The following is a 144,179-nucleotide window of genomic DNA, read 5'->3' as shown; positions in this document are numbered from 1 at the left end:
TTCGAAAAACATGTCTAGTTTGTAAATTTCTTTCTATCCTGTTTTATTTTTATCCAATAATAAATCAACATCATTTCATTTATATAAGTCAGTACAGGGGAGTATATCAATATCGATTGCAATACAAAAATATTCTCAAAAATAATAAATAATACAGATGCAACTACATTTGCGGAAATCGTATACATCTATCATGTAGTTCAACATTCACAGAGCTATATCATCACAATGGAATCTTTTTCTCATGATATTTAACGACTCCAATATAAGTGCAAACCTTACTTGTGGCAGAACAAAAATGAGCACAAGTGTTTTAGTACCTGAATCCTAGAGGTCAATTCTAGACGATTTGAAAGATGGGCATCCATATGCAATTCTAACAGATGCATCTAATAAGGGAAATATTAAAACATTTCCATCGATCCTTCGTTATTTCAACAAGAATAAGAACATTTCAATAAAACTGTTAAAAAATTTTCCCCGGATAGTGAAAAATCCAACAATTGTAAATATAGCTGATTCAAAGCGAAGTAATGTTCTCCAGAATGATTAGGACAAAATGGGAGTTGATAAAACCGAGGGATGAAAGAGATCGGTTATCAATAATTTGCATGTGAGCTTTCAGGGCTGATAATGCCTCTGTAAATTTTGGCTAAAATCAAAGTTACCGAATTGAGGCAGCACAATAATGAATTAATACCAATTGGCTGTATATGCCATATACTACATAATTCTTGCAAGAAGGCAATGAATTTACTATCTGTGGATGTCGAAATAATTGTGATGAAATGTTTAAACGAATTTAGTTCATCAATTAAAAGAGTTAATGAATTAAAAGAGTTGGTCAAGTGGTCTGACTTGGAATGGCGTGAGTTATTGCGATCTATTGTAAAGACGCCCCTTACTCTCAACCCTTCCCTTTAGCTTAATCTACACTTAAATTGAGTCAAAAATATCCCAAAAGTCCTTTCAAATACCTTATTCACAATGATAAAATAACAACTAATATAAAAGTAAACAAATAACCATCCCATTACATAAGTGTAAAGACGCCCCTGCACCAACTGTAAAAACGCCCCTTACTCTCAACCCTTCCCTTTAGCTTAATCTACACTTAAATTGAGTCACAAATATCCAAATGTCCTTTCAAATTCTTTATTCACAATGATAAAATAACAACTAATAAAAAAATATATAAACAAATAACCAATAACTATCCCATTACATTGCAAAATCTTCAAAATCAGTCCAAGTCATCCAATATATGCTCTTTGTTCTTCCCCATGGGCATCCCGTGATTCCCCATTCTCACTTCTTTCCTCAAGGAAAATTAATTGTTCATGTCATAAAAATGACTGACATTTAGTATATTATATTAAATTTATTTCTTCTTTTTTCTAACTGCTACAACACCTATCAGGTGGTTATCATTAATACCTGCCAATGTAGAAATAAAATTTTACGAACCCTTAAAAAAATATTTCTTAAATAAAAATTTGAAAGCTGTCCTAAAATTTTGAAAAATTTTTTTGAAGATGAAATGGCAGAAGCTTATTTGGGATAAGTTTCACATGTAGGAAATCTACTTCATGCAGTTAATATTCAGTTGCAATCAGAATATTCTTTATTTAAAAAGATTCACAAAATCATGCTACAGCCCTGTTCATCTCTACAGTTTAAAATTATTAATAAATTTTACGGCGCTATTGCTAAAAATATTATATTAAAATGTTCAAATCATTGGCGTACGCAGCTGGGGAGCAGGGGGACAAATCCCCCTCCCCCCCCCCCCCAAAGCCAAAAAATGCAGATGCCGGATATATTTTTCAAAAATATTATTGTTTATATTAATTTATATTTGTTAATATTTACTCGTATCACATATTAAATATATATTTTATTATCACATTCATAAGTTATTTTATCAATTAATTTCGATTTCAAGTTTTCCGGCGTAATATTTACTTATTATTTTCAAATTTTTAGTGGCGTAATATTTATCTACCACTTTCAAATTTCTAGTCAAATAATAATTATTTCTGAAACTTCTGGTCCAACAGGGAAAAAGAAATTGCAACCTTGTACAACGAGATAGAGCCTCTTCCATCAAGCACTAACAGCTATTAAAGAGTTAGAAGAGCCAATTATTTGCTATTACTGAAATATCACAATGGCCTGAAAGAAATATTTCCTCAGAAGCAAGAAAATTATTGGATTCAATGCTTATTCCAAATTTTATTTCTCATTAGAATGTATTATTTAATTATACAACTATTTTAAGTATTACTTTTCAAAAACATGACATTGATTTGATTAAGATCATGAGAATAGCGGAGAGCATTTTATCAGAACTCAAGGAAATTAGGGCTAATATTGATGAAGAATTTCATATTTTATATTTTATTGTTGAGTCAAAAACAGAGCTATACGTGTTTAATATTTGTCTCCTTCGACTTGTAGCAAGGTAAGCTCATCGTTAAAACATTAATATAGGATTAGTAGAAGAGTATATCTTAGATGCAGATACATTTATAACCCAAATAAATGAATTTTTAATATATCATGCAGCACTTATATCTGCAAATATTACTTCCACAAAAGCCTTCCCAACCTTTTTCAGATGGTGATAGAAAAAAAAATATTTGTTAGATTTTTATTATGAAGATGTTAAAGTATCTTATGATGCCTTACTAGCTGAAGAACTATGTTTATAAGATTAACTATAGTTGATATAGTCCCAAAAAATGCTATGGATGCTCTGCATTATTTCAAACACATTTTAGATTAAATTCCCAATGTATCAAAAGGGTTTATAAATACTTCCCATTAGTAAACTAATGAGAGAATACTCTCTTTTTTAAGAAGAATAACAGAGGCCTGCAGAAGTACCATTTGCAGGGCACGGCCCGGATATTTTTTAAAGATTTTTTACGGCCCGGCCTGGGTTTTTTTAAAACAATTTTCAGGCCTGGCCCGGCTTTTTTAAAAAAATTTTTAGGCCGCTTAGCTTTTTTTTTAAAAATTTACAGGCTTGGCCCGGCTTTTTTTTAAATAAAACTTTCAGGCCCGGCCCGGATTTTTTAAAAATAAATTATATTTTGATTTTTATAGCTAATAAACGATTTCAAATATAGGCTGTTTTCATTCATTGAAAAAAATTTCAAAATGTTAGACAGCTTTTATAATCTTTATATAAGAAATATTTTTTATAGGTTTATAAAATTTTAAAATTCTATCGATGGCGGGTATTAGGAACATATCGCAACCAAAATGTTGACTCGATTCTGTAAATACATTCTGTTTTTACAAAATTCACTAAGGCATTATCAGATCAGAAAGCTGAAATGCAATTTATTGATAATCTCGAATCTGCTATATTTACCATTATGGTTAGCTAGGTCTTTAGATTTTTCTTAAGGAAAAAAAATTTAATAGTTTTATTGAAACGACCTTAATTTTGATGAAATAGCGGAGGATCAAGGGAAATATTTTCATATTTCCCATATTAGATGCATCTGTTAGAATTGCATATGTATGCCCATCTTTCAAATCGTCAAGAATTGACCTCCTGGATTTAGATCCTAAACATTGATGATAGCCTTGCTCATTTTTATTCTACAAGTATAGTTTTCATTTATATTAGAGTCGTTAAATATTATGGGGAAAAGATTCTACCAACATTGTGATGATATGTATCTCTGTGAATGTTGTACTACAAGATAAGTGATTACAATTGCCGCAACTGTAGTTTCATCTGTATTATTTCTTATTTTTGGAGTACCTTATTATGTATTTAAACGGGATACGTGATAATTATGCGCCTATCCCTATAATGTTATACACACACGGTAGATTTCCAATTGCGGTCGTTTTGCGGGACATTCGCATAAAATATATTTTTAATTGTAAAATTAAAATCGTTTTCTTAAATAAAATTTTATCTTGTTTACATTCTTTTTAAAAAAGATCGTTGGTTTTTTTTATAAATTATTATATTTTAATAAATCAAGATGTTAATTTATTTTGAAAAATAGTTACCGACTTTGTATTTATAAAAACTAATTATATAATAGGCGGATAAATAAGTCAATTCAAAATCCAGGCCGGTGCAACGTTCTAAATAAATTCCGTTTTAAATAAATTCCAATTTAGTGATATTGACATTTATGACTGACGCGCATATATTAAATATAATATTTTTAGTGATACTGACATTTATGATTGACGTGTAAAGATCAAATATTATATTTTCTATTGTTATAGATATTTAAGTTAATCCTTGTTTTAAATAGATTTTAATTTAATGATATTGACATTTATGACTGACATGTTAAGATCAAATATAATATTTTAGTGATATTGACATTTATGACTGACGTGTAAAGATTAAATATAATATTTTTAATAATACTGACATTTATGACTCATATGTAAAGATTAAATATAATATTTTTATTAATACAGACATTTATGAATGACGTGTATATAAAATGCAATATAAATAAGACATGTGTTATAAAGATATGCAATATAAACAAGACGTACGATATAAACAAGACATGCGATATAAAGATTAATTAAAATTTATTATGCGGTCAAAATGTTCGCGATAATTTCTTAAATATATATTCAAATTAAATTTTTTAATGTAACTTAATTTTTTAATTGGTGTGTAATATGCCCATTTATAAATGGTATGGATAATTATATTTGTTTGAAGCATAGTTGCCAATGCAACTATCTCCACCTCTGTTCCATAAGTTGCATTTTGAGCCATGCGTGTTCTCTCCAAATATTTGTCAACGGGTTCTCCCAAAAACCCCTCCATCTGCTCAATAATATCCTTGCTTCTCATAAAGAGAATGCATTGCTGTCTCAGAAAATCGTAGTGGCATTCGTCATCACAAACTTCTTTGCTTATACACCTACAATAATGATTAACAATAATTTATTTTAAATATGTATACCTGAAGAGACAATTTCCATCACCAATAATCCGCTCGGTAGAAAAATTATCTCCCATTACTCCATTATCATTTTTTGGATATCTTTTCTTGATCGGAAAATGAAAACGTTCAGAATGATAAATTTTCCATATTCTGTTGGTGGGAAGAAATAGATTTGCATCATTTTTCTTAGAAATTACAGTCTCTACTGTCAATTCATTATCTAAAAAATATGCATAATTAAATAATAACACATATTAATACCTTTCTCAATTAACAGTCCTACTTTGTCAATTACAGCTGAAATATTAGGATTAGAAGGCATAACTAATAATTTAAAAAACAAATTATATCGATTTATAAAAATATTACTATTTTCTCGATGGCTACCAAGCTCTACCATCTTCGTTTCATCATTTAATATCTTTATCCTCTTAAAATCTGCATCATCTAAAAAATACATATAATAATAAATATTTTATATTTTTGGTCTTCACAATTCTTATTCTCTTCCCCAATAATGGTGTTGAGTAATTTTGAGACTAAATATTTAAAAAAATTAATGTGAGTTTTATAAATAATACCGTTCAAGTGATTTTCTTGAGCATTTAACTCCTCATTATAACTCACTACCTCACAGTTTTTATCATCTAAAAAATATGTATATTACTAAGTAATTAAGACAATTATATACCTTTTCTTGCAAAGTAATGTTTTATATTACATATATTTGCTTTGCTCTTTAAAATGCTACCGCTAGCATTCATGAGCTCAACATTGCCTAAATATTAAAAATAATTTAATAATAATGATAAATTTCACTTTTAAGAATCCTAACTATTGTATAAGGACCCATCCAAGGTCTGGTCATTTTACCACCTTTCCTATCAGCCCGACGGCTGTTCCAAATAAGCACTTGATCATTTACTAAATAATGGTTATTTCTACCAGCATTACGACTTCTATAATCCCTCTGCTGTTTAAGCTGAGCAAGATCTATATTGCCAGCAGCTATCTCATGAATATCATTCATCCTGGAAACTGTATCTTGAAAACAAGATTCCAAATCTGCTTCAGGTACATTGTCAGGATCAATATCCTCTTCCTCGTCAATCTTAAATAGAGACATAATATATAGTATATGATTATAAAATGAGATTTATCATACCTCATAAGCTTGTTTTGCTTTTCTACCATACATCAGCTGATATGGCGTAAACTTCGAAGATTCGTGTAGAGAAGTGTTATAGGCAAATATTATGCCAGGCAAGGCATCTGTCCAAATTAATTGATCATCCTTAATACACTTTAGTAGTGCATTTTGGATTGTCCTATTCACTCTTTCAACCATGCCATTTGCTTGAGGGTGATAAGCACTTGTCACCCTCTGCATGGTCCCTATGAGTTTGTGAAAATTATTACTTATTTCATTTACGAATTCACGTCCTTGATCATTAATTTGAATCTATATATAATATTAATATTTTATTACCAAATTTATTATACTTTTGCCCTACCATGTGTGCATAGTAACGAGTAAAGGAATCGCGATATTGATTTTGCTGTTTTATCTTTTAAAGGCATGGCTACAATATATTTGCTGAAATAATCAACTGCTACAGCAATGTATTTATAGCCATCCTCACTTTCAGGCAAAGCAGTTAAATCAACACCTATTTGTGTCCATACCTTTTGTAAAATAAAAGATTGTTGTTATATTATATACTCCATTAGGAGGTTAGGTGTCATGTAATAAAGTAAAGCTGCTTACCATTATTTATGATTGCAGCTGAAATAAAACATAATAATAAAGAATAAGGTAAAATCTAAATTAGCTAAAAAATGAAATTATGATATATATATCAATTTTTACCTGAGATTGAAGGGGACTATATTAATTTTATTTATTATATTTTCAGATTATAAGTTTTAATTAGTAGATTATATGCAAATTATATTTTTATTTTGGAATGTTATATTAACCTTAAAGAAACTAAAAATGAATATATGATATATTTCTTGTAAAAAAATTCAATAAAATTTAAATGGTTCAATATATGAAACCAACATAACTAATAAAAACAAGTGCCACATACATATAAGCTATAATAGACAGATCATTAATAAGGCTACAATGAAAAATATAAAATACATAAACAAAAATTAGAACCAATTATAATGACCAAATTATAAAAATTTTCAAATTAAAAATTTGTTATGTAATCAACTTTAATACCTTTGTTGGAATAGGAATTGAATGCAACTCATTGTTAGTTTTGTCAAATCTTGTGTTGCTACGCTGGCAAATATCACAACATTTTATAAAATTAACCACATCCAATTTCATATTTGGCCACCAGAAGCTAAAAATATAATACACGATATAATAAATAGATTTATTATGCAGAAATATTTTACCTACTAGTCAAGTTGCTGTGAGTCTTGGTGATACCAAAATAATCAGCTAAAGATTTTGCCTCATTAGTATCACATCCACTCCACTATACCTTCTTAAAGAAGTTAAACTCTTCTGTTACAATCTAAAATTGTTTCACTATTATAAAAATGGTGAAACAATTTATTATTGTGTATTATATTTAAAAATATATTATTGATCATATAATATTATAATTTTTATATATTTTACCTATCAGCCAATTTGCTGTAAGTCTTGGTGATGCCAAAATGGGCAGCAAGAGATATTGCTGACACATTAGTATCACATCCACTGTGAACCATTTGAAGAAGTTGAATTCTTCAGTCAAGGTCCAAAACAACTTCACCATTATGAGAATGGTGATGCATTTTACCCTTACAAATTTTATATCTCGAGGCCTGAACTCGCAGATTGCGTCTTAAGCCTTTATTGGAAGACATAGATGATGGATATTTTTGGTAAAGGATATAATCCTGTATCTCATCGAATTCTATTAAAATGAATAGAAATATACTAAACAAAATTTATTTACTTGATTTATCGTCTTTCGTCATTTGATTGGAGAAACAAAGGATAATTTTGGTATCAAATACAACTGAATGAATAAAAAAATAATATATATAATAAATGGCCCAAAAACATATCCAAAAATTTAATTTATAGTATTCAATGAAAATAAAGAATATTTCAGTGTATTTAGGCAATCATTTTGTTTGCAAACTGAAATTTATCTTATAGGGTATACTTAAAATAAATAAATATTCTATTAAAATTGCTAAAATTTATTATTAGAAAAATTTACAATCATTTACTTTGCAAAGTTGAGTATTGGTAGAATAATAGGTTTTTATGCCATTTAATATACTTTATCTAAAATTAATTAAATTAAGATATTAGAAGGATATATTATTTATTACTTTGCAAAATTTGTAGCCCAGCAATATTTACAATTGATCTTGATATAGTAGGTATACTCAAAATAATTAAATATTCTATTAAAATTGCTAAAATTTATTAGAAAAATTTACAATCCTTTACTTTGCAAAGTTGAGTATTGGTAGAATAATAGGTTTTTATGCCATTTAATATACTTTATCTAAAATTAATTAAATTAAGATATTAGAAGGATATATTATTTATTACTTTGCAAAATTTGTAGCCCAGCAATATTTACAATTGATCTTGATATAGTAGGTATACTCAAAATAATTAAATATTCTATTAAAATTGCTAAAATTTATTATTAGAAAAATTTACAATCATTTACTTTGCAAAGTTGAGTATTGGTAGAATAATAGGTTTTTATGCCATTTAATATACTTTATCTAAAATTAATTAAATTAAGATATTAGAAGGATATATTATTTATTACTTTGCAAAATTTGTAGCCCAGCAATATTTACAATTGATCTTGATATAGTAGGTATACTCAAAATAATTAAATATTCTATTAAAATTGCTAAAATTTATTATTAGAAAAATTTACAATCATTTACTTTGCAAAGTTGAGTATTGGTAGAATAATAGGTTTTTATGCCATTTAATATACTTTATCTAAAATTGATTAAATTAAGATATTAGAAAGATATCTACTTTGCAAAATTTGTAAGACAGAAATATTTACAATTGATCTTGATAGATTCTTCATAAATCTGATTTATACGTACTCCCACTTCAATCAAATATGTCAATATCACTAAAATAAATAAGGTTAAATCTTAACATGTCAGTCATAAATGCCAATATCACTAAATTAGAATCTATTTAAATCGGGAGTTCATCTAAAACGTTACACCGGCCCGCAAAAAATTTTTTTAGCAATTTTTATATTTCTACAGCAATTTTCATATTTCTCCCGCATAATACCAAATTTCTCCCGCAATTTGAAAATTTTGACCTGACAACCCTGATCATGAGCATCATTCCATGCAAGGAACAAGAAGATACGTCTGGCCTGGGATTCAACCACGATGCTCTGTCAGTCCTCAAAATAGCCGTAAATTGTAAATTCGAGAAAACCCTAACTTAACAAATTAATTAGGCAACCGAGGATGTATCTCATCTATCCAAGCTATCCGACTCCACCTACAAAACTAAGTTCTATGGATGAGATACTCGAAATAGTAGAGAACAGGGTAATACTGTAAATATTGCTAATGGCAGATATTGTGGAAGGTAATGACGTAATCCCTGATTATTTTCCTCTATTTACCAGGGGCGTCGCTAGCCTTTACAATCTCAAGGGGCTCAACTAAAAAATTTATCGAGGCATCGCCTCCCATGCCCCCCAATTTGTGGGCCTTCGGCCCGATTTTGCCCGGCCTTCAGACGGGTTTTATATTAATATATTATACTTTTTTAAATTTCTTAACTCTGAACAATTATTGTGAATTTTAATTTTCTCATTTATTATATTAAGCATACAAATTAAACTGGCATATAAACAATTATAATATTACAAGACATTTCTAAAAATAAAATTTTTTAATACAAAATCTATTTATTACAGTAGAAAATATTTTCGATTGCTGATATAAAAAAAATTTGCGTCTAAAGAATTACATGATAAAAAAGATTAATTACTTCGTACATATGCTTCAATTGATAATAGTTTTGCCACACAATGCAAAAATATAATTCTTAGCAACTATTGACAAAATGTTATCAAACTAATATAACTCTCTGTACCATTTTACACATTAATAGAATAGACTAATAAGGAAAAATTTATAGGCCTAAACAAAATCAACAATTCTTGAAGAAGAGAGTATAAGCGACCAATCCAAATCATAAAACTATTAAGTGGTTAGAGCTTCCTTTTAGATGACATGATAATAGCTAGATAAGTAATCGAGAAAATATTGTTAGATATAAATTTCTAAAAGATCATCATCCATTTTAAATGATATATAATATATAAAGACTACACAGTTGACAATTATTGTTTATCTAAAATATGCAATCATATGTTCTCAGCCGTTGTAGTAATAATTTTAAATTACATAGCTAAACAAATAATAGATGCTGGTTAATTTGCAGTAATAGCCATGACACTCACGATGTAAACTAGTATCAGAATTTATTATGTTGGATAAATTGATAAAATAAAAACACTTAAAATCTTTGGAGAAATAATTGTGCAAATATATTGAAGCCTTGAGTTATTTACACGGCATGGATGCCATATTAGAATGAAATATTTTGGAACTATAAAATAAGGACCAGAATGATATGATGAAACAATATAGATTTTATATATTATCGCACCTTGGTATATTATATCTTAAAATAATAGTAGTTTGTAAAAATAAAATATACTTGTATTAAAAATTTAACTCAAAACTGTTTTTTGAAAAAGAAAAAAATATCTTTCCTAACGTAAGAAAAGAAAAAATATCATATTTATTACATCTATTGCAGGATAAATAATAAAATGTTTAATTTTTAAAATTATTTGTAAATAGATAGATGGCGTTAAATATTTGAAAGCAAATTGTTACTATATTTATTATCAAAAGCATTTATTAGTAAAATTCATTATAATATTAGCTGTATTATATTATAACTGTCAAATACGTCTATAAAAGTGACATTTTATCTAATATTTTATAAACAACTGTATAAGAGGATTATAAACTATATGTCTATTTACATCAGTGGCGTAGCTACGGGGGTGGTTTTCGGGTTTGGACCCCTCCCAAAGGAAAAATTTATTTTTAGATTATACGTTCAAAAGACTTATAAGTGGTGACTTTATATCAAATAAATATCAATAATATTTATATTTTTCTGGTTTTGATGTTTGTGGAAGGATATAATATTACTATTGAAATTATTCTGGATAGTATTATTATAAAATCATTGAGAATAATCTACTAAATTATAAAACAAATTATTGATGCATTTAAAAATATATTTATTATATATTATCGAAGATATGGTTATGATTTGTAAGATATACCCGGCCGAAGGCCGGGCAAAAGGGCGTTAAAGAGGGTCTGGGGGGCGAAGCCCCCAGGCTTTTATATGTATGGACCCCCTCTAAGGAAAATTCCTAGCTACGCCACTGACTTACATACTTACTTACTTTTTATTATACTTACAGTGGCGTAGAGAAGTGAAGGTTTTGGGGTTAAACCCCCCCCCCCCCATAACCTCATAAATTTTTTTTTTAATTTTTAGTAAATTTTTTTGTTAAATTTTTTTCTTATTGCAAATAATTTTATTTAAAAATTTCAATTTATAAATAAAATTATATACGATATGAAAATGAAATATATATAAAAAAACAAATAATAATTTTTAATTTTATATGATAACATGGTTTAAAAATATATATTAAAAATTATATGTAAAATATTAAATAACAATAAAAATATATTGTAAATTTTTTCTCACATAGTTAATTTAGATATTTATAAATTTAATAATAAAATTTATAATGTTAAAATAATTAGATATTTTAAATAAAAGAAAAATCATTTAATTTGGTAAATATAACGAGAAAGTATGAGCGCTAATATGTTTTGGATTAAAAATTTCAATAGCTTAAATATTGATGCATCTACGATTGAGGATTTTTATAAAATAAATATTTTTACTCCCTTTATTGAATTAAATGAAAGATTTATTAGTCACAATTTTATTTAAACAGCTTTTATATTCTTTTGCCGGTTGAGTCTAAATACCAGTGTTTACATAAACGGGGGGGGGGCATTTTGCATCCTAATATCTATAAAGGGGTAGGGAGTATGAGGTAGGGGGTAGGCATTTTGGGGGGTAGGCTATAATAATCTAAAAAAATTTTCATACATTTTTAAATTATCTATGGATAACATTTTGGTATTTTTAGGGGGTAGATATATATTTTTGAGGGGGGTTTGCATCCAGTGAATATACTGTCATGTAGACGCTGCTAAATACACTTGAAACGCGAGAGGATATTAAGAAAATCTCAGAGTTTTATTCTGATGAATTATCAGGATCGTATGATAAATTACTTTTTGATGTCGAATTTTGGTATAAAAATGTTAACAGAATAGAGTACTCTTAGAGACCAAAATATGCTTTGCAGGCCCTTTCCATATATAATTGCACTTTAGATTCCCTGCCTAATATCAAAACATTGCCTTTTATCTTAGCTACCTTACCTATTAGCACCTGCACTAATGTAAGGTCTTTTTCAACTTGAAAAGGTTAAAAACCTATTTGAGATATAGCACCGGTGAAAGCCGTTTAAATGGATTCGCAATATTAAATATTTATAAGGAGATTATTCTAGATAAAAATTTGATTCTAGATGAATTAGTTAAATCTCAAAGAAAAGTAAACCTCTCTTTATAAATTCTATTTATAAAATTGCTATATTATTATAATATGATCTTAATCATAAAATTTTTATATTCAAAACGTAATTATAATGAATTCTTAGTCATAATATTTATATATTATACTATTTTTAATAAAATATTGCATTTGCACAAAGAATTAGTGATCTGCATCGGGTCTAATTTTTCACGCCCGGCTCTGCCCGAAATTATTTAAAAAAAGATTTGTCGGACTGTCCCGAATTTATTTAAATATAGAAATTCATCTTAATTACTAAAATAAAAGATATATGTTATATGGCCTCATGTTTTTATAAATAAAATCAAATATTTATATTTTACATAAAAAATTTAACATAAAATTGATATATTTAGATATATTAAAAAAATTTCTAAGGCCCGACCCAACCCGGCCCAAATTTTTTAAAAAAATATTAGGCCCGACCTCGCTTTTCTTACTTTTGCGGATCTCTAATAAGAATTATTTATGTTTTATTAATATACACATTTGTATTAATTATATTATAAATGTTAATTAGATTTTTTTAAATACCGCACAATAATTACTTATATTTTATTGTAATTCTATTTTTTTTAAATATAGTTATTAAGAATAAATTTTTAATATAATCTATATAAATATCATACATTTTGAAATTTATTTTATTGTATAAATAATAAATAAAATCTATAATGAAATTCTTTGCAAAATTTTGTTAAATGCAAAAATTTAAATAAAATAATTATTTTTAACATAGAATAAGATATATTGAGTGATCATAAAAAATGGGAGGTTGGGGGTGGAAGCGATTTTATTCTTCTTTCTACACCGAATGGATTGAATTAATTTACAATTGACTAAACATTGATAAAATTTTCATCACATGCTTTCAGTCGCGTATTAATAATAAATTTGGCCAAAATTTTCTTACTAGTATTTTTTTCAGTTATGCTGGTTAGTAGTATAGTGGTTAGACACCAATAAAGTACAAAATTGGCAAATTTTTAAAATGCGGTTTGGGGGCGGAGGCCCCAAAAAAATTTTAACCCCCCCCCCCCCCCCACCATGGATCAATCTTGGTTACGCCACTGTATACTTATTTGGACCTTGAGAATAGGTATGATAATAAAATTTAAAAATAAATATACAGTTGGTTAGTCATTTTGAACTCTGCTAATTACAATATTAAATTTTTTAGTTTTCAATTAATAAAGGATTATAATTTAATTAGTGGTTATAAAATTATTTAAATAATAATAGTCAATTAAGCTTCAATTGTTAATGCTAAATTATATTTAGTGAGTGATATTGATATTCTATTTTTAACACAAAATTTAATTGCTAGCCGACATAGTGAAAATATAATTTACATGTATTAATTTAATCTAATATTTAAAATAGTATTCATTAATATTTAGATTGTCTTATTAATTTTTGAATAATAAAATTAAATCTATAATTTACTTAATAGAATTATATAAGAAATCTTTCAGGGGCAATCAAAAAAATTTATTTTTAGTTCAAAGAGTTTTTTTTGCTTCAGAGGGCTAATCAAACACTGCTATTTACACGTTAAACAATAAAAATTAGGAGAGCGCACTCGATGCTATTTCCTAGGCTCAGTTTGAAATCTATTCTCTAAAAAATGTACTTCTATAATAAAGTCCTACTACTAACATCTTAAACACAAGTTTTCCCTTCATTATGATGAAAGTGTAAGATATCAATCTTCCTTCAAATTTATCCAAAAAATCGAAAAATATTAGGCGATTTGTTGCGATGTAAATTTTGCCCATTATCATATGGAAGGATAAAATCAAATCGATTTTAATTTTTTTTTTATAATTTATAATTATTTATGGAAAAATCAAGCTCCTTAAATTCTTCATATTCTATTATTGTTGATAAATATCCATTACATCTAGCTATATGGGAAATCAAACCTAAAATTCTTTTGAAACACATTAAGAAAAATGGGGTTAGTTCTATATAAGATCTATTAAATCTAGGTTTTCGATAACTTCAATAAGTTCATAATATAATATTTATAATTCTTATTTTATAAATATACACATGGTTTAATTTTGTTTTGAAATAGATAAATTAGTCCATACTTTTTAAATTGTAAATATAAATTAGCATAATTAAAGTATATGATGAATCTTTTTAAAAAATACTTTAAATATTTGTAAAATTAGTGCAATATAGAAAAATTAGATCCTAGAGGCAGATCACCTCTTCAACTTGCTGTGTTATTAAATAATCTTGAATGTGTCAAAATCCTTTTGGAAAATGGTGCTGATGTTGTTGACTCTTTAAACAAAGATGGCTGGTCAAGTAAAATTATTTACATATATTATTTTAATATAGAATTTATATATTTTTTTAAAAATATGATACATATCATAAATATATTGATATCAGGCTTGTATCTAGGAAGTATCAGCTGAGGGGAGACAATATATTTTTTTGAGGGATATTGTTCTTTCATAAGTCATAAGAAACAAATTTATAGGCTAGATTTGGAGGCTGGAATTTATTATTATTTATTTGGAAGGGGGGGGGGGAAGGGTGCCTTTCTGGCTATGGGGCTAAATAGCATATTATAAATATGGAATTTTATATGATAATCTTTCAATTTATTGTGTTGTTAAAAAACGTTTTTAACATTAATTTTAAATTTATTTCCTATTTAAAAGGATTTTAAAATTTTCTGTCTGTCCACTAATATCTTATTATTTATGAAGTTACATATAATTAGCATATCCAAAACTAATTTAATTGAAAGAAATAGAGATTTTCTTATTTTAATTTTTTTTTCTTCTTCTAACATAAAATATAATGTAAGCTGGTGAATGCTTGTTATAGAGTGCAGTTTATTTTCTTTCATTGGGATCAAAATAGTTTCTTAAAAATTAGTGCTGCCAGATATTATTCGCTTGAAAACGTGAGTTTTTCTTTTAATGGGGGGCTTTGCCCCCATACCCCCCAATTTGCGGGCCTTTGGCCCACTTTTGCCAGGCCTTCGGCCGGGAATGTTGTAACATACTAATCTTTGTTAATATGTTATATTTAAAAAATTTTAAGACAATGAAAATTCAAATTCTTTATTGATTTACTAATCTTATTATAATGTATAATTTTCCATGTTATAAATATCGCATAATATTAATTATTATATTTTATAGATGATTTTAAAAGAGGTAATAAAGATTTCCCATCAGCACTGTGGAGATAGGCTGAGAACTCTTTGCATGAATAATTAAAATTTTGTTTCACCATAAGTTCTGCTTCCAATGTTGATAAATGTAAATGATTGTGTTCTTTTCATTAAACTGAATATTCTCTTGGATGAAGCATTTGAATGCGGAATAGAAAATATAAAATCACATATTTTCTCTATCAAGGGTGTTTTTATTAGAGAGGAAATCCATCCATTTTTCTTGGGCATTCATATGATTGTTTTTTGATAATTTTTCTTCATAATATGAATAAAATTGCGAATATTCCTCAAAGAGACTATCTATATCTGGTATTTTATAATTAATAATAATTTTTTGTAATTGCTCAAATGCTGGACATTTATCCAATGTCATAGGGCTAAGATATTTCCCTATATTATCTATTATTTCATAACGTTTTTCAACATAATCTATAATATTTTTTATAAATATTTTTGATTCATTATTGAAATTTATTGCCTTTTCTACATCATTATCATGTTGTAAAATATTTTTAGAAATGCTCCCATAAAAATTTTGTTGAATTTTTGAATTTAATGAATTCTTTAATTTTAGGATAAGATCATGTATATATATTGCTAATACATCTTCAGATTGCAATTGTAAATTTATGTTATTAACTATAGTGCCAACGTTAAGGACAACACCTAAATAGGCCTCTGCAAAATCATCTTCAAAAAATATTTTCAAAATTGGTGGGGTTACTGATAATGATAAAAAATATTCTTTAAGGCCACTTCCAAACATTACGTTTTTTCAAAACGTTTTCCGAGGCACGTTTTTCGCAATATTTTTTACTTCCAAACAGCAACGATTTATATTTTACAGCTGATTTTTTAAAAATTAATCTTATAACTAGATATTTTATTATGAGACATTATAAAAAAAACGGAAAATTGAATGCACATTTGGCATAGCTACTGCTATATTTGCCCTACTTTCTAAAGCTATAGAGTGTTCAGTTGAAATTGCTGATAAAATTATATCTACAATTACTCTTTCACATAATATTATTATTGATTATGATGAAATAGATTATACACCTAATATTTTACCTATTACTGAAAATTTAGGGATCATTAGATCTTTAAATGCTTCAAGTTCTAATTCAAGAGAAATTAGAGAATTATTTAAAGACTATTTTAATTCTTAAATATATGTTTAATTTAACATTTTATCATTATATATAAATTACTTTTGTATGTGTGTATAAATTAATAAATTGCTTTTGTATTTGTATATAAATCACTTATGTATGTGTATATAAATCATTTATTTTAATTTAAACTTATAAAATAATACATAACTATTTAAACATCAACATTTTCTACTATAATATTATTTATATAATTATAAATAAGAGTTTGCACATTAATTTTCATGGTGTCCTTAACTTCATTTGGCACCTTCTTTACATTATCAATTAAAGACAGGCACCATAATCTATCTGGGTCATTATCAATTTCTAACATTTTGTCAAAATATCTTTCCATTGGGTCTTTTGTTACTCTAGCCCTTTTTACAGGTCTTACATTCTCTATATTATCTGTGATATTATTTAGTGTCTTTCTTGGTGTGGTGGAAGTAGTAAGAAATGATAGTGAATCATACCATTTCCATGGAGTGCTAGCTTTTGCAGCATCACCTGAATGCACTTCTTCTCTCTTTCTCTTTTCATTTTAAATAAGAATCCCTCAAATTCTTCCATTTTAATTTACAGACATTTGGGGATGAATCAAGCCTGGTAAATAATAAAGGATAAAAAATAATTTTATTTAAATAAAGATATAAATTATTAAAATTCATATTCCATGCTTACTAATAAATAGTATCTAATTAAAAAGTCTGTTAATTAAAAATTATTATTATAAAATAGTCAATATTTTCAATATAAAGTCTTGTTCTACTTTTTAGCACATAAAGTCCATAGTTCATCTACTAATAATCTATTAGAATAATTATCATTAGATTGGTTCCATAAATCGCATGATCTTCTACAAAATTTATCAATTCAGATACAAAATTTCCTCTAAAATCATTTCATTTATTGAATAAAAAAATTACTTATTCATTTCAATTGTATCAGACGCCATTTAATCGTTAAAAAAAATCAAGCTAGTTTGTTATTAAAATAATCGCAAAATCGTATGCATGAAAAAATCGTTTGGTTTGGAAGCACACATCTATTAAGCTTAATTTGTTATTTATCGCTTTGAAAAAACGTCGTGTTTGGAAGTGGCCTAAGGGTTTGAAAATACTTAAGCATTTGCTCAATCGCTGGGATTAATGTAAGCCAGTGTGTTGGAACATGGCGAAGTAATTCTGACCATTCTACCAATTCTTTTAAAATTGTAACTCTTTTTGTCGAGTTGCTAAATCATTATAGCATTTTATTACTATACTCTCAATATCATATTTGAGAAAAATTACAGCCTTTTTGAACGAATTGTGAAGAATATGGCATATACAGCCTATTGGTATAATATTATTATTATGACTTTGTCTAAATACTTTGATTTTTCCCAAAGTTTACAGATGTGTTATCTGCACAATAGGCCGTTACATTAGAAATATCAAGTCCAGCTATTTTTAAATTTTCTAGTAAACATCTAGATATGTCTTTAGAGGTTTCACTGTCAGACAAAAAAATTTAAGTAATTTAACATTTATTTTATTATTTTTGTTGGGAAATGTTTTTATATTACCTTTATTCGATGCATCCGTTAGTATTGAAAATGGATGATTGTTTTTTAGATCTTTTATAATATTTGCCTTTGTTTCAGGTGCCAAAATATTTTTTATTATTTGCGAGCCTTTTGCTTTGCCACATGAAAATATTGATGCAATTTTAGAGTCAGGGAAAAGTGTGGAAAATAGCTTGCTTGAACAATCAGCCGACATATAGCTATATGAATGTTGTTTCAGCAATAACGCACAAGGTCTCATTCTTAAAATATTTGGTTATGTATGATGATATAGTAGTATTGGTTCGAGATTGTTCATTTGCCAGCTTATGTTTGTTAGATATCATATGTTTGATTATATCATACTCTCCACTATGGCTTATTGAAAAGCATGATGCACATATACTACATTTTACAGACGACCCTGAAAGCTGCTTTATCCATTCATATTTTTGTTCCCAACTTTTATTATAACCTACCTTATATATTTTCCTCTTTTTGGTTTGTTTTTATTTCAATTTTTCATCTTGAAAATTATAACTTGAGGTTGAGGATGAGCTTCCTGAAATATTTTGAATTTGAAAATCCATTCTGTAAATAATGAGGTTTTTAAGAAAATACAGAATACATCAAATCATAAATTAGCATTTTTTAAATATTTTAATCTGACCTACTGAATATAAATTACCTTTATTATAAATTTTATTTAATTATTTTATAAAAATGTTCCTGTCCTGAACTCTAGAAATGAATGTTTTTAGATGTATCTTAATTTGATTGTATATTTAGCAATATCTAAGTTAAATTAAACTAATTATAATTGTGAGAGTTTCCTTAAATATTTTGAATTTGCAAATCCATTCTGTAAAAAGTTCAAGAAATAGATATTATATTAAATTTTTAGATAATGAGGTTTAGATACAGAATAAATCAAATTATAAGTTAGCTTTTAAAAATAATAATCTGACCTACTGAATATAAATTACCTTTATTATAAATTAATTTTACTTCAAATTAAGAATTATATAAAAACATTAATTGCTAGAGTTGATTAATTCAGGATCATTTTTATGAAATAATTAAGTAAAATTAATTTATAATTTGTTATTTTCTTTTAAACCCTCATTTTTCTATTTCTTGAACTTGTTACAGAATGGATTAGCAAATCCAAAATACAGGAAGCTCTCACAAAATATAATTAGTTTAATTTAACTTAGATGCTAAATTAACAATCAAATTATGAAATATCTAAAAACATTTTGTTTATTTTGATTAAATAGATTCAGGATCATTTTCATAAAATAATTTAGCAATATCTAAATTAAATTAAACTAATAATTTGTGAGTGTATGTATAATTAATTTATTTCATTTAAAATTTTACTAGTTTTAATATATGATTTATAAAATCCATAATAGTTATTATTTAAATTCATATTATACTTGATAAACTATCCAAAAATTGAATTTGTAGGTAGGTAATTAAATGAATATGAATTTGATATGTTAATTTTAATATTATAAACTATGTTAAAAAAATTTAAAAATGAATATAAATTTAAAAATATATGATTGGTTAGTTGAACCATTAATAAATACTACAATTTTTTTAAATATTTTAAAATAAAATTAATTAATATTTGTTTTTAAAAATATTTAAAAAAATTTAAAAATATTTTGAAAAAATTTAAAAACATGAGAAAAGATGTGAGTCTAGGCATGATTATTTTAATTTACTCAAAAAACGTGAGAAAAGCGTGAGAGAAAACGTGAGTAAGTAAAAAATTAGGTAAGAAATCGTGAGAATCACGGCTAAATCGTGAGATCTGGCAACCCTGGCTCAGATACTTATATTATTTTTATTAAAATAACAATGACATTCAATTTTTTATGCACATATATATCCCCTTTAAAAAGATTTCTTACCAATATCTGGAAAAAAGTAAATGACTATTTTAAAAAAAAATTCCCTCAAACCACTCTATAAAATTAATATTTTTTAATTATCTTGACTAAAATATATACTTAAAAAACACATTTTAATCAAATATACCAGTACAATATATATTTTTTTTTATTTTCTCTATTGTTTTTCTTTTTATATTAAAAATAATAATTAAATAACCTTTCAAATTGAAGTCACAAATAATTTGTTATGTATTTTGATGAAAAACATTGATGCATCTAAAATTTAATATTATAAAGTTTGGCTGATACCTTATAAATTTTTGAAAACGTACTTGTTAAATTTGAGCAAAAATGTTATCATTTTTTTAGGCTTAGACCAGGTTTTTTTAAAAATCTTACTATTTTCGGCACTCCAGAGAGATCTCTGAAAATTATATTTATTTATTTGCAGAAACATTACATTTTTTTTAAAGTGCAACAATCCATATGATCTCTATTTTATAAGAAATGCGATCTATAAAAACGTGGTTTGTGTTCTTATATGCATTGTCTATATTTTAAATGAGCAAGATAAATAGTGTCATAGAAAGAGGAACGGATTTAATATAACAGCAAAAATAGTTAACGTTCCTATTTATTCATAATATGCTCATACTGCATTCCCGTTTATTATCATGTTGATATGCAATATTTATCCTGATACGTTTTCCGATTTTGACAGTTTAAAATGCTATTATTTAAAATATAGGTTAATGTGGGGAGAAAAATGGTTTAAATTAGGGGTGTACCGATACCACGTTTTGGAAGCCGTCCCTATCCTATAATCCCGATATTAAATTGATATCGGCCGATTACCGATCCGATATCTTATCTAATTTTGTATTCTGTAAAGAAACCAATGGTTTTAATTTTTAATATATAATTTAACTATACCATAACATGATTTAAATATATTATAATGATTAGTATATTTTATATTCAATTCACTTGTAATTCTAAAAGTATAATAAATTTTTTTTAGAGAAAAATCACTTATTTATATAATAAGTAATATATTAATCTATTTACATAATAAGTAATAAACAAATATATTATAAAATTTGAAATAAATATTTAAAATTAATATATCGAAGATTTCTTTTTAGAAATACCAAAATTTCCAATTTATCAGAGGTCAATCTGCGATGATGGGGACTATATCACTAGCTTCACTAAAAACAGATTCTGAAGAGATTATTGCACACTTTTATAAACAGAATGCAAAAAATAATAACAATATGGCAAAATGTTTATTAACTAATTATTACTATTAAAAAAATTAAACATAAAAATGGTCGATTTTATTTATAAAAATAAATGGTTTTTAGATATAACTTTTTTAAAAAATTTTATAATATTTTATTTTTGTTAAAAACGCCATTTTGTATTGGATCGGATTGGAAAATTTTATAATATTTGCCGATAACCGATATTTTAAAATAGGTGAAATATCGGCCCGATTCGATCAGATATAAAATATCGATAACATTATTTTGATATGCAGGAGATGGCTGGACATGGGTCAAAGGTCTATTTTTGAGTCTGTTAGATATGTGTAGCAAATTTCTGATTTTTAATACATTATCACATAAATTTATATGATATTATTACCATGCCATGCTACGTATTATCTATTTTATATTTGAAATTGAACACTCTATTTTGAATAATTTTGCCTTAATTATTCAGAAAAATAACAATAAGTTTGATTTAAATGAGAAATACCCTATCCATTTGAATGTATACTTATCCTATTTTATTGGTCATCCATAAACTCCTTAATTCAATTATAATAATAACCATGAAATATTGATTTTTCTATAATATCGATTCGTGAAATGTTTTCTAAAACTTGTCCAATTCCTACATTTTCTAAATCCACAAAAACCTTTATTTAAAAATCAAATGTCGAAAAAAATACGAGGAAAGAGTTCATTTTTTTTAGTATTAAAATTACGGAATTTATTTAAAGTTTATTTTTCAACATTAACTATTTCAACATCTATGATCGGTTCAGTCCAATGAGATTAATACTAATCTAGATGTATGTAATTTATTTAAAATGCATTAAAAATTGTACATACATTGAAGTCCTTTATTGAAAGGCATTTAAACGAAATGACGTCTACTACAGCCAAGGAAGTTGAACAGCTGACTTTAAGGTATATGTATAAATGGATCATCAGTCTAAATTGATATTAAAGTCATTGGTTTAGGCATAATTATTATTTTCATTTTTCCATTTGTTAATTATTTCTGCTTGTCACTTAGTCGGATATCCAAGCACTTACAACATCCTCACACTTAATTTTTTTTCTATTAACTTATTTTTAATCATACTTATTTACCATAATAATGCCTTTAAATTTCTCATTTAGTATAACGTCTTGTTTCTTAACATCTGATCTGCCACTATATTCGCACTATTTGCCACTTAATTTTATTTCCTTGGTCTATTAACATTTAGAAACCTCCAGTACTGTGGGTATTAGGTCCTGTCTGGAAAATGATTATTTTAGCTTTTCCCTGATTTAAGCAACAGCAAAATCCATCATTTAATCTACTAAATTTATATAAAATGACATTTAAAAAAATTTATTAAGTTATCCACGAAGCTACTAGTGTTGGCAATTCCGAGATGCTCCAACTATTACTACAACACAGATACTATCAAAGGTATATCAAGGAAATGAAGTCTATTCCCCAAATCCTCAAAGCTATACACGAGGTTTTAAAATTCAGTTAGACGATTTGATTATATTATTTCCTTTTATTATCTTCCTTTTTTCTTTTCCTATTTTTATAGAAATCAATTATTCCTTTCTTATATTTACTGATTATTATTTTATATTTTTTTGATAGGCTCCCGATTTTTACTTCGAAATAAAATGGGAATTCTCCAGTCTAAGTAATGAATATTCTGTTTTTGTAATCGACTATTTTCATATTTTATTAAAATCAACGAAAAATTCAATCATTAATATGACTTATTCGAGAAATTTTTTTTCTAAAATTATAGCTTATAATTTTTTTCTTCTTTCTCTCTCCTAAGTACCCCTAATATCAAAACTATGTCCTAGCGATACGTGCAATGTGTGGAAATCTGGTAACCTTATATTTTTTAAAGCTTATACATTATATATTATATTTTTTTAAAGCTTATACATTATATATTATATTTTTTTAAAGCTTATACATTATATATTATATTTTATAATATATATTCTATTTTTCACAAATAATGCACAGGTCCAAATGTAAGAATCGATTCAACCCTAATAGACTTTTACGAACAAGGAATAAATAGGGGCAGACGTTCTTACCTATTTCATGGCACTGGTAAAAAAAAATTAATTGCACAAATTACAAAAATTAATTAATGTATTTTTGATTATAAAGGTGCTGAAGCAAAATTTATAGAGCTTGATCATGACAAGAAAACTATATCCACCGAAATATTCGAGATGGGCCTTCCCCTGGAGACTATAGAGTTGGAGCTCATGAAACCTCACCCTAATCACGTTAAGCAACGCTTGCAAAACCCTATAATGACAACCTATCTGGATGTCGATAATATCCGTTTTGAAAGGTTATATTACTACACTTCCGGGAAAGTATTTTAAAAAAATCAGGAAGATATAAAAAAATATTATAGATTTCAATAAAATAACATTATTAAATATATATAAAAAATTTATACTATAAATTAGTTATTTATTTTATAATTTATCAGACTACATATGTTTCATACCATAATTGTATATGTGCGTTCTATCGAAATATAAAATCTATACATAATATATGTTTCAACTGTAACAACAAAATTACATATTATATATGTATTGGAAAAAAATTTATATTCAGAAATAAAGCTGGTTTATGGGGATGGAGAAATGAAAAGATCGAGAGCATCAATGGTTATGAATGCAAAGTTTTATTACAAGAGATATTTTTTTAAAATGATATTACTACATTTATCGCTTTTGCTTTTTGTTTTTTGATATTCCACGTGGAGTTGTGGAGTTCTGCAATGGGCTAGTACCAGTCCGTTCATTGTTATTATGATTTTTTTTATTACATTGGGTTTGTAATTAGTCTCTTTTTTAAAAAGAAAATTTTTTAACTTAAAATCAAGTAAATAATTATTTATTTAATCTATTCATCGATTTCTAAATTTATTTTCTTTAAAGGTTTACAACGCCCTTAACGTTGAGCTAATCACTAAAACCAGGCTAGAACATTTGGCCGATTCGAATGGGGTAAAAAAACTGAGCAATTATTTTACTTCCAAAAAACGAACATCAAACGACCCTCTCCTTTCATCGTCAACTAACACGAACTCTAATTCGTCTAATCACGCTACGTCGTACAATCAAAATCGTTTAAATAATTTAGTCGGTAATCATGATTTAGAGACCGGCCATTGCTTTATGTCTTCGATACCGCTTGTTAATTCGTTTTTTGGGTTCAAAACTGTATCTGATACCACGAAAGACGAAGCAACCACCGCCATAACTGATAGCTCCCCCAAAATTTATCTAAATGATTCCAGGCAAAGTTTATATCATTTTTTTAGAAACAATAGCCGGCTTATTTTTAACCATTCAAGCAAATTATTATTATTACCAAACGCCTGTTTAAAAATCGAGCTCTCATAATTTACGAAAACCATAATTTTGATTTATATTATATTATCATTATATATGTAATGAAAGAAAAACTATGCTACCAGTTCCCCGATTTATTATTAATTTGAAACATTTAAAAATTAGTTAATCTTTATACATTTAAGCAGAACACTGGTAATAGGTAATAACTAGCAAAATATTTGATTTCATAGGTGACAATACGTCATATGTATCGCCCACTTTCTCTATTAAATCAAGCCATAAAACGCACGACAAAACCGATGACATAAATAGTGTATAATATTAATTTTTTTTAATATTATGTTTTTACATAGTTTACTTACCCTCTAAATATAATTTTTAGTAAAAGATTAATAAATGATAATATATAAAATTATATATTCCAATCATAAATTTAACTATTATTATTTATCTTTATTCAGTGCAATACAACGAAAGATTCAGTCAAACTTAACAATCGTAAAGCCAAATTTTCATCTCTCGTGAGAAAATCGATGTCATCTACAAACGGTAGCCCTGCCAACGAGAAAAAAGTCATCAAATTGCCTTCACCCGGAAGCGACGTGTCTTGCCGAGTACAAGATGCCACGAATGATGAAATAAATCTTTATCCAATATTCGATGAAGAAATCAATAATACTGGCAAAGTAACTCAAAGATCTGTTCAAGCAAAAAGTTGCGAGCCTTTAAACTATACATATATACCCGAATTATCCACCGATTTAGAGAATGGCTACGATGATATTTTTTTAATAAAAGATAAAAGCCTAGAGGAGTTGAATAATATAAAAATCAATGGTGAAATAACCGATAATTTAGTGAGTGCGATAGTTGCCGCAGGATTAGAGCCACCTCCCTGTATAAAAGCGCCAAAAAAGGAATCGAGCAAAGAAAGCATCGAAGAGGATATATTTTTGGATTGTCAGGAGGATGTCTTTGAGATAAGCCCTTCTAATTTATCCAAGAGCAAGGTCAACTCGATTCCGCAAAGCGATACATCATGCGCTAATGCATTCTGCAATCGGGCCGGTTTAACCATGGATCAATACTTTTTCCCTTCATTTAGTTATCACGATTCGACTCCCGAATCCAACAAGGAAACGGAAGTCAAATTTGGTAGAAAAACTAGCTTATCCAATTTGAATTTTAAAAGTGCAATTACCTTCAATAATTCAAACTTACCCGAGAGGAGCGATTCGAGTGGAAATACGGCTGGGGATATTGGAAGAATTAGGAAAGAGATAGTTAGTAAATCACAAACGTTTAAGGCCACCTTGTGGCTTTCTGAAGAATGTCCGTTATCTTTGCAAGATCAGGTTAACCCTGTATATATATATATCATAGTCTACACTGTAATTTAATGTAATACAGGATTGCATTAGTTTATCAATGGAATCTTAATAAATCTTTTTTTGAAAAAAATATTTAAAGTTAATTTGTGCAGTTGAGCATAATTATATGACCATTATTTGATTATTTATACTTAAATCAAATTTCAATTCGAGGCAGAAACAACAAAAAATTTATAGAATTTTAAAACTTAAAATGATCTCAATAATTATTTATTTTAACGAAACTTAAATATTTGATCAAAATGATTTGAACATTTTTTTTAATTGCTATTAATAAAATAAAAAGTTTATTGGTTAATATCATGAATATATTTTTTATTAGGGAATATATTACATAATATGTTAAATTAGAAAAAAAGATAATTTAACAAAAAACATTTCGAATGTTTAAATTATTTAATTCAACAAATTTTATTAAAACCCTCAAAATTTAAAAAAAAAATCTTAGTTGGTTATGTTACCTTAATTGAGATTGATTAAGAATTCAAATTTATATTTATTTCATGCTTTTAAAATATATTTTATATAATTTGAGATTTTTTGTGATACGCTAGGATAATATGGAATACTAGTAAATACTACGATATTTCATACCAATTATTTTTTTTAGTATAATCAATATATAAAATATTTTGTATAACTCAACAAGATGAATTTTAATAATTTATTTTTTAAAAAAAATATTCAGATCCTTCCTATAATAGATCTCATGCCTAAGAGCAACGCTCACTTTTCCAAATTGAAAGAATTTATAACCCTTCAATTACCTCCTGGCTTCCCAGTTAAAATCGGTGCGCGTTTTATTTTGTTATTTTTGTAAATCCATTAATAAAATGGGATTTATTTTAGAGATTTACCGCTTTCAATTTTTTTTTACTGGTACTCGACATCTTTTTTTTTAAAAAAAATTATTTGCATAGGATCAATACTGGATTTTATAAAATAAAAAAAAATATTTGTGAATTAGCTAATACCTAGAATGATATTAATTTAATTTAATTCAAAAAAAATAAATTTAATTTAATCTAATAATTATTCATCAACAAAATAAAAATTTTAATTTAATTTAATTTTTTTATATATTTATTATAAACATAATATTTATAATATAGCTCATTCATTTTTTTCTTCTTCTCCAGTTAGCTTCACATAAAAATATTATTACTCATTTTAAGATTAAACTTTATTTTAAATCAAATTTAAAATCATTTTAACTTAACTAAACTGTTAAGGTTTTAAATTTCAATAAATTATTATATAACCAAATTAGTGTTGAAAGGTGTTTACACGAATTCAGGATATTAGTACCACCGCGAAAATATAAATGTTAATTTTTTAGATAATGTTAATGAATACTTAGCATGTAACAATTGAATAAATAATAATGCGGAACGTGGAACGAAATGAAACCAAACTTAATTTTTTAAGCAGAGAAGAACAAGAACGCAAAATTTTATTTGTTCCGGATCCCTAGAATAAATATTACTAATCGACTATATTCAATATATTAGATGATTATTTTTTGATATAATAAATAATTTAAAATTAATGCACAGAAAATATTAATAAAATTCCAAAATTATTAGTTTTTAATAAAATTTATTTTTTAAAAAAATATCCACTTTCATTTTTTTGTGTGTTGTAAAGGTAACCACCAATGTTTATTAATTTCTCAAATATGTTTTTTAAATGATGTTAAAATGAGTGAATATATATTTTTTTAAGTAACCAGTTAAGAACTGACTGCAAAACCGACCTGTTACAATTAATAAATTTTTAATCAGTTTATGAAACCCCCTCCAAGTTGTCCTAAAGTTCCTTTTGTTATAAGGGTTTTCTCTAAGATTTTATTTTAATCGAACATTTTTCTTGGGAGTTATTTATTTACCACTTTATTAATTTAAGACAAACATTTGATACCCTAGGGAAAATTCTTTATAATTTAATTTATAATGCAGCTACACTTTTTTTTCAAATTTAAATATGGTTGCAATTCGCTAAGTCTGAGCAATGAACACCTTTTCATTTGGAATCATATTTTTTGCCTAAATTGGACACGTGCTTCATTTTAATAAGGTTTAATATAATAACGAAAAAAAAGAATGGCAAATAAATAATATTCATGAAAGTAAGCTAAAATATTACTCAAAAGCCGTTTTACTGAGATAATTAAAAATATATTAAAAAGCAATTATTATATAAAAATAATTATGATATTGATCAATTATTAGTTTGACACATATACATTTTTCATATTTATTTTATTTAAATTTAGAAATTCCTTTGTTTCACATTTTAAACGCGCGCATAACGTTTTGCAATATATGTGCTAAAGACGAAGACGTTTACGGGGTCTGCAAAATAGTAGACGATTCTGATGTCAAAGGAGGACGGGTGTCTTGTATAATTGATTCTTGCGTTTTTCAAGTCCCTCTCGATTACAAAGATAAAAGTTTTTTCAACCTTTTCGTTTTTCTATATTTCTTTTTATAATCCATTCCTTCTTATTTGCAACACGTTAACCTAACTTAAAAAAAATATTTAGACGGTTATTACCCATCCTCCCTGAACTCTGCCTCCTTAAACGGGTTTACCCATACAGACAAAAATTTTAACAATATTACCAACACAGATACTTATTTCCTTCCCAAACATAACACTTCTATATTAAATCGGGGCGGAACTTCTAACGATATCGACGCTGAAAACGCTTTGTTACAATACGCGATTCAGCAGAGTCTCATCGACGAAGGGACCGAAAACGATAAGGTTACAGTCTGGGAGGCACTTAAGAAAGAGAGCCCAAAAAATGTAGATCATCAAAATGGGCCATGTGACGATGCCTCAGAACAAAAAATGTCAAGAGAAAGTGATAGGTTATTTTTTTTCATTCAAATGAATGATTGGACCTTTCAATATTAAAAAATATTGGATATATTTTAGTGATTTAAAATGCTATTTTTTTAGTGACCAAATAAATACTCAACTCAAAAATCCAAATCTCAACATCAATTTAAATGGCTCTTCTAGTTCTAGCTCTATAGATGAAGTATAATTTAAAAAAATTGTTTAATCTATAAAAAAATTTTTTTACTTATCCTTAGGACGAACAAATGAAAATAGCCATTCAAATATCCAAGAAAGAGTTGAAAGATAAAGAAAAAAGGGACTCTTACTTTAACGAAGAATTTGAAAAAATTTTACAGCTTTCTTTACTTGAAAAATGATGTCATAATATATTTTATACGCTATATTTATTTTTTTAGAAATATTTATTATAATATACAAAGCAAATTATTAATTTATATGTAAGATATAATATAATACTATTATAGACTATTACTTATACAATATTTTTTTTTATAATAATGCTTTTTTAAAAAAAAAATTTATTAAATTTATTAGTGCATTAAATAAAATTCTAGAATGATAACATTTATAGCCTATTCAAAATGTAATAATAATGCAGCAAGCGATAACATAATAGTGACTTAATCAAATTTTAAATAATAAAAGTATACATCCATTTTTTTGAAATATAGAAAGAAAGAAAGTAAAACTTCAATCCATATCTATGTTTTGGTTGGATCAAGATAAACAATTCTCAGAGTTGCTAAAGTTTCTATATATAAAATGTGGTATCTGTATTTTTAGAGATATGAGGTATTTGTATCTGATGCTTTTTAAGATACATTGTAGTCATTTTATTTCATACGAGCATATAATTTAAATATTATTAAAAATTATTAAGACTAATAAAATAATATAATATTAAAACTCCCCCCTCCCCATTGAAATTTTATCGCAAGATTGTGAAGGATTTTTATTGTAAATGAATATATAAATGCTTGCCATTAATTATTTTAAAAAACCATTGATGCACAAAATTTTTTAAGAACGATTGTTACATCTAGACCTAACTATATTTTGCATCATTAAGGCTAACATCAAAACTACAATTTTTGTGAATGAAAAAATCTGTCATATTAAGCTAATATAGTTTTATTGAATTGTAGAAGAGAAAATTTAATTTTAAGATAAAAAATTAATATTTATTCTTATTATAAAGTCAATAAGAATTTTTTATGTTTTATTGACTAGAAAATATTATACAAACAATTTTCATTGCATAGTAAATTTATGTAAAATATTAAATTATATATAATATCAAGAAATCTCATTTCTTATACTGAGATTGGAATGGGTTAGCATATAAAGCCGGTGAAGCTGGGACAGAATAATAAAAGGGTTTAATTTTAACGCCATATTGTTTAAGTATTTCTGGAACTATCTGAACACCTGGCACCGGATGTGTGCTGACGACTGGATTTAGTGTTTTAACTTGATAATTATAGGGTAAGTAGCCGAAATCATGAACTAAAGTGCTTTTAATATAGGGTTCCAAAGTTTTTAAAGTGAGAGTTTGAGGGACTACATCCATTCCTATGACCTTCTTTTCAATAGGAGTCAATTCGTATCCCCGGATCTCTTTAAGGGTAGCTTGTAATCTATAGTAACTTACCAAGTTTTCCACAATTTCCGGTTGCAAAACTTTCATTACATATTTTTGTATCTCGGGTTGAAGTGTCTTAAGCTTGTAAAGGAAAGGGGTTGGTATCAATTTTTCAATCGTCTTTAAAGTAGGTTCTATACTCAACCCTTTATATTGATATTGATAAGTCTCGGGACTACACCCTGGAACCAATTCTGTCGTTGGAATTTTAACTAACTCTTGGTGGATCTGCTCCTGGGGAACTATACGCACACTTTTGACAGTATTAACAAATGGCACAGCTTGAATTTGTCGATATTGTTGATTATATATCTGTGATAACTGTGGAATAATAAATTGGTTGATGTAGGCAGGATCTATATTTGGAATTGGACCTAATAACCCATTGGGGCCTGGATGTACATTTGGTTGATCTGGATGTACAAAAGTTGGTTTATTGAGTGCTGGAAATACATTAGGATCGGATCCACCTTGATCATCGTGTGTAAGATCACGTTTAGCATATTTTGCGTATCTATAATAAGGTGTTGCAGATCTTGCAGATCTGTGATATAGTCTTACATATCTATAATAAGGTGTTGCAGATCTTGCAGATCTGTGATATAGTCTTACATATCTGTAATGAGGTGTTGCAGATCTTGCATTTCTATAATAAGGTCTTGGTCTAATAGATCTTTCGTGCCGTTCGCTATTTCTTTTGGTTGGTAATCTTTGAAAACGATTGCTCGATTGTACGTTTGATAATGCTAAGTTGGCTAGCTGTTTATTTATAGCATCGATAAATATTTGGAACCTATTTAGCCGGTCAGTAAGTGCAGGATCGTTTTGAGCGGTTCTACCTGTAATAATTGAATTGGCTTGTTTGTTATTATTTGAAAAGATTGATGGGCTATTTGTATCTAGACTTGGTTGAATGGAACCTAAAAGCGGAGGTATCAAGATTTTCGAGGCAATTAAGGCTTTCAATTTATTTGAAGAGTCGCTCTGGTCTTGTGATTGCGATTGCCTTATTTGAAACTGGGTTTGCTGAAAAGAAATACTTAAAAAGTTAACTAACACCAGAGTAAATAGAGTTTTCATATTTATTTTTTTAAATAATTTAAAATAAAGATTATACAGTTTAACTAATTTTTTAATAATGATTTTTAACAAATAATAATGATGATATCTTCAAAAAAGTTTCCTATATATATGTTAAAATTTTCATAATTCAAATTTTTATAATTTTATAATAAAATTTCATTTTTTTCAAATTATAATTTTTTTTTGAAAAATTTTAATGTAAAACTTGAAAAAAAATTATGAAGGACATTAAATATAAAAAATAAAAATAAAATTTAACCCTTTTCAATTTTTCGAAACTTTATTCTAATCGTAAAATATTTTTCACAAAAGTTTCGTTCGAGAAAAATTAAGTCCAAAATTTTATAAAATTTTGAATGAAACTTGTCGAGATTTATGATGATCATGATAATTTTAAAATGTAAAAAATTATTTTTTATTTACAATTTTTAAACAAATTTTTATTTCGTCGTTCTCGTTAGTTATCATTTTATAAATTTTTTTAACTCTTTATTTTCATATTATGACAATCTTAAAATTTATATTTATAAGTTATTAGAAAAAAAAGAAGTTAATTTGATTGTGCTTCATCTTACTTAATAATCATTTTTTTTGAAAAATCTTTTGCGATTTAAATTATTTGATGACAACAAAAATATATAAAAACTTAATTTTATTAACAAATTTTTATAAGTATAAAATAAATGGTAAATATCTAATTAATTGCAAGTTGCAACTATTAGGGTATTTGTGAGGGAGGGGAAAACGCCGATTATTGAGTCAAAATTTTCTATGAACGCGATAGAAATTTTTTATATCCTAGCAAAACATATCAATTGACCTTGAACTCTATAATTACATTAAATTGATCAATCTTGGATATTTTTGTATTTTATTTATTCTATCTACTTTTTTGGGGAAAATTAAATCAATATAAATTTTAAAATATTTTTGTCTAGTTTTTTCTGAATTCTCTAAAATTGACACAATGCTAGATAACCCCACCCTTTGTTTTTATAATGCTAGAGGGGGGGGGCAATAACTTTGTTAGAATATCATGTGGAAAATGGAGATTGAATATCCAGAAAAATTTTTTGCCAAAAAGTGTATTCATATTTTATTTTTTATAAAAATATAATTAAATTAATTATTCTTTTATCCTTATTGCTTGTTTATTAATTTATATAGTTTTTCAGGTTCATTAATTTTATTTGCATATTGTGTCAAATACTTTTCATTCGATGGGGTGAGTTTTTACTTTTATATTAGATGGGAGATTTCGTCGATATATCCAACGGAACTTCTTCCCATTTTATTAGAGCATCGAGGGTTTGCATTAGAGGTCTGCAATGGTGGTGTTTAGACAAAATTCCCACCCACTCGTTGTTTTGAAATTTTTTTAACCTCCACTTATAAATTTTTTAAAAATATTTATCCGCCCGCCAACAGCCCAATGTTGAATATATTATAGAAAACTCGTCCACGCCCGTCTGGCGGGCTAAAACCTCGCCCATTGCAGACCTCTAGTCTATATCCTTTCCTCATATTATCTTATTTTTACTTATAATGAAATGTAATATTTTTCTGGATCTGATTATATTTGATTATTAATTAAATCTGATCTCTTTATATATATTCAAATTTATCATTATTTAGATTGATTTATTGAAAAAATTTACTATATAAACCTAAAAGATTTTTTTATATTATATTATATAATTTCTTTTGTTTAAATATAAGTAAATAAGGATAACCAAATTTAATTTCACTTGTAAATATATTTCCTTTGCAAGATTATTGGATCGTGAGTTTTCGAACATGACTCTTTATTATCACTCAAATGTGAAATATGTCAGTATTGACCACCATAATCAAAATATTAGGTCCGAGACCGCTCGGGGACCATCGACAAAATTTTTCCATAAAAAACTCAAATTATTTATTTGATCTATAGTTTATATTAGGCATTAAGATCAATTATTCAGCAATAAATTTGATAACTTCATGATGTTTATCTAGTTTATTTTTTATTACAAAATGGACCTGAAAATGAAATATTTTCCACTATCCAATTTACTTAATTTTATAAATTGTGATATTCAATCAAGCAATAAATGATGAATAGGAAGGAAATATAATATTAATATTTTTTTAGGCTATGAGCCGGGCATACATTTTATTGGTGATATTACATCTGGCCCGGCCATGCAAAACTCTATATATCAGCTTCATAAAGTTAGTTTTAAAAAATTAATATTGCTAATGTTAACAATAATTATATATGATAGAAAATATTGAATATTATTTAATCCGGCTTTCTTTAAAAATAAATTCATATAAAACATAATTTTAAATCCAATTATGAGCATTTATTTATCAATACTTTGCATCTGGAGAAAAGGAGATGTAAATTCATAAGAAAATCGAACTTCGGCTTTCTTATGATTTTAATTACTAACCATTAATACTAATATTTTTGATATCATTTTGAAATTATATCCCTTTTTTTGTAAACTAATTTAACAATGACGGTCCTAAAATTTTAAGATAATTTAGAAGATTATTTTTTATAGAGATCTTGCTTCGGTATCTCAATAGATCGAGAGATTGCCCGCGACCCAGCCCGAACCAAAATTTTTTTTAAAATGGGTCTACAAGGGCCTAAACTGATTGAAGACGTAAAACGCATTAATCAAGCCTTTATATTGTTATAAATTTTAAAATTACATCTTCCAAACATTTGACTTTAAGCTTATGAAGTGACATCACAGCGTTTATTGCGTATAACTTAGTTTTGTGACGCCAACATAGATTGAGAAAATAAATCAGGTACTAAATATTGGGGCAACCCTTATGCTTTGATATTTTTAGTTCAGGCTTAATGCCAATTTTATTTATAACATTTTTCTTTAGAGATTAAAGCAATTAAATTTACTAATTAAGCAATAAATATTAGAATAAGTTTCAGGATTAGTACTAGTCAATTTTTAAGCCTGAAGTTGACTAAAATTTTGTTTTATATGGATAATTTCTTTTACTAGTTACTAAAGGGATTGAATCACTATAGTTGACACTAAATATGAAAAGTTTTATAGACTAGTTTTTCTTATCGTAAGGCTTACTTCATGGAGCTGATGATATATAGATGAAACCTGGGATAAGTGACCATGTCTTTGCTCGTGGCAGCTTAGATTTAAAGACTGTTTTAGTCAAGTAAATTTTATTTGAATGTGTAGCCAATACATTATTTTATAAAATAAAATTAGTTAAAATCAAAAATATCACATATAGTTTATGTTATTGACTGGTCATACTACTTTATTTAAACAATTTTTCAATAATGTGAAATATAAAGGTATATAATATATTCAGACATATCCCCAAGTCCACCCTAAACTCTTATTTTTATCTGAACCCGAACTCAAAACGATATTTGTTTTGGTTCAAGTCTCCTGGATTAAATTAATAAAGTTTCGAATTTATAAGTATTAAAACCTATAATTACAAATATTTTAAATATTATATAAAAAGGAATAATAGTAAAAAATATAAAGTTAGTAAGTATAATTTTCATTAAGATTATGGCCACTTATTACCTTTCTATTTATCATTAAAAGGTCCTTTATATACTGATAAATAATAGTGCTGTAAAGTAACGTCAAAAAAGTAACGTCGTACCTTTTTTTAAGAAAAGGAACGTCATTCGTTATCTTCTTCCAGAGGTAACGAGTAACGGAACGCGTTACTTTAAATTTTCTTAAAAAATATTATAAAAAGAAAAACATATTTTATTGTACTATAAAATTACTTTTATTTATTTTTTAATATAAATAATTAAGCTGAGTATTTAATTCATATCCACCACTATTCCTTTATTTTTATTTTAAATTCTCATTGTTAAATTTTCAGTCTAATACATATCTTTCAAACTTTTATTTAAACCAATCTTATCCCATATCTCTCTAACCTCTTATCCTACTCTTTATCCTTGCCTCAGTTATTACATTTTTTTAACTTTATATTTCTGCGAATTAAAAAAAATTCCGAAAGTAAGCATACAAAAATAAAACATATTTATGATTTATCAACATGATGAAATATTTTTTAGTATAATAAAAAAAAAAATCTTGATTATTTAATCAAAAAACACAGTATGAAAATTGAGGAAGCTAAGAAATTTCCCTTGCGTTACATCACTAGATGAATACTTGTGAGAAGTGACGTGAAAAATATTATGGAAGTGAGGTTGACCCTTGACTCTAAAATAATGTAATCTCGAATTTAACAAATTTTAAATCAATAATTTTTAATATAGATTTTTCCCGCAATTTAAGAGACGAACTTAATATAGCATACGAAGCTGAGATTGATACCAATTGGAGAAAATGACTGTTACCAACAAACAACTCACTTTTATGTAATAATAATAAAGAGAAGAAATAAAAAAATAATTTTGCATAATAAATAAGATTGGTCTTTAAAAAAATCCAAAATCGATGGTAACGAACGGAAGGTATCAGCATTTACAAAAATATTCAAGTATGAGTTCATAATTGGCAAAAAAAAATCTGGAATCGTGAATTTCTAAGACACTGAACAATACCGCCGATATTATTATATGTAAAAAATTGTTTTATTCATAATTTTAGAATGATAAAGAGGCGAGATCGTTTAATATTGCACAGAATAATAAAAAATGGATATATATAGTAATGTATATATAATAAAAAATAAATAATCACCAAATCTAATTATTGTTAATATAATTTGTTTTTAATTAAAAAATTTACGATACATTATTATAATATTTTGTAAATAAATTATTTATCTTTATATATGGCAAAAAGAATTATAATGTAGTTATTTTATATATTAAGCGATTACGATATTTTTTGTGCAATAAAAATTGTTAATTTGTAAGAATCAACGATACGAACCCGTATTCAGGGATTAAAAACATAAATATTATGGTTTTTGAAACATTATAATATGTTCATATGGGATTTTTATATTTCTTATGAAAAAATGATTAGTGTATTATAAATAAATACAGGTTTAATAAATAAGTGATTTGATTGGTTCAAAAAAAAGTAAACAAAATAAACTATTATCAACTTTCTAAAAGAAATAGTTTCTAATAAATTGACAATTATTAAGATATTTTAAAAAACGGGTTTAAACTAATTCAGAAAATTTATAAAGGTTCGGGTTCGCTCCTTTTAAAATTTGCTATAAAGGTTCGGGAAATTATAAAGGTTTGGCCATCACTCCTGATCTTTGGTAAAAATATTATTAGCTAACTGACATATTCATAATTAAATGTAAAATCTAATATATTGTATATAAGTGATGTTATTTAACGATGATATTTAACTCCTATTATAAAATGCGAGTGAGAATTATTTCATTTTAAACATATATTAAAATAGATTTGTATTTTTAATACGAATCACACCGGCAAATTATATTCGGTGGATCGTCGATCCCGTTGATTAGTATTATCATCGTTCAACAAATCTGTGTCGGATATTCGCTTTCGATTCCCAAGGGCCCCGCCCAACTCGCTGATAACGCTAATTGACGATTTATGGCCACCATTTTTAGGATTTTTGACATGAAGACTCCTGGTTTCGGAAGGAAACACTCTATTATCCTTGCTTCCACCCCCTCCAGCCATGGGCAGGAAAACACTCGAACTCTGAGATAGTGATGGGATAGAACTTTTTTTCCTCTGTTTGTTGTGACTTTGCTCCTTTTCGTCTCTCATGTCCAAAATTCGATATATTGAGAGTCTCATAACGTTTGGTATTTCCCTGGGCTTAAGGCATGAAAGATCCATGATATTTACAGTCTTTTCGTCTTTGTTGGTGTCATCGCTGGTTTTTATCGCATTGTTGGTACTGAAAGAAGTGGTTGATAATACATTTGAAGTATTGGCATAATTTTTTGACGTACCTTCGATGTTTTGTTGTTGTTCATCAAAGTTGTAAGATCGAGAGGAATTGGAATGGGTGGATGAGGAATTAGATGAATGTTCGTCACCTTTCATCCAATCCTTGATTGGGAATACGAAGTTTGAATCATGTTGGGAAGTTTTGGGTAGGTTACCCTAAAATAAAAATAATCATCATTAAGTGATATTTTATATATTATACCTTTAAAAATTTAATTTAAAATATTAAAAATCGATTAAAGGCAATAATGTATAACATAAAATCAAATCCGCCCAATAAATTTTATTAAACATACTACTATTAAAATCATTATGTTGATAAACATAACATTAGAATTTCAATTGTAGCCATTTATAAAAAGTATTAGCACTAATGCTACTATACAATAATATTCTTCTTTTGTAAGTACCTGCTTAACACAAGAAGGATTGAAATCGTCAATTAATAATTTTCGAAACTTATTTTGTGGAAAACATTTAGTTTGAAATCTAATAGTAGCATAGAAGTGGGAGGGGGGGGGGGGTCAACCTCCCCCCCCGTCATAGCTCCCGTTAAAAACAATTAATTATAAATTTAATAATATAATTTATATTGTTAAATATCTATTACAGAGTTTTCTATTCAAAAAAGTAAAAGTGTCAATCATAAAAGGAAAAGGTTCGATCAAAAAAGGTAAAATGCCAATCAAAAAAAAAGGAAAATGATATTTTGCCTTACAAGAAATTTTGTTGGTACTCTTTGATTACAACAAATAGTGGAATGCAGAGTATCGTTTTTCAACCATCTTAAATTTATTTAAAAATACTTATATTTCCGTTCTAAGATGACACAAGCAGGATTGATTAAATTAAACGCATCATTACTAGCTTATTCGAATAAAAATGATTAAAAAATCTATAAAAATGAATTATTGTTATTTGACTTAAAAAAAATTAATTAATTTTTAGTTTACTGTTTTTATAGATTTTTGATTAAAAAAAAATAGATATATTAAGTAAAGGAAAAAATATAGTGTTGAGAAGATGGAGATGAGAAAGTAGAGATGAAAGTTAGGTGTTAGTAAAAAAACACAATTTTAAAAAGTGAGTGTATTTTACTAAGAAGAGGATTAGAATAGGTTTATCAAATCGGCACAAATGTAATTTTTAATGGACTAAGATGATTTTGTCGACAAGGAAAGAAGAAAAGTTAATTAATACGTATACTATAAATTCGTGAATGGTATCGATATCTATGTTTTAAAAAAAGACTGGAAGAAATATCTAGACTAATATTAAAATATTTTCCTAAGGAATAATAAATAATTGAGTTAAGACTTTAAAGGAAATATATATTTTTCATAAAAACCGCCAATTCTCAATTTTCACACAGGTTTGCCGACCATTTTAAAAAATATTTCACCATAAACATTTCCCCTTTTTCAAATATTGTGCATATCTCTCATCTTCCAAACTTTTAAAGCATTTTATATAAATGTTGTACGAAAAAAAAGAGAAAAATCTAACCTTTGAGGTCTTCTGTTCAATTAAACGGGCAAGGTTACGCCTGAATAGCTGGACAGTTTTAACGTATTCTCGGGGCTCGACTTTAAATGCCAGTCTTTCTAGTTCAGCATTTTCGAGTTCCGTCATGTAAGGAAGTTCCGAGGCTTGAACCGGGTCATCGATGGCTGATTCCGAAATGTTGTTTATTATGGATAGGTTTGATAGGTGGTCTAGTGGCCCGCCTATCTCTGGACTAATTATAAAAAGGTTGGTATAAATTACACAAAGTATGTCAAATTGTAACCAAAAAATCAGAGACCTGCAGAGGTATCTATTTACAGGACAGACCATATCGGGGTTCAAAGTTTAAGATAATAGTTAGTTGTGCAGGTCTCTAGTATTTATTATTATATGTATAAACTTTAGAGAGGTACGCGCAGATGAAAAGGCGGAAGAACGTCTCCTAGACGAGATAGAGGCTCTACCCCCCTCCAATTTCTGGTTAGATGTCGCGAGCCAAGAATAATCCACCCTATGTGGCGTCGGGACGTTTTCTGATGTTAAAGAATCTCTAGACGCATTGAGGTAATCACTGTCGGTGGAATGTCTATGCGTATAAGTGGGATTATTTTCAGAGTCATTATTTTGTAGAGAATTGGATTTGATATGTTTCTGGGCATAACAAAGTTCCATGTAATGCCGCACTTCGGATAAAAGAGCGTCGCTAACTACACCCTCAGGATTTTCTAATAATTTCTTTTTTTTCATTAAATTTATTTATTTGAATGTTCAAAATTCAACAAAAATAAGTTTAAAAAAAATACTTTTTCAAGTTATACATCATTTCCTTTATTTATGGTGATCAAAGGTAAACATTTTTTCACAAAATAAATCAGTCAATTCAAATATCCAAGATGACCATCTCCATATCTTGTCTCTTTAGTCCAAAAAACCCTCACTTTCAAAATCTAATTCAAATATCTATCAAAATGTTATATATATCCACTAGTTCTTTCGGCCTCTTAGGCAATTCTATCATGGACTTAAGCTTTATCAGTCGTATTTAATTTATTTTTTAAATATTTTTTTTTCGGCCCCTCTTAATTCGGGTCCTCATCTCTTTTTATTTGTAGTTTTACCATCTAAGTATATCGCTTTTTAGGCACACATAGGGTTGTTACCTGGCATATTTATGGAAATTCCAGGGAATATTTCCTGGGAATTAATAAGGGAAAATGAATATTCCCAGTTTTTTAAATATTTTTAGAAATAATTAAAAAGAAAAATTGAATCCTTTTTCTTATAAATAATCATGAAAGATTTTAATAATCCAGGCTGGTCCAGGCCTAAAATATATGTGTAGGGCTGGATCGATTTTTAAAAAAATTGCATGGTGGACCATTTAAACACCATAATTACCATCGCAGTCTATAAGATTTTTCAGCAGATTTCGTTAATCTCTTCGACTTCACAATTTCATCTTATATATCTGGGTAAGCCTATTCAAAAACAAATACGAATCAAATAATGAATTTTTCGTATTCGATTTTTTTGAATGAATTGAATAATTTACTTATGCGTAATTATATCGATCGAATAAGAAAAGCATATTTTATTATACACGCGTATACGAATAGTAAATTATTCGATTCGTTCAAAAGAAACGAATAAGAATAATTTATTATTAGATTGGTATTCATTTTTGCAAGTCTAATCTGGGATCGTAATAAATCCTCAACACACCATCCTTCATTTTCACTTAAGTATTACATTCTCCTTTGATGTGTTTCGTCAAATTTTTATTCCTACAATTTTACAACTTTTCCTTAAATTTGAGGATCTTAATTAGGATTCTGAAAAAACTGAAGAACGAGAGTAACAACATTTATTTTTACATTCATAAACAAATTAGAATTCTTTCATCATGAAGAAAAAAGGAAATAAAGAAATTTTGCTTCATATTTTAAAAAAATAAGAGGTTTTTTTATGTTCGAGTGCTTACAAATTGGCACTCACTACAGTTTCCCACTTTAACTGCCAGTGCAATAAACAGGAAAAAAGGATACCGACGCCATACAATATCTATTCTAGGGCGTTAAAATCGGCTAATATCCCGTGCATTCTACAGCCCCTCGGTTTATCTGAAGAAAAAATACCAACAATTTGAAACTTATCATTTGGGGGAAAGGGATGCACCATTAGTCTGAAATTTGACACATTTACTTTACCAAATTCAATTACCCCCACGAAGAAAATCTACTTTCAGATGTAAAAAAAAGTATAACAAAATAAATATTTTAAACCAAAATTATCTCTAGCCAAAATATAACCTGAAAATGTCAATAGAAAAAAAAATCCATTTTAAGCCCTGTCCGGAGTTTTTAAAATTATTTTTCCAGCCCAGTATTTTTAATATTAAGGTCCGGATTTTGGATCCTTTTAAGACCCGGTTAGGCATAAATTCTTTAAAATTTTGTTCTTTTGAATAATTTAACTGTGTATCGTAAATTGTTTATAAGGGAATTGGAAATTATTTACGATAAGTTCCGGAGTCGAGTGCAGATCTTTATTAAATATTTATTTTTTATTAATAAAAAAATGGATGGTTTGGAAGTTTTATCGAGGTAAAATTAAAAAGGTAAAATTGGGGGGAAAATCGATATTCTTAAAAATATAGATTTTTTTAAAGGAGGAGATTTTGTCAAAGGTAAAAAAAAAAATTAAAAAAATAGGGGAATATAAAAGTAATAATAAATATTTTAAATTAAAAAAATAGGGGAATATAAAAGTAATAATAAATATTTTATATATAAAATATTTTAAATGTTTACAATTGAAGCCAATTAATTTGCTAAAGAATGAAAACCGAATTTTAGGAATTTAACAATCTATTTTTAAACGGAATGACAAATTAAATATAACATAAACAAGAAAAACAAAAATGGAAGATGTAATCACAGCCCTTGTGAAGAAATTATTTTGGGATCGATCTTTTTCCTCTTTTATTTTACCATTTTTTCTTTATTGCATTAAACCCTTTCTTTTTTTGAATCTTTTTTTTTAAGATTTCGAGTTTGTTTTAACTTTTTTTTTGTTTGTTTGACTTTTCCCCTTTTTGAGTCGGGTCTAAATTCTAATAAATTCGCGTTAAAATTTTATTTTCAAAGGTGACACAAAATTTAGGAGTTGAGTTTTCGCAAAATTAATGTGTACCACTTAAATTTATTAATTAATCCATCAAATTTTAAAAATTGGAAAATATTGAAAAACAATTTTATTTGCAAAAAAAATAATTAAATATCATTTTTATTTAAAAATTAATTATAATAATCATGATCGCAATAATGAGGGTATGTTAAATTAATTTTTATAATAGATTAATAAAGATATATTAAAAAAAATTATGCTACAATTTTATTTGTTTTTCAAATAGCGAACCCAGCCCGGAGTTGAATCTTTATTTGCAAAATATAAATTATACACCAATTTAAAAAAAAAAATTAAGTCCGAGCCCTGTGCGATTTTCTAAGTATTACTCGGGCCTCATTTAAGTGCGCGAAATGCAACGATAATCGCTTAAGCGATGGTAATTTAGAAAATGGATATCGTCACCTGAGAATTAGAATATTCGATCTCCACTTTTTATAATTTTACAGGAGAGCAATTTTAAAAAAATTAAGTTTCTATTGTTTTCAATAGGATGGTTAACCTAGTATCGGATTTCTTAATGTAAATAGAATGGCATAAGTTATAAAAAATGTTTAAAAGTCATTTTTGACAAAAAGTGGATATAGAATAATTTAATTCTCATGCAACGATATGTTTAATTAAACAAAAGCTATGCTATAGTTTACCGATAAATCACACTTAGCTTTAGAGAGCTCACGGTATTACGAGCTTATTAAAAAGTAAGCCTTACGCTGCTTTTATAGTAAGCGCGATTTGCTCGAGCGATGCGAAATTAATGGCAAGCGAAATCAAAGCTGATTCATCCTGGCTGTAATTCCTAAAATATACGTAAACGGCTCTAGCGATTTCATCATTTCGCTCAGTATTTATAAATTATAGTTATTAATGACTTATGGAAATTACATAATGAAAAATTTCGCGTCTTGAGCGAATCGCGCATATATAGTAAACGCGTTATCTTGAAGTGTAGGTTTAAAAATTAATTAAAACGTTTCGGTTTTGTATAATTCGCAACGAATTCGCGCTAACTATGAATTAGTGGTAAGACTTCTTTCCTATTTTCACTTCACCATATACATTATTTTTGCCTCTCCTCCTCTCTTCCATTGTATTTGGATTTATAATTAATATTGATTTTTTCCCCCCGAAAAATTTCAGAAATAATAAACAGGCTTTTTTGCAATTATATTTTTATATTCTAAATAGTAACATTAATTTCACTTTACCTTTTCAATTTAAAAGTAATTTAATAAAACTTATTAGTTGAGCATAGACCTGGTAAAATCGAAATATTATCAAATACGAATCATTTATTATTCGAATTCATCGAATAATTATAATTCACTATTGTGAAAATTATATATTGGAAAGTTAAATATGATATTGATTGGTAAGGAAGAATGTTTCCATTTAAGCAACCTTTTTTTGAAATGATTGTTAAAAAAATATAAAGTAATAGAATAAACGATATATATATTCAATCAATATTTTATTTGGAATTTAAATAATTTGTTATTGAATTAAATCTTAAATTTAAAAAAATAAATATTATGTTTAAAAGCTTGATTAAGTAACCAAATAAAACTATTAGCAAGGAGCTTAATATAATTCGAGTTTATAATCTGTTAAAATCTTTAATTAGCTCATTAATGCACCAAATACGTTTTCATAAAATATATAAAGGAAGAATACAATAATTTGATATTATATTCTGTGAATTTTTTTTTACACCTGTAATTAAAAATAATTAGTACTACTTATTTATATATTATAATATATATAAGCAAAATTTTATTTATTTTATATATATACAAATTAGTAAAATGCTAATTTCATTGACAAAGAAAAAATATGAGTAAATAAAGCGTTAACATATTTGATTTAAAATTGTATTTATTATATATTAGGATCTTCATCTTATTATATTTTTTAAATAACAAATAATTTTAAAGACTTTAAAATATTTAATGCAGTCTCTTAATGAAGAAGCCCAGTTTAAATTAAGTTGGTGTAAAAAGTGTTAATTAATAATGAATATTTTAGCCCTTTAGTACTCTTGTAAAAAAAATGAAGGTCCGGTAAGATATGACAGACCTTAATTCCAAATTGATATATATATCTCCATTTCTATTCATTTTCTTAATGGCATATTATCAAAAATCATACAAAAAATTTATTTATTATTCTTATTGCTTAGATTTAAAAAAAATGAGGATAATTATAAGATAACTTAGGCCAGAATAAAAGCAGGATAAAGTCAATGGTTTATTCTTCAAATTAAATAGGGGAACTTTTGTAGGGTTTGACAGGACAAATGAATAAAAAAAATTTATACAAAGAATGAAGCCTATTTATTATAAAATTAATCAACCAAAACTAAAAATTATAGTAAAATATCAAAAATTATGCGATTCAAAGGTAATAAATTAAGTTTCAAATTTCATTTTAAAAATTTACAAAAATAATAAATAAACCATAACCCCTCAAATATGCTATATTAAAGCTACATAATTTTTATTCATAAATCAATAGAGGTAAGACAATAGCCAATTCTAATATTTGGTCATAATGGTGCAAAATCGCTTTATTTGAGCCGATTTAAAACTGGCTAACTCAATATTTTAGCCAGGAAAATTTTACCTAAGCCTCGAGATTTCGCAAATAGGTGTCCAAACTTTTGGTGTCATTTATGAATAAATCCACAATTTTTTATAAATATCTAAACCATATGTATGTATATATATATTTATGTTGATAATATTAGACTATCTTTAATAGTTTATTTTTGTTAATTGTATGATTTATTTTTATTTAACAAGAGATGGTTAATTTTATTTATATGCAAGTTACTTTAACAAGAAAACAGATTTACTTTTTTATATCACTATTTGAATATCTTTTCATATATAAAGATAAATAATTATAGAACAAAGATTACTTTTAATTTAATTAAAAAATTGGAATTTTACCGTTATTTAATTTAACAAAGTTACGCTTATAGTGAAGGTCAAGGTCCGGTCTTTGGTCCGGACTGGACCGATATCCTCGGACCGGACCGGACCACGGTCCTTAAAAAAAATCGATCCAGACCGTGGTCCTAAGGCCGGTCCAGGACCGGTCTTTTTATTTGTTTAAAAAACATACTTTTTTAAACCTAATTTAATTTGTTTTATCATTTTATTAAATATAAGAGTATTATATAAACAATAAAATTTATCCAATGGTATTGAAGAAAGCGATTTTGTGCTTGTGGAGGGCATATTAAAATTAAGAGTAGATTGTGTTTTGAGATATTTTCATTTTCATCATTAGAAGTATATATTTTATGTTTTATCAGATGTCTGCTTAAGGTACCTAATTATTTTATTAAGAATAAGGTTAAGTTATTTTGACAATGAATTATTCAGACAGTTTCTTAAGAAAAAATATAACTATATAAATAATAACCAAAATATTTTAATAATAATACTGCTTATTTTGATTAATTTATTGCTTAAAAAATTATAAACAATTATTTTGTTACTTGTTGCTGATGATACATTAAATATGGTACTGCAGTGAACACATACTCTATGTTTTTTATTGTGACTATAAGTAAAATGTTTCTTGGACAAACTTATGGTTTTCATATTGTAAAATAAAAATTAACAAAATCTAAAATAACTCATCTAGAAAAATATCATAAAATAAAATATACAAAAAAATCATATTATTTGAATAGTAAAGCAAACTTAAATAATAATAAAAGACCGGTCCGGACCGTAAAAGATAAAAAGACCGGTCCGGGCCACGGTCTTCAAAAAAAGATCGGTCCGACAATCAGTTTGGTCCCGGTCTAAGACCGATAGGACCGGACCGTTGACCTTCACTACGCCTAATTCTGAGACAAATATAATATTTTTTATCACCAGGGCTTAATCCCTATACCTGAGTTAAAAATCCCTACATACATATATATTTGAATCAACTTACAATTTATTTTGTAAACCAACAAAAAACTGCTCGATCAACCTAACAGTCCTTCGAATCCCCTATTGCTTCGCTATTTTTTTCTTTAATATTTCTAAAGCACTTTGTTGTCCAATTTTCCACTTAAAATGAAAACCTTTCCTTAATAAATCATATAATGGAGATGCCACTTTTGCGAAATTCTCCACAAAACGATGATTGCGTTGGTCCATTTTTTAATTAATATTGATCTTAACTATCCATTTTTAATTAATGTGGTGTATGTTGAATTGTATTTAAATTTAAAAAATTTTTATCATTGTGATATGATATAGGTGATAACATGTAAATTAAAAGAAATTGTATCATTGTGATATGAAAAATATGATGCATTTAAATTTAAAGAATTTTATCATTTTGATTATGTCACAAAGTAATTTTTTTGTTTCCTACTGTCCAATAATTATGTTAAAATATCGTTTTCACTATCTTATTTTTTTTTGTAAAGTAAATTTTTCTTTGAAAGAAAATAGTTCTTTGATTATGCAAATTTAAAGAAATCTTATCATTTTGATATGTTTACAATGATGTGTGCAAGACATCATGCTGTCCAATGAATAAGTTAAAAATATTATTTCCCCTATTCTATTTTTTTTTTAAATTAAAATTTTCTTAAGAAAATATCCACTTGATTATGTATATTGCCTTATTAGTTAACCTCTGTGTCTTCTACACACCTTATCCCAAAGCCAATAACAATTTTATCCCCTACCCTACCCCCTCTCTAAAGCGTATTTCCTCCATTTCCTGTATATTATACCTCCTACACTCTTACTAAATCAAAATGAGCAAAAAATGGAAATACAAAGAAAAAACGCTTTCATTTTAAATGATGAAACCTACCCCCTTCCTTGGGGATAAATTTAAGTTCCTGGCTAGTCTGAGGAATTTTAAAATAACTTGAGATGCATCAACATTATTAAACCAGGATTTAAGTGATAAATAAAAAGTGCCAAATATATTTTTTAAGGGGAAAGCACAGGTCTATTGTCTATGCGATATGGGCGCTTATGCTTACAAGCCAAAAATATATTGTTTGCCATTCAAGATTTGCTAAGTAATGTCCAGGTGGACCTATTTTTTAAAAAAATAAATAAATAGGCAGGCTGGAACTCATTTAAAAATAAGTTTGGGCCAGACCAGGTTGAGCCTAATTTTTGAAATAAGATTTATCATAAATTTTTTTAAAAAACAAGGCACCAATATTTTATTTGTTTGTAAAATGATCAAAAACTCAATAATGTTCAGTATAAAAATGTATCAAAAAATTTCTTTTCTATATTTAAATAAATTCTGGCAGGTCAGAAGGATAGATAAAAATAAATTTGTTTGGGATCAGGTGGGAAGGTTGCTTTAAAAAATCCTCCAGACCACGTCAGAAAAGTTAGGCCAAATGAAGATTATTAATTGTATAATGAAAAGGGATAAAAATTAGAATAGATAGATTTATGATATAAAAAAAAATTCATAAAATTCAGCTTTCATGATATAGAACTGAAATAATTAATATATAAAATGTTTAAGACCTATAGCAAAGATATGTATACTTAAAGTCTGAAGAAATTTTTCCAATTTCAATTTTTAAAAAAATTTATTGATATAATGCTGATTTACAATAAAACAAATATATATGCAATATGTGATTAATAGAATTTGTAATATAATTTATAAAAAATATTTAATCTTACACGAGAATTATTTTTAAAAAACCAATCCATATGGGAATATGAATGTGTACATTTTATTTAATTTATGCATATAATAAAACATGCTAAACAATAACCGATATCCTAATTTCAAATTAAGTTTATATATATTAAGATATATTAAATAATTATAATACATTTATGAAAAATTTTATATTTATTAATATGTTTTATTAACTTTCATATATTGACTTTTTACACCTTAAAATATGTAAATAAATAACATATTGTATTAGGAAGAAAATGTTGATATTAAATTGTACATAAAATTAAATTTTTTATTTTGTTCATCAAAAAATTTTTTTATGAGACTAAAAGATAGCAGAACGAAAGTATTTGTATCTTATTTAGATATAATTCATTAATTTTAGTTTGATGGAAATATGTAGTGTTCATTTTATCTTTTCTTTCATATAATATAAAATTAAATTATTTTAGCCGAATTTAGTGTAAATTAGTTAATTATTCCCCTGCTAACAAAACAAAAATCTTGCAGCATGCTCTTATAAAGAAATGCATGTAAAATGAAAATTTTTTATGTTCCTTACAATGATTATCATTGGTAATGTTATTAAAAGTGTTAAACAGCAAGAAATATTATTTTTTATAAATTGGAAGCCCTATTTTTCGAAAGGATTAGTTTTTATATGCGAAAAATGAAATGATAAAGGAGGAATCTGTGAACGCCCTTGCCAATTAATTGAAGAAAGTATTTTACCTTGTAATGTGATGAGCAATTAAGAGATTATTTATAACCAATATACATTTTAACTAGATAGAGGTTAAGATCAGAAGCAAACTCGGAAAATCCTGATCGATAAATTGTTCGACAAAATATTCGGAAAGCATTCAATTTAGAATTAACATTGAAAAGATAGAGATTGAAATTAATATATAAATTCTAAGGAATTTATAAATAACTTTCTTGCTATTAATAAAGGAGTTTCTGAAAAAATCGAAATAAACAAAATTAGGGGATTTAATTTTAACAGATACATATATAAGGATATATTATTGATAAGAACACTTTAATAATGATATATTGAATTATAATGGTAATGATTCTATATTTAATAATTTTAATAATGATGGGAAGAATTATTAATGTTGTTAGTAATTAATTTTTCTAAATTCAATATGAATAATAATATGAAAGTATAATAATAATTTTAGTTGCAATAGATGCGGTACTTACCACAATAACATGCTATAAAGTACAATGGCCGTGTTTTGGTTCGCCTTATTTCTAAACAGTAGTCTGTTTAGCCGTTTATATAGCTTCCTCTAAACAACCTAAAATGAAAGAGACTATTTAGATTTACGTAGTTAGTAACGATAATTTATTTTATTTGGGCCAATAGTATAAAAATAACAAACAATATTTATTTAATGTACAAACTTAAAACAAATAAAAATAGTGTGCCCAAGTTAAAAAATTTATTTAAAAAACAATTCTATTAATATTTAGGTAATTAGTCACAATGATAGCTCAAATTAGCAATCATAAAATTAATTTTGTTTTTATGGGGCTGGAGGTTTAATTATCAAAAAGAAAGTATTGGAGATGAGATGATAGATCATCTAAACAAGGTATTTGCACTTTTTATTAAAACAACGTTTGTCTATTATATCAAATCTGTGACTACGGTTAGAAATAAAAAATGCAATATCTCTGTTTTAAAAGGAAGTGCATATAAATATGAATAATCTTGGAAATGTGAATATTTTTAAATTAAACAATGAAGTGATATGTCAATATATATAAACTGCCTCGAGATTGGTAAAATAAAGGATTTTAAGTTAAAACCCACGTTAGCAAAAAAAAGTTATTCCAGTAGTCCTATCACTTATGTGAACCCTTTCCTATGGTAAAAATATCAAGGCTGGAATTGAGATATCAATCTAGGAAAATATGATCTATTAAAAAAGCGGAGTGGGCAACTGTTTATGCGCGAGAGGGGGGCATTTTTGTTAAGCTGGATCCAAATTAAATCTACAGGCATACAGCGTTGACATAACAGGATATTCATTAAATGCAAACTCCCCTCAAAAACTTATATTTAGAAAAGTAAATGATGGGGATACATTAAAAAAAATTACTTTAAAGAGTGCAAATTAAAGTAAATCAAAATAGATACCGAGCATCTTTTTGAGGATTTATCGTCATTTCTAAAAATTGTACCCATTTCTCCACTAGTACATTTTTGAGTATTCTTAGAATAAAAAAAAATAACGGGTATAACAATCTCCCCAAACAAGATATCAATCTTTTCCCTAACTTTTTTTTAAAAACTATTTTTGTCGTAATTAATTATATTTTGCTATAATTGTTTTGTAATTTTTAATCATTTCTTTTTCTTATATGTTTTTTTTTATTTTTACGTAAAAAAATTTAAAAAATAAAAATAACAAAAAATAATGGCTCGCAATGTGTGTATATAGATTTGGTCGATGTTTAACAATATCATTGTATTATAATAGGTCCATAATAAAAATATTAATTTTTCCAGCAATACATTTTGCCATATTTCATCTAAAATTTAAAAGACAGCCCCCCCCCCCAATAAATTTATCCTACCCCTTTACCTAAATGCTTACTCCATACCCCCTCAAAAAAGTTTGAAGAAAATTGTTCCTACCTCCCCCCCCCTCTTCCGCTATAGTAGGAGCTGTAGGCAAATATGACCAACTTTTGATTATTTGATAGGCAATATTATAGGCTCTGGTGGGAACACTGTCTCTTCAATTAGCAGGAGGAAGGAAAGCAGCAAAAAGATATCAACGAATCTTACTCCTTCTGAAACCCAATGCGTTTCCATTCCTCTAAAAGCAGTGTCTTGTTAGAAGCCAGTAACAACTAACTTGCCTTTTTTAGTGAGTAGTGAAATTGGGAAACAGATTTCTTTATCGATCTCCCAATTGTTTTATTTAATATAATTTTTTTCCTCTTGACATAAATTATGAATATATTACAATCTGTTAATTTGAGTTTAATAAATAAACAATATGTATAATTTAAAAATAAATTAATTAATAACGCGCAAATGTATAAATCAGAAAACAATCAACTGTGGAAATTTCATATCCAATAAAGAGGTAGGATGTTGGAAGTATTTATCTTCATCTTTACTATTAAGTGATTTCGTCGATTCTTTATTTCTTATCTCAACAAGAGTTTTGCGATTTCCTACATTACGAGTATGACTAATGTAAGGAGGGTACGGTGGTGTATCATAAAAGGACTGGGGTGAACGGGTGATGTTTTTAAAAATGATAGCTTTCATATTTTTGCGATTTTCTACCTCCTTGCATGTCGTTCTTAATAATAAATAATTTTGTCAATAATTTTATTTAATTATATGATGCACAAAAAACTATTTAAAAAATGTCCAAAATACGCCTATTTTATTTGAGAAAAACCTAAAAAAACAAAATTATTTATAAAATTTAAAAAAAATATAATATATAATAAAATAAAACTAATTTTCAAGAAAAAGTAACGAGTAAGGTTTTGCGTTACATTGACTTGAAAAAAATAAATGCATAACTCGTTACCATTTGAAACAAGTAAGGAATCGCGTTTTCCTCAGAAAACACGGCGTTAGTAATGACGTTACTTTACAGCACTATTAAATATTTTATTTGTTTCTTTTTTTAAACTGATGTTTCTGTTATTTTAATGAAATTTTATACGTCCTTATTTTTCTGGACTCTGAACCCAAACTCTTTTTTTTAGAACGAGGGTTCACAGCCCTGCCATAAACTATTTAGTTAAAATTTTTAAATAATTTCAAATTTATTTTCTCAATCATTAAAACCGCTTCCACTTACATATTATTTTAAAAACAAAATTTAAATATCTAACACATTTTATAAAAAAAAAGATGGAAATTTTTCTGTTTAATTTTATGAATGCAATATGGAACCGAAAGAACAAAGACAATTCTAGAAACCGGAACCCTTTTAATTATTAAGAAGAAGAACCAATCCCGGAACAGGTTCAAGGGGTTTATTTATTAAATTATTTGAATCTTTTTTATTGCAATAACAAAGTTAGGAAGAGGACCTGGATTCTCGTAAGAGAGTCAAATTCAGGAACCAGAAACAACTTTTCAAAATTTTAGAAACCAAAACCACTTTTTATTCAGAACTGGAACATAACCCTTTTTAGTTCAACTTCAAAACTATGGACAAATGGGATTTAAAATAATATGTGAATAAACGGATGATTTCCTAATTATCAGTATTAAGTTTTGAAGACTATTTAAATCACAGCGACAACAATTAAAATACAACTTTTATATATTACAAAATCAATATTGTATATGATCATAATTGTGTTTGTTTAATATGTATAAAAAAATGGTTTTAAGAAAATCTAGTATTGCGAATTCCATGTCTAAATTCCTCACACAGTTTTTTTTTAAAAAAAAATACATTATTTTGCGTTCTATTTATATCTTACTCGTCTTTTTATGCCAATTCATAGGCATATACCCCATTATTCCAATAGATTGAAAAGTTAATAAAGTTAGGAGCCAGAGAAGACTTTTCGATCCGTATCCTAAGATGTGGTTTCGAGTATAACTTTTAGGGATTAGGTAGTTATAAAGGGTATAATTATCTCTTCAGTAAAAGAACCTTATCTGATCCGGAAAAAAATGGATAGATTTATTGGGTTCCATTTCATTTAGTAATAATATAAATGATAAACGCTTATAAAATTTAAAAATAAATATATATGGTGATGCATCAAAAATTAAAACTTTAATATTTTGGGGAATTTGTCAGGAGCCAATAATCCGATGGTGGAGGCTAATATTACAATTACCGGATATATATGCGAAAAAATTTAACCTACTTTTAATACTAAAATTTTCGACCAGAGATATAAAATGTTAAAAGGCGTTAGTATCGAAGTTTTACTGTAATATAAAAAAAATTTATGGATAATAAAATGTATCACTTTGATATTATTTCTTCGAAAGGGGCGTTTTTGTACCAATCACACATTTGTTTTATTTTATTATCTTTGGCTTGTTTGTCTGTATTTAAAAAAACGTCAAATCAGTAAAAACTAATGATAAAAGTTAAATAAAGAAGAAACTCTAGAAAATCATATTGACTAAGCATAAACTAAAAGTTCGTTAATAATTATAAGAAATAATCACTGGTATAATTTCCCGTTTTTATTTATGGCATATTAATAGTAAGCACGATATCGCTCTTCATAGCGATGAGATATACGATTGCAAGTCAATAATTTTGTTTTCAAATAAATTAATAAATATTGAAATGTTTTGAATTAAATCTGAACAGCACTGTATATTATTTAAAATTTCGTATCATTCATTTTAAAATAAGAAAAACAGGGGGAGGGGTGAGGTGAGGTATTTATTTGCTTAAATTTTTTATTGCTTTAACAGAGTCTGAAACCGGAACCAAAACCCATTTTTCAAAATTTTAGAAACCATAACCATTTTTTTAAATAAAAATATTTAAATCTGAACCCTCTTTGAGGTTCCAAATTCTGAGAAAAATTAATTTACTTAATGGGTAGGAACATCACAATAGGGAAGATCGGGCCTCGTCCGATACATTAATAATTAAACAAAATATAATAATAAATAATCATTTTACCATAGGGTGTTTTCTCAAGAAAAAATACGCGTTTCATGCTAAGAGCATTGATATCTTGGTAAGTAGGAATTGTAGGGTACTTTTTACGATGTTTGCCTTTGTTATGTAAGTCTTGTAAAAAAAATAATATTTTTTATTGAAAACAAAATGTAAATAGTAAACATTTATATAATAGGAATTTTTTGTCTTTAAATTTAAAAAAGATATAAAAACCATTGATATTGGCTCCATTTTCCAAACTTTTAAGGGTAGGGGACGAAATAGATGGATTAGAATGGCTACCCTCGCCGTCAAAGAAATAGGACGTAGCATCCCCATCTCTGTCATTAGAAGAATTATCAGAGGAACTAGAGGAGCTACCTATGCTTAGAGAGTTAAGACTCAAGGCGGGTGATTTGTTGGTACCATCGGGATAAAATTGGCCGCCGTCGGTAACATTGTTAGGAGTCACTTTAGATGAAGAAGAAAGATACGGTTCGAGCGACTTAAGATTCAAGGGGGTATCTAGTACGGTGGCATCCATGCCTATTTTGGGGAGATATGATTGGATAATATATTATATGTAAAGAGAGTACTAAACTATTCATAGTAAGCTTAATGAGAAAAATTTGTTCAATATCTACCGAGCTTTTACTATATCAGGAATACTAGTTAAACTTTTATTCCAAGATTTTGGTAATTGGCAAGCAAAGGTAAGGTTAATGTAACTAGGCCTCGAAGCAAATTTTAGCTCTTAAGAAATATATTTGATAGTTCAATAGGGGTTAAAATTTAAAAAATCGCATAATTTTTACCATTATTTAAGAAGTGCGTAGTATGCGTAGAGGGCCAATAAATAAAATTCGTTCGAATTACTATTCAATATTTATCGACAACATTAAAATTCCCCATTCGTTTTTATGTGTAAGTCACATAATAAATTTATACATCGAAATATAAACTTGATTGAAAAGGATATTTTTAATTTTAAGAAATATTTGGGCAAAAATATTAAAAACGAAGTAATAAATTTAATTAGAAATGCAATTCAAACCAAAATTATTAGACGTCTAAAACTGAAATATTTTTGTATTGTTGTTTTTTATTTAAACTTATTATTCTTTGTATAAAATTATGACTAAAATACAAACAAACCAATATGTGAAATGTTGAAGCTGAGGGATTACTAAAAAAAATAAAAACTGTTTGAATTCATTTGTAGAATAATAAATCGCATAAAATATTATATAAAATTAATTTAGTAAGGAAATGGAAATTACTGTACTGAAAAAAAAACATAAGAGAAATAGCTGTAAAATAGCAAATATTTAAAATTTTTGAATTTCCGTAAATTTTAACAATTCGAAAAATATATAGAATGTTTAACTATAAATAATATATACAATTATTGCTCCTAAAAAAATCGTAATAGAAACTAGTCATACAAGGCCCCGTCAACCGTAGGACGGCCCGAGGCCAGAAAAATATTATGTTAAATTTATTTCCTAATCTTCCTTTTATGCTTGGTTGAATAATCACAATTATAAAATGAATTTAATAAATAAGAAATGTTTTTAAAAAAATTATGTTTAATTAGTTCTTATCTTACCCCTAGAACATCATACACGTTCCATATTTTATATTTAAATTTAGCATTTGCATTAATCCAAGTACATTTAAAATATAATAAAAAAATATTTTATGAAGTCTAAAACAAAGGTTTTAACGTCATTATCTAATTCAATTAAAACTAAAACATTGCATTAAAAGAGTTAAAGCTCATTCCCTGCAGAATAACTTAAATTAGGATTAAAGCGAATAATAGAATAAACATCCATTGATAGAAATGGAAAACATTTTCTTAAATAACCAATAAGTAACGCTGTAAACGCTACTTCAAAAAAGAAGCGCGATACTAGTTATGCTTGAAAAAGGGAATGCATTATCGTTACCCATTGGGTAATTCCATACCAAATTGATAAATTTTTGACCCGACCCTTTTAATTTGATAAAATTTTGCATACTGAGAGAACATCTTTAGAAACCATCGATTCCAAAATTTTAGCCTCCAAATACTAATAGTTTCTGAGATATCAATGGTCATAAAATACTCTTTTTCGAAAAATACGATTTTTAAAAATTGAGAATTTTAATAAATAATGATGTAAAAATAAAAGTTATATGTAATTTTGTAAATCTATTAAGGTCTTTAATTAAATATTAAGGATTTTTATAAAATAATAATCTTACGGTTTTTATTTAAGTAATTAATTTTGAACCTGAAAAATCCAGGTGTTCCGCTTTCCGAATTTATTTGAATTTAATATTAATCACTTATATTATATATATATATATGTAAAAAAATTTAAACTTGTGGCAGCGATGAGTTTTTTAAGTTTGTACAATTTTTTTTAAAAAAATGAATATTTTTGTCAAAGATAGATGGCGATCTTTTTTTGAATTTTTTCCATTTTTAAACATAAATAATAATATTTTCCAGAATTAATATCATGAAAAATATTAATTAAGTCGCCGTTAACAGGCTTTCAATACTATTGATAACTTGTAAAAATTAAATGTTTTCATAATAAACGATTAAATTTTCTAAAAAGATAGTTACGATTATCTGCATTAGGCGGGTTTTTGGACCATAAGCCTGCCAAACCAATTTTTAAAAAAATTTTAACCCGCCCGCCCATAGTTTTTAAAAGAAATATACCGCCTGCCCATTTCTGAAATTCCTTACCCGCCCGTTCGCCCATTAATCTAAAAATTTTTACCCGTTCACCTATTTATAAAAAATTATAACCCAAGGCCGCTATTATAAAATTTAATTATGGTGATTCTTTCAATTTTTTAAGCATCTTATAAAAAAAAATCAACATTACATCTCTACAAAAAATTTTATAATTTAGTAAATACATATTAAGCATAAAAAAAATATTCAATTTAAATTATGGATAATTTATTTGATCAAATAAAATATTTATGAAAAAATATAAATATAAAATTGATATTATATGTAATTATAATGCTAAATAATAATGAATCGACATTTTCTGGATTCAAACACGTTCTTCTTTGTTCTATAAACCTTCCAGCAATGCTAAGTCCTCGTTCAGAAGAAGCATTAGTTGCAGGAATTGCCAATATTTTTCTTGCTAATCTTGATAGCTTTGGCAAATCTCTTTCCTGTGGTTTCCACCAAAGTAGTTATATAAATATACAAAAAAGTTTATTTATTTTAAGAAAAAAGTTTTTATGATACCACAAAGGGACATTTTAATTTTTAATATCCAAAAAAGTTCATAAGAACAATTTTTTATTAATATTTAATTAAATGATTTTAAATTTTTTTCAACCCGCCCGCCCATTGTTTAAATTTCTTAACCCGTCAACCCATCCGCCCATAGTTTAAAATTTTTTAATCCGCCGCTCACCTGCCCGTTCTTAAAAAATTGTTTGCCCGTCCATCCGTCAGCTTTCTTAGAAAGGCGGGAGGGCCAAAACCCCGTCCAATGCAGACCTCTAGTTAAGATATCTCCTGCACCTGCCTGCTATTAATTAATTTTTATTTTATAAATATTTCGATATTAATTATTTTTTCATAAAAAGTCAAAGTTATGACATGGATAACTTAATTTCCAAATATTGAGGTGGAAACAACTATATTGATCAAATGTCGTAAGCGTTTATCACAAAAAATCTAGAAAATATAAATTCTGACAGCGAGTATTAAATAACTAATATCACCACAGCATCCACTTCAATAGATACAATTAATATTCCTTTAAATGAAATTGGAATATCTCCTATTAAGAAAAAAACTCACTGAAAAAAATGATCCAAAAAAAAGATAGCAAAAATATCAATAGCTATTTCGGAAGTAATAATTAACAATCCAGAATATGTTAGTTGCCAATGAAAGCTTACAAAGACCTTTCAGATCAAATATTTATACCTGTACATTTTTATAAATAGGATGAAGAGCCTATAAAGACCTTTCAGATCAAATAATTATACCTGTACATTTTTATAAATAGGATGAAGAGCCTATAAAAGGTATAAATTTTTTTAGCCATTATGGCAGATCTCAATACTTGAGATATAAAAAATTTACGCAGTGTTTCCAAATAAGATATATTCAAATTTGCAGACGTTTACTGTGGAGAATATATACGAGGATCTGTAAATCGATGATATTAGAGGATGTGACCTGTATGTAAGAAAAAAATTAGTGGTTAGAATTTGTACAAAAAGTGGATGTAAATAGAGATGAAATTTTAATAAATATTATCCACCCTAAAGGACGAGTAAATTCTTTTGTTTATGCAGAGAACCAGTTTTAATATCAAAAAATTATTTTGACAGTGAACCCATCAAAGACGACTGGGCAGTGGCGTAGCTACTGGGGGGGTCAGATTTGGACACCAGCCCCCCAGAGTAAAATTTTTTTTAGATTATAAGTTCTAAAGACTCAAAAGTGACTTTATATCAAATAAATACCATGAATATTTATATTTTGTTATTTATAAATTGTTTTACAATAGTTTATATAAAATTTATGTTTTGTTATATATATAAAATATTTAACATTTATTTATTATATATAACATTTATAATATATAATCTATAATTTAAATGTGTTATATAATACTACTAATTATAAAATATATCATTTATAATCAGCAATTTATATGTTTAATACTAATAGTTATAAAGTATATAATTTATAATTAAGGCAATATAATATTTATAATTAAAGCAACATAATTTATATTTTAAATAATCGCTTTTTATTTGTAAATTGATTTCTTAATGAAACGTATATCTATAAATGTTATGTCGAAATGTGTTATTTTAATTAAAATTAGTGTTATTAATGGCTCAATTTGAGCCGACATGGCTAACTCAATATATTAGCCAGACAATTATGCAAGCTTGAAAATTTTGCTCATGGATGATACAAAGGTTTAGACATTATTCATGAAATCTCTAGGCTTGAGCAATATTATTTTGGCTAAAATATTGAGTTAGCTGTTTATAAAAATCGGCTCAAATCGAGCCGTTTAACAACACTAATTAAAATGATCAATAATTCAAGGACTTTTATATTATAAGAAAAACAAATATGATTTTTAAGATAAACCCCCCGAAGGCCTGACAAGGGCCATTAAAGGGGGTGTGGGGGGGGCGAAGCTCCCCAGGCTTTTGTATGGACCCCCTTTAAGGAAAATTCCTAGTTATGCCACTGCGACTGGGCCTACTTATTATTTATTGCAAAACGAAATTAACAAGTCATAAAAATAAATAATATCTTTCGTGAATTTTAATTTTCTTATCATATTTACAAAATTAATTAAATAATTTTTGGAAAATTAAAATTTTTTATAAGAAAAAAATTCTCATCTAATTATTTTATTTCATGATTATTAATGCTGGTATTATTTATGTTATAGAAAAAATTCAAAAAATATAATTTACCAAAATTGCGTAATTTTATAAAGGAGCTTTATCTATCTGTCCTTAGTTTAAATTTCCTTTACATATAAGTGATTTAATACTGGGCAGGGAGAAACCGGGAGGTACATAAGGAAGGTTATGAGCAAAACTAGACTGAAACTTATGCCGAACTCGTATCAGCAGTTTATAGAGGCTCCTACTGGGCTTCGACTCGTACGGTATTGAGCAAACTCGGATTGAACAGCAAGTACTGCTAGTTGTTTCGTGGCTGATGAATTCTTCAAGAGGATGATCCGTTCTAGCACTGTACTTCTCCTCCTCGGCATCGAAGAATTTAGTACACTGAAGAAAAATCGTGGGTGGCAGAAGAGATAAAGAAAGCTCACTTTCTCGGTTGACAAAGAAAGAATCAAATAAATTTCGTATAAAACACTGATAGAGATTCTAACGGCCATATTGGATGCCAAAATACCAGTGAAAAAGGTCAGAGCATACGTAAACAAGGTAGTTGATGATCTCTATACGACAAAATTGCTGTCAACCAAGGGCAAAGCAAGGTAGACGATCCAAAAGCACTCCCCGCGAAGCTAATAGAGAGTAGCAAGTGTGATAAAGCGAACACACAAAGTATCGCGATGCTAGCTGGGGAGGAGAAAGAAATAACGAAGGAGGTGATGACGCGGAAACAGCTCGTCAACGCTACGGAAGTCAAAGACGATCACCTCAAAGAACGCGGCAACAGTCGCAGTAATCGCTTGACATCGATGACATGAATTCTAGGATGAACGATATAGAAAACGAAAAGTCCGACTACTACAAAACATAATTAAAAGGCCTATAACAAATAAAGGAAAGATTGAATCATTTAGAGGAAGAAATCGTGCATCATTCTGGCAAATTCTAGTACCCATCTCGCAAGGTTTGGAAGGAGTTGCCTCTTCTTAAGATGATCAGGACCAGATTCTCTCCACTAGTTTGGACATTCACCTTATAACAACTAAGCTCGGACGAGTACAAACGTTTAACTGAACCAAGCAATAGCAAAAGACCAAACTAAAAGATATTTCATTCTCTTTAAGAACAACGAGAAGACAAATGAGAAGACGGTTGAGCAACCAAGAAGGAAGAATAAGCAGGTTGAGGTTCATGATAGATAAATAGAAGTTTTTTGGATCAATGTTGCATGAATATTATTTCGGTAAAAAAATTTGTAGAATGGCACAGTCCTAGTTCCAGGTACATTTTTTTGCTCGGAAGTACTTCCAATTCTACGATACTAATAATAAATTTAAAATTCCATATATTGTTTAGGGTTGCATATCCTTTATTTTTTTGGATATCATTTTTAAAATTTTATCTTCGATGAATAGTTTTAAAAAGATATACAGGAGATTTTACCAAATGGAAATTATTTATTTTTGAGCACCTTTTTCACTATTTGTAGGCATCATTGATCTCAACCAATATTATTATCATTGCCTTCTCTATTTCTTAAGACATTGGAGAAAAAAAAGATTATTTCTCTAGATCTAATCTTCTAGCCATTTTTAAATAAATAAAATCCGATATTCATTAGAAGAATTTCTAAAAAAAAAGGACAGGCTGAATAGTTAAATATATAGCTCTTGAAAACCAGTTGAATTCGAATCATTTATAATTTAAATCATCTTTTATATAGATTAATGATATTGGGAGTTAATATATAATTATGTATTTTTGTAAAATATTAGGATTTTCAAAATATTGATATGATGAGGCTACATTAAAAAAAATACACCGACATTTATGCTGTTTGTGATCTATCAAATAAATAGTAATTATTGAGGAAATTTATTTATATATAAATTTTTCAAAAATATTCAAAAAGAAAAATTTCCACTATCCCACAAATATCAATAGCAAGCAATTAACTTACTCAATCCTAAACAAAATAAATAAACAAATGCACCATATTGGAAACTTTGGCCCATAAAATATGAATCCACACATTGAGGCCAAAGAATTCCTTTTCTTAAAACTAAAAATGCAAATATTTAAATATAATTATTGCATTTTTTTAGGGACTAAATTATGTTTTTCATAATTGTGCACTCCCCCCTCCTCTTTTTATAAAATTTAAAAAAATATATTTGAAATATAAATAAAAAAATATCTCGAGAATTAATTGCATAAAAACATGTAATTTTTTTAGGAATTTTCTTTAAGTTATGACGAAATTTAGAAAAAAAATGTTATAAACTGTTTGAGACATGATCAAATATGAAGACCCGTCCTAAATAGGTTTAAAAAGTCTAACGGTGAGCCTGAAAATTATGCGTCTGGGAAACCAAAACAAAATTTCTAAAACAAACATGAACTATCACAACGAATATTATTTAAAACAGTTTATTAGTCTAACAAAAAAGTTTTACCTAATTGTGCAAGGGCCCCTTTAAAAACTTCGATATCAAAGAATAGGGTGTTATCGGCTAACAATTCTTTGCAAGCGGGGATTATCTGATCGGAAGGGATGGGAAGACCTGTAAGGAAATTTGTACTCGAAAACGATTTGATACTAAATCTATCTTTTTCAATTTTACATTTTAGAAATGTCTCGCGATTTTTTTCATTTTCTTCTATGTTTTCAAGATTAACTTTAACGTCATTGGACTTAAGGTTTCGCGGAGGTAACATTTGAAGAGATAGCCCCAGCCTATTGTTCAACCTGGCTTCTATGATATCTCTAACGTGATCGGTCAGTGCCGTAACCTTATCTATGTTGCCGATTTTCGCATTCTTAGGTGTAATATTTGTTGGTAAATTTTGAGCGCCATTTTGTAAACTGGAGACAGTAGAAGAAGTGGTTATAAGCGAGCCTTTTGATTTTCCCTCAGTATTTTGTTCGTCTCCTATATTATTGGATTCGGATTCTACTGCGTCTGATTGGGGGTTTCGTGTCAATATTGCTTCGTCCAAGGAGGCGTAATAAAGGTAATACCACCAGTCCAAGGCTCTTAGTAGGAATGAAAAAGCGCAAGCGATCATGGAATGCATTTCGAGCTCGAGCAAAAAGGCAGGAAGGGAAAACATTTCGGTATAAGTGGCTAAAAAAATATAATTTTTTTAAAAAAAAAAACTATAAACTATATTATAATTGGCTAATTTGATTATAATCCAATTGGGGTTCATATTACTCGCTCACTTTAAGATAGTTTTCGTTTTATATAGTTTATAATTATAAATAATGGTTGGAGGAAGCCCATATTTATCACTGTTATAACCACACTCAGATTGGGTAAATTGCAAATAAAATATTCTTTTTAAATTGGAAAAATCAAGTACGTAAAATAAAGCTAATATAATAGTGATTTTAAAAACAATATTTAGGATTTAAACCTGGGGTTTCCTCCTTTCCCTCCTTATTTTTTTCATCGGGATTTTGTTTGGCCAAAGTTCTAGTATCATCTTTAACACTCAATCTTTTACTATCGCGAAATTTATGTTTATATCGATCTATTTGATCATTTATGTTATTATTGTTATCAACTCTCTCGTCCGGTAATTTGTTAGAAGTCATGTTAATATCGTCGCGATGAATATTGGAATTCATGTCGAATGATTTGAGGGAGGCGTTCGACATCAATTCATTGTCTACCAAACGACGCATCGGGTATTCGAAATCGGTATGACCACTGCCAAAACTATCCTTTTTGCTAATATCATCGTACCTCGATGATAAGGCGGTTTTTTGTGACGTTGTTGGTGTCATAGATGCACCCGAGTCATTGCTTATTTTTTCAAACGTTCTTATAAAAGGTAGGTCTCTGCACTTTTTTTGGAGAGCAAATAAGAGCCTGATGAGGGTCAAAGAAATAAATCACAATATAAAAATTACATTTAACTAATTATTTTCCTAATCAAATTGTTTTAGAAGCATCCTACTATAAAAAATATAATGTGGTTTTTCTTTCGTGGGAAACAATTACTTGATTATATCAAGCATAACATCTTCGGAAGACCCCAATTCCAGTATCAAAAGCGCTATAGTTAAAAGCAAGCTTCTAGTGTTATCCTTTTCGTTATTGAGCCGCAAAGAGCTTTGATAGATGGCAGAATAAAACCAAGATCCGTTTTTGCGGGCGAATAAGCTGTCCAAATGGGAACATTTTTCGATCTTAATGATTGCATTTAAAAAAAACAATAAAATAAATCTAAGCAAAAATTCATATAACACATCAAACTATATGTCTCATAATTGAGTGGGAATAATTTTTCATATAAAGTTATATCCTTTACCCTCCCCTTCCAATTTAATTTTAAATATAATGTTTAACAGATATCATGGATTCATTCACGTTAAAATAATATATATTATTAAACCGTCAGATCTGACCATACATCAAAGTTTTGAGCATTTTCATCTTCGGAGTTTATTTTATCGATATTTAAAATTCTGGTATTCACGTTTAAGGGGTCATAAATGTCAGAAACATTGTCATTATCTGTTAACAAAATTGAAATAATGTAATAGACATGGGATATATATAATTAGCGTTCAAATTAAATTTAACATTTTTTTAGGGGCTCATAAACCAAGAATTATATCGTCCAAAAGTTTTATTCTTATATTTGTACGTTAAAAACGGGCGTGGATAGACTTTCTATTCGTTTGGTTGAAAGGAATTGTTAGAACAATATAATATTTTATCAACTAAAAATAAACAAGTGAATTGTTTGAATAATGCCTCGTATTGTATAAGCCATTCCATCGACCTATAAGTTTATAATTATCATAACGCGCAATTATAAGTGGTACAATCTTTTAAATAATATATTAATAATACCTAATATGTAATAATAAAATGAGCTGGTTAATAAAATAAAAATCATTTAATTTTTGAGAAATGTTCTAAAAGGTTCCCAAGGCCGGAACGAAATAAAATTTTTTCTAAATGCCTTGTTCAGAGCCCAACTCATTATTTTTTATATAATATTGTATAAAGTTTTTAATCAATTAAATAGCATTAGAATGTAATAATTTCATATTTTAGTTTAATAATGTTAGCATATATAATTGTTAAAAAATAAAATTACCCAACCAAAAAATATCAATTTATAATTGTGCTTCAACTATAACTTCATAGTATGGGATGTAACATTACTATAAAATAATAAATTTCTCTTATATGTACATACCTTTTTTAGATGAATCCCTCAGCAGCAAAAAATCGAAGCTATCCCTCGAAGACAACTTTTTGAGATTGTCGTGTCGGTCTATCAAAGTATGTAAAATTTCGAAAACTATTATCCTAACCCTTCTGTCTTTAACAATGGACATTTTAAGCAAGGGTATCAAGAAATTGGATGGGAAAGTGGCGGAATATTGAATGGAATTGAATTTAGTCGCAACCTATAATACACAAATTTTAGATCAATTACGCATATATGATAATAATTTGACCTATTGATAAGCAAGGTATCTCCTCTTCATAAACCCGTGTATAGTAACTTTTTAGTGAAATGTCACTATTTGCCCTTCCCCTTCTTTCAATAATCATAGAATAAAACTTTGAAAATTGTTAAAAATCTCGATTTAACCAAATTTTTAAAAATAGCAAAGTCAAGGCTAAGTAAGCTTCGAGATTTCAACAATTAGGGCCATACATTCTTGCCATCTTTTGGAAATGTCACAAGTTTTATATAATATTTTGATTTCGCCATTTATAAAATATGTTTAATCGTTGTTTTTAATAACACTAGCTATACATGTAATTTTATGGACATTTTAAAAACCTTCAGCAAGCTCTGCAAAACCATTATTTGCAGCTTCGTGTTCCTTCTGCGTGTTTCGACATTGCTTACATTTGCGGTTTCCACCTCTTTCACATCATCTTTGTCACCTATTTTCTTGAAAATTTGTTGCACAAATACGGGGGAGCTCTCTCCTGGTAGTGTTTGAACTAAATAAGAGGAGTCTCTTTTAGTGGTGCTTTTTTGCCTGATATTTTGATCTTTGTCGAGTTTGGAGCTGGGATCAATTATTTGAACGGTATAATCGTCCAAGTGAAAGGTACGTAAAGGGTGGTCAATTATTTTGACGGGAGCGCTTTTAATATAATTATTTTATATAATTATTAATAATTATTTATTATACATCTAAGGAAGTAGGAAAATTTGTAAATATAAGCTACAAGTTATATCAACCTACTAAACTACAAATAATTAGGAGTCAAAATAGTTGTTCAAAAATAATTTATGCAATATAATTTTCCAAGAAAAACTTTACTCGGATTTTAGAAATTTATTTAATTATTATAGTTTAATATAAAGTAGGAGAGACCGGGGATATAATGAACCCGGGGTTATCGCGAGACGTGGCTTTATTTTCTAGAGTATTAAACTATAAGGAATAATTTTTTTACCAAAACTACATAATTATATAATACATAAGCAACTATAAATTTTATTTCCATCGGACAGCTTGAAGAATTTTTATAATGCATTATATGATTCGTACCTGCAAAAGTAAGTTTTTAAACCTTTATTATTTTTTAAAAATAAAGATAAATATATTTTTACAACCCAAAAAGCATCCTATATAAAAGAAAATATCCTATTTTATAGAATATCAATTTACCCGAACAAAATTTAAAATATAAATACTTCAAAATCTGATCTTAATCAAAGTGGTGGCATTGGGGCTATTTTTATGGGGTTAAAACGAGCCTTTTTCATCATTTTTTTTTAAATTTTAACATGGAAAAAAAGACCATGGAGAGAGCAAATTGAAGAAAAAAATCAAAAAATGTTATTAATAAGAAAAACAATTGCTTAGCGTGCAAAAATAATTAGAACAAGAATCATAACAATTAAGAATGGTTTCAATGTCGTAAATATAGTTATTGATCACAGGGAAGATGTTGCAATTAAAATCCTCTTTTTATTTGTAAAGATTGTGAATAATGTTCCCATTTTTTGTTTATAAATGATTTTATATATTATTTTTATGCTTTAAATCATTAAATGTTTTTATAAAAAAATATAAAACTTTTATGTGGAAAATTAAGCAGAGCTTATAATAGCCCCGAGCAAAGGCTCGTTCGTCGTCCCCGGGTAGGGTTCACTCGTTAACAAAAAAAAATTCCAGAAAAAATAAAATTTTTAAAAAAGTATTAGATATGTATTTTTGAAAATCAGACCTACCATAAAACTAATAAAGCTGGACAAAATGAGATATTTTTTGTAAGTACTTTTAATTTTATTAAGGTTTGCCTTTTGAGGCTCGCCATAACCCCGGCCTCCCCTAATATGTGATGTGAGTTATATAATAAAACAAATATTCATAATTAATTGACCGAGATATGGTTAAATAAATTTTCTTAAGTGGGGACAAAATATTTGCCTAAATCCAAAAATTGAGTCATTTTTTCATTTGTTCACTCGGCTTCAATTATAAAAAAAAATGAAAGAGGAGAAAATGAGGAAAATGGAAACAACCTGCCATCTGCTATAGTTTGAGGATTTTCTTGCACTAATTCAGTCTTAAACCTTCCTTTAGAATCTTGACTGACTACGGAATTCTGTAAGTTAGTTGATGGCATTCCACTTGATGTAGTCATAGTGGGATCATTATTGTATTGTAATTTGTCTTCTAAGATTCGTATATGAGGAATATAAATAATCACATATATATATGGGAAACTTTTTTTATGCAAACACACTAATTACATATATAAAATCTCATTTTTATTAATTAAAGTAAATTTAAGAATCTTTAAATTGTTAATCTATTATAATAATCCTCAAAAAACGTCAATCAAATAGCCAATAGTGTTCTTTTAAAAAATATTTATCCAATGAAAATGATTATAGCGTAATCGGTTCAAAGGTAATCATCATACCAAACTCAACATTCATTCACTTTAGTTACCATTTCTAACACATTTTACCATCTTCATAAGGTTAAATTTTTTATAGTTATTCTCATATTATTTTTTTAAAATAATCAATTCATACTAAGAAAATCAACTTTTATATACTCAACCCACCGAAAGTGTTAAGATATTGGACTACAGGCTAAATATTCACTTTTCATATAAAATATTTAGATAAATTATCAATAAAAAGAAATCTAAAATCAAGAAATTTAGCTTAGCCACTTGCATTTGGTATGATTATAATATTTTAAAAAGGTTATATAAGTAAATATTTACATTTATATAATTCTCTGTTTAGTTACACCCTTGGAGTTGTTAAATTAAAAACATCCTACTTTATGGGTTATCACTGCTATGAAATATAATAGGTCTGTTATTTTGCACTAATTATTATCATTGGAAGCTGTTTGGATTTATTAAGAATGAGTCTTTTAAAATTGACTTCAAAGAAATTTCAATTTCAATTATTTTATTTTTGATGAGATCACGAATACCAAAAGATATGACATGTGCTCCCCTCCATCTGGATCCTTTCATAATAGTCTAATGTGGGCTGAATAAAGGAGTTTTAATGACACAGTATGCCTAGGAATTTAGGAGTAAAACAATTCATGAAATGTTCTCGAAATTTGTTATTAAAAGCATTTTTAAAGTATACTTTGATAATATCCATGTTAAGAAGAGGATTCTGAATTTATTAAGAATGGCATACTATTTTAACTTCTCCCTTAACACTGAATCCTAATTGCTATGTATATCTAATAGTGTTGTAAACAAACGCTTCAAAATGAACGCGTTCGTGAACAAAGTTCGTTTTTTGAAAAAAATAGTGAACAGCGTTCCTTTTATTTTTGACGAACTTTGAACGTGAACGCGTTCCTTTTTTATGACGAACGCGTTCGAATTTAACGTTTGTTCAATTTTAAAAACACCTTTTATTTTTATTTATTTGAAAAATTTAATATTAATCCAAATTTTTTAAGAAAAATGTCTTATATTTTAAAACCTTTTCACATTTCAATTTATTTTAATACACCATTATTATAGTTTATTAATTTGAATATTATTGTTTATATTTTAATTTATAGATTTGCATAAGCATGGAATTATTATTTCATCATCATTATCTAATTCTGAAAATTCAAAATCAGATGAATTAACATTACCATGGCCCAAATATGATAAATATTTTACAGTAACATTCTATATTGAAGGAACTAATTCAACCAAATGTAAAATGTGCCCAAAAAGTATTATATAGTTTCAAAATCTTCAGGTTCCAATTTAAAACGACATTTGATTGTAATATTAATTATTATGTTTTATATAATATAACTAATTAAATCATTAAATTTGAAAAAAAAAATGCATTTAAATTATTTGACTCCAACAATAACGATAGTTATTTTAAAATTAAAAAAAAATTAGCGGCCTAAATTATGATCAACTATTGATAGACGCATTATTAAATGGATTAATAAAAAAAAAATATTAAACCTATTACTATCAAATTAATTAATATATTTTATTTTTTTTAAAGATTTGTACATACATATATATGAAGATCAATATATTCTTTCTGCAATTATACATCCAATATTTAAGCTAATGGCCATAGATAAAACTTCCTAAGAACGATTCTATAAAAAATAAACTTATAGCGTTATTGATGAAAAATACATTGAAAACCCTAAAAATGATAATGCAAGAACTGTTAATTTCGAGATATTCTTTTTTTTGACGAGTAAGTAAAGGATGTGGAGGAGGATAACTTATCTCAATTTTTAAGCTAGAACAAAACAATAAATGTTTTTAATAAATTCCTCACGTTATAAAAGAGTTGTTTATTAAGTATAATACTGCAACCCCCTCATCTGCCCCTGTAGAGCGCGTTTTTAGTATAGCTAATGACGTATTAACTGCCAAGTGTTCTGTCTAACAGATGAAAATTTTGAAAAACAATTTTATTAAAATTTTATAAGAAAAATTTTTTATAAATAAAAATATCTTTTTATTCACTATATTATATTATATTTATAATTATATTATCAAAATAAAACTATATTATTTTTTAACACGGCTAATATATTGTGTTAAAATATATAAGACATTTATTTAATTATTAAATTTATCATAAAATTTTGAACGAACGTGAACGCGTTCCTTTTTTTGAAAGTGAATGCGAACGAGTTCGATTTTTGTCTATGAAGGTTGAACGCGTTTGATTTTTTTAGAAATGTTTATAGCACTAATACCTAATAAATTAAACCCATGGCAATTATTTTTGCTAATAATCTTCTAAATAACCAATTGCAATGGGATGGATACTACCAAAGAGTTTTTGTGACACAATATTTGATTTAAATCTATGATAGGAGATCTTGTTTAAAAGAGTATTTATGAAGATCTTAAAAGCATTTAAATGATTTTTTGAGATAAGTGTAGGTTTTATATGAAATTCATGTGTATATTTAATAGTTCCTCATAACTTAATTATATAAAATACCATGATATATTTCTTAAAAAATCATTTTTATTATTATTCTAAAACTAGAGATAGAATAAATACTTTATTTTTATTATTTTGAAATATTATTCAATTCTCCAAACAACTACTCTTTAAATCCAAAAATTTTATTGAATAATTATAAATACTAATGTAAATAAGAAAAAGACTAAAATTTGATTGTAAAAATTTTAATATATAATATTTTAAGAAATGAATAAAAATTATAGTAATATTATTTTTCTTAAAATAATAAAAAATATTCTTTTTTGTTTTTTGAACTAGTAATATCAGGCTCTTTATATAAAACCATACAATCAGTTAAAATAACTCTTAATTCCATTCACATAATACTTGAAAACGTTTTAAAGAATCATGCTGAATGGATTGGTTATTTTTTGTAAATGGAATAATATAATTTTAACAATAAGAAATAGGGAGATAGAATAATCTAATACTAGCTATAATTTATTTTATAAGTTAAAATTCTAAGATTTTTTTTATGTAAATAGATTAATATATTCTTAAATATTTAATCTAACAAAATAATTATTTTTGACAAAAATGGAATAGAATAATCTCCCAACTCAGGTGACAAAATATTTTAATGATTTAAAATGGTTTAACATTTCAATAAGAGATCTTCATGGGGAGAGCGGCCCTGCAGGTATAATATATTTAGTGTCTGAGCCAGTACTGGGTTTTTGGTAAAAAGTCTAAAAAAAATTTCATTTAAATTTAGCCTATTAAACTGTACTTGAAAATATATTGCATTTATTTCTCTAATAATAATAAATTTCAGTATTGCAAACAAAGTGATTTCCTAAATACACTTAAATATTGTTTATTTTCATTTAAAACAATAAATTCAATTTTTGGATATGGGCTTGGGTTTAAATTTTTTATAAAATATGAACTGGGCCTGCAAATTATTTTTACTGCTGATCTGGGCTAGAGGCGATGAATAAATCAAGGGCCGTGAAGGTCTCAAATTTCAATAACTGAATTATTTCATTTCCCATCTGACTTTATTTGAACTTAAAGGAATGGGCAAACCACAGATATGCCTTATTTAAATCATTTGCAAAAAAATTTCTGATATTGCGATTCAAGAAATTGTTGGACACAAGGAAATAAAGAAAGCCATTGTGAAGTGTATATATGGAGGAAATATTAATCTTTTTATTTTAGGATAAATAACAAAAAAAATAATGCCTGTTGTGACCTTGCCTTAAATTTACATATATTTTAGGGATTTTTTAAGAACCCACTATCAAAAATATAAGTTACTAGCTGATAGCCCGTCAAGAATGATGGGGAAAATTTTCTTTATTATTCAATGATGGACGAATAATAAATTTTGCTTTTATTTGATGATGAATATATCAGGAATTTTCCTATCTTTTGAGATGTGATTTGGAAATTTATATTTATTAAGATGAGGGGTTATTCTATAATTTTCCATTATTTTTTATAAAATATGCTTATGAAGTATATGGTTAGTAATTTAATTTATGTGCACAATAAAAAATCTTTTAAACTAAGTTTTTATTCATTTGTATTTATAATTTATATCTAAAAAATAGGGGTGTACCGATACCACTTTTTGGAGGCCGATCCGATCCGATATTTCAGATATTAAATTGATATCGGCCGATAACCGATCCGATATCATATCTAATTTTGTATTCTGCAAAGATACCGGTTTTAATTTTTAATATACTTTTTATTAGTACAACATCTATAATTTTACTATACCATAACATATGTCATTTAAATATATTATAATGGCCAGTTATAGTTTATATTTAATTCAATTGCTATTATTTATATAATAAGTAATAACATTAATCTATTTACATAATTAGTAATAAAAAAATATATTATGAAATTTGAAATTAATATTTAAAATTAATATATCGAAGATTTCTTTTTATATCAGAGATATGTCGGCGGTGATGGGGACTGGGTAATTCCATACCAAATCGATAACTTTTCGGCTCAACCTTTTTAATTTCGATAAAATTTTGTATACTGAGAGAATATCATTAGAAAGCATCGAATCCAAAATTTTAGCCTCCTAGTACTCATAGTTCCTGAGATATGAATGGTCAAAAGTGCCAAAAATGACGTTTTTTCGAAAAATGCGATTTTTTAAAATTGAGATAAGTTAAAAAATAATGATTTTAAAAATATAAGTTATATGTCAATTTATAACTCTATTAAGGGCCTTTTATTGAATATTAAAAATTTTTTCAAAATAATATTGTTGCGGTTTTTATTTAAGTTATAAATTTTTAACATGAAAACTCCAAGTGTTTCGCTTTCCAAATTTTTTTGAATTTAATATTTTCTTATTCTCTAACATTATATCTATTCATAAAAAAATTTTAAACTTGGGACAGCCATGGGTTTTTTAGTTATTGCGATTTAAAAAATCAAAAAATAAATATTATTTTCAAAAATAGATGGCGCTCCTTTATAAAATAACGCGTTTTGTTAAAATTATTATTTTTTTTAACATTTTTCCATTTTAAACATAAATAATAAGGTTTTCCAGCATTAATAATTTTAAATTTCGTAAAATTATTTTATTAATTTGTAAATATAATAGATAAATAAAAATTCATGAAAGATATTACTTAATTAATAAATTCGTCTGAAGATTGAGAAATAGTCTCCAGAGTTGTTCTATCTACCGAAACCCATTGTTTAAACGTAATAAGAGCTATATCATTTTTTATAAATAATTTTTCAATGCGTTCTTTTAAGAGTGTCGAGCCAGGACACTCGCTACAGTCACCAAAATAACAGGTTGGTAATGGGGGGTTGCAAATCATTCTGCCTATAACATCTCTATAAGTTGTTAATATATCCTCACCATTTTTAGTCAATGTTGCTAATTCACAGCCTAAAATCATTAGTTAATATTCTGGTGTATGCTACAAACGCATACACTATGTGTTCCGCTAGCCCCTGCCAATATGCAATTTTTTGGTCTTAAGCTTGCGAATTTCGAAAATCCAATTGTTATGCTTGAATTACCCTCCTTAAAATGACTATATAATTCTTTTAAATTATTAAGAACTAGCCTTTTTTGAGCGTTCACTCGTTCCCCCTTTTCAATGATAGATAAGCAATCTTTTTTTCCTGGTAATACCCTTAATATCACTAGCATCACTAAAAACAGATACTGAAGAGATTAATGAACACTTTTTTAAGCAGAATGCGAAAAAAAAATAACTATATTGCAGAATGTTTATTAACTAATTATTTCTATTAAAAAAATTAAACATAAAAATGTATTTCGATTATATTTATAAAAATAAATGGTTTTTTAGATATAATTTTTTTTAAATTTTGTTAAAAGTGCCATTTTATATCGGATCGGAAAATTTTATAATATTTGCCGATAACCGATATTTTAAAATGAGCGAAATATCGGCCCGATCCGATCCGATATAAAATATCGGTACATCCCTACTAAAAAATATATTCTTGCTATATGAGTTTTGTGTAAAAAAATAGAAATTTCTAAATTACACGTCATAAAATAGGAAATTCTCTGAATCATCCATCATCAAATAAAGGTAAAATTTATCATTCATCCATCATCAAATAAAGAAGTAAATTGTCATTCTGGGCGGGTTATCAGCTAGTATAATATATAAAATACAATTCTTGGTAAATAATTATATCTTTATTTAACAATGTATCAAAAAAATAAGATATATTTGTTTAATTATCGTTGTAACAAACAATAATAAGAGTTCATAATTAGATCAATAAGTTTAAAACTATTATTTTAATCTTATTTATGAAATTTACAAATTCATAAAATTTTCGCCAGTATTAAGCACTAATGTATCATTTTTGAAAATTCAAAACGCGATATTACAGATAATATATACCTTGGTTGGGGATTCCTTGGTGGAATACCACAAGGTCTCGTTTATCGTAGTTGACATCAGGGGAAGGCACTTGGTTCATGATAAAAATCAAGACTTGGATCTTTTGATAATCGGGTAGGTTCGCCGCGAATTCTCCCATAGTGTGAATGAGGGCTTGTTGAAAATCTTCCTCGCCTTTCATCATTTGCTATCAGTATTTTTAAAATAAAATAAAAATAGATTTTATATGAAATATTATGTAGTAAGGTATATTATGAAATTGGCCCGAGCCAATAAATGACCATACATGGTCATTTATTGATGCACATATGAAGCCAATCCCTTTCCATTAGATAAAAATAGATATTTTTTTGAAGAATTTGTAGAAAAATAGCAAAAATGTTTATGGTTAAAAGTTATATTGCAACAGCTCAGCGATAACACAAATAGGTACGTTTGTGCTAGCTAGATGTACTTATCTAACAATCCATTGTTTAATATTTTCATGCCATATCACATAAAAATTTATTTAAACACTCATAGGTAAATTGTAATAAGTTACATTCCTATAAAGGTAACTAACTAGTTACCGTTATTTTTGCAAAAATGTAACCAGCTACTTACATTTTTCGACTTTTTAGATTTACTCTCGATTTCAGAAATAAGGATGTAATAATCTTTGTATGAAGATTGTACTTTTCTGAGCCGACTTGGCCTCTTAAAATATTTTGAATAATTTGAATATATATTATAAGTATATGGGTTTCATTTCATAAACAATGATAAGATCTGTTAATTTTTAAATATTTCTATATAAGAATATAATAAATATAAATTATTTAAAAATTTTATGCCTATTATGTTTTTTTGTTAATTTTTATCTATCAAAAAATATCATGAATATCAAATTAGTGTTTTAAAAATATATCGGAGATCAGATCTGATATTTTTTATTGTTTTTGGTAATTTTATAATTCTAATATATAAATAATTTCATAATAATAAATTAATGAAAGGAACTAAAATACAATTTATTTGTTGTAATGGTTAAGTAAATAGTTAAATATTTTACACTATTATTTGTTATATTATCTGCAATTAAAATATCTAAAGAGTCAAATTCAGCTAGTGTTGTTAAACGGCTAGATTAAGCCAATTTTAACTCAAGATTTTGGCCAAAAGTAAATTAATCAAGCTAATTTATTTTGTCCACATATGCAGAAAGGATTGAGTTTCTATTGGTGAAACAAAGCGGATAAAGTATAATATATAATACCACAAGGAAAAGAATGTAAAAGAAAAAAATGTAAAATTCTTTATTTTATTTTGGTTGAAACAGGTTCAATCCGGTTTAATGTACGGTTCAGTTATGATCGGATATTTATATTTTTTATAACGATTTCGCTGTTTATTCCGGTTCACTCCATGAAAGTGTTATAAAGTTTAGCAACTTCTTGTATTTAAGTCTATGGACAAATTAAACCTGATTTTTTTTAGGTTCGGGGCCAAAAATAGGTCCAATGCAGGGTTCTACTACATAATATAAATAAAATAATTATTTATGAGTAAATTTTTTTACCATATCTGGACTGCTTGTTTGAACGGATTTTTTTAAATCAATAAACATTTGGTTAAACCATTGATGAATGGAGGAACCGATGGAGGAAATGGTAGCGAGTGTGATAATCTGAGATATCGATCTCATTATATTAGCCCTTAAGAACGGGTCTTCTCTTCATAAAAAAGGGTTGAAAATTAGATCATTATGAAATAACAAGTAAAAAAAAAACTATTTCCATCAATAGAGCTATTCTTCTTTTTAAATGAGAATGGGCCAATGTGTTTAGGCATTTTCATTTGGTAAATATTGGATAGGTCATTTCATGCATTTTACATGGTAACCAGTTTGAACCGTCCTTTGGCATATTACTTGCTGTGCTTTTACCATATTTGTAGAGAACTTCTTTCCTTTCGTGGTATCTTAACAGATTTGCAATCAAGTCTATATAGTAGCTATGAGTTTATAAGCAGCATAATATCGATCTGACTGCGAGCGATTTGATAGAAAAAAAAAATAAGCAATGATAAGACACCCGTCCAGCAATTTTTACTATGGGGAGGGGGGGGGGGAAGGGTAAACGCAGGAGTGCCAGTAAATTCTCGGGGACTGGGAGTATTTTTTATCGAGCCCCCTTTGTCCTTAGTGGATAAGTAAATATTATAATTTATTTTGTAATATATTTTAACAATTTTTATAGAGTTATATATAATTTAAAATATATTACTGTTATGTTATCAATAAAATGGATATACGATCCATCTATATCAGTAATAATTATCTGGGACGATAGCGTGTATTTAAGTTAATTATGAGTATTAATTTTAGAAGGGGTAAAAAATATCAAGGTAGAGTGGGGGGGGAGGTGTCGTCAATGGCTTAGGGAGTATAGAAACCGCAGTGCCTATCAATTGTTAAAGCATATAGTCATATGAATATAGAGATGATGTTAATCTTATGGTAATTGGATTCTCTATATAGAATTTCCGTTAAATCGATATAATGGTATCATCGATTTCATCTCATGGTTACTATATAGACGTGATCGCAAATCTATTAAGATAAATAAAATAACGAATTTATGTACAAACATGGCAAAACAGAAATAGATACAAACTGGTTACCATCAAAACTGTAAGATAGAACCTCAATATTGTTAAATGAAAAGTGATAATAGGTTTAGGACAAAGTATAACGATAAGAAGGTTAGATGCAAAATGTCAAGGTTTATTCGTAATATATTAAAAATTATTAGAAAAAAACTGGAAATTTACATTCCATATCACATATTGTGTATTTAAGCATATAATTTGAATCTTCTTCTATGAAATTTATCAATTAATTTTTCATAGAAGTAAATCATGAGATTCTTACTATATATCGAAGGAAGGAAAATAAGCAGTATGACAAAAAAAACTATTTTGCTGTAGTGTCTGCAATGCACTGCTAATTTTTTATAATTAACAGTTAGTCATTTAATGACTGTGAAAATGAGACAAATATTTATCAATGAGCAGATGTTAAAGATTTCAGAAATTTATGCAATGAATACTAGTCATTAGCCTTACTTTGATAAATTTTAAAACGTTCTCCCACATTTAGTATTTATTGTTGCATTTTTGCGTAACAAAAAAATGCATTATGCAAATCGTAAACAAAAATAATGTTTTATTAAAATTATTAAGTTATTATTTAGATCCCCGTCTATGTAAATGAGAAAAAAAACGCGTGATATTTGTAGATTTTTTTCATACTTTAAGAGTTTTAACAAGTGGGATGTAGAACGTTTAATTTTTCGCTTGGGAGACTATGTAAATGTTGATTAAAGAAAAAGGATATATAATGGAGAAATCATAATGCGAAAAATTATTAATTTTTTGTTTAACTTAGATTTTAATTTTTTACTTTTATTTTTCTTATATTAATTTTATTTTTCTTTTATTTTGATTATGTTTGTCACATTGTATTTGATTATAGTGATTTATTTAATAAAGATTAATAATCAGATTTTAGTATATATATATTTTTTATTTTTATTTTTTTAGGTTCTAACTTTTCTCAATAAGCAAAAACTCAATTGTGACATTTATATAATAGTTACTTTCAAAAAAAAAGGAAAAATGTAAACCTAAATCATATTTAAAAAGATACAAATTTTAGTTCTAGCGAAGGTAACACTTAAGTTAAAAGTTAATTCTGAAAATTTGTGGAGGGTTCGAAACATTTTTAAAAAACTTTTTAGTGAATAAATGATAAATTAACTCATGTTCGTCCATGTGCAGTAACAACATATCGATGATTAAATGTGTGTGCTGAGGTTTGACTGAGTACATAATCAATTTAAGCACCTTGGCTGAAAAGGCCTCCGGCGGATCCCATAAGTGATGGTAATCGAAGTGTTCCATAAGTGGAAGTAATAGGCTCTGAGAAATATTGATAAGAAATATATAATTTGATTCAGTTTTTTATTCATCGATTATATTTTATTATTGTTGAAATTAAAAACTGTTATTATTACAATGGAACGCTATTAATTTACTTTGTCTAAAAATACATACGCATTATATGAATATTAAGAGGGTTAGAGAAGTGTAAATAAAATTGGCAACAAAATATATTAGAAAAATACGAAGAAATTTTTTCAAAAAATTAAAAATAAAACACCTTCAAAGTAGGGTAGGAGGCCTTAGCAACTAGTTCTCTTAAGCATAATTCCGCCAAATCCGTCAACCTTTCTTTCTTATAATAACTTGATGATCCTTCCAGTAAGTTTTGACCCTCCGTAGATTTATTAGCCAATTGATTTCTAAACTTTGTCCCAATATTCCCGCCTAAATTTTGGGAAGTTTCCACGTGTTTGTCCAATTTATCGAACGCGGTATATTGAGGAGTATCTTTGTCGTGCATATTGTATAGGAGAGAGGGTACTATTTTTTTCATGTGTTCCAGTTCGTATATATTAACCTGAAATAACAAAGAAAAGATATGTCATTTAAAATTTATTTAAATAAATTGACCTGTTCTAAAAAAGGATATGTACTATAAATGCCCTTGAAATGTGTACATATGATTAATTAAGGATAAGGCCATGCCAGAACGTTCTATTGTATAATTTTAAAAGGATTATTTCGAGAATTTATACATTAAAATTTTTATTATCAGTTTATTAGTTATTAATTCTAAATCATTTCCATATTTTAAAGTAATAAGTGTATAATATAACTAGCCTGTTATAACTAATAACATTTTTATTATTATTTCCATTCGCTCAATTTCTCAAACGCTACAACACTGTGGTATGGCCTTCGCCTAAGGCCATAGTAGATCGTCATATAGTTTTTTAAAAATTCAAGTATATTTCGTGGCTATAATATTTAAAATATTTTTTTAAATATTCATCCATAAATAAAGAGGGTAAAAAAAGAGTTAATTAGAAGTGTACACTTTGTATTTCCATTAAAATCCCATCCAGAAAAGCTAATATGATTGTATTTCCATTAAAATCCCATCCAGAAAAGCTAATATGATTATTTTAGAAAAATATATAAGTTAGAGGGTAGTCTATCATCAAGTGCCTGCTCTGGATAATCTGGCACCCTACGCAAAACAAACACTAATCTATCACTCATATGCCAAAAAAAATGCTAATTTTTCAAAAAATAATTACTTAATAATTAATACCTTTACATTTAATTTTTTATTTTTTAAAAAATTTACTTTTAAATTTGAATATATCACTTTATTTCTCTCTTAAAATAACATTTACTTTCTACAATACATACTGCCAATGTCGATAACCAGTTTTGGCTTATAGACGATCAAATAACTTCTCATCAGTTTTAATTTATAACTTCTTTTATTTGTGGTCACCAATAGAGGAATAGTAGCCATTTGGGTACAGATCCTCCTGGGTGACATTAGAATCAAGGAAATTTGATAAATTAACCAACTCATAGTCAATTCATTTGCTAACATGTTCTTTCCGTCAGTGTTTGTATCCGTTAATTTTTAACAGTGCTTCTTTTGACATTAATTTGCTTTTTTAAATATGGTGGAAAATGGAAATTCAACGATTTAAGATGAAAATATATTTTCAATTGAATGTTTTGTAATATCTATAGGATGAAAATAGATTTCCATTCTAAATTTTTTTGGGGAAAGGTCACCATTACATCCGTAGTTGAACACTCTCCTATGTTTTTTCGAATTGTTGAGTCACGTTTTTTTTTGCATTTTACATTGATTTTCTTATAAAATTAATGTTATTATTAAAAATTTGATACCATATAATTTATACACACCTAAATCATTTTTTCAGGAACAATATTTTTGTAAAAACTGGTTTGTTTGTATTATCATCAAACTTTGTCACGATTTCGAAATTAATTATACAAACGTAGTAGTTTTGTGGATTTATAAATAAAATTAGAAACCTATAAGCCCAGCCTCAACCCGGTCTAAAGGTAAAAAATGGTTTTGAAAATCCTACGCCTAACAAAAATCAATTAACTAATTGAAAAAGTCATATAATGAGATCTTAATTTGCTGCTTATATATTTAATTTAATTCATTTCAAAACAATTTACTGAATACAAGCAAAATTATATAAAATGGCGAAATTTTAAAAATTCGAATCTCGTAAATATCAAGATTCTTGGACGGGCCTGAAAGTGTGTGAGAGAGGGGGGGTGTCAAATCAGATCAGGGACCAGACTCAAAAAATACGATCGTTTCTATGTGAGGTTTAGGTTTGATGATAATCTTGGTACAATTAATAATTATTTAAAAAATTAAAAAAATATGAAACTTGCAAATCGTCACCGACAGTTTTTCTAATGACAGCGTGAATCCCCTTTAGCCCCGATTTCCGAATTTTGAGCCTAGATCGCAGATCGAGGTCGCCATTGTGGCACATAGCCGTAAATTTGCTGATGAAAAAATCGTATCTGATAATTAAGATTATAGTAATATCTTTTATTTTTAAAAAGTGTAACATAAAATAAATAATCAAAAAAATATATATATAATCCAGCGGAAGTTAATATTTCGTGTGTTTGACAGTTTTTAGAGGGCATTAAAAAAATGGTTAAATTATTAAAAGAGTTTTTTTTCTCAAATAATATATTTGAGTTTTTGATAATTTTTTTTAAAAAAAAATTTATTCCAAAATTATAATTATTTCTTATCCAGTCCTGGAGGGCAGGGCTAGTTGCAACGTAAACAACAAAATATAGGCCACCAGTGGTCCGAAAAATATTAATGTTATTATTCTTTCTTTCTTGGCCTGGTTAAATAGTATTTAAAATTAACTTTCAAAAAAAATCAGGCGTTGGGAATATATCATTTTTTGTAATAAATGATAAAATAGATAAAGCTATTGCTGAATAATTAAATTTAATGGCTAACATTAAAATAGAGAATAAAATAAATATTTTAAGTTTGAGATTTATTCCCATAGAGCTTTTTTTCATAATTCGAGCCGTGGGCCGAGCCTAGATCTAAAAAATTTCCACTGGGCTGTGGACAGACTTAGGCTAAAATATATTTTGATTTTGCGTGTCTCTCATTTATTATATCGGTCGAATAGAATGATTTAAGAATATAGACATTATTTGAAATTTTGGTTTATCAAGATCCAGCTTTCCAAACCTGATAGAATCGCGAAAAATGAAAAAAAAATTGTACAAATCCACATTTAAGACACATGGTTACCTAGGATTTCGATTGAGTGTATTGTTTCATTTTTCCAAAATTTCCCGATATCAGACAAAACAGATTAGATATAGATATTTGCATTTGATTTATTTATATATTTTTTTTTAATTATATATGGCACATATTTATCATAAAAAGATTTCTGGGGTGAAAAAAAATAATTGATCAGAGTATATTTAAAAACTTATCCCTAAGCTGAGCTCCTACGAGGGCGGATTAAGAGAGAAAAGGAACAAAAGATTCGAGAGCCCTAATTTTTCCTGTTAAGAAGAGGGCCTTATTTATATATTGATGGAATAGTGAGCCAAATCGATATTACTAATAATTAAAATAAATTATCATACATTTATATTAATATTGGATATTTTCTTTTTTTTAAATTACAAAATTTTTTTAAAAAATCAATGATATAAAAAAATAATAATTTAATTGGTAATAATATAAATAATATATATAATAGAGGCATGCAGGCCCGGCTGGCATGATTCTAAAAATCCGCGCCGGGTTTTAATATTTCCTAAAAATCTATGCCGGGCCAATTATTTAAAAATAAATCAAAATTATATCAATATCATTGCTCATATTTTCAATTTCCTTTCAAAACAATTTGCAAAATGCAGAACAAAATTATTCAAACTAACAAAAAATTTGAAAAATTCCCGTCTGCGCCATGAAATGTTTAAAAAATAAATGTCCGTCGGGTCTAAAATTTTAAGGTCTTCGATATTTATATCAAATAAACTGGAAAAAAAAATCGGTAGCGACCCTATCGACCGTCTGATATCTGCTCGATAAAGATATAAATTAGTGTAGTTGATTTTGATTTTTATATATTAATTAACGTCTGATCCTATATTTCAAAAAAATGTATCGATCAGTGGTCTGCAATGCCAGGTCTGTTACTCGGCCAAACCCATGTCTGAAAAAAAATTTGGGCCGAGCGGGGCAAAGAAATTAATGAGCCGGGCAAAAAGTAGAGATGCCTGGCCCGCATAATTGTTAAAATAATATTTTTTTATTAGCTTGTATAAATAAATAATCCAATTAACTTTGGTTCATCAAATACGCCACCTCAAAGAAAATAATTTATACAAAGAAACAATAAAATACAAAGGTATTTTATATTAACAATAATCAAAGATGAATAATATAATAACTAATACAAATATTCAATAAGTATAATCGTCATCGTTAGTTGTGTTTAGAGGATAAGTGGTTGGAGTAGTTTGTGTAGTTCTAATGGCATTGAATTGGTGTACTTCTAGTTTTCTCGGTTTTGTAGTAAGTTTAATTTGTATAATCGTCATAGCCAGATGTGGTTAAAACATAATTGGGTGGTGTATTTCATATAGTTCAAACTAACCTGTCAGTTGGTACAATTCTAGTTGTCGGTAATTTGGTGAAGTTCTCGTCATTCTGTAAGTTGGTGTGGTTTCTAGTTGCCTCGGTTTTGTAGTAATTTATATAATTGTCGTAAACATTTGTGGTTGGAGAATAAGTAGTTACACAAATTAATTAAATATTTGTATTATTTATTATATTATTCATCTTTGATTTCATATTGTTAACATAAATATTATTATATTTTAATAAAATCCTATTATATGGGGAAAAAATAAATAAATAGATTCACAATGAATTAATAAAATAAATTATTAAATAGTAATAAAAAAAATAGAATCTGATTTTTAAATACACTAGGTATCATAGTAAAGATTAAAAGTATTATATAATAACATTGGTTGTAATTTAAATAGGGGAAAGCGGAAAATCCGTCCCTCATTAAAAATTGTCTTTTTAAATATCATATTTTATTTAGGTAGATAAAAATTGACACCCCAACACATCCCCTCGTCCTATCTCTACAAAAAAAATAAACAAAATAATAACTCATAAACATATTTTTTGAAATAATTAAAGTATGTTATTAACTTTTTTTTAAATTATTGCCATAATTTAAATTTTAAAAAAAGAAATATAAAATGAAGATTATTTTTAATAATATATAACCCGGTTATAGGTCTATTAAAAAGCGAGCCTAATGCTCTCAAATAAAATTTGCGTGGAAAAAAGGCAACTCAAGATATCCCTCCTTCTTACGAAAATCCGTGATTAGCTTATAGAGCTATGCAAAATAGAATTATATAAACTAACCTCCTATGATAAGAAGGAATGTCTTCTTCGATATTGGCGAATTTGACGAAGGAATTAGTGGCCAGTATATTGAGATCGGGTTCCTCGCATTCCAGCAATTTCTGCACCATTTTGAGGAAACTTTCAACGAATAGGTTTAAAGTTTGGGCGTGACACGCTACGAGCAATTGGTCCAGGGCCTCCATGGATATAAATACGTTGCCATACCGTTTGCGTGATACGTCTCTCGTCATCCTTTTTCCATCATAGGATATATTAAAAATTGATTTTTTTTAAATATAATTCGGGTTAAACATTCTGCAAAAACAAAAAATCTTGGCAGCGCCATCGCAAGAAATAAAAAATATAATGAGACTCCCTATAATTTGACCATTTATAACTCTAAACCACCACGGATGCTGCGTGGTGGGTGGGGGGTGTTATGCCTTTGATAATATATTTTTGATTTAATGAATAAATAGTTACAATAAGAACAGAGCAAATAAAATAATAAAAGAAAAAAACTGCTAGGTTCTTAAGAAAACAGCGCGAATCGTGGCTAGGGAATTTCGAAAGGGAGAATTACGTATTCTAATATTAAATTTGTTTCGGCAAAAGAAAAAAATGACTTTAAAATATTGACATGGGAATTCGAATTCGAACCCGGATTGGCGGTGTACCGACCTGCATTTAAAAAATGGCTATTTAAACTTATTAGTCCATGTTTTTCAAGTTTTTTTAAGTGATATATTAAGTCGACAAAGAAATAATGCTTAGCATTAACCACAAATCTCTAAAAAAAATTAACAAGTTATTTCAATCAATTTAAGCGTGTTGTACATTTACATTTTTTTTAAATATATCTGAATTACTTATAAAATATATTGCATTTTTGTCTCAATTTGTATATTAATTAATAAAATATTTTTAAATTTAATAAGGCAACAGTAATAAAATAAGTTTTTAATTTTATTATTCATAATTTTAACTCTAGCAATGCTTGACCTGTTTTATTATAATTACAAATTAAGTTTAGAAATTTGATGAATATAAAAATAGTTAAATTAAATTCATATCGATCCGTTGGTTGAATTTGGAAATGATTCCAAACCCAATGAAGATTAAGAAATATAAAATTGCTAGGTTATCACTTATCAGTATTTGATAATAAATGATATCCAATTTATTAACAATTTGATATAATCTAGTTTTATTTAGTACTGTAAAGTAACGTCGATAAAAGTAATGAGTAACGCGTTGCTTCAAAAAAAATTAAAAATATGTGAGTTTTATATTTATTTTTTTAATTTTATAAATAAAGCCGAGTTTTCAATTCAGATCAACCAGCCAAAATTGGATTAATGTTAAACGATGTTAAAGTTAACATATAGTAATTTAAATAACAACCAAATTTATATAAGATGCAATAACTAAAGATAAAAAAAATATGATGATCTAATGTTCTTTTAAAATAAAAATCAATCCTTAAATATTTTAATAAATTCCAATTATAAATTTTATTTATTAAAAATCGTCCCATCATCGCCAACAGAACGTGTTTAGCTTAACAAACGCTATGTTCAGCATAGCACTTTTGTTTAAGTGATTAAAATTTTTAAAAACATTATTACAAAAAGAAATTCTCATAATATATGATTTTTATATAATTTTATTTTTATTATCTATGGGTAAAAAAAATATATAAAAAGATAATTTATATATATTTAGTATTTTTTTAAGTTACGAGTAGCGCGTTAGTTTTTGAGCGAGTAACAATTTATCTTTTTCACAAGATTACGAATAATCGTAAGGCGTTACTTTTTTGCAAGATAAAAAACAGAACAACGCATTTCTTTTTTGATATACCGTTTGCAGCAATTGGCGTTATTTAGATAATGTCTTTAAACCGCAGGATAGGTTTATCTAAGTATCACTTTTTAAATATATTCTATTTTCTATGTTTAAAGTCAATGTACATTATGATTGGCTCCTTATTTGTCATATTTTTAATAATAAGCTTTTATACCAATTTTTCCCCCATTCAAATATAAAAACATCAGTATTGGTATCAGAATATATTTTTTAAAAATCCAGCCAATTCCTTATTTCATTATGATTCTCATCTAATGATATTTTGGGCAATGTTAAAATGAATTTAAAATATATTTGTGCAACTTAAAAATCTAAAAGCCGGTCAGAAGTGAAAAAGGCAGCTTAGAGTCTTGCTAGTCAGTTCAAAGTGCTCATGTCTAAAATGTGTACTATTATGTAATGTGTTGCAAAAGTAACGTTGTTAATCTTTCCCAAATAATTAGGTAAGTGCCTTACTATTGGGAAAAATATTATGGTACTTTTTAAGTTTATATTTTAATCCTTTTTATTTTATTATTGTTTAATATTATTACATAAATATATTAAAATTTATGTGAATAAAACAATATATATATACATTAAATATATGTTAAAACAAAAAAAAGTAAATATAAAGACTAAAATAAAAGACTAATTAAAATACTATTTTATAAGCAATTGGACCTGTGAATTGATAAGATTTGAATGGCAAATTTCTAGACCGATGTTCTGGCAAATATAAAAATATTCTTTAAAATTGCTTAGGTTTAATATTTATTTTAAAAATTATTATAATTATTTTAAAAAAACATATATATAAAATCAAGATTTTAAAACAAATTATACCTATATATCTTATTTCATTTTTCTGTCAGCTCTTATTTTTAATGGTCTATTGAATGCCTTAAGAGTAGTGCTAGTGATGAGAATTTTAAATTAATTAAGAATTATCTTCATCATTACTTTAAAAAGCCATATGAAAAAAGGAAATAGTATTTTGCTTCTTTTTAAAATTGATAAAAATAAGACATCTAGCAGGGAAGGCTAAAACTCATTCTCAGGATACGAAAAGACGTTCTTTTAATGAGAATTTTAAAGACTACGAAGTGTTAAATTTCTTTGTGAATAAAGATACATCTTGAAAAAACTTTATATAACGCATCAATCGTTACTTTTAAAAACAAGTAACGAATGGCGTTCTTTTTCCTTGAAAATAATCCTAACTTGATAGAACGTTTTACAAATTTTTTAGCTGTAATCATAATTGTTATTGAAAGCTTTTTTAATCTTATTTTTGTAAAAAATTAACTTATTTACCTCATTTTATTATATTGATAATTTTGACCAACCCTGAACCTAGGTTTGGCCTTCTAAGCTTGAATAAACTGAACCCCATTTTTTAAAGTTACCAAACATGAATTAAACTTGAAAAAATTTTTATAGATCTAGAACCCTATTTTTGTTAAAAATAATTAATTTAAGATATTCTCTGGAATCTAATTTTATTAAAATTTGTTTAATTTATATTTTTTTAATAAAAATTTTTAGGTTAGATATGATCATAATATAATATTCTCAAATTGTGCCAAACTTGGGCCTTAAAATAAATTTAAATCCCTTGGGCATAAAATGAGGAATTTCCACTGCAAAACTGCAGCTATAGAAAGTGATCAATTAACTTTAGATTTAGAGGCTTCATAAGTAAACTAAATATAATAATGAACAAACACTTCTTTTATTACAAACATAATTAAGGCATATTTAAACAATAATTAAATCATATAATAGCCAAAATTTTAAGAAAATATGAAAGATTTTTTAATTATTTATTTGTAAATTTAAATAAAATAAACTTTGTTATCTAATAACATAATTAATGGATATAAATAATAAAAATATTGAAATTTACAATTGTATAATTTAAAAACTAATGTGATGTCATAAATATTGTAATTTAATATATAAATAAAAGGTTCTCTGGTATTGGTGGGAGGGGGTGGGCAATAAATTAATTTTTATTTATGGGATATCTCAAGGGATTACACTTTTAGTCAACACACATAGTCAATATCCATTTTATAATTATTTTTATCAGAGGCGCCTAGGCACCACTGACTTAGAGGGGTTAGTATAAGTATATTATATATATGAAAATAACAAATATAATATAAGCTTAAAGAAATATAAATAATCATGAATCATTATTATATACTTTAATAACATAATTCCTATAAAAATATCTTTAATTTATTAATTAAATAAATATAAATAGTTAATATATTATATTAAAATTTATAGCAGCTATTTAATATTTTGAATATTATAAAAAATATACTTTTTGGCTAGATATTCTCCAATACGATCTAACTTTTCAGGCGAAGACAATGCAAAGAATGTCAATTTCTCCATATTATTCCTAACTAGCCCATCGTTTGGGTTAATAGGGAATATATTATCAACTAAACGTTGATATCTTGGTTTAAAAGGGCCACAACATGTGCAACAATTTTTACGCATAGTTTTCAATGATAGGGATGAAAAAAGATAGAAACCTAACAAATGTGTTAGGCATCACGAAGATGTGGTAATGCCTAAACTTTTAAAAAGCTTTCAACATCTCATCGCTAAATACAACAAGTATAAGAATTTTAATTTTTTTCCAAGTATTGCTTAAATATTTCTAACAATTTGTTTAAAAAAATTGCAGATATAATTTTGTGAGAATATAACAAGAAGGGAACGGGCGTCATTTTAATGAATGAAACAATCAGGAAAGGAATATTTTAAAATTGGGGTCAGTAAGAAGAGTATAATTATTTTTAAGACCTGAAATAATTAGTTCTAGAGATTCTAGCCGAACTAAAAGAAATTTGAATTAAAATTGGAAGAAAAATTTAAATCCAAGTCCGGTTGAAAATAGTTGACCATAGTAGATCTCTGAGTAAAATTTATATATTAAAAATAATTTACATTTTATTACCACTGAAAAGATTTTTTAGTCCATAAGAACTAAGTAAAACTTTATTTTACTTTTAAAATAAAAATAAAATAATGAAAATAAATAAATTTCACTACTTATTTTTTATTATTACAGGGCAATCTAGCTAAATAAATTACGAATTAAAACCTGCCCATTCCCGACTTGCGGTTTAGATTTCCTTTTTGATAAAATAAATCAGGTAAAAATAAATTATTGAGAAGAGGAGTTGTAGAGGGGAAGGTGGTGGTGGCAACGTCTACATGACAGGATTTTCACTGGATGCAAACACCCTTCAAAAACCTACCCCTACCTCCCCCCCTTCAAAAAATAAGATGCAAAGTGTTCCTACCCCCCCCCCCTCCCATTCATGTAGACGCTAGGTGGTGGTAAATTTTTAGTGAGGTGATATTGGCATTCAGTTAAAAGCAAGAAAATTTAATGCAATGCGCTAGTTCTGAGTGGGCATTCCCCAGGCGCGTAGCCAGAAATTTTTTAAGGAGAGATGGGGGGGGGGGGAATAATTTTTCTCTATATTGAAATAAAAAAAATTGAACCATTGAAAATTTATTAGTACTAATCAATATAAAAATGGATTATAATCAACTTTATTAAAAATTGCAATTTCAAACACAACAAAAATAATAAAATATTGGAAAATACAAAATATTTAAAAGCGAATATATAAAGTATTATAATTTCTATATCCGGTATGTAAATCTGAGTAAAATATGGACTAATCATTATCTGATGATTTGAAAGTTAATCAAAATATCGTTCATAAAGGAAAATTTATTCTACTTTGTGATTGCCCCAATTTCCCAATGGATTGTTTTGTATTGGGGATTAAATCTATATGTATATTAAGCAAGTTAGTCCATTTAATTGATCTTCTGAAGTCGTACTTTTGAAATAGGTTTTTAATCTTTGGTATTGTTGCCAAAATATTCAGTAATTTTTTATATTTAGAAAAAACTCTAAAATATATTTTAAGGCAGGCAATGCTTCCATTGCATTTTTTGGAGGATTAGCTATTGAAATTGACTATATATCATTATTTAAATTCTGAAATTAATGGGCCTTCAGAAATTATATTCTCTGAAAAATTAGCTAAATATTTAATTTTTTCAATATCAAAATTTTATATATCCTCAAAGGATTTATAGGCAAAATAATATTTGCAAATTGTATGCAGTCATTTGATGAATCGCAAGTCGTTCTTTGATATGAGCACAAATGTACCTAAAAGTGAAACAACTGGTATTTTATAGTAATCCTCAATTTAGACCGCATTAATATTAAAAGCATTTTTTGTCTAGGTGCTAGCCTAGGATTACGAATCTCAAAATCATATAATTTAGCTTTCGCCTCGACAATCACATAAATTCTTAAAGTGTTCTATTTTATCTCATAGCATCTAAGTGATAATGTAATAATATTCGTGATTCTCATAACTTCAGCCAAATCCATATCAATTTTTGAAAAATATTGCATAAATTTGTTATGTAATTAAATAATTTATTAATGCATTCCAATGCGAAAAAAATCGGCTGCCGTCTTGGATCTAATAATATATCTGCGTCAGATGAAATATCTAATTCTGATCATTTTTATATTTCTTCAAGGGATTTTAAAATTGGCTCCTCTAGATTCAAAAATGCTGTGGCAGCTTAATGTCGATGTCTCTATCTTGCGGGTATGTTTTTTGCCCATTTCTTTTTTCTTGTAGCACAAGAGGTCTCAGAAATTATTCTTTTCAGAAAATTCTGTCTCTTTGAATATCTGAACATTTCATACACTCTAAAAATATTATCAGATTATGATAAATTAGAAATTTTTTGGTTCACAAAATTATGTTTTATTTATCAATGTTTAACCTTTATAAAAATGTAAGAAAATATACTTTAAATTTTCATGGGATAAGATGTAATACACAAGGTAGAAATATACAAATTAATTTTAATATTTTGCTAAAATTAATAGAATATAATTCACAGCTCATGATTTTTTTTTATATATTTCAAGATTTTTGCTACGACTTCCCCCCTTCTGTTGGCTACGCTCCTGGCATATCCTATAAAGAAATATTTATAAATATATATATATGTCCTTATTGTGAAGACCAATTGTTTTTAAATATTTAATGTGTTTTAATTATTTATTAATAATAACAATAAAATGCCTTATTACCTCAAGGTTGCCATCCAGCCCAGGGTCATTTGTAAATAGTAAAAAGAGCAACTTTTGCTTTTTTAAATAGCATCCTCTAACGGTAGAAAGCTAAGGTTTTTTTTATTTTTTAGTCTAATGATTCTACCCAATGTTGCAATAAGCTTAATTTTAAAATATAAAAATAAAGTTTTATCGCAAAAGAGCAGTGTTGTTAAAGGCTACTTTTAAAAGTAGCGCGCTATCGCTACCGCTATTTTATAAAAAAAGTAGCACGCTATCGCTATCGCTTTCAAATGAGTAGTGCGCTATTAGCTACTTTTTACGCTATTTTGATTTTTTTTTTAAATTTTTTTTACAGAACTTTATTTCCACAAATAAAATATTGGTATAAAAACATGACTATAATTCGTTAATATATAATTTATTTAATATTGCACTTTATAATAATAACATTTTGTACTGTCATCCCCAAGTCTAGAGCGACGATCAGAAAGTATAAGCTTCGCCATACTAAATAATCGTTCAGCACTAGCACTTGAGGGCAACGCAGTATTAAATTTAATAAACACACTTTTTATATGAAAAAAATCATCAAAGATATTTAAATGAGTATTTTTAGATTTAAAAAAAATAATCTAGAGGTTCAATATTATTATTTATTTTAAAAAAATCGTCTATGGAATGCCGCGGTTTCGATCTTGCTATAGTATTAGGATCGTGGTTAGGCATGGCATTTTTTAATGTTACCATCAGCCTATCAAGTTGCCATTTAGATTCAGTCAAATTAATGTATAGCCAATTTAACTTGAAACTAGGATGAACGATAGCAGTTATTACATTATCATTATCATACAGATCTGGAAATCTAATTTATATAAAGCGATTGTATTAATTATAAAATAAGAAAAATACCTATTTAATTTTCAAAATTTAAATTTATCTGATATTTATTCATTTATAAAAAAATATTAAAATAGTATTAAATTATGGTAAATAAAGATTTTAAAAATATAATTATTATACACAAGGTAATTAATAATATATTAATTTTGAATTTTGTATTAATATTATAGATTGAGTTTTAAATTAAGCCAATTTAAATTATGGCTAATCAAGCAATAAATCATGCATTTTATATAATTGTATAATAGAAAATAAAAATAAAGTTTTGACCTTTTCTTAATGCCTTTTAGCATAGACTCTACCAGTGGTTAGCAAAATTTTCTTGCATCGAAACCGATATCCAGTAGTAATTTTTTCTTTAAGATTAAAGTATTTTTTGAATTTTGGGAAAGGATAATCTATATTTTTCTCATTTTCCAAAGAAATTTCACTATCTTCAACAATCTCACACATTTTTAATAACTAGATTTATAATGCTAACTAGATTGATAATGTATATTTTTAAATATAAATTTAAATTTCAAAATTAAATAAAATAAAATAAAAGGATTATAATTTTTGATTTAATAAAAAATATATTTTAATAATTTTTATATGTATTTATTATGTAAAATTCGCTATTTTCTAAAAAAAAAGTAGCCAGCTAAAGCTACCGCTACTGAAAAAAGCTATAGTTGCGCGCTACTTGTAACGCGCTATTTTTACAACACTGCAAAAGAGCAAAACAAATGCCATAGTGTCCTTTTTCAAACATATAGTAACCTTATGAAATTTCATAAGCTAAAGCCATACCAGAGTGTTCTTTAATTTGATCGCTTAAGAAATTATGCGTTTGTTAGTCATTATAAACAGTATAGTAAAAAATTATTCAGAGTAGTTTTAAAGATATTATAATTACATCTATTACTTAAACGGTAATTATTCGGAATTAATAAAGTTAATAAGTATACCAATACCATAACATTTTTAATATGCAAACGTTCGTATCCATTCGAAATTATTTTGCAACCCTCGATTTTTGGCTTTCTCTATTTTAACATTATGCACTCGATCGCTAGAACGCCTGGTATGGCCTAAGCCATAGTGTCCTTTGTTGATATCAATTACAGAATGGACATTATGTTTTTGAAAAAATTCACGATGGGTTTGAAGATGCTGAATCACAGAAGATAATTTCCGGAAAAAAAATTCAAATAACTTTTTAATAATAATTTTAAATAAACCCCCCCCCCCCTTCCTCTTTCTCAGAAAAAAAAAATTTGAGGTAGTATTTCTAGTAAATTATCTTTCGCTTAATAAAAAAACTATATATTTTAGGTAACATATAATTAAGAATGAGATCACCAAGAAGAATAATTGCAAATGTAATAATATAATATAAATTTTATTCCATATTTCAATGTGAATAAATTAATAGTAAACATCTGTAATTACACACTAAGGACGGATAAGGTTAAATAACCCAAATTTTTTTACCCTCCTGAAAATTTTACTGACATGGTACAACATTTTACTCCTCCCTCCTGGGATTTTACTAACGATCGTCTTACCCTAGCCTAATGATATACAGTACTACATAGACTACACTAATGATTCGTTCATTTAAATATGTTTGAATGCGAATCAGCTGGTGATATGCCATATAAATAATTTACAATATTATAAAAAAAAAATTAAAATGAGAGTTTTATTTATTTGTAAAAATTTCCTATATTTAAAACTAAAATGGCTACCAGCTGATTTCTATTCAATATTTAACACCGCTTCAAAATTATATTTAAGTGGTGTAGAAATAAATGGGGAGAGGGGGATCCAGAAAGGAAAATTTTAAGCTGAGACTGGGGGGGGGGATTTATAGACTACATCGAAAAATAGGGAATTAAAATAATAAAGTTGTAGTTAAATATAGACACGGGAGATGTGGAGGAAAGTTTACAGTTTAAGTGTTTGAAAGATGGAGTTCGATAAAATCTAGGTTACATGTTGAAGAGTGAAATTTTGTTGGAGACTTGGGAGAAAGAAGGTTGTATGGAGGAAGGAGTCAAATTGAAATTTAATGTTTATTAGAGTATTTTACCTATTTTTTAAGAATAATATGTCTGAGATATGTATTTTTATATTAGTCTTCTTGCAAACACAATTGACAACAAACCACTGATTGATGTATAATTTCCGACTATTTTTACTTTATTCAAAATAGTCGGGTAAATTTGAAAGAATATATTTTAGAAAAAAATAGATATATCGAAAAAAACATGGTTATTTTATTTTATTCAGCCCCGGTTATAAAAAAATTAGGTTCGGTCGGAATTTTTAAGCATGAGCCCAGTTCCGATATTTTATTAAATAAATTCGAATTAACGTTTTATTTTAATTAAAAGAAGAAATTACTCTTGAAAATCTTTTAGATTTAAAGATTAACCATTAAAGAGTATATTCTCATTATAAAGACTTTTAATAAATTAAATGGTAAAATCTTTTATTTATTTATAATATGCTATATATATATATAACCATATTCCAATCAAACTATAATATAATATTATAAAAACTCATTCTATAAAAAGGGAGGTGGGTTCCCAAAAAACATGAATATGTTTTAAAAAATAATAATCTTTGGGTTCTGATGTAAAGGCTATTATTTTACTACCTATATTTTTTAAAAAAAATTTAAGTTCCGATTAGCGGATATTAAAACAATTATTTATATTTTTTATTTACTAATGTCAAACAAAGCAAAAAACATAACATCAGTTATTGAATGATATTGACTTTAAAAATATTATAAAATTAATTATAGATTTATTTTACCCTTGTATACATTATAAAGTTATACTGTCTTAACATTTATTTGAATTTAACAATACCGTATTTGACCATATTTGACCGGTTAAATATCGGTCAATTGACCGAATCGTATTTGGTCACACAAATACATAACCCTTCAATAAAATATCAGTATACGTAGTTATGTGGTCTGTTATTTTGTAGTTTGTAAAAAGGACCTATATATGGAAACATATACTTATTATTTTACTCATATAAAATTATTATCAAAAAATTATTTCAAAAAACATTTAGATACGCAATATCTTGGGAAGGGATGCTTAACACAAGACCGAATTAATCCATTGAGTTAAAAAAAAATTAGGAATGACAGGTTTAGGGTGGAAAATCCTATGAGGTTGGTTTCATATAGGTAAAAAAAACTAATAGATAAGAAAACCATCGAAGAAACGAGGATATTATTTTAAGTTTAGGAGTTATAGGCGCTGATGGCGATATCCTTTAAATAATTTACATTTACTATTATATTCTTTTTAAAATAAATCTATATATAAAAAAAAGTTTTAGAATGATAAAGTGTTCTTTACAATTTCTTTTATATAATAAATATCCTCTATTTTGAAATTAATACATCTGTTAAAATAAATCACACTATCAAATAAAATATCTATTAGAAAATGTAAACTACAACAGTTGGGAAACAGGGATTTCAGGATTTCTATCTGCAGTATTTGTCTAGGGAAAAACTAAGCTTAACATTAGCAGTTATTCATGTTTTATTATTTTATAATGGATGAATATGAATAACTCTAAAACGAAAATAAAAAAATAAACTTATAATTGCTTGCTATGTAAAAAGGGAGAAAAATTGATTGATTTCGGGATTTAACACCTTATTCTTAAATAATATTAACTTAATTTTAAAAAACTGATTACATCTGGATTAGGCCGATTCAAAAACGATACGAATCAAATAATGAATTATTAATATTTGATTATTTTACGAATCGAGTCATTTACTATTCGTTATAATTAGGAATAGTTAATTTTTCAATTCGTTAAAAAGAATCGAACACGAATAATTTATTATTCGATTCATATTTATTTTTGAATTAATCAGGATATTTGAAAAATAAAAAATGTTAGACTTCAAATAGTTTATAATGCTCACTGAAACAATTTTGTTTTCAAAAATGGTTCTTTTTTCCTTTTTTTTATATAAGAAACCCATTTAAAGTTTTTCTTGTATTCAAGCCTAAAAAGTGACAATTGATTTTAAAATATAAATTATGATTGTATAGTATTTATTTCGGAAATTATTATATTCAATTTTTAAATATTTTTTTCAATTCGTTTTTTCCAAATTCTTATTTTGTAAAACAAAAAAAACACATTGGTCATTTTAATCTGGTCACTTTTTTGATAGATAGTACACTGTATTATAAGATAAAAAATATATATACTATCTCATTTTAAAATATTTGTAAGGACATGATATTTTAGAGGAAAAAAAGGCGCTATTTTAATTTGCCAACGTTAATAAAATAAAATTTAGTTAGAAGTTACAAATTTGGAAACTATATACTATGGATAAAGTTTAAATAAATCCAGATGATTTAAATACAAAAATAATTTACATATTTTTTTTTTAAATAAATTAAAAATTTTTTAATTATTAAATGTAAAAATAGATGTATAAAGAGAATTTTTTGCGATTCTTAACTAGAAAGCTTTTTGTGAATTGATTTCCATTTATAAAATAAATTTTTTCATAAATTCTTATTATTAAGTGACAAATTAATTTTTTCTTCTTTCTACGTTTAAAATATTTCGAATATGATGTAATTTTATCATTATCACCCTGATTCTCAGCACGGGCACTTTGGCTCAAGATTTCTCATCTGGTTTTACTAGAGGTACATCTTTCGCAGCGTTCCAGAGGGAAGTTTAATTGGACCTCAACAAACTCAAGACCAAAATAAGCAATTCGGAATTTCTGGTTTAAGTGTATCTAGTTTTTTCAGCCCTTTTCCCACAAGTGGTCAACCTTAAAGCCAACCTCAATCAGATCAATGACCTCGTCTCGTCAAGCTCAAAATATACCTCAAATATTGGACTCTAATTTTTTAGGTACACAAACTTTCCAAACTGGCACTGCTGTAGACCTTACACAATTCCAGCAGCCTCAATCTCGCTCCTCCGTTTTAACTGCATCTCCTTCTACATCTCAAAACACTGCAGATCTATCTTTGCTAATTACTACACTAATTAACATATTAAACGGCCAGCAAACTGCTATTTCTACATCGCGGCAATTATCAAATTTTCCAAGCTCCAGTTTTAGACAGAGTTCGCAAGGAATAGGATTCGAACGAAGTCTCGGACAAAATGGACAAACTTCTGAATCAGGAGGTTCGACTCAAGGAGCGTTCGGAGGACAAGGAGGGTTTAGAATAGGTAAAGGAGCGTTTGGACGAGGTCTCGGGAGCTTAGGCCAAGAATTGTTCGGAAGTCAACGTGGCCAAGGAGGGCTCATAAGGTCAAGAATTAAATATACATGGCGCCGGGGCAGGTGCCGAACAAACAAGTATAAGTGCCCTAGGGGGATTGGGACAAATCCTGGGAGAATTCGGGGGACAAGGCCAAGGAATAATAGAAAAAAGATCAGGAAAATTAGGCGGACAGGGCCAAGGAGGATTCGGGGAACAAGGTAAATTATTTTTATTTTAGTTAAATGTAATGTATATTTATATAAAAATTATTAGGGTTTCCTGCTGCCGGTGTCATCGGTGGCAGTGCTTCTGGACCAAGTAGAGGAGGGGTTGGTTTCAGCGTTAGTGGTGTAATGAATGGGTGGTGATGCTGGAATGGGTAGTGCTGGTATGAGTGGTTTTGGAGGACCTCATGGATTCTTCAGAAAAAGAAGAAGTCTTCGTCATTTCTATTACCATTATTAAACAATTTTATAATGCATTAAATTATTTTTTTAAATTTCATTTAAATATTATTTATTTTTAATATATTGAAAAAAAAAGCTTACCTTAAATAAATTTTGGTTAAACTCCATAACATAGGAAAATCGTGAATACGCTTATCCATTCAATTTGGATGGTTATTTTCATTTATATATAAATGTTAATTGGGAAAAATAGAAAATATAAATATGTGCAAATCTAATAAACTGTTTAGAAAAAAAATCTAAAAATAAAATTAAAAAAACTAAGAGAACATAAAAAGCCACATTTATTTTTTAATGTTCATGTAGTTTAAAGGAAACAAAAAAACAAGGAAAATAATAATTCATATTAAGCTAATCAATTAAATTATTATAATTTACTTTAATCGTTGGGAATACTCTCAGAAAATTTAAATTCCATAATTATTTCTAATGTTTATATATAAAACGAAATTGCCCAGAAAACAGATATTCAGTTTAAAAGATAAATTGTTCAGAAAAATATATGAAAGAATAAATATTTTAAGAAAATAGTCACTATTATCAGCTGTATTGCTTACGCGCTGTCTCTCGATATTGATTTCGCATTGATAATTTCGTTATATATGATTCGTAAAATAGTTTTCGCTAAATTTTCTTCGCAATTTGTTTTCGCCTTCTCTATAAGATGTTCGCTCGCTATTATAAATTTAGGATAAACGTATCGCTGTTATGTAATAACTCATAAGAGATCTCGGTAAAAGTTGTGTAATAAAAAATTCTCGATATGATCTTCAGTATGCGAATGTGGTATCTCAACAGTAGTTTATCTTTAAAATCAATTCGCTTTAATAAACATTCGTTATAAAAATTTCGCGAAAATGTGTTTTGTGATAAAAGTTTTGCTATCTAAAACTTTATTGAGTTTGAAAAAAATCTTCAAAAAAAATTTTTGAGGATTAATTTTTAATATAAATTGTGATTACGAGACATTTTTCATGTATATAAATGCATTAGAATTTTTAGGCAAAATTTGATCAATCTATTGTTTTAAAAAAAAATTTCCTCAAAATTTTTTAAAGATTAGAATAATGAAAATTTTAATAAATAAGTTTAAAATTACTTTTTGACTTGGATATTCATAACACTTCTTTTTGATATTTTGAAAATAAGGACCCCTATCAAAAATTCTGCAGTTACCCCCCCCCCCCACCTTTTATTGAAATCATAATATACAAATTACTTATTTTTCATAAAATAAAGTTTAAGAATAATAATTATGATAATTGTCATTTTTCTATATATCTTCTTCACTGAAATCATATTATAACATATTTATATTTGTTTTTACCAATTCGCTAAATTCGAAAAAAATTACAACTAAGATAGTACATCTTCACTGAGATAATATTTTAAGAAATTGTATTTTTTTTTGGTGGCAGGGTTATTTTTGATATATTTTAAAAAGAAATTATTAAGGAATTTTTTTTTTTTGTTTTTTTAAGGGAATTATTTCCCACTTTAAATTTTAATAGAAAAATGCGAAATTTATTTCCGGATAAATTCTTTCCGGTGAATTATTTTCTGTGGGAATTCCTTTCCGGATCATATAGTCAAAATATACCCAGTAAATTATATAATTATGTCAAATTCTACCATCCCTTTACCCTTAATTAGCCTAGACCCATATCTTCATTGAACTATTTGCCTGTGGTCTTCCTTCTATTGATGATTCCTCCTTTTTTTAAAATGGTAATTAAACATGTGTAAAAAACTTTCTATTTTCTATGGTTAATCAGTAATTTATTATCTTTTGATTTTGATAATAAATAATATTACTTAATAATATTCATCAACACATTTACCCAGATATTAATAATATTATAATTTAACCATCCGTAATCAACCAAAATTCTATTGAATAAGGCACAGTAATTTCATGGATATAACATGGATATAACTAGCTTATAATTTTTCTTATTCCCTTTTAGGCAACAATATTATATCATAAGTAAATTACATAACTAACTTTTGAACTAACCAAGTATACACAGTTGTTATACTCAACACCATTTTAAACTACACTATTATAAAAGTAATATTACAATATTATGTTAAAGAGTTAAACGTTAAATTACGATATTATGTTAGATGAAAATCACAATATTACTGCCTTACATTTTCCGTGATCTTAAGTTATTATTATGGCGTATAAGGGAATCGCCATTTATTAATAAGATCTAATCTAATCTAGAGCCTACATGGTCTAATACCTTGCCCGGACTCCATTTTTATGTTTATTATCATTAGACCCACAATAAATTTGTTTTTTAGTACCAATCAAAGGTATAACCTCAGTGTTTTTGAGTTTCCAAAAACCAAATTGTACCTTGGTTCTTCGACCAAGAAAGAATTCCGAAGGTGTGATAACTTCTTTGTTACGCGAATTATAGTATTACAGTTGAGATATCCAACTATAATTTTTTTTCTTTTCCAGCCTTTTTAGGTCAATTTTTAACAATCACCATCTTCTCAGCCTATCCATTATAGCTTGCAAAAATGTGTTTGATCTGTGGCTCGGCGCAAAACTGTTTAAAATTATCGCCATGATGGCCGGACCTCTATCGGAAAAAATAGTGTCAGGCAATCCAAACCTGGTCCATAATTCTCATAATTTTTAATTACTATTCTAGTCGTATATCCTTGTATTTTCATATCTGTCCATTTTGATAAGAATTGGCTACTAAAAAATATGATGTTTTTTATCAAAATCAAAGAATTGATGTAAATACGTTCCCACAGTTTCCCTTATTCAGGCAAATACTGCCTACCTTTTTACTGGGCATAGCACATGAATTACAGGAAACACATCATTTGGTGATTTTTACAATTTTGTTGCCCATACCAGGCCACCACACATATTTACAAGCCAAAGATTTCATTTCTTCCCGATCTTGATGTCCAGCATGTAATAAATTTAAATTTATCACATAATTTAAAAAAATTTACAGTATAATTTCTCAGTTACTTTCTTAGTAGTCTCTTTTAAAGTATGGTGATCTTCCAGAGGACTTTTTTCCGGGGAATTATTTTGGGGGAATATTTTACCGAGTTTTTCTTCCGGATAATTATTTACCGCTTACCCTAAAAAATTACCCATTCCCTCTGCCTTTGGCAGAAAATAATATTTTCAATTTTCTTATTTTATTAAATACTGATATATTAGTCATTTATACTATAAAATATTAATATTTTTCTATCATAATGTTATGTTTTATATTAAAATCATAATTTAGAGCCATTTATTCACTAATAAAATTGTAAATATGAAAAAGCAACTATCAGTGACGTAGACAAAAATGGGGAGATGGGGATCCAGGACGGAAAGATTGAAGCTGAGGCTTTTTGGGATGACATTTATGAACTCCATCTAGAAATATGGAATGAATATCGTAAAGGTATACTTATATAGAAAAACACTGAAGATGTAGAAAAATGTCTACAGTTTAGTTAAGTGTTTGTAAGATGGGGTTCAGTAAAAATGGTAAATATCTCTTATACTTTGCAGAGCGAAATCTTGATGGAGACTTGGGAGAAAGAAAGAAGGTTGTATAGAGGAAGGACTCGTATTGAAATTTAATTTTCACAAGAGTATTGAAAGCAGAGTTGTTAAACCATAATTTTAAAAGCAGCGCGCTGCCGCTATCGCTATTTGTAAAAAAGCAGTAGCGCGCTACTGCTATCGCTACCCATCAAAAAAAGTAGCGCGCTATTACATACTATTTTTAAAAAATAACCTTGGCTACACTCTAAGCTACTTTTTATAAAAAAAATTAAGAAATAAATTTGTTTTATTTTTTACTTATAATGTAATTACATAGTATAGTATATACAGTGTTGTGATGATTTAATGAAACATATTGACGATTAAATTAAAACCCATCCATATAATATTATTTTCTTTGCAAAAATAATTAAAATACAGACAAAGAATTATTGAAAATTCTTTTATTACTCCTTTTGTTATTTTAATTATTTTTGCAAAGAAAATAATTTTATATGGATGAGTTTTAATTTAATCGTCAATATGTTTCATTAAATCATCACAACAATGTAATACATAAAATCATAATTTATAAATATTTAAATATAGTTAGTTTTTATAAAAAAATTTATATAATAAAATTAACTATTTTTGGTAATATTCATTTTTTATTTATTTTGATGCATTTTAATAATAAAATCATTTCTACACTATCATCCCGAAGTCTAGAACGACGATAGAATGTATAAGTTTCGCCTTACTAAATAATCTCTCAGCACTAGCACTTGGAAGCCAAGGTATTAATTTTATATACCTATTTTTAATATAAAAAAAATTATCAAAAATACTCATTCGTATTTTTAGATTTAAAAAAGGCGTCAAAAAAATTATCAGTGATAGTCGTTTTTATGGTTCTAATAGGGCATCCTTGTCTGCTATCTCAATCATTAGTGTCTGGCGACAAAAAATTGTTGTACCAGAGGATTGAGTTTGAATCATCATGGCAAATGGTGGATTATCAACCAATGACATTGGCTGAACTGTATCAATTATAAAATCGACAATAACTTTATCAGCCAGCTGAGAAATGTTACCATGTGCAATATTATTAATCAATTTAGCTTGAATTGAATTGGTCTTTTTGGATGTAGTCTCCCCTATACTAAAATTATTAAGATCTTTTACTATCTCTTTAAAACTGTTGTCATGAACATTCTTACAAAATAAAAATACTATTAGAATTTCAAAATGATACCTTTAGGTGTTTTTTGAATAGCTATTAAATTTATTTGAGGATATATTTTCCCCAGTTTGAACTAGCCACCTTTTCTTTATATTAATTTGAAAATGAAAAGTTTGTATTATTGTTATCAAGAACATTTTCCTCCAGGGTACCTTCCATTTCATTAATATCATAATTGTCTGATCACTTACATCAATTTGGATATACATTTGCCATGACATTTAAATAATTTACACCAGATTATTTAAGTTTATAATACAAATTGAAAATATAAATTATAAATTGAAAATATAAATTTCAAAATTAAATAATAAATAATAAAAATTATAATTAATTATGATATTATATTGAAATTTCATGTTTATAGTTACATTCATTATATTTTTAAAAAGTAGCGCGATAATAAAATAAATAATTGGAAAAAAAATAGCGCGCTATTAGCTATCGCTACCGAAAAAGAACTCTGATTGTAAATTACGTATTTTTTTTAAATAATATGTCTGAGATATATTGTTTAAATTAGTCTCCTTGCAAAAATAATTAACCACAAACCACCGAATGGCATATAAAATAATTTTCGACTATTTTTACTTTATTTAAAATAGTCGAGCTAATACTAATTATTTTTAGAAAAATATGGAATATCAATTATAAACATACAAATTTTATTTTATTCAGCCCCGGTTAAAAAAAAATTAGGCTCTGCTCAAATTTATAAGCCTGGGGCAGATCCCAAGATTTTATCGAATTAATTCTAATTATCGTTTATTTTACTATTTTTTAAGCACGCGAGGGATCTTCCGAGCTCTAATATCAATACCAAGTTTTTATCATTTTCGATGATTATAAGATTTTATAGATAAATAAAATTTCATTATAAAAGTCAATTTTTCTTGATAAGCTTTTAGATTTAGAGATTAACCATTAAAGAATATATTCTTATGAATTTCGTGTAAATAAGAACATTTTTTTAAAAAGAAAAATAATAGAAAAACTTTTAATAAATTACTTAAATTAAACTTTAAATTAGATTAAATTAAATTTAAATTTAAAAAAGAATTAGCGAATATTAATAAAAGTTTATATTTTTTATTATACAAAATGTCAAACAAAACAAAATATAATATAGGAAAATGGATTAGCAAAATATAAAATTCAATTATAGAATGGAGTACACAATGCGAATTTAGGTGATAAATGGAAAGGATATAAACCATCAATTAGCAAGAATGACATATTTTCTAATTTATTAAAAATATATAATGGGTATAATAATTTTAAATAGAAAATATAATCCTTTAAAATTGAACTTTAAAAAAAAAAGAAGATTTAAATACAATCGTTTACATTTATCTAGAAATAAAATTATCATTTTTATAATTAATATTTTGGCAATTGAATTTTTAATGGGTAGTGCTGTAATAATTATTTTTTAAAAAAAAATGTAAATAAAAATCTATTTACAAAAATAATTTAATACTATTCATAGAAGGTCAGAAGTCCTACAGGACCGACCGGTCTACCCGAAAAATATTATCTTAATATTTCTGTCCTATTCTTCCAATTTCTGCCTAATTGAATATTACAATTATAAAATGAATTTTTAAAAAAATAAGAAAAGTTCTTTAAAAAATCAAAATATTTACTATTCATTTTCTTGTCATATTTTGTAATAAATAGAATAAAATAGATTAATCATCATTAAATTTAAAATTATTACTGAATATTTAAATTTAATACAACACTGAAAATAGAGAATAAAATGAATATTTGGAGTTTAAGATTTTTTTAAAAAATTATGGCGTGGGCTGCAAGGAGCCGGGCCTATCTACACGAAAGAGCTCTAGCAGTAAAAAACATATTAAGTTTTCAGGTCTAGATCCGTTATCTTAGGATCCGATAAATAAGGAACGTCACCGTGAAAAAATTCCTCGTTCATATACCCAAACTTTTTCGTTTGAATTTTTTTATAAGTAATATTCAATTAATTATTAAAACATAAATATTATTAAGTAAAATCTTTATAATAAATTATGAATTACAATAAAATAGACGGAATGCCTTAACCTAACATTAGAGATAATCCCTGTTTTTACTTTTTTATAATTGATGAATAGGAATAACTAACTCTAATAAATAAAAAAATAATTAATCGTTTCGTGCTATGAAAAAAAAGGGAAAATTTTTAATTAATTTTAGGATTTAAGACGATTTTATTTTTAGATAATATTAACTAAACCAATTGCATCAGTTCAAAAACGAATAAATCGAATCATTTATTATTCGTATTTGTACGAATAATACTATTCTTATTCCAATTGGTATAATTGTGAATTATTCAATTCGTTAAAAAGAATCTAACACGAATAATTTCATTATTCGATTTGCATTTGTTCTTGAATGGGTTTATATTTATATATTAAAAAATGCTAGATTTCAAATAGTTTATAATGCTCATTGAGACATCTTTTGCCTTTAAAAATTTACGGGTTATTCTCTCTACCTTTTATCTATATAAGACCCCATTAGAGTTTTTCTTATATTCAAGCTCATAAAGTGACCATTCGATTTTAAAATCTAAATTATGATTATATAGTCATTTATTTAGGAAATTATCAAATTAAATTTTTTTTTTTATATATATCATTCTTTCGTTTTTCCCACTCTCTTATTTTATAACAAATAAAAAACAAATTTTCGTAAGGTCATGTTAATCTGACCAATTTATTTTATAGGTAAATAGTATTAAAAATAAGAAATATATATTATCTCATTTTAAAATATTTGTTATTCTAAGGACAACGTATTTTAGAGGAAAAAACGGCGCTATTCTAATTTCCCAGCATTAATAAAATTAAAATAGCCTTTTTTTTATAAAAAAATCAAAACTTATGGATGTTACAAAATTCGAAACTATATACTATGCAAAAAGTTTAAATGACTCCATATTAAGATTTAAATACAAAAATAAATATTAAATATTAAAATTATTAATTGTGGAGGTAGGTATATAAAGAGAATTTTTTTGCAATGCTTAACTATAAACAGTTTTTGTCCGAATTTATTTTCCATTTATAAAATAAATTTTTCAAAAAAAAAAAATATTTTTTCTATTTCTACGTTTAAAATATTTCAAATAAAAATGGAATTTTGGTATAATTTTCTAATCATCACCCTTGTTTTCGGCACAGGCACTTTAGCTCAAGATTTCTCATCTTTTGGTGGTTCTACTGGAGGAGCTACATCTTTTGCAGGGATCCCAGGAGGTAGTTTATCTGGACTACCTCAACAGACTCAAGGCCAAAATACGCAATTCGGAATTTCCGGTTCTAGTCTTTTCAACCCTTTTGCCACCAGTTCGGATTTAGGTATGACTGGTATGTTTTCTGGTCAAAGTGGTCAATCAGGTTTGGGATTTGGTCAAAGTGGTCAAGGTTTGGGATTTGGTCAAAGTGGTCAAGGTTTGGGATTTAGTCAAGGTTTGGGACTTGGTCAAAGTGGTCAATCGAGTTTGGGATTTGGTCAAGGTGTGCAATTTGCCTCTGGGCAAAGTGGGCTATTAGGTGGCCAAACTGCGCAGAGCTCCATTTTCGGTCCCGCTCAACCCTCCTTTGGAACCGGGACAATAGATGTGTCAAGCCTTTTTAGTCAACCTCAAAGCCAACCTCAACTAGCTCAAATCTTGGCCGCGCCTCGTCAATCTCAAAATCAACCTCAAATATTGGACTTATCTAATTTTTTAGGTACACAAACACCTCAAACAAGCACTGCCATAGACCTTACACAATTCCAGCAACCTCAATCTCGATCCACTGCACCTATTTCCACATCTCAAAACGATTTAGATTTGCTAATTACAACATTAATGAACATATTGAAAGGCCAGCAACAAATTCCTACATCACGCCAACAATCTCAGTTATCAAATTTTCCAAGCTCCGGGTTCGGGCGAAATGGACAAACTGAACAAGGTTCGACAGGACAGGGTGGATTCGGGGGAGCTCAAGGTGGATTCGGTGGAGCTCAAGGTGGATTCGGTGGAGCTCAAGGTGGATTCGGTGGAGCTCAAGGTGGATTCGGTGGAGCTCAGGGTGGATTCGGTGGAGCTCAGGGTGGATTCGGTGGAGCTCAGGGTGGATTCGGTGGAGCTCAGGGTGGATTCGGTGGAGCTCAGGGTGGATTCGGTGGAGCTCAGGGTGGATTCGGTGGAGCTCAGGGTGGATTCGGTGGAGCTCAAGGTGGATTGGGAGGACAAGGTTAATTTTTATTTTGTGTAATATATATTTACCAATTATTATTAGGTTTTCCTGGTGCTAGTGGCAGTGCTTTTGGACTAGGTGGAGCTGGATTAGGGGTAGGATTCAACGCTATGGGTGGTGCTGGAATGGGTGGTTTTGGAGGACCTCAAGGATTTTTCAGAAAAAGGAGAAGTCCTCATCATTATTATTAGACAACCTTAAAATTAATTCTTTTTTTAAATTTCATTTAAATATTATTTATTTTTTAATTTATTAAAAAAAAAGGCTTACCCTAATTTATAATATTTATATATTTTATCGATGCTAAATAAAGAATTCATAAATTATTTTTACCTTTTTAAATGAATTACATAATAGTAAGTCTATTGGCTTACTTCTTACTCTGCAATTGCGATGTTAATAAAACTTCTAATGCCATATTGAGAAAGGACATTAATTTATTAAATTTTCAGTTAGGTCAAATTTATTCAGCAATGTCGGAAAAATTTAAAGAATTTAAAAATTATATGGAATTGTTAAAACTTGCAGGTAAAATTCTTTTTTTTATACATTATTATAATTTGAATGGTAAATATATTTTGGAAGTTGAGGCACAAAATATATGCAGATCTGAAAAAAATAAAAGTTTGGTTCAACTTTACAAAATGTATGCGAACGGAAAGAATGATTCAAATTACAGATCGCAGGAAATGATAAAATATAGAGCGAAATATATACCGAAATTGAAATATAGATTGCCGTATAAAGGAAAGGTAAATAATTAAATTGGAATTTATTGGTTTTTAATTTCGAACGATTATGAGAGCACAAAATATATATTTTATGTTTCATTAGAAAAACAATTACATAAATGAATCTTAGAAACAACTATAGTAGCGTAATACATATTTTTCATATCAAAAATGCAAAATTTTAATTGTTAAAAAACACTCATTTTGGGAAGCAATATTCATTTAAATAAATTTGAAAGTAGATTTCTATAGAAAAAAAAAATTAAATTTTTATAAAAAAATCCTCATTCTAAAACGGACTCTGTTTGAAAGAACAGTAAAAATAGGGATATTGACATTTGTTTATCAATGACATTGGAATTAAAATGGGATAAAATGTTTTAAAAAAAAGTGTTGTTTACATAATTTATATCCTCATTGTATGTTTGTTTGAAAACAATGATCCTATAAATTAATACTTTGCTGTTTCAAAATAATAACTAATGCCTATAGAAAGTGAAAGATGTTAAAGAAATATTACATACTCAACCTGATTCCAACATCATTGAACTAAATAAAGAAAAACAAGAAAAAGAGGCAACAACACTATATTACACTACACCCATAAAAGAATATAACAGAAAACCTAAGCAAAATTCTCTCATATTTAAAAGAAATTATTCCCCGTCATTTAAAAAGACTGCAGTAATCAATGTGAAATCATTGGGTGAGCAAAATTGTTGCCCAGAAAATTATGTAAAATCAGTTAATTCTTGTTATTTGATCCATTTTGAGAGAGAAAACTGGCCTAAAGCTTTTCAACGTTGCAAAGAGCAAGGGGCCGAATTGGTGAGTATTGAGACTGGGGAAGAAGACAAGGCAATTAGGAAAGAAATTATCAAAATGGTCCTCAGGAATCATGGTACTTTTATTTTAGTTTTATAAATATTATTTTTTGTTATCTATGGTGCTTAAAGAAGCCTCTAAGTTTATATCACTTAAATTTAAAAATTTTTAATACCATTTTTAAAAATAAAGTTCTATATGTACTAGAGCCCTGCATAAATTTGAGTTTGATCCAACTGAACAACAAAACTTTAAATCGTTTTATATACTAATATTAAATTCAAAAGGTTTTATATAATTTCATTATTTATAAGCTCTTGATATCGATTTTTGGACTAGTGGAACTGATAAGATTCAAAAAGGTAGATGGACATGGGCATCAAGTGGTGAATTAATTAATTATCAAAATTGGATAGAAGATCCTTTATTTTGGATTAAATCAAGTGAATCATGTATCACATTAAAATCATATCTAAATTATAAATGGGGAAAGAAAAATTGTATGATTAGTTATAATACAGGATTTATATGTGAAAAAGCTAAAAAATGTTAAATAAATATGGCATATGTGAATTTAAATAGTTGAAGTATTCATGCATTCTTTATTAGTACCCAATATCTAATAATATTAAATAAGTTAAATCCATACTATATATATATACATATGTTTCTAGGTAATCCATCTTCTTTTCCAGGTATGTTAATTTTTCATTAATCTGAGATAATTTATATCTACATGATAACTCTAAATAAAGATATATATATATCATTTAAATTGCTATTCTACCAAATGATATTAAAAAATCTGCCATTTTTTGTATCCCTCCTGTCATTATCTCAATGTATTCTCTATTCCCCCAGTCATGTTGAACCTCATAAACTAGAGATTTATCTTGTGTCATGATAAATTTAAAAAACACATGTTTATATGAATGAGAGGAATTTTATCAAAAAAAGCGCTATGGATAATTAATAAAATAGATTAGCATAGTTTAAACTGTTTTTTTCTTATTTTTTGTTAAAAGCTATCGTAAGAGATAGATAAAAGATTAGATTAAATTAAAGTAATGTATGTATGTATTGTTAAGTTCCATTCTTAAACATAAGTTGTATATTATTAAAATGCAATAGCCCTCAGTTGTTTTATCTATATAATAATAAAGAGATATTGCTGCAAACAGGAATTTACATAATGAAGGCACTTCTACCCTCATCTCTCCCCTTAAGTGTGGCGCCACTTTGTTGTTTACATGTTGATTAATATAACATTAATATGTACATAATAATGATAAGTAAGACTAATAGTTGACGTGCAAATTACAAAATGGCCCTATATTCCTAAGTATATATTTTTATTTAATTTATTATTAATATCAGAATTTTCATTTATTTAATATAGTTGATAAAAAATTATTTAGCAATACTCCCTAACATCAATATTTTCTTCTTCCTTTCAATGAATATTATTTATATTTTACTCAAAAATTGTAAATAATATTTTGTTATGTCAAAGATTCGGAACTTAAATATGGGTTATTGACGGATGGCATATGTTACGATTTATTTTCTGGCATTGTTAGATTATTTAAAAATTTGAATTGTGGGATGTCTCCTCAGTGTATAATATGATATGATATGATATGCGTATGGATCAATATATTTCTACATCTTCAAAAAATATTGATAAATTATTGAATGGAGGAATAAAATTTGGCAAAATCACAGGTATTGCATAATTTCTGATAAAACACGTTTAAAAATTATTCCTATATCTTGTTAACGTGTTAATCATTGTCAGAAAAGTATAAAATTTAGAAGAAACGCCTTAGATTATCTTAGTCTCTGAATTAATAAAAATAGGCCAAATTTTTATCAGACGGTGATCTATATATATTTAGAAAAATTCATAATTTTCTTATGAAACCTGTCCAAAAGCTTCCATTAATTTTTTTTTAAAGTTTTATAATTTCTAGGAAATTATTTTTTAATTCCTATTCATATTTTACATTTTGTTTAATATAATTACTCATTTCTTAATTTGAAAAGTATAAATTAACATAGCTTACTTTTTTTTGTAAGAATTTCACAACTTTATAAATTTTAATCTAAAATTTTTATAATTCGTTAAAAAATTGATAAACTTTTTTAAATTCAAAAAAAATTAATTAGGCCTATATTTTATTTTTTGCATTAAAAATATTTGGCAGAACTTATAAATTTTAGGTAGTAAATTAATCAAAATGGGCATTATATTTATTATAAAATAATTATTTTCTAGGCAGTATATAGAAAATATATTTCAAAACACAATTAAAAGGTTAATTTATAAACTAAAATTGTCTAGTATATATTTGAAGTTGTTTAGTTTCTTAAATATATATCATTATTTGTTAAAAGATACCAAATATTATATAACTCATTGATCTAAGCTATAAGAGGTGCTCACTTTTCGTTTTTTATACAAATTAGCATTTAATAAGGCTGTTAATATTAAACATTGGATTTGGACTAGTGGTTTGCAATGGGTGGGTTTTTAACCTTCCTGTCCATTCTATGGGTGGGTGTGGCTGCACAGGATTTTTAAAAAAATGTTAAACATTAGGCAGAAATGGGATAAAAAATACTTTTAAAATAATGGGCTGATAGATTTTATATCTTTTTGGGCAAAATGAACAGACTTCTATAAAAATCAATGGGTGAGTGGGTACATTTTTTAAAACAAAGGCCAGGTGGGCAGACAGGCAATCTGGCTAAATTTTAAAAACAAGGAAAAGGTAGGCATTTAGGTTAAAATCCACCCATTATATACCTCTAATCTAGATAGTTATTTATTGTTTATAAAAAATATTTTATAGAGCTTATATTTTTAAATATCATATTTTGGGGTTATTATATGTGTATATAATTATATATTATTTTTATTTCATACATAATTTTTAATTTCCCAATAATAAATGAATAGAAGAAACTATAGTTGAATTTATTTGTAATCTTTTAAAAAATTGAGTTTTTTTAAAGGAAGGATACCTAAAAATGTGATTTTATTATTTTTATTAAATATTTGCAACACAAAAAGGATTTAAGAATATTTAACAAGTCACGCTATGTATATAAAAAATAATATGCAATACATAATATTGCCTTAGCAATTAGAATAGAATTTCTTGCTTCAACTAGTTTACAATTAGATATTTTTTGAAAATATTTTTTTAATGAAATTGTTTCAAAGATAAATAGCAGAGACCTGCAGGCCCGGCCCTAAACCCGGGCAGGGCTGGGCCGTATTTTAAATTTTTTAAATATACCCAGGTAGGGCTGGGCCTAAAAAAAAATTTTTTAAACATATCCGGGCCGGGCCTAAAAAAAATTTTTTTTAATATATCCGGCCCGGGCCGGGCCTTAATATTTTTTATAAAAATTTTTACATTATGAGTTAATGGTTATAAGATTATATTATATTATAGTTATGATTAATATAATATTGGGTGATGGTTAACACTACCTAACAACCCATAGATCGATCTAATTATTAATTTCCTGCAAATTTATTCAAAGTATTAATATATTTTTTTATAATTCATATCTAAATTTTTACAACATATTTTACCAAAACAATCAAATAAAGGAATATCTTAAATAAGCCTCAATATTCAAGTATTATTAATATATTTTTTTATAATTCATATCTAAATTTTTAGAATATAGTTTACCAAAACAATCAAATAAAGGATTATCACTTCTTAAAGATTGTAATTGATTTTACTTAATATAAAGCATTTTTTAATTGAAAATTTTTTTTTACACAAGTATCATTTTATTTCTCTTTTTCTCTGTCCCAAATTCAAGCAATTACGTATGTAGTCAGGGACAGATCACAAAATGACGGAAAACTATATAAAAGATTATATTAAATTACAAGAGGCTCAGGAAGTAAATGAAATACCATCGACCAGTCAAATTACGACTGTTGTTAAACAAACTGAATCGTTTTATGACAAATGGGGCGATGGTAATTCTGGTAATATGTCAATACCCGATGATGAATATTATAATTACATAAATAATAGATAAAACATTTAAGGTAAATAATTTGTTAGAGTGGTGGGCGGCTCATCAAAGCGAATTTCCAATTTTAGCAAAATTGGCAATTCCTGCTTTAAGTGCAAGCTGTGAGCGGAATTTTTCCACTACTGGGAGAATTCTTGAAGAAAGAAGAAGTAATCTTCAGCCTGAAAAAGTAGATATGCTTCTCTTTCTTCGGGATAATTTGTGAATTTTTAATATCTTTCTTGAGTATAGGGTTTCGTCAATCATGCTGGTTTTTTACTTTGCAAACTGTCAAATATTTATTGCATTTATTATATTTACCTTGTGTCATGAAAGTTTTTAATCCAACATTTTTCATTATTTTTTTTTACAATATTATATAATACAATTATCTTCTTTTGTTAAAAATTTATATTATAAAATAAATTATATTAATATTGTGCAATTAGATTATATTTTCAAAATACTATTTATTATACATGCATTTTTTTAAATAGCGATTTATTTTTATTTTATAAATTAAATACAATATATTATATTCTCAAAATATTTTCCATTTTTAAAAATTAAATATTAGTTTTATTTTTTTTAAATGTAATATAAAATATAGTATCAAATTATATTACCATTTTTATGAATATTAGTTTTATTTTTATAAATGCAATATAAAATATAGTATATGCTCAAAATATCCATTTTTATAAATAACAGTTTTATAATTTTTATAAATTCAATATAATATTCTCAAAATATTAGCTTTTTACATGCATTTTTTAAATAATAAGCGATAATACTCGCTGAAAAATATGGTAAAATACCTCATAGGTGAATTTTTGTACATACCAGGTCGAATATAATTTTAAAAAATTCCGAGCCGGGCCTGAAATTTTTTTTTAAAAAAATATCCGGGCCGGGCCTTAAATTTTTAAATCCGGGCCGGGCCGTGCAAATGGTACCTCTGCAGGTCTCTGATAAATAGTAAATAAAAATCAATCTAAATATCAGATCAGTATCAATTATTAGATTGGTTTTATATCATCCCTATTTTTTAAATTTTAATATTAATGATTGATAAAAATATACTATTATCATGTTGAATGCTTGGCTTTCATATTGATTAAATCATTTATATTCTAAATTTTTACTAAGATTTATTTATTCTTTATTAAATATTCATGCCTATTTATTAAAAACAATAGAGGATAAAATATTTTACCTTATTTTATATATTAATTTGCAATTGTAATAAGCCTCCATTAATTTGAAATGAAATAATTTTTAAGTGTATTTTTATTAAGAGCTAACCACACTATATGCACTAATAAATCTCCTACATGTTTTATTCTTCTTTATTTTCTGAAGATAAGGATTCAAGTAGTGTTGTTAAATGGCTCGATTTTTAAAAGTGGCTATCCTAATATTTTAGCCAACACAGCTTGTAGATGTCCAAACCTTTCTGCCTTTGAGCAAAATCTCCAGGCTTATCTAATATCTTTAGCTAAAGTATTGGGTTAGCCGTTTTTAAAAATCGTGCCATTTAACAACACTAGATTCCAGTAATCCTGCAAAAATTATACATGGTCATAAACATCACCAATTAAATTTCCCATTTAATTAATAATCTATAAAATATGAGATTTATTAGTTATGTTAGAAATTATATTTGAAAAGATATTTATAAATGGGATTTTTTTATTTATAGAAGTTTAAATTTTTCTAATGTCTTTCTTTTACAGTTTAAATGTTATAAATTGAAAATTTTTTATTTTAAAACAAGATTAGCTTTTATTTGATACCCATATCGATATTTTGTGTTGATAAAATATTCCTGACCCCACAAGACCAAGACACGCCCTCTATGAGTATAAATTGAAAATTTTTTATTTTAAAACTAATCAGGAAAAGATGTTAACAATAATATATGTATAAGATTGATTATTTTACCAATTGTCTTAAGTGGCTCATAGTTCACGCAAAGTTGCTGTTATATGTAAAGCAGGTCATTATGATACCCATTCATCAAAGCAATTGCATTGCTTGCTATTCATGATTCCATATAACAATGCAAATAAACCCATCTCACCTTTTTAATTGTCTAATTTAATTATAATTAATTTCTTTATATGCACTATATATTTTTTTAATATTTTTGTTTAATAATGAAAGAAAGAAAGTTTGATCTATTATATTTTACATCTTTATTTTTACATTTTTAATAAAATAAAAATAAATTGTTATATATTAAGTTTCATGTGAAAGTTAAGATGGTATTAGATATCATTAAAGTTCAAGAGTAAGTAGAAGTTGTTATTAACCTGAAATTGATATAATGACGAAATAATGAAATAGGGTCATTCCATATCAAATGAGAAAAAAATGTCAGCCTACACTCTTCGATTTTTTTAAAATTTGTTAAGCAAAGAAAGTTTAATGTAATTAAGAAATTTTTAAAATTTTAACTTCTTACATTTATATTTTTGGAGATATTAGGGTTCAAAGTGGCAAAATGACATTTTTTTACAATTCTCGGCCTTTATGCCATTAAAAATATCTTAAAAACTACATAAGTGTAAATAACAAATTCAATATCAAAATTACATACAAGGATTATACTTTAAGATTAAATATTTTTTCGATTTTTCCAATTTCAGGTCATTTTATTAAATATATAAGAATTAAAAAAGAATTTTTGGTAAAAATACCACGTCAATTTTTATAAAAAAATTCAGGAGACATTACAACTCATCTTCTATATTTATAAAAAAATCGGTTTGGCACGGCCAGTTTTATTCTCAAAATTTAGAAAAATGTAAATTTTTCCAAAAGAGGGCGTGTTTGTATAAAATTACATATTAGTAAGGCTGTGTGATTTACAAATATTTCACCTATCCGATTCCGATACCAATTCGATATTGCTGAGTTTTATTTACTTTATCTTTGAACCAGTGTCATAAGAATATAAATATTTATATTATAAAAAAATCAACCAACTTTCAAGAATAATTAAATGTATTTTTTTTATTCTCTAAAAGTAATTTATCTCATTTAAAATATTTGCATTGTTTATGGGGGAATGTGCTGAGTTTTTAAACAGCTCCATTTAGCCGATTTATAAAATGTGCTAGATCAAGAATTTAGCTAAAATATTATTACCTCGGCCTCGATATTTCGCCAATAGAAGTCAAAACCTTTATGCCATATGCGGGCAAAATAAATAAGCTTGAGTATTATACTTTTAGCCAAAATCTTGAGTTAAATTTTTTAAAATGGCTAAATTGAGCCCACTATCTGAATGCGACTCATTAGATATTTTAAAATCCTTTACTTTGTTGCAGACAATATAACAAAAAATAGTGTAAACTTTTCAACTATTTTTTTAGACATTACAACAAATATTATATTTTAGTTCCTCTCATTAATTTATTTATAAAATTTAAAAAAATTATGCAATTATATATACAATCATAAAATAACCAAAAACAATAAAGAATATCAGATCAATTTTTCAAAACCGATCCGATATTTTTTAAAAACGCTTAATATCGGTGCCGATCCGATATTTAATATCGGCACAGCCCTACATGTTAATCAGTTTTTAATGGTTTTTCTTAGCGTATTTGATATAATTTAAAGTATTGTTAATTTTGTAAGTGAAAATAACAATTATTGGGGGTTCAATCAATAAAAGAAATTGCTCCATGTCAAATCAATCACTATTCGGCCGACCAGGTTGCAATTTCAATTTAACATGTTTGCAAAATATATTTTACCCATTTGTCTAGAGAAAATTCAAAAATGACGATTATGACAATTGTCACTTTCCTTTGGAACATCTTCACTGAAATTTTAATTTAACATGTTTACAAAATATATTTTTACCCATTTGCCTTAAAAATATTCAAAAATGACGATTATGACAATTGTCACTTTCCTATGGTGCATCTTCAATGAAATTTTAATTTAATATGTTTACAAAATATATTTTTACCCATTTGCCATAAAAAATTCAAAAACGACGATTATGACAATTGTCACTTTCCTAAGGTACATCTTCAGTGAAATTTTAATTTAACATGTTTACAAAATATTACCCATTTGCCTTAAAAAAGTTCAAAAATGACGATTAAGACAATTGTCACTTTCCTATGGTACATCTTCAATGAAATTTTAATTTAACATGTTTACAACATATATTTTTACCCATTTGCCTTAAAAAAGTTCAAAAATGACAATTGTCACTTTCCTATGGTACATCTTCACCTAAATTTTAATTTAACATGTTTGCAAAATATATTTTTACATATTTGCATTAAAAAATAAACTTCAAGTCTGAGTCGAAAAAAACGACCAAACTTCAAGTCTAAGTCGAAAAAACGACCCATATTTTGGGTCGAGATCGTTTTTTCGGCTTAGACTCTGGTCGAGGTCAAAAAAAGCGACCCATATTTTGGGTCGAGGTCGTTTTTTTCGGCTTGGACTCGGGTTGAGGTCGAAAAAAACGACCCATATTTTGGGTCAAGGTCGTTTTTCGGCTTGAACTCGGGTCGAGGTCGAAAAAAAGACCCGAACTTTTGGTCGGGGTCGCAACTCGCGGCGTTTTAACAACACTAGCCGACCTCTATTAGAAATGTTAAAAATTGCTGAAATTATTTAAATTGGTAAAAAATGAGAAAACCGTTTATTTTAGCTCTCTTGGACCCCTAAATCCCGAGATACAGAGCCTCGAAGGTGGAAAAATAACACTTTTCGCGCCTATATAATTTTTAAATTGCTTATATCTCAAAATCTATGTAAAAAATAAAATAAATATATCATTTTATAGGTAAAAAAAATCTCTAAGAAAAGAATAAAAAAAATTAATCTTCATTTTGAGTCTTTATATTGCGTTTTACGTCTTTACGCATGTTTTTAAGTATTGATTTTCCAAAAAAAATTTTGCCTTTTACTTAAACACCTCTATATACTTTAAAAATCCTAGAAACGCTATCGGCTCTTCCGGAAAATGCCTAAATAGCGCTATACGTTACTGATTATGAAAATTTTGTTGCTAATCTACCAATATTAGGATATTTTAACTTTTTATACTAAAATATTTTGAATTTACCAAAAGCCGAGGGGAAGTGGGGGTAAATATCCCTTAGACATCTTAATATCAAAATTCCAATATTAAATATTTTTCATATAATATTTTTAATATTCATTTTTATTAATGATCTAGAAATACAGATAAATATTATATACAAAAATTCCCTATTATAAAATATAAATAAAATTATTCAAAAATAATATATTAAAGATAAGATATTTTTATAATAATTTTGTATTTATTTTTAACAAAAATTGGTTTTCAAAATTTTGATCAGATAAACAGGAGTGCTCAAAACATCTTTCGCCGTGATAAATACACGTTCAACTAGCGCAGAGGATGGGAGAGTTGTATTATATATAATAAATAAAAATTTTAATTAGGGGAATTTATTAAAAATTAACGAATAATCCTTATTTGAAAAAAGTCAAAAAAATCTTCTACCAGATTCATCAAAATTTTTTTATCTTTATCAGAAAATAATCTAGTATGTGTGTTGTTTTAAAGAAATCAAGGCCTGTTTTTTTATTGTCAAAATATTTTCTCAAACTGGAATTAAGTTCAAGCCTTCTACCTTCGTTGACTTATATTTTTATCGAGGTCTAATCTAATTTAAGTAGCGAGTTGATAGTATATATATTCATCTTTATAGATATGCTCAAATTTACTAAAAATAAATATAATCAAAATATAAATTGTAAACAATATTTCAACTGTATACCTTTTATTGTCAAGTGGCTTACAAAACTTGAAATTATTTAAAGCGATTTTTTAAAGTTTTAATATTGTGAAAATTATCGTGTAAGTGAGATATCCCAAATATTCTAAAATCGAAAGAATTTTTTATTCTCATTATCTGAAAAACTCTGCATATCTAACTTATCATATGATTCTATTAATTTCAAAGAGTTATAAAAAAAAATTCCATCTTGTTATAACTGGTTTAATCAGATATCTTCCTATATTTTCCTTAAAAATGGCATCACAGTTTCGAGAGTGTCCATATTTACTCCATAATTGAGGAAATATTTGAGTTGGGAGACAATTTTACATAGTGTAGACTTTCTACCCCTAATTTTTTTATTGTTGTGAAAAATGTTTCATATTGGGGCCAGCCGGTCAAATCATTTTCATCTGAAGAAATATGTACAATTGACATAATATTCTTTATAAAATAATTATTAGAAAATAAGAATATAAATTAACATATCTTGATTGATTTAGATTAACAATCTTGACTGAAAATTTAAAATAAAAATGAAGGAATTTAGTGGTTAATCTGACCTAAAAACTCGGCTTAAATTATTATAAAATTTAAAAAATAAATAAAAACAATTTTATATTCCATATTTTAAGAAAAGATTTAAAGTAACGTTTTGCGTTATCGCTACTCAAAAAAGAAACGCGTTACCGTTACTCTACCTCTAGAAGAAGGTAACAATAGCGTTCCTTCAAGAAAGGTAACGACGTACTTTTTTGCCATTAATTTACAGCACTACAAATTATCATTGCTACTTGAAGTTACAAAGTTAAAATATTTTAATTAAAATCTATTTGTTTTATGTATTTTTATAATCTTAATTTAGAATTGTCATGATTTTTGCGATGAAAATTAAGGACGATATATAAAATTCGGGAATATTTAAATACATGCCTAATATTTGCATTTTAAGTATTTTCCGATATTTTTGAAAAAAAAAGTGTATTTAAAAAGTTTAATATATAAAAAAATTTCAAAAGATGATAATTTCAAAAATATAATATTTTAATATACATAATACATTCTATGTTGAATAATTATATATTTTAAAAATAGAATTTTTACCAAAAAACTTTGCCTTTTATGGTTACAAATTTTGCATGAAAGGGTTAAAATATAAATTATAATATTTATTATTTTTTTTTAATTAAGTGATTTTCAAAATAATGCAAGGGAAACCGTGTCGTAAACACAAAATGTAATCACCAAACCGAACTGGGGACTACTATAAAGATCGTGGTCTAGCACAATTTTTATTGAATTTTATTTAATAGATACCTGTAATATAACAAAACATATCATTATCATAAAATTGAATAATTTTATTTATTCAAATATATATTAAAATATGATGATAGATAACTAACACAATATCTATATTTATTATAGGCTGCGGACTATTTTTTCAAGTCTGACCCTATCCGAAAAAATTTTGAAAACTTTATTCGATATCCTAAGGTACCAATCCAGCCGATAATTATATTTTCTATTACGATATATAGAATTAATGAGATAAATTTATTGAATAAAAATATTTTAATATAATTTGGTATCGGCCATGAGTAACTTACGATACTATTGTTGTGCCTATCTACAAGTTTTCCATAGATCCAATATTTTCCTATATTCATTTAAAAACCAATCCTATATCGATGTTTTAATCGATTTTTATCAATAATCTATCTTTGAACCAATGTCAAGAAAATAAATATTCTCTATGCAAAAAAAATTAACTGTATACTATAACTATGGGCAAAACAAGGGACATTTTAAAATTTTACCGTTTCTCACGGCCAAGGGGATATTTGGTACATTATCATATCACGAATTATTAATTGTATTTTGTTTTTTTTATTCCCCAAAAGTTGGCCATATCATTTAAAATATGGGCAATATTTATAGCTGAATATGACTCTTTAAATATTAATAAATCCCTTTCCTGCTACAAATAATGTATAAGAAAAAAAAAATATCACATTTTTAGCTTTTCTTTCTTTTAAAAGAATTCGATCTTTTAAACATTTACTATCGGATCAATTTTTCGTAGATATCGGCATCGATCAAATGCTATATTATTTAATATTGCACAGCCTAGATGCCAACACTATCGGCTTTAAGAGTCTCGTAAGCATGCCGTAACATTAATAATATATTCCTGGACTAGTATTGTTAAAAAAGCCCGATTCGTTTCGATTTTAAAAAACGATCTGAATAAGATTTTAGCCAAAATAATTTTATGTAAGCTTGGAGATTTTTCTCATAGATGGTAGAAAGGGTTGGACTTAGTGTTGCGTAATCGGCTAAAAACTACGCTTAAGCCTAATAAGGCTAAGCCTAAAAATCGGCTAAGCCTAATTAGGTAAGCTTAAAAATCGGCTAAGTCTAATTAGGTTAAGCCTAAAAATCGGCTAAGCCTATATAAATCTGCTAAAATTAAATTAGTCAAAATTCTGCATCGATGCTTAGTATTAATTATTATTTATTTATTTTAGTAAAATAATTTATTTTATTTATATTTAATGTAAATATTTTATTATTATCAACAAATAAACATGATATGATTTAATATTTTTTATTTATATTATTATATTTTGAAATGAAAATAAATTTATTTGTTTGATGTTATTTTAATAAAAAAAATAATATGCTGCTATATATTGTACAATTGTAATATTCTTTTTAATATAATTTATTAGTGATTTTCACAATCTTCTTTATAAATACATCTTTTATTGAGGAATTATATTGTAAATTTTATTAGATGAATAAACAATCTTTTAGGTGAAATCTTTTATAATTTTTTTATCATTTTTTTAAAATTATCTATTTTTTATTAAATGAGGTGGATTTATGAAACTTTTTTGATGATTTTATATGATCTTTTAAGGATAATATTTTAATGTGACAATTGTCATAATCGTTATTTTATAAGTTTTTTGAATTTTTTTGAAGAAAATAGGTTAAAATAAGTATTAATAACATGTGTAAATATAAATTTAGTGAAGATGTACCAAAGAAAAGTGACAATTGTCATAATCGTTATTTTTAAAGTTTTTTGAATTTTTTTGACGACAATATGTTAAAATAAGTATTAATAACATGTTTAAATAAAAATTTAGTGAAGATGTACCATAGAAAATTGACAATTGTCATAATCGTTATTTTTATAAGTTTTTTGAATATTTTTGAAGAAAATATGTTAAAATAAGTATTAATAAACATGTTTAAATAAAAATTTAGTGAAGATGTACCATAGAAAAGTGACAATTGTCATAATCGTTATTTTATACGTTTTTTGAATTTTTTTGAAGAAAATAGGTTAAAATAAGTATTAATAACATGTGTAAATATAAATTTAGTGAAGATGTACCATATGAAAAGTGACAATTGTCATAATCGTTATTTTATAAGTTTTTTGAATTTTTTTGAAGAAAATAGGTTAAAATAAGTATTAATAACATGTGTAAATATAAATTTAGTGAAAATGTACCATATGAAAAGTGACATTTGTCATAATCGTTATTTTTAAAGTTTTTTGAATTTTTTTGAAGAAAATATGTTAAAATAAGTATTAAAAACATGTTTAAATAAAAATTTAGTGAAGATGTACCATATGAAAAGTGACATTTGTCATAATCGTTATTTTTATAAGTTTTTGGAATTTTTTTGAAGAAAATATGTTAAAATAAGTATTAAAAACATGTTTAAATAAAAATTTAGTGAAGATGTACCATAGAAAAGTGACAATTGTCATAATCGTTATTTTATAAGTTTTTTGAATTTTTTTGAAGAAAATATGTTAAAATAAGTATTAATAACATGTTTAAATAAAAATTTAGTGAAGATGTACCATAGAAAATTGACAATTGTCATAATCGTTATTTTTATAAGTTTTTTGAATTTTTTTGACGAAAATATGTTAAAATAAGTATTAATAACATGTGTAAATATAAATTTAGTGAAGATGTACCAATGAAAAGTGACAATTGTCATAATCGTTATTCTTAAAGTTTTTTGAATTTTTTTGACGAAAATATTTTAAAATATGTATATGATAACATGTTTAAATAAAAATTTAATGAAGATGTACTCTAGATAAGCGACAATTGTCATAATCATTATATTTTCAAGTTTTTTGATTTTTGTTGACGAAAATATGTTAAAATGAGTAATAATAACATGTTTAAATAAAAATTTAGTGAAGATGTACCATAGAAAATTGACAATTGTCATAATCGTTATTTTATAAGTTTTTGGAATTTTTTTGAAGAAAATATGTTAAAATAAGTATTAATAAGATGTTTAAATAAAAATTTAGTGAAGATGTACCATAGAAAAGTGACAATTGTCATAATCGTTATTTTATAAGTTTTTTGAATTTTTTTGAAGAAAATATGTTAAAATAAGTATTAAAAAAAGTTTAAATAAAAATTTAGTGAAGATGTACCCTAGAAAAGTGACAATTGTCATAATCGTTATTTTATAAGTTTTTTGAATTTTTTTGAAGAAAATATGTTAAAATAAGTAATGATAACATATTTAAATAAAATTTAGTGAAGATGTACCATAGAAAATTGACATTGTCATAATCGTTATTTTTAAAGTTTTTTGAATTTTTTTGACGAAAATATGTTAAAATAAGTATTAATAAGATGTTTAAATATAAATTTACAATGAAAAGTGACAATTGTCATATGTGTTATTTTTAAAATTTTTTGAATTTTTTTGACGAAAATATGTTAAAATAAGTATTAATAACATGTGTAAATATAAATTTAGTGAAGATGTACCAATGAAAAGTGACATTTGTCATAATCGTTATTTTTAAAGTTTTTTGAATTTTTTTTAAGAAAATATGTTAAAATAAGTATTAAAAACATGTTTAAATAAAAATTTAGTGAAGATGTATCATAGAAAAGTGACAATTATCATAATCGTTATTTTATAAGATTTTTGAAGAAAATATGTTAAAATAAGTACTAAAAACATGTTTAAATAAAAATTTAGTGAAGATGTACCATAGAAAAGTGACAATTGTCATAATCGTTATTTTATAAGTTTTTTGAATTTTTTTAAAGAAAATATGTTAAAATAAGTATTGATAACATGTTTAAATAAAATTTAGTGAAGATGTACCAATGAAAAGTGACAATTGTCATAATCGTTATTCTTAAAGTTTTTTGATTATTTTTGACGAAAATATTTTAAAATAAGTATTGATAACATGTTTAAATAAAAATTTAGTGAAGATGTACTCTAGATAAGCGACAATTGTCATAATCATTATATTTTAAGTTTTTTGATTTTGTTGACGAAAATATGTTAAAATGAGTAATAATAACATGTTTAAATAAAAATTTAGTGAAGATGTACTATAGAAAAGTGACAATTGTCATAATCGTTATTTTTAAAATTTCTTTGATGCAAATGGGTAAAAATATAGATTGTAAAATTAAAATTGCCTGAGTATATGCTATAGAAAAACATATGGTAATAATAGATTCTTCCCCAAAAACAGGAGCAAATTGGCATTTTATTACATCCGTTCATCGGGTCAGAAATTAATATGCAAAATTTATATCACAATATCTAATCTTAAGTTAGAAATTATTATTTTTTTACCAATTTTCACCAGACAATCTTGTTTAAAATTTGGGTAAACTTTTTTTTCTATTTTAAAATCAATATCGATGCAAGTTAACTATTTTCGTCAAAAAAAATCAAAAAACTTTAAAAATAAGGATTATGACAATTGTCGCTTATCTAGAGGACATCTTCACTAAATTTTTATTTAAACATGTTATCAATACTTATTTTAAAATATCTTTGTCAATAATATTCAAAAAACTTTAAAAATAACGATTATGACAATTGTCACTTTTCATTGGTACATCTTCACTAAATTTATATTTACACATGTTATTAATACTTATTTTAACATATTTTAGTCAAAAAAAATGAAAAAACTTTAAAAATAACGATTATGACAATTGTCACTTTTCTATGGTACATCTTCACTAAATTTTTATTTAAACATGTTTTTAATATTTATTTTTACATATTTTCTTCAAAAAACTTTAAAAATAACGATTATGACAAATGTCACTTTTCATTGGTACATCTTCACTAAATTTATATTTACACATGTTATTAATACTTATTTTATCATATTTTCTTCAAAAAACTTTAAAAATAACGATTATGACAAATGTCACTTTTCATTGGTACATCTTCACTAAATTTATATTTACACATGTTATTAATACTTATTTTAACATATTTTCGTCAAAAAATTCCAAAAACTTTAAAAATAGAGATTTTGACAATTGTCACTTTTCATTGGTACATCTTCACTAAATTTATATTTACACATGTTATTAAAACTTATTTTAACATATTTTCGTCAAAAAAATTCAAAAAACTTTAAAAATTACGATTATGACAATTGTCACTTTTCTATGGTACATCTTCACTAAATTTATATTTACACATGTTATTAATACTTATTTTAACAAATTTTCGTCAAAAAACTTTAAAATTAACCATTATGACAATTGTCACTTTTCATTGGTACATCTTCACTAAATTTATATTTACACATGTTATTAATACTTATTTTAACATATTTTCGTCAAAAAAATTCAAAAAACTTTAAAAATAGCGATTATGACAATTGTCACTTTTCATTGGTACATCTTCACTAAATTTATATTTACACATGTTATTAATACTTATTTTAACATATTTTCGTCAAAAAACTTTAAAAATAACGATTATAACAATTGTCACTTTTCTATGGTACATCTTCACTAAATTTATATTTACACATGTTATTAATACTTATTTTAACAAATTTTCGTCAAAAAAATTCAAAAAACTTTAAAATTAACCATTATGACAATTGTCACTTTTCATTGGTACATCTTCACTAAATTTATATTTACACATGTTATTAATACTTATTTTAACATATTTTCGTCAAAAAAATTCCAAAAACTTTAAAAATAGAGATTTTGACAATTGTCACTTTTCATTGGTACATCTTCACTAAATTTATATTTACACATGTTATTAAAACTTATTTTAACATATTTTCGTCAAAAAAATTCAAAAAACTTTAAAAATTACGATTATGACAATTGTCACTTTTCTATGGTACATCTTCACTAAATTTATATTTACACATGTTATTAATACTTATTTTAACAAATTTTCGTCAAAAAACTTTAAAATTAACCATTATGACAATTGTCACTTTTCATTGGTACATCTTCACTAAATTTATATTTACACATGTTATTAATACTTATTTTAACATATTTTCGTCAAAAAACTTTAAAAATAGCGATTATGACAATTGTCACTTTTCATTGGTACATCTTCACTAAATTTATATTTACACATGTTATTAATACTTATTTTAACATATTTTCGTCAAAAAACTTTAAAAATAACGATTATAACAATTGTCACTTTTCTATGGTACATCTTCACTAAATTTATATTTACACATGTTATTAATACTTATTTTAACAAATTTTCGTCAAAAAAATTCAAAAAACTTTAAAATTAACCATTATGACAATTGTCACTTTTCATTGGTACATCTTCACTAAATTTATATTTACACATGTTATTAATACTTATTTTAACATATTTTCGTCAAAAAAATTCGAAAAGCTTTATAAATAACGATTATGACAATTGTCACTTTTCATTGGTACATCTTCACTAAATTTGTATTTACACATGTTATTAATACTTATTTTAACATACTTTCTTCAAAAAAATTCAAAAAACTTATAAAAGAACGATTATGACAATTGTCACATTAAAATATTATCCTTAAAAAGATCATATAAAATAACATCAAAAAAGTTTCATAAAATCCACCTCATTTAATAATAAATAGATAATTTTAAAAAAATGATAAAAGATTTCACCTAAAAGATTGTTTATTTATCTAATAAAATTTACAATATAATTCCTCAATAAAAGATGTATTTACAAAGAAGATTGTGAAAATCACTAATAAATTATATTATAAAGAATATTACATTTTTACAATATAGCAGCATATTATTTTTTTTATTAAAAAAACATCAAATAAATAAATTTTTTCATTTTTTTTTAATCATTATATTTTGAGAAATTTTAAAATTTTTTTTACATATACTTTCAAATGTAAAATTAATATAAACAATAATAATAATATAAATATTATTTTGAATATTGAGCATATCTCCTCTTCCGGTTTTTATATTTTCTGGATTTTCTTATTCCCTGAGCCTCTACTAATGCCCGATCATAGTTATCGAAATTGACTATTCTTTCCTACGATGATTTTCTCCAACAATTTCTTATATAAGGTCGTAGATAATGTCCTCTCCATTCACGGAAAATATCGTCCCTTTTCAATTTTCCCAAAAAAAAAGAAGACATCTTGTCCAATTAAAATGTCGATTTCTAAAATATAATAATCTACACTCTTCAAAGATTATATAATATTATACCAACATATTCGAAATAATCAATTATCGCTCTTCCAACTACTTATCAACATTCGCGGAAAGCACAATTTTCGAGCAATAAAAAAAAAACAATATTTTATTTATTTTTGAGCATATCTCCTCTTCCGGTTTTTATATTTTCTGGATTTTCTTATTCCCTGAGCCTCTACTTATGCCCGGTCATAGTTATCGAAATTGACTATTCTTTCCTACGATGATTTTCTCCAACAATTTCTTATATAAGGTCGTAGATAATGTTCTCTCCATTCACGGAAAATATCGTCCCTTTTCAATTCTCCCAAAAAAAAGACATCTTGTCCAATTAAAATGTCGATTTCTAAAATATAATAATCTACACTCTTCAAAGATGATATAATATTATGCCAACATATTCGAAATAATCAATTATCGCTCTTCCAACTACATATCAACATTCGCTGAAAGCACTATTGAGGGAGGCTTGTCCTATCAAAACTTTCTTTTTCAAATAGTAGAAGCGCTTAACTTCTTTTGTGTAACGAATAGTTCTAAGACAACCTTAAGATTTCCCTATTTTGCGGCCGTAGAAAAATTTCCTTAAGTTTGAATTCTTTTTACATCTCCACACCCTAAAGATTTCCCCGACAAAGTTTAATTTTTTTTTTTGCATTTCTTGGTTTACCAGTATTTTCGATTATTTTTTTTATTTGCCAATGCATCTAATTTATTATTATTTTAAATTTACCAACCCTCCTAATTTCGATTGTTCATAATCTTTCTTTTTTCTTTCAATTTTTGATTTTTTCTTTCCCCCTTTTTTCTTGTTTATACCCCCCCCCCCCTTTTTTTTTTGTTCGTAATAATACTTTTTATACTTTATGTACCTAATCTTATTTTATAAATATTATTGTTTATATTATTATTTTTTTTTCAAATTTACCAACCCCTCTAATCTCGATAATACTTCTGAAAGGATAGATCAGGTATTCCTCTCTTCCCAATTTTGATTTTTTTTTTCCCCATTTCATCTTTTTTTTTTTCTTCCAATCAAAATTATATCCGTTAATATATATATTTTTTTTGTGTTTTCTCCCTTTCAAAGCCATCTCATGGTTAACTCTTGTTGTCAAGTATGCTTAAAAATAGTTTCGCTTAATTTAAATGGCGTGTTTAGGAAACATGGTTCACCCGCGTGCCACAATTCTGGAAAATTTCCCCTCTCTTACGGCCCAGATCCTTTAATTAACGCTCCTCACTCGTATGACCCCATTCCACCATGTTCCTCAAGCTCTGTTGATTTATTCCTTAATTCGCATAAGCCCCCTGTTCTTTCTAGGATCCCTATAGCCGCCCGAGAGTCTATCTCTAGGTTCCTCATGTCACTTATAAATAATTTGAATTCGGATTTCTCCTCACTACCCTTATGGTTAGACCTGGTTAGTTTTTGTTTTCGAGTCCTAGTTAAACCCAAAAATAAAATAAATAACTTATCTGCCTTAATTAAGGAAAAAGTTTCCAATTTTGGAAATACAATTATCGATGAATTTTCTCCTTCGTACCCTTTAAACCCCAACTCCTTCCGTCACAAATTGATCTCCGAAAAATTAGATCTTGGAGATATTAGCGGTGCGGCCCGAATATTGTCTTCCGATGACTCTATTTCACCTATCAACGTTACCATATTTAAACAACTTCTTGAAAAACATCCACGAGCGTCCCCTTTTAACATCCACCCGCATGCCTCCTCCCCTATTCCCTTTACCTGTGACGAAGTACTTAAGTGCTTAAAGTCCTTTAAAAAAGGGACGACAGGGGGGTTGGACGGCTTCAGACCTGGTTTCTTTGTGGAGTTAATTCAATGCCCTGATAGTGGCTTCATTGACCCTTTGTTGAAAGCATTAACCGAACTGTGCAATAATATCCTCGTACGCGAAGTTCCCCTTTGCATTCGTCCTATTATTTTTGGCGCCCGTCTTGTCTCCTTGACCAAACCGGATGGCGGCGTTAGACCCATAGCCATAGGGTCATTCTTTCGTCGCTTAGTCGCCAAGGCTATCGTAAATAGGATTCGGCCTAAGGCTAGTTCCTTCTTATTTCCTTCACAGTTAGGATTTGGAGTGAGAGGTGGGTGTGAAGTGGCCTCACATGTTGCTCGTATTTTTATAAATACTGAGGCCGATAAGGTTTTCTGCAAGTTAGACTTCAGAAATGCCTTCAACACCATCCATAGGAGGGCATTCTTACCATCTTTTTTACACCATTTCCCAAAATATGGGAATTTCCTTAATTCCTGTTATGGATTCCCTTCGTTACTCAAATTCGGGGAATTTTCCATATCCTCCGAAGAGGGGATACAGCAAGGTGATCCTCTAGGCCCCCTGCTCTTTACTATAGGGATTCATGATTTGATCAAAAATTTAAAGACTAATTTCCAATTAGACCTTAATTTATGGTATCTCGACGATGGCTCTTTTGGCGGTTCTTTATCCAATGTTATGTCGGCCATAGAGTACGTTGAAATGGAAGCTTCGAAAATTGGTCTTTCCCTAAATAGGAAAAAGTGTGAAATTTCCTCCCTCAACAATAAGGATTTTATTCCTCCCTTAGATTTTACAATCATTCCGCACGAGGAACTCTGTCTTTTAGGTTCCCCTATTGGTTTTTCAACCTCCTTTTGTCAAAAAACTTTTGACGATTTGATCCATTCCCTTTCCAATTCACTCAAGAATCTTCCTCATCTCCCCAAGCATCAGTTCTTCTTTCTCACCAAAAAATGTCTTTTTCTACCTAAATTCTTACATTTATTTAAATCTTCCCCCGTTTTCCAGTACAATACTCTCCTTAAGGTCTTCGAATTAAAATTTAAACATTTTATCGAATCCCTTTTAGGCTTAAATTTTTCCGATTTCAATTGGTCCCTCGCCTCTATGCCCGCTTACCAGGGTGGACTGGGATTGTTACCCCCCTTCCTTATGGCAATTGCGTGTTTTCTTTCATCTCGAATATCCTTCGCCGATTCTATTTCCTCGCTTATCGAGTTGGACGATCCCCTTCTATCTTCAGCTAAACAAGAGTGGCTTACTCTAATCACCCAAGGCTCCGAGCAGCCAATTTCCTGCCATCTAAAGAGCTTCCTGGTCCCTATGCTTCAATGCTCGTTTAAAAAACTTTGTATGTATCCTGAGCTAACTAACCTTCAACTGCTCAGAAACGCAAAAAAAACTCTAACGGCCATGAATGGCTAGACGCGATTCCGAGTGGTAAAAAGGAAACGTTACTCACAGACGATGAGTTTCAAACTGCCATTGGCCATAGGCTTGGTTGCCTTATCCCTTCTGTGGACACCTGTGCCGCCTGTCACAAACAGGTTGATCCTTTCTCTAGACATTGTTTCTCGTGCCTCAAAGTCAGTGGCCGTTTCCTGAGGCACGACAACCTTAATAGGTTAATCGGCAAAGCCTTGATTTCGGCCGGTTTCCCCAATAGCTTGGAGCCATTAGGTCTCCTAAATGCTGACGGTAAGCGCCCTGACGGCATGTCTTTAACGTCTAGGCACGGCGGCAAAAGACTTGTCTGGGACGTCTCTTGTGTTACCTCCTTTCCGGCTAACGGAAATACCGACCCCTTGGAACTACAAGAAACCAATAAGTTTAATAAATATAGATTCCTCCCTAACTCTTTTATATTTATTCCCCTAATTTTTAGCGTCCTTGGAAACCCCGGTCCCCAATCCCTAAAGTTCTTAAATCAATTGGGTAGAAGAATTTCGTTAAGGACAGGGGTCAAAAACGAGTCCCTATCTCTTAAACAAAAAGTCCAATTTGAAATCCTAAAGGGGAACTACAAATGTTTCTTCGAAACACTCCCATTTCCCTCCTAGTTTATCAAATATAGTCATTGTTAATTTTATATATATTTTGCATCGCAACTATATTTAGATTTTAACCACAAAAAAAAATTTTTTTTTCGTTATAATTAAACATTTATGTTTTAATATATATATATTTTTTTTTCCGAGTATGTACTATATTTCTTTGAGATAGTTATTAACTAAAGATTTATAAAATGTGATATAAATATTTTTTATAAAATATATTTCGGAATTTGTAATTATATTTTATCTATATGTAATAAGTTAAATTTTTGAAAAATAATATAAAAATATTTTTTTCAAAATATAATAATATAAATAAAAAATATTAAATCATATCATGTTTATTTGTTGATAATAATAAAATATTTACATTAAATATAAATAAAATAAATTATTTTACTAAAATAAATAAATAATAATTAATGCTAAGCATCGATGCAGAATTTTGACTAATTTATTTTAGCCAATTTTTAGGCTTAGCCGATTTTTAGGCTTAGCCAATTTTTAGGCTTAGCCGATTTTTAGGCTTAGCCAATTTTAGGCTTAGCCGATTTTTAGGCTTAGCCTAATTAGGCTTAGCCGATTTTTAGGCTATACCTAATTAGGCTTAGCCGATTTTTCCACCTAAAATCTCGGCTAAGCCGTTTTTAGTCGGCTAAAATTAGCCGATTACGCAACACTAGGTTGGACTCAATTTGGAAAATCTAACAATATCATCTTAGATAAAATCTCAATCGAGCCGTTTTTAAAAATCGACCGGAATCGGGCACCTTAGCCTGGACTAAGGCTATAAATTATATTTGCCACAAAGAGTTTAAAAATCTGCTATAAGTGAATAGCAAAATATTTCATAAATATTTTCATATATTTTTTTAGATAAATGAAATAAAATAAAATAAATACTTGTTTTAAGTTTAATATTTATTTCCTAATTTCATTTATAAAAAGGCTAGTGACGGTCAGGACCTAGGTCTAGTTTTTTTTTTTACCACCGAATAGAGTTAGGCTCGAAACAAATAAACTTTATTTTGCAGAGGCTCGATACCGATAGCAATTATCGAAGCATATTTCATATATATTTTTTTTCTAAAATCTTTATCTGTTATTATTACACTAAATTTTAACTTTTTAAAATTAAGAAATAAGCGGATTACCTGGCATAGGAAAAACACAGATGTCACTCCAATTGTGTATTAATAATTTTTTGACTCAGGATATCAAATATAAAAATGTATTATCCTCTAACATCGCTCTTTATCATGAATCAATATTTGTTGACACAGAAGGAACCTTTATACCTCAGAGAATAAAGGAGATGATTATGGCAACACCTCAATTCGCCCTCGATTACAAAATTTATATTGATAAATTAACAACCTTGGAACCTTCAACCCATATTAAAACCCAAACTAGTTCTAACATTGATGGAAATTCTTCTCCCGTTTTTAATAAGAAACTTACCACGCAAGTCAACATTATCCGTGATGAGGTTTCAAAATCTAAATCGAGCAAAGAAGAATATTGTGAAAAGATCATGAGTCAGAGACTTCATTATTTTCGTTGTACTGATGTGACCCAATTAATAGCTCTGTGCATCCATTTAACGTTTGAATACTTGATCAGGCACCCTCTAGTAACATTAATAGTTATCGATAGTGTAGCCTTTCCACTTAAGGGCCATATCGACAAATTATCGCACTTCGTTCGTAACAGTCACAGAAGAAAATTGGTGGATGCTCTATCTTATCATTTTAGAAATCTCGTTTCTCTAAATTTGCAGCATGGGGAACAAGACGATAGTGAAGAATCAAATTCAGATTCTAATGATGATTTTGAAAGCTCGGAAGTTAGTACCGACAGGACCCCAGAACTTTTTAAACATGAAATCACCTCCTTACACCCTCCTAATAAACGTAAATTAGTCGAAGAAAAAATTATTAAAACATACAATTCTATCCCTGGCTCCGAAATCTCTTTCGAAAAAAATCTTAAATATCCGAAGGCGAATAACAATATAGCTTTGGTTCTAACTAATCACTGCGTTTTAAATAATTACTATAAAAATTCTCAGGAAATTTCTTCCTCGTCCGACAATCACTTTAAATCTTTTTGGGATGATATTTGGGGCGATATCTTTCATTTAAGGTTGTCCGCTTATTGGTGGGATAACGTGAGGCGAATAAAAATAGTTGATTCTTCTTATATAATCCGCCCGAATTTTTATGAGACCATTTATGATATAGGCCCTAGCGGCATAATTGATTGTGATAAATAAGATATGGATTGAAATTTAGTCAGGCATATTGATTATTGAATAATTTGAATAATAATCGTAATGTAAGACGACAAAAAAAAATTATGTAATTTTCTTCTTTTTTTAAACGTAAATATATTTACGGTTTAGCCATGAAGCGATAAATTTAGTATAATTAATAGATATATTTAAGTTATTTGTTCGAAGTGATGCAACATGTAAAAGGATATTGCAATAAATCCCCAGATTTTGAAATACTTTTAGAATTCTTTCATGAAATATCGAAAGACCCTTATATATTTAAACGTTATTCGATCGGGACATCACCGTGTTCTCATTGTTTACACAAGTTATTAAAAGCGTTCATCGAGGAGTTTGATCAAAATCGCATCTCCTTGCGACAAATGTGCTATTTAGAAAAAGAACTGTGCCAATTTAAGGATCAAATCAGTGGTTTAACTCAAAAAATCGACGCATTTATTGTTGAAAATAAAAATTTGGCTTGTCGGAATGATACCCTGACGAAATCCAAAGCCATGATGGAAAAAATGTGTGCTAGAGTTGTAGCGCAGCTTCAAAAGTTTGTCATCTCTCAGGTTGATGATTCTTCCGATTCAAAGGTTGAACTTAAATTTAGGGTTAAAAAATTAATGCGCGCGATCATCGAGATACCCGTCGATGAGATGGACGAAAGTGAAATAATTCTAATTTGGGAAAAACTAGTTTCTACCTTGATTAACGAAGCTAAAAGTCAAGCGGTTAATCATCAGGACAAAATTTTTCAATTGTGCAATCATATCAAAAACCTGAGCCACGATTTGGATACCACAAAGGATAAATTATCCGAAACTACAAAAGTAATCGACGCTACTGTTAACGAACGAATACAATTATTGATCGACAAAACGCTGACTTATTCCAAAAATGTTATCTTACTCGGCCATGAGAACGAAAGCTTTAAAAGAAAAAATGGTTCGCTAATTCAGGAAATATCTCGGCTTCACGAACAAATTAACTTACTTGAGATAGAAAATAAATATAAAGAAACTCTTTTGAATCAAGCTAAGTGGGACATCCATTCATTGAAAGGGAATTTAGTTGAAATGAGTAAAGAAAAAATGGATTATAATAAAAATATAGAAAATGGGAAAAAAATGGTGAAAGATCTTATCACAGACATATCCAACATCGTTGCACAAACGGCATCTTATCTGAACGCTAAATTTAACCATTTGCAAACTGTTTCGACTGAATTAACGCTCAAACAAACTAGGTTAGATAAGTTCATAAATCAAATGAATCTCATTTTAACGACATTATCCGCCAACAACTTGGGTAAATATGATCTTAAGAATAATGTTAAAAACGTGAACGAGCTCAAAAAAAAAGCTATAAACGGAAATGACTTAGTATTTTACCGGAAAAAATATTACAATCTAAACCAGCGCAATTGTAGAAACCTGCCTCTAATGGAAGTGAAATGCATCGATGTGTGGTCAAAATATTTGGGTAAAACGTTTTATTTCAAATATATGCGAAAATTGTCTCTTACACCACCGATAGAGAACTATAGTAGAAGCAGCTTTTTATCGCGAGATATAACTGAGTTAAAAATTTTATTGACTCGAATTTTGATGATTATATTATTTAATGATGATAAAATTAATGATTTTTTGGCAAAATTTGTTTCATGAAGTATATAATTGTTTTTTATGAAGCATTTTGTTAGTCATAACTATTTTTAAAAAAAACATTTTATTTATATAATTGTATTTTATAAAGCATTTTGTTTCAATTTTTAACTATTTAAAAAAATATATTTTTTATTTGGAATTCTTATTTGTAAATTTTATAAAAGGTTTATTTTATAAGAAAAAATTATATAAAATTATAATGTATAATTTATTATTATGTTTTATGAAAAAAACAATAAAATTAGCTTCATGTGATTTATTTATTAATTAGAGATGTTATGTCTGTCATTTATAAATATAAGAAATTTTCTACGAGCTTTTAATTTTTTGAAATAATTATGTGAACAAATGCTTATTTTTGTCTTTTTTGAAAAGCCGACCCTACCCTAGGACACTAATATCTTGAATGCTATGCTTCCGCTAACTTTTAACTGGACGCGTCTCGTTTATGAAGGGCGCGCACCATCGCTAATTATAGTTTAATTGATGAATAAAACGAAACTAATTAAAAATGCTTCCAAGATCGATAAAATACAGTATTTTGATTGGTTAACTTTAGGTTTATTTGATTGGATTACATTGTGTGAATCTATTTAATTGGATTATTTTTTTATAATGTATTCCCTTTTATCCAAGAAAGATCCACCTAATTATTTTATAAAATATAAAGGAGTATGAGAAGGGAGAGTTAATATTTATTCTATAAGGGTAAATATGGTTATAAAAAGTGCTAACTTTAAAATATTAAACATGATTCTGCATTCAATTTTTAAAAATAGCGTATATTTATCAAGAACAAGTAGGGCTTTGTCGGGGATGCCTTTTCTAGTCATCTAAAAAGTGTTTTTTTTATTATTTTACTAATTTTAGTTTAAACACGATTTTTTAAAATTTAAGTCTTTTTAATGGGTAGGGTAGGAGCTAGTGATCTACATCGGGCCTAATTTTCAAGGCCGGCCCGAAATTTTTTTTAAAAAAGTTTTGCTGGCCCGGCCCGACCTAAAATTTTTTTAGAAAGGTTTTGCCGGCCCGAACCCGAAATTTTTTTTTTATAAATTTACCCACCTGGCCCGGCCCGAATTTATTTAAATATAGAAATTAATTTTTATAATTACTCAAAATAAAAAACATATGTTATATGTCGTTTAATTTCAATAAATAAAATCAAATATTTTTATTTTACATAAAATTGATAAATTTAGATATATTTAAAAAAAATTCCAAGGTCCGACCCAACCAGGCCCGAATTTTTTTTAAAAATATTAGGCCCGGCTCGAACCCGATTAGTAAATAGAATTGAGCCTGGCCCGAACTAACTTTGCAGATCTCTAGTAGAAGCACGTAGTTTAGTCAGAATATTTTTTTAAAAAAAATGAATACTATCATTTTCTGAATCTCCTCAAAGTGCTAAACATGATTCTGCATTGGATCGAGAATGCTTAGGGATTTGTCGGGGATACATATTTCAGTCATTCAAAGTGTTTTTTTTATATTTTACTAATTTACCAGTTAATTTTAAATTTGAAAATAACATTTTCTTTATCTCAATAAGCTAAACACGATTTTATAATTATTTATTTAAGTCTTAGAGCGCGTAGTTTAGTTATAAAATTGCGCATTTAAAATTATTTAAAAAAATGAATACTATCATTTTCCGAATCTCCACGAAGTGCTAAACATGATTCTATATTTATATTTTTAAATTAGATATTTTTTAATAGGGGTCACACAGGGATCTTTTTTCAAAAGCCCACTAAGTTATGAAAAAATTTATATTAAGGTTTTTGAATCGTTTTAATGAGCTAAATATGATTCTGCGTTCATTTTTTATAAATAGTGCATACTTATCGAGAGCGCGCATTTTAGTCATGCAAAAAAAGTATTTTTTAATAAATTTCATTATGTAACCAGTTTTTTTTTAATTGAAAAATTCTAAATCATCTTGATAAGTACATGATTATATATTATAATTAAATTTATGCTTAATTGATAGAAGGCGCGTCGGAGCGCATATTTCAATCATGCCCTATCTTTCGAGACAGTGATAAAAGAAAAACATCTCTTAACTTATCAAACCAATATTTATTGATGGCTTAAAATTATGATCAAGGGCAGTGAAATATTAAAACATAATTATTAGAGAACTAGACAGCCCAAACCACTAGTGAAGATATCCAAGAAAATATTAGGCCCAACCCAAAAAATTTAGTTTACATATCTCAAAAATATTTTAGCTTTACGCATATTTATTTGGAGGAATCATATTTTATGGCCTCATATACAAGTTGCCTTACCTTCTGTCCTTCAAAACCAGGAATAAACATTAAAACAAATTTTAAAATTTGTCTACAATTTATTAAAGCCTTCTGGATTCACTTCCTTCCCAAGCATGATACTGAATTAAAATATTAATTATTAGAATGTTAACTATAAAATAATAACTATGTACATTGATTAAGATACCCCTAAAATTTTAATACTAATAATTGCATTGTAGTCTCAAGTTAGTGTTGCAATTTATATATTAAGTTCAAATTTAAACTGTTAACCTTTCAGTACTTCGGTGAGGTATACGAAATCCTGGGCATGCTAGAAAAGATATTGTATAAAAATGGTTAATTATGATCTGGATTCTTCAGTAGCTTTATAAAATATATTTTATAATCTATATTCCAAATTTCATAAATTTCGATTGATTTATAACATTTATGATTGATTGGGGTTTGTGAGACCCCATCATAGTAAATTTGTAATTTTTTTATTAATTATAAATATTTACTACTATATTATAAAATTTAATAAAACGAATTTAAATATCTTATATTTCAAATGAGATATATGAAATAAATAAACATTTTTTCTGGTGGAGTTATTTTATTTTCACTAGCTGACTCATTTCTCAAATTATTTTTATCATTTACTATGATTCTGAAAATAAATATAAAATTATCTAAGGTGTAATATTTTAATTGAGGTTATTGTGACAATGTAATAGTGAGGATGAATATTTTATGAGTGATCATGTTAAACAATCTGAATTAGATAAAGAGATGTTAGTTGAAACAGACAATAAGCTTAAATATTATTTAGGTAAATATGTAATCATTTATTATATTATATTTCTCTTTAAAATTAGCTAAAATAAGGTTACTAAATGGAAAAATTTTATAAGTAAAGAATAAGATCTCATCAACAAAATTTTGTTATTCATCTGCAGGAGTAAAAAAATATTAAAAAGAAGCAATACCCCAGAAAAATGTTTTAACTTGTTCATAACATCAAAAATGACCAAAGGGATTATTTATCATACCAATGAAAAAATTATAAGTAAAAACTATACTGAACAATATGAAAGTTCTAAGAAAGAAGTTGATGTAACAGAATTCAAGGCATTTCTGGTATTTCTTTATTTATCTGGATTTTTTAAATCTAACCATTAAAATATGTCGGATTTATGGAAATCTGTTGGGTTTGGAAAAGATATTTAGAGCAACAATGCCATTCAAAAAATTCAGCTTTTTAATACATACAATGAGGTTGACACTAACAAGAGAAGAGAGGAAACAACCCATATTAGAAATATTTTTCAAGTTTCTGTCATGTTCCAGATCTTATACAATTTCAGATTATGGAATCCTTGATGAAATGCTACATTCACATAGTACATGCATAATAAACCATCAAATTATGGCATAAAAATATACCATTTAGTAAATGTCAAAACATACTACACTACCAGAGACGCCATAAAAAATAGTAATAAACCAACAGATGTAGTCCTCTCCTCTTCTCCCTATATCTGGTTCAGGATACATTGTAACCATGAATAATTGGTTTACAAGTTATCATACTGCATTAAGCTCATTGCATACATATAAATTAATAATAATGGGCAGGTTAAGGAAGAATAAACCACAAATTCCATCATATTTGAAATTTTTAAAAAGTATATTTTTTTTAGAAAATGTAGACATAAATTATTATTATTCACATCATCATTAATCTAAGCTTTTAAGGTTAGTTATATTGTATATCCAATATCAAATCAAAATAATGAATAAGTGGATTGGGGTCTATTAAACCCCACTCAAATACTAACGTCATTTTTTTCACCCAATATAAATTAAAATTTACAACTAAAAGTATAAACTTTATTTTTATTTGCAATACATGATTTATAAAAAAATATTCTTCTATTTAATTATAAACAATGTAATTTGAAAAAATTGATTATTTTGAATTGGTAAATTCTCAAATGATATATTCAGGTAAATCTTGCATAGGATGTTATCTTAAATATGAAAAGAATATTAAAATAATCTAGATAATTAGGTATCAGGGTAACTATGACAAGCAATCATGAATTCTTGATAAAAAATTTTCATCATGTTTTTTATTTTAATTATATTACCTTTCTTTTGCAGGAGAAAGTGCTTTTGGTCCAGTTTCACATTAAATTATAATAGGAATCACATTAACCTATAACATTTATAAGTTTATGAATATTAAGGAAATATCAGAAAAAATTATCATCCTAATATCAGCCGAAAGATGGTGAATATTATCATCATAGCTTTTTATAAATTACCTCATAACAGCTTAAACATAAATTCATGTTAGATTAGCTTGAAATTGGCTCATATCCTCGTTTACTTTATAGAACTGTAAATAAATTATAATTAAAAATAAGGCATATTCTATTATTCAGAAATGTACTATCATCTATTATCAGTCCGCCCGTACAGATTCATCATAAAAATTTATTTCATACTCAATATATTTTTCATAAAATTTTATTTCATACTCAATATATTTTTCACAAAAATTTATTTCATACTCAATATATTTTTTTTCCGGCGGATATAAAATATGGATTGATGAATTATGAAATGGATATTTACATAAATATGTATATTATTAAAAATATAAATATGTATTAAAATATTTTTTAAACTTGATTGCAGTGGCGTAGCTAGGAATATTAAAATCTCGGCCGGGTTTATCTTACAAATCATAACCATATCTTTGATAATATATAATAAATATATTTTTTAAATGCATCAATAATATGTTATTATAATTTAGTAGATTATTCTCAATGACTTTATAATAATACCAGAATAATTTCAATAGTAATATAATATCCTTCCACAAACATCAAAACCAGAAAAATATAATTCATATAAAATCACTTTTAAGTCTTTTGAACGTATAATCTAAAAAAAAATTTTGCTCTGGGAGGGGTCCAAACCCGAAAACCACCCCCGTAGCTACGCCACTGCTTGATTGTATTGTCAGTTTGAAGTAGTCCATAAGGCCAATAAATTCCGATAATAAAAAATACTAATTATGAGTTAAATTAAAAGATTGGTTGTATATAAATTTGAAAATTTTCAAAATTAATCGTGATCATAAGAATAAAAAAATATCCTCATCTTTGTTATTTAAATTAATCGAATAATTATAACCAATGAAAAATATAATTGAAGTCAAGATAATCATTAATTTATTTATTTATGAATTGTGATTCGAAAAATATATTGCTCATTAAAAAAATGCTTTAATTAATTTATAAATGAATATTTTCGAAAATAAACTTCTTTTAATTTAAGAAGAATTAAAAAATAATGATTAAAATAAAAATATCTTATATGGTATCTATTTTTATTTCATGTAAATGCGTTCAAATAAATATAAATGGTATACATTGTTGAAGTTGACAAATATATGTAAGTACATTAAAATACTGTTCCATATATAAGTAGGCAGGCCCATATACCCCCCACCCCTTACCAAGTGAAGTTTTCTATATATATGCTAGTAATAGTTATAACAAATTTTGCTGATTTTATTTATCAATTCAAATCATATAAAAAAAAATTATTTTATTTAATTCATTTTTAATGCAACTATCTAACTAAAAAATTATCTCTATAAATACTTTTTCGAATTCAATTTAGTGAATCAAATTATTAATATTATGTCACGTGAAAGAAATAATATAATTAAGTTAATATAATATAAAATATGTTTGTATGTATTGTGTTAAATATTTAATATGTTAATATAGAACATGAATGAATAAAACAAATAACAATTTATGCTACACAACACCTAGTATAAATAAAATAATTATATATATAAATCCCAAGATTAGCAAAAAAAGGAAATCAATTAGCAAAAATGACAATATTCTTTTTGTCCCCCCCCCCTCCTCCTTTATGTAAGAAGACGAAATTAATTTTCTTCCCGCTGGTAAAAGATGATGACTATATATGTGTAAAGTTTTCTAAGAATAAATGAATGTTACGAGTTCAATTTTATTTAATTTAGAATAAATCAAAGTTACGAGTTTAATTTAATTTATTTTAAAATTTTACATCTATAAAACTAAAAATATCATGCTTATATAGCATGTTTCAAACAAAAAATCTATTTAATATTAATATAATAATTTATATAAAAAAATCAATTTTCACAATTTATAAGAAAATATATAAACTTTAAAAAAAAACAATTTAAAGGTTGTTTTAATCGGTCATATCAACATTCCTCCCTTTAAAAAATGATCTCCACTCAGGTTTTTATTGCATGTGAATCTTATCGTGCAGTCAATGTTTTTTGATGGTTATATTGTCATCATTAGTATATTGCATTAACTTTTGTTATTGAAAGTTTATTTAAAAGAAAAATATTTTATTATATTTATATTTTTTTTAGTCTTTATTTCATTATAAAATTATCAAATTTTTTGGGCAAAATTATATTCCTGCTTGGTCTTTGACTAACAAGACTTTGTTCTTGTATTCCTAAATTTTGATCATCATTTCTTCTAAAACTTACAGTAAAAGGTATTGCATTTTCAGTATTTGTTTTCAAATGTGTCGTTTCATCAAGAGGTGTGCTACTCGTAGACCTTTTTTTAATTTGGTCTAAATGTCTTCTAATAATTTTGTTTCCTGTATCTACTTCAAATATTAAATTCCCATTTTTACGTTTTACAGTGCCTTTGTTCCATATATTATCCATTAAGGTTTTATACCAAACTTTGTCACCATTCATTATATTTCTATTTGACGATAAATTGCGATTAAATTCATTCACTTTATCTTCTTGCGGTTTGATTAAATTCCATCTGGTTCTTATGGTTCTGTTGAACATCACTTCGCTTCATATATTGTTGGTTGTCGCGTTTGGTGAGTTGCGATAATTAAATAAAAACTTTTCTAAAGCTATATCTAAGTCTATTTTATTATTACTTTCCATATTCCTTTTCATGCATATTTTCATTGATCTTATCATTCGCTCACACTGACCATTGGACTGTTGGTGGTGAGGCGCTGTGAAAATGTGATCAATTCCATGATCATTACAAAATTTTTTGAACAAGCTACTTGTAAAATTCGTATCATTATCACTGACTATCATATCGGGTATACCAAACAAACTGATTATTTTTAATAATTCTTTAATTGTAGACTCAGTAGTTATATCTCTCATTCTTCTAATGATAGGAAACTTGCTAAATGCGTCAACACATACCAAGAAATTGCTACCTTCAAACTGTGCAAAGTCCGTGTGCACGCGTTCGAACACTTTTACAGCTGTCTTCCAAGGATTTTGTACATTATGAGGATTGTCCGCATACTTATTACACACGTATCACAGTTTCTCACCTCCTGATCTATTTCAGCGTTTAGACCAGGCCACCATAAATAATCTCTCGCCAACAATTTCGTTTTCCCTGCACCAAGATGTCCTTTGTGTAATTCCTGTAATATCTCCTTTCTCATATTTTTCGGTATAATGATCCTATTCTCTTTAAAAAGACAATCTTTAATTAAGCTCAGTTCCATTTCCATATTTTTATATATTTTATTCTTTATCTGTTCATGATTCTTTATATTGTTAATTACCTCCATTAATTCGATATCAATACTAGTTTCTTGAACTATTCTTTTAAAATTTATTGGTAAGTCCCAAAATTTGTCATCAATTATTTCATCATCTATCTCTTGTACCATTTCTTCTGTGTTCATTTGGGGTAATCTTGACAAACAATCCGGTACTACATTTCGTTTCCCGGGTCTATGAATTATCGTAAAGTCATAAGCTCCCATAGCTAAACTCCATTTTTGAAGTCGCATTGATATGGATGAATTATCCTTGAGTCCCTTAGTAAATATATAAACGAGTGGCTTGTGATCTGTGATTATTGTAAATCTCGTACCAATTAAATATTCTTGAAACTTTTTTACCGCGTATATAATAGATAAAGCTTCCCTCTCTATATTAGTGTAATTAAACTCTGATTTTAATAAAGCTCTTGACGCGAAAGCAATGGGTTTCTCTTTGCTATCACCTTCAATATGAAATAAGACTGCGCCTAGACCTTTCTTTGAAGCATCAGTTGTAATGCCTATTGGTAGATCCGGATTATAAAAATTTAACGTAGGCGGAGTACTTATCAGTTTTTTTAGGTCGTCGAAGCTTTCTTGATGTGTACTATCCCATAACCATTTGTCTTTATTAACCATTTTGTATAAAGAATCAGCGTCCGCAAAATTACATAAAAATTTCGTTAATAGCTCGCCATCCCTAAAAAAGTTGTCAATTCATCTTTTGTCTTCGGTTCCGGCATGTTAGAAATAGCTTTTATCTTATCTTCGTTGGGATGTATACCATGTTTATCTATATCATGTCCCAAAAAGGGTATTTTATCTTGCAGGAATAAACTTTTGTCGAAATTGGGGGTTAATCCATACATGATGATCTTTTCGAATACTTTTTTAATGTTCTCCAAATGTATCTCATCGTTATCACCTGTAATTAACAAGTCGTCAATGTAAAATATAACATCTTTTAAATCTCCGAAAATGTTATCCATAGTTTGTGGAATATTGCCGACAAAGTTTTTAAACCAAACGGCAGTCTCATAAACCTATAATAGTCCTTTAGTCGATATTGTAAGAAAATCTCTTGATTCTTTGTGCATAGGTATTTGGAGAAACGCGTTTTTAAAATCTATCTTGGTAAATTTCTTACCTTTAGATAATTTTGTAATTAAGTCATTAATGCGTGGTATAGGGTACTTGAAATCTTGTAAAGCAGGGTTGATAGTATTTTTGAAGTCGGCACAGAGCCGAAGTGAGCCATCGCTCTTATAAGCGGGAGTGAGAGGACTAGCCCATCTAACGTCTTCAACAGGTTCAATAATTTTATCGTTTACCCACTTTTGAAGCTCTTTTGTTATCAAATCAATTCTAGAATATGGTATACGCCTTGGCGGTATGATTTTCGGTGTGGCATCGTGTTTTAAACGTAATTTGACATAGCTGCGAAGCATTGGTTTTTTGTTAAGTTTAAAATTGCATTGCTTAATTAATTCTTGTATAGTATTATCATAATCATCCTCGACCATATTCACAAATTTATCTAATATATTCCCAAAAACTGTTATCCAGATCCTTCCTAACAGTGCAATCTTATCACTCTGGCTGGACTACATAAGCAATTAAGATTTTACTTTTGTCCTCGAATTTTGCCTTGACTTTGGTAGTTCCTAATACATTTATTGTGTTTCCATCATATCCAGTTAATTTAATATCTGATTTATTTAAGATTTTTACTCCAATCATTTTCGCGATATGAATCGATAGGATACTATACCTTGAGCCGGTATCAATCTGCATCAAAATAGGCATGTCGTTCAAATATACTGTAACCTTATATGCATCATTAGCTGTGTAATTATTATCGGTATCCATATTATTTATGTCTAAATTGTATAAATTATATTCTTTTCTTTCTAGTTTGTCATTATAATCTTCTTTTATCTCTTCTATATTTACAGTGTTTACTTTATTTGTATATCGTTGTTATGATATTTACAATTGCATACCTGATTTCTTCCTTGATTTCCAATATTATGATTATCGTTATGTCTTTGAATAAATCTTGAATCGTTATAATGTCTGTTATATCTGTAATTATAATCATTATTAAACCTATAATTATTATAGTTATTGTTATTATAACTAGCTCTATTATCAAATCTCGAAGAATTATTGTACGATTCTGGATAGTTTGCTCTGACGTTGTTGTAATAATTCGCGTTATAATTCTGATATCTAGGGTTGTAATTATTTCCTTGATATCTGGGGTTATAATTATTTCCTTGATAATTATTTTTTTGAAAGTCATGGCCTCTTGTTGTCCATCGTTGTCTGTTATCGTAATTAGATTGTAAATTTTGTCATTCGTCATGGTCTCCATATCTCACCAATTGTTTATTTTCTTCTGTTTTCCTGCCTCTTTGCCTTTCTACATGTTTCACGGTTGTATCATCTTCTGTTTTTTCGTTTAAAGAAATATTTTCAACTTTAATAACTCTTCAAAATCATCTCTTAAAGTAAGAACTTCTGCTAATGTAATGTTTTCTTTTAACG

The 144,179-nt window shown here is 27.0% G+C and overlaps 4 protein-coding genes and 1 long non-coding RNA gene across 9 annotated transcripts; 2 read left to right on the top strand and 3 right to left on the bottom strand.

The window, feature by feature from the left end:
* The first annotated feature begins 14,514 nt into the window (after positions 1-14,514).
* Positions 14,515-29,888, top strand: LOC135923619 (ankyrin repeat domain-containing protein 13D-like). 2 transcript variants are annotated; one of them, XM_065458465.1, is made up of 16 exons: positions 14,515-14,689; positions 14,910-15,048; positions 23,187-23,311; positions 23,446-23,491; positions 23,636-23,689; positions 23,833-23,922; positions 23,983-24,172; positions 24,448-24,514; positions 24,774-25,140; positions 25,424-25,506; positions 25,655-26,548; positions 27,273-27,375; positions 28,860-29,036; positions 29,217-29,460; positions 29,552-29,633; positions 29,689-29,888. In XM_065458465.1, exons 1-16 carry the CDS (start codon positions 14,570-14,572, stop codon positions 29,809-29,811), a joined length of 2,904 nt encoding a protein of 967 aa, XP_065314537.1. In that variant the 5' UTR covers positions 14,515-14,569; the 3' UTR covers positions 29,812-29,888. The 2 variants fall into 2 exon arrangements, with proteins under 2 accessions (XP_065314537.1, XP_065314536.1); XM_065458464.1 differs by having other exon boundaries at positions 14,518-14,689; positions 29,130-29,460; positions 29,689-29,886.
* A 7,171-nt stretch (positions 29,889-37,059) lies between these two features.
* On the bottom strand, positions 37,060-48,532 carry LOC135923846 (uncharacterized). 2 transcript variants are annotated; one of them, XM_065458822.1, is made up of 4 exons: positions 48,483-48,532; positions 40,019-40,353; positions 39,619-39,850; positions 37,060-38,268 (listed from the first exon to the last, which is right to left on the bottom strand). In XM_065458822.1, exons 1-4 carry the CDS (start codon positions 48,510-48,512, stop codon positions 37,609-37,611), a joined length of 1,257 nt encoding a protein of 418 aa, XP_065314894.1. In that variant the 5' UTR covers positions 48,513-48,532; the 3' UTR covers positions 37,060-37,608. The 2 variants fall into 2 exon arrangements, with proteins under 2 accessions (XP_065314894.1, XP_065314895.1); XM_065458823.1 differs by having other exon boundaries at positions 40,019-40,343; positions 48,483-48,525.
* A 2,935-nt stretch (positions 48,533-51,467) lies between these two features.
* LOC135923443 (uncharacterized) lies at positions 51,468-87,685 on the bottom strand. Of its 2 annotated transcripts, XM_065458182.1 has the most exons (18): positions 87,487-87,685; positions 83,322-83,555; positions 80,260-80,398; positions 78,117-78,416; positions 77,715-77,875; positions 75,474-75,627; positions 73,916-74,102; positions 67,059-67,212; positions 65,355-65,667; positions 64,758-64,971; positions 63,942-64,063; positions 63,548-63,735; positions 62,958-63,415; positions 61,994-62,665; positions 54,354-54,665; positions 54,141-54,251; positions 53,467-53,545; positions 51,468-51,818 (listed from the first exon to the last, which is right to left on the bottom strand). In XM_065458182.1, the coding sequence occupies exons 1-18, from the start codon at positions 87,666-87,668 to the stop codon at positions 51,554-51,556; spliced, it is 4,245 nt and encodes a 1,414-aa protein (XP_065314254.1). In that variant the 5' UTR covers positions 87,669-87,685; the 3' UTR covers positions 51,468-51,553. The 2 variants fall into 2 exon arrangements, with proteins under 2 accessions (XP_065314254.1, XP_065314256.1); XM_065458184.1 differs by lacking the exons at positions 51,468-51,818; positions 53,467-53,545; positions 54,141-54,251; positions 54,354-54,665 and adding an exon at positions 57,176-57,311.
* Positions 87,686-109,146: 21,461 nt separating this feature from the next.
* LOC135923689 (uncharacterized) lies at positions 109,147-132,059 on the top strand. The gene is made up of 2 exons (XM_065458577.1): positions 109,147-109,252; positions 130,923-132,059. The coding sequence occupies exons 1-2, from the start codon at positions 109,168-109,170 to the stop codon at positions 132,056-132,058; spliced, it is 1,221 nt and encodes a 406-aa protein (XP_065314649.1). The 5' UTR covers positions 109,147-109,167; the 3' UTR covers position 132,059.
* A 5,842-nt stretch (positions 132,060-137,901) lies between these two features.
* Positions 137,902-138,597, bottom strand: LOC135924790 (uncharacterized). Of its 2 annotated transcripts, none has more exons than XR_010571407.1 (4): positions 138,448-138,597; positions 138,320-138,393; positions 138,143-138,210; positions 137,902-138,022 (listed from the first exon to the last, which is right to left on the bottom strand). It is a non-coding gene; the product is annotated as an uncharacterized LOC135924790 (long non-coding RNA). The 2 variants fall into 2 exon arrangements; XR_010571406.1 differs by having other exon boundaries at positions 137,975-138,097.
* Between the last annotated feature and the right edge of the window lie 5,582 nt (positions 138,598-144,179).

The sequence above is a fragment of the Gordionus sp. m RMFG-2023 genome, chromosome 2 (assembly GCF_954871325.1).
Source record: "Gordionus sp. m RMFG-2023 chromosome 2, tfGorSpeb1-WG-v2, whole genome shotgun sequence".
Classification (NCBI taxonomy): Eukaryota; Metazoa; Nematomorpha; class Gordioida; order Chordodea; family Parachordodidae; genus Gordionus; species Gordionus sp. m RMFG-2023.
This window is presented reverse-complemented; position numbering and strand designations above follow the sequence as displayed.

Bases quoted from the DNA above. Each gene is read 5' to 3' on its own strand.
- LOC135923619 (XM_065458464.1), top strand. From the start codon at position 14,570: ATGGAAAAATCAAGCTCCTTAAATTCTTCATATTCTATTATTGTTGAT. The intron at 23,690-23,832 runs GTAACCTTATAT...AATAATGCACAG, and splicing joins GTGCAATGTGTGGAAATCTG to GTCCAAATGTAAGAATCGAT. The intron at 27,376-28,859 runs GTGCGCGTTTTA...ATTTAAATTTAG, and splicing joins TGGCTTCCCAGTTAAAATCG to AAATTCCTTTGTTTCACATT.
- LOC135923846 (XM_065458822.1), bottom strand. From the start codon at position 48,512: ATGGATTGGTTTTTTAAAAATAATTCTCGT. The intron at 40,354-48,482 runs GTAAGATTAAAT...ATGAAAAAAAAG, and splicing joins TTTTTAAAAATAATTCTCGT to AAATTATTAGAAAATCCTGA. The intron at 38,269-39,618 runs GTTAGATTTTTC...TTTTTATTTTAG, and splicing joins TTGAACAGAAGACCTCAAAG to GGTAACCTACCCAAAACTTC.
- LOC135923443 (XM_065458182.1), bottom strand. From the start codon at position 87,668: ATGCGTAAAAATTGTTGCACATGTTGTGGCCCTTTTAAACCAAGATAT. The intron at 83,556-87,486 runs GTATATTTTTTA...TGATGGAAAAAG, and splicing joins GGAGAATATCTAGCCAAAAA to GATGACGAGAGACGTATCAC. The intron at 80,399-83,321 runs GTTAGTTTATAT...CTTAATTATCAG, and splicing joins ATTCCTTCTTATCATAGGAG to ATACGATTTTTTCATCAGCA.
- LOC135923689 (XM_065458577.1), top strand. From the start codon at position 109,168: ATGCGTATGGATCAATATATTTCTACATCTTCAAAAAATATTGATAAA. The intron at 109,253-130,922 runs GTATTGCATAAT...TTTAAAATTAAG, and splicing joins AAAATTTGGCAAAATCACAG to AAATAAGCGGATTACCTGGC.